The sequence below is a fragment of the Oncorhynchus mykiss genome, chromosome 2 (genome assembly GCF_057628025.1).
Source record: "Oncorhynchus mykiss isolate SJ-2025 chromosome 2, ASM5762802v1, whole genome shotgun sequence".
Taxonomy (NCBI): Eukaryota; Metazoa; Chordata; class Actinopteri; order Salmoniformes; family Salmonidae; genus Oncorhynchus; species Oncorhynchus mykiss.
The window spans coordinates 15,348,678-15,492,856 of NC_143023.1; the positions used below are offsets into that span (position 1 = coordinate 15,348,678).

General features: G+C 44.7%; 7 protein-coding genes, 1 long non-coding RNA gene and 1 pseudogene across 23 annotated transcripts in view; 1 reads left to right on the plus strand and 8 right to left on the minus strand.

The window, feature by feature from the left end:
- Positions 1–6,016: 6,016 nt before the first annotated feature.
- LOC110536103 (protein S100-A16) lies at positions 6,017–11,771 on the minus strand. Of its 2 annotated transcripts, none has more exons than XM_036939480.2 (3): positions 11,474–11,771; positions 7,345–7,469; positions 6,017–6,679 (listed from the first exon to the last, which is right to left on the minus strand). In XM_036939480.2, exons 2-3 carry the CDS (start codon positions 7,462–7,464, stop codon positions 6,521–6,523), a joined length of 279 nt encoding a protein of 92 aa, XP_036795375.1. In that variant the 5' UTR covers positions 7,465–7,469; positions 11,474–11,771; the 3' UTR covers positions 6,017–6,520. The 2 variants fall into 2 exon arrangements, with proteins under 2 accessions (XP_036795375.1, XP_036795367.1); XM_036939472.2 differs by having other exon boundaries at positions 7,345–7,466; positions 11,474–11,707.
- Positions 11,772–16,059: 4,288 nt separating this feature from the next.
- Positions 16,060–17,379, minus strand: LOC110508472 (protein S100-A11). Its single transcript, XM_036967491.2, has 3 exons — positions 17,309–17,379; positions 16,889–17,019; positions 16,060–16,348 (listed from the first exon to the last, which is right to left on the minus strand). The coding sequence occupies exons 2-3, from the start codon at positions 17,015–17,017 to the stop codon at positions 16,214–16,216; spliced, it is 264 nt and encodes an 87-aa protein (XP_036823386.2). The 5' UTR covers positions 17,018–17,019; positions 17,309–17,379; the 3' UTR covers positions 16,060–16,213.
- A 1,446-nt stretch (positions 17,380–18,825) lies between these two features.
- Positions 18,826–23,893, minus strand: LOC110536122 (uncharacterized; annotated as a pseudogene). The gene is made up of 8 exons (XR_016483593.1): positions 23,825–23,893; positions 23,508–23,675; positions 23,115–23,420; positions 22,201–22,498; positions 20,401–20,774; positions 20,049–20,255; positions 19,803–19,920; positions 18,826–19,597 (listed from the first exon to the last, which is right to left on the minus strand). The product of XR_016483593.1 is annotated as an uncharacterized LOC110536122 (transcript).
- Positions 23,894–25,996: 2,103 nt separating this feature from the next.
- LOC149984878 (uncharacterized) lies at positions 25,997–30,067 on the minus strand. Its single transcript, XR_016484513.1, has 3 exons — positions 29,944–30,067; positions 29,532–29,748; positions 25,997–26,203 (listed from the first exon to the last, which is right to left on the minus strand). It is a non-coding gene; the product is annotated as an uncharacterized LOC149984878 (long non-coding RNA).
- A 230-nt stretch (positions 30,068–30,297) lies between these two features.
- On the minus strand, positions 30,298–58,883 carry LOC110536154 (uncharacterized). 4 transcript variants are annotated; one of them, XM_090190235.1, is made up of 11 exons: positions 58,265–58,883; positions 48,547–48,629; positions 48,314–48,404; positions 37,963–38,024; positions 37,412–37,859; positions 37,035–37,271; positions 36,755–36,778; positions 36,084–36,136; positions 35,816–35,932; positions 35,451–35,685; positions 30,298–34,769 (listed from the first exon to the last, which is right to left on the minus strand). In XM_090190235.1, exons 1-11 carry the CDS (start codon positions 58,407–58,409, stop codon positions 32,986–32,988), a joined length of 3,279 nt encoding a protein of 1,092 aa, XP_090046361.1. In that variant the 5' UTR covers positions 58,410–58,883; the 3' UTR covers positions 30,298–32,985. The 4 variants fall into 4 exon arrangements, with proteins under 4 accessions (XP_090046361.1, XP_090046355.1, XP_090046364.1 ...); XM_090190229.1 differs by having other exon boundaries at positions 36,084–36,151; XM_090190238.1 differs by lacking the exon at positions 36,755–36,778.
- LOC110536166 (lens epithelial cell protein LEP503-like) lies at positions 58,874–59,609 on the minus strand. 2 transcript variants are annotated; one of them, XR_005034377.2, is made up of 3 exons: positions 59,295–59,609; positions 59,182–59,210; positions 58,874–58,963 (listed from the first exon to the last, which is right to left on the minus strand). XR_005034377.2 is itself a non-coding variant. In XM_036934596.2 (2 exons), exon 1 carries the CDS (start codon positions 59,523–59,525, stop codon positions 59,334–59,336), a length of 192 nt encoding a protein of 63 aa, XP_036790491.1. In that variant the 5' UTR covers positions 59,526–59,609; the 3' UTR covers positions 58,874–58,963; positions 59,295–59,333. The 2 variants fall into 2 exon arrangements, 1 of the variants encoding a protein (XP_036790491.1); XM_036934596.2 differs by lacking the exon at positions 59,182–59,210.
- A 2,557-nt stretch (positions 59,610–62,166) lies between these two features.
- LOC110536161 (SHC-transforming protein 1) lies at positions 62,167–106,510 on the minus strand. Of its 6 annotated transcripts, XM_036939559.2 has the most exons (14): positions 105,308–105,534; positions 99,414–99,460; positions 86,136–86,300; positions 85,661–85,731; positions 83,927–83,990; positions 82,998–83,117; positions 82,652–82,705; positions 81,701–81,752; positions 71,444–71,570; positions 71,206–71,356; positions 70,890–70,947; positions 66,046–66,165; positions 65,529–65,773; positions 62,167–65,398 (listed from the first exon to the last, which is right to left on the minus strand). In XM_036939559.2, the coding sequence occupies exons 2-14, from the start codon at positions 99,423–99,425 to the stop codon at positions 65,270–65,272; spliced, it is 1,368 nt and encodes a 455-aa protein (XP_036795454.1). In that variant the 5' UTR covers positions 99,426–99,460; positions 105,308–105,534; the 3' UTR covers positions 62,167–65,269. The 6 variants fall into 6 exon arrangements, 5 of the variants coding, with proteins under 5 accessions (XP_036795454.1, XP_036795441.1, XP_036795447.1 ...); XR_016484505.1 differs by lacking the exons at positions 99,414–99,460; positions 105,308–105,534 and having other exon boundaries at positions 62,167–64,825; positions 65,054–65,398; positions 86,136–86,827; XM_036939546.2 differs by lacking the exon at positions 99,414–99,460 and having other exon boundaries at positions 86,136–86,481; positions 105,308–106,510.
- Positions 106,511–106,596: 86 nt separating this feature from the next.
- LOC110536177 (bifunctional FAD diphosphatase/FAD synthase) lies at positions 106,597–115,086 on the plus strand. Of its 4 annotated transcripts, none has more exons than XR_016484516.1 (11): positions 106,597–106,723; positions 107,891–108,137; positions 108,278–108,655; positions 110,125–110,238; positions 110,517–110,784; positions 110,909–111,056; positions 111,207–111,305; positions 113,132–113,321; positions 114,391–114,464; positions 114,569–114,770; positions 114,858–115,086. XR_016484516.1 is itself a non-coding variant. In XM_021621796.3 (10 exons), the coding sequence occupies exons 2-10, from the start codon at positions 107,958–107,960 to the stop codon at positions 114,702–114,704; spliced, it is 1,587 nt and encodes a 528-aa protein (XP_021477471.2). In that variant the 5' UTR covers positions 106,647–106,723; positions 107,891–107,957; the 3' UTR covers positions 114,705–115,086. The 4 variants fall into 4 exon arrangements, 2 of the variants coding, with proteins under 2 accessions (XP_021477471.2, XP_090046444.1); XR_016484515.1 differs by having other exon boundaries at positions 106,665–106,723; positions 107,919–108,137; XM_021621796.3 differs by having other exon boundaries at positions 106,647–106,723; positions 114,569–115,086.
- A 25,005-nt stretch (positions 115,087–140,091) lies between these two features.
- LOC110536191 (ephrin-A4) overlaps positions 140,092–144,179 on the minus strand; it is a 145,163-nt gene continuing 141,075 nt past the window's right edge. For both annotated transcript variants that reach the window (XM_036939585.2, XM_036939603.2), the window contains 2 exons: positions 142,463–142,498; positions 140,092–142,358 (listed from right to left, as the gene is read on the minus strand). In XM_036939585.2, the coding sequence (XP_036795480.1) occupies positions 142,261–142,358; positions 142,463–142,498 (134 nt within the window). In that variant the 3' untranslated portion in view covers positions 140,092–142,260. The remainder of the gene's footprint in view (positions 142,359–142,462; positions 142,499–144,179) is intronic.

The following is a 144,179-nucleotide window of genomic DNA, read 5'->3' on the forward strand; positions in this document are numbered from 1 at the left end:
TGTGCTAAACACAAAACACTATGAATATCCCAGCAGTAGGTTTATGATGTGCTCAACACAAAACACTGAATATCCCAGCAGTAGGTTTATGATGTGCTCAACACAAAACACTATGAATATCCCAGCAGTAGGTTTATGATGTGCTCAACACAAAACACGGAATATCCCAGCAGTAGGTTTATGTGCTCAACACAAAACACTATGAATATCCCAGCAGTAGGTTTATGATGTGCTCAACACAAAACACTGAATATCCCAGCAGTAGGTTTATGATGTGCTCAACACAAAACACTGAATATCCCAGCAGTAGGTTTATGTGCTCAACACAAAACACTATGAATATCCCAGCAGTAGGTTTATGATGTGCTCAACACAAAACACTATGAATATCCCAGCAGTAGGTTTATGTGCTCAACACAAAACACTATGAATATCCCAGCAGTAGGTTTATGATGTGCTCAACACATAACACTGAATATCCCAGCAGTAGGTTTATGATGTGCTCAACACAAAACACTATGAATATCCCAGCAGTAGGTTTATGATGTGCTCAACACAAAACACTGAATATCCCAGCAGTAGGTTTATGATGTGCTCAACACAAAACACTATGAATATCCCAGCAGTAGGTTTATGATGTGCTCAACACAAAACACTATGAATATCCCAGCAGTAGGTTTATGATGTGCTCAACACAAAACACTGAATATCCCAGCAGTAGGTTTATGATGTGCTCAACACAAAACACTGAATATCCCAGCAGTAGGTTTATGTGCTCAACACAAAACACTATGAATATCCCAGCAGTAGGTTTATGATGTGCTCAACACAAAACACTATGAATATCCCAGCAGTAGGTTTATGATGTGTTCAACACAAAACACTATGAATATCCCAGCTGTAGGTTTATGATCTGTTCAACACAAAACACTATGAATATCCCAGCAGTAGGTTTATGATGTGCTCAACACAAAACACTGAATATCCCAGCAGTAGGTTTATGATGTGCTCAACACAAAACACTGAATATCCCAGCAGTAGGTTTATGATGTGCTCAACACAAAACACTGAATATTCCAGCAGTAGGTTTATGATGTGTTCAACACAAAACACTATGAATATCCCAGCAGTAGGTTTATGATGTGCTCAACACAAAACACTACTATGAATATCCCAGCAGTAGGTTTATGATGTGTTCAACACAAAACACTGAATATCCCAGCAATAGGTTTATGATGTGCTCAACACAAAACACTATGAATATCCCAGCAGTAGGTTTATGATGTGCTCAACACAAAACACTACTATGAATATCCCAGCAGTATGTTTATGATGTGCTCAACACAAAACACTATGAATATCCCAGCAGTAGGTTTATGCCTTTTGCATTGTCAGTGTTACATTGTAGCCGGTTGTAAAAGATTGTTACAGTAATGTACACCTACTCAAATATACATAAATAAACACATACAAATGCAATACAGTAACAAAAACATTGTCATTTATTTCCAAATTGCAGTATTTTTGAACACTTGTGTTTTGTATGTAACACTTTCTGTACCCAACAGGAGTACAACAGGAAAAACATTCAGTAAGATAAAGGGTTTTCTGTACAAAAATAAAAAATGAAAGTGGCTCATTCCTTCAAAACTCTAAAGACAAAAACACATGCAAAATGTAAGAAAGAAAAACATTAGGCTACATCCTGCTGTAATGTCTGCTTCAAACTCACATCCTCAAACACGTAGATCCCCTGAACACAGCTCACTCTCCAGATCCCAATCACCTGAATTCTAGTCACCTGTATGTCATTATCACACACTATTTGGTTCAGTTCTTTGCACCCCGTCACTGTGAGGTATTGTTTGTTTTGTGACACACGGCTTGCAGAGCGCTGTGGTGCCCATGATCGGCTTCTCCTGTGAATGATAGTTTGTCTGCCTCACTAACCACACCTTTTGCCTATTCCCTGCCTGTACTTCAGCCTGTTATCTACCTATTGCCTGATCTCCTGCACTACGTCATTAGCCTTCTCCATGCCTGTACTGTTTCCCTTTTGGACCCCTGTGTATGACCTTCTGCCTGCCCCTGGACCCAGCTACCTGCCCCCTCCTGTGTATGACCTTCTGCCTGCCCCTGGACCCAACTACCTGCCTCCTCCTGTGTATGAGCTTCTGCCTGCCCCTGGACACATCTACCTGCCTCCTCATGTGTATGACCTTCTGCCTGCCCCTGGACCCAGCTACCTGCCCCTTCCTGTGTATGACCTTCTGCCTGCCCCTGGACCCAGCTATCTGCCCCTCCTGTGTATGACCTTCTGCCTGCCCCTGGACCCAGCTACCTGCCTCCTCCTGTGTATGACCTTCTGCCTGCCCCTGGACCCAGCAACCTGCCTCCTCCTGTGTATGACCTTCTGCCTGCCCCTGGACCCAGCTACCTGCCCCCTCCTGTGTATGACCTTCTGCCTGCCCCTGGACCCAGCTACCTGCCTCCTCCTGTGTATGACCTTCTGCCTGCCCTTGGACCCAGCTACCTGCCTCCTCCTGTGTATGACCTTCTGCCTGCCCCTGGACCCAGCTACCTGCCTCCTCCTGTGTATGACCTTCTGCCTGCCCCTGGACCCAGCTACCTGCCTCCTCCTGTGTATGACCTTCTGCCTGCCCCTGGACCCAGCTACCTGACTCCTCCTGTGTATGACCTTCTGCCTGCCCCTGGACCCAGCTACCTGCCTCCTCCTGTGTATGACCTTCTGCCTGCCCCTGGACCCAGCTACCTGCCTCCTCGTGTGTATGACCTTCTGCCTGCCCCTGGACCCAGCTACCTGCCTCCTCCTGTGTATGACCTTCTGCCTGCCCCTGGACCCAGCTACCTGACTCCTCCTGTGTATGACCTTCTGCCTGCCCCTGGACCCAGCTACCTGCCTCCTCCTGTGTATGACCTTCTGCCTGCCCCTGGACCCAGCTACCTGCCTCCTCCTGTGTATGACCTTCTGCCTGCCCCTGGACCTAGCTACCTGCCTCCTCCTGTGTGTGACCTTCTGCCTGCCCCTGGACCCAGCTACCTGCCTCCTCCTGTGGTCCTATGCAATAAACAACGCTTGAAACCAGCGCTGTCTCCCCTCGTGTTCATTACACCTGCCTCCTATTTTGGTCTGGCCACAGCACCTAATCTACATCACAAGCGATGTTCTCCCTGGCTAAACAGAATCTTCTGGAGTGACGGATCCAGCCACCAAAAGCCCCCACATCAACTTCACCACATGCATCATCCATTGCCTGGAGAAGAGGCGTGTGAGGGGATGGCGGTCATACACCTTCCACCACCATGCCGAAAAAAACTTTTCAATTGTGTTTAGGAATGGGGAATATGGTGGGAGGTATAGAACAAACTGTGGGTGGTCGATGGACCAGAGCAGCCCGGTGGAAACTCACGTTGTCCTAGATGACAACATACCTGGGCTGCTCTGGTCCACCCCTCTGCTCGGCTGGAATGAGGATGCCGTGTAGTGTGTCCAGGAATGTGATGAGAAGGGCGGTGTTGTAGGGACTAAGGTTGGCATGGTGATGGCTGACGCCTTGCTGGCTAACGGCTGCACACATGGTGATATTCCCTCCACGCTGTCCAGGGACATTCACAATGGCCAATAATGTTCCGTCCCCTTCTTTTGGCTAGCATCCAGCTCCAAGACTCTCTGAAACACACAAGACAATGTGACCTAGAGCAGTCAATATGGTGAGGCACAATACACTGGATTACAGTACTGTAATGTGTCTATACAGTGCTGATATGATAGTAAATTCACAGTATAGTACTTACTTGCTCATATTCATAGTGCTGTTCTTTAACCCTCTCTGAGTGTTGCTCAAATGGCGACCTGTAGACCTGTTTCATCAGGATTCAGTTGCACTGTAATACACGGTCCAATGTAGACAAGCCCACCTGGTGAATGTTATTGAATATTGTGTTGTCTGAAATGATGTGGTTCTGGATTTCTCCTAGTCTAATGGTATTGTTTGCCACCACCATGTTCACAATAGCGGTCTCCTGTTCTGTTGTAAACAGCCGGTGTCTTCTACCATGGCCTGGCCATCTCTCAGTTCTGGTGTGAACAGACGGTGTCTTCTACCATGGCCTGGCTATCTCTCAGTTCTGGTGTGAACAGCCGGTGTCTTCTACCATGGCCTGGCCATCTCCTGTTCTGGTGTGAACAGACGGTGTCTTCTACCATAGCCTGGCCATCTCTCAGTTCTGGTGTGAACAGCCAGTGTCTTCTACCATGGCCTGGCCATCTCTCAGTTCTGCAGAAGATCCACAAATATGATATGATTGGTTACAGTAAGCTAAAATAATCTATTTTATTTCAATATCAAATGACATTACTGTAACGTTGGGTAACAATCACTGAGTAACATAGGCCTACTGGTATGTCGGACTGCAGTATACATAAAGAGCATAGTGTAGATGGTAGGTAACTTACCGGTTGTCATTTCTGAATGTACGGATGATAGATGCAACCGTGTAGCAGCTCAGGTTGAGCTGAACTCTCTGCCCAGCATCCCTCATACTCAATCCATGGTTGAGCACATGGTCAACCAATGTGGCCCTGATCTCACCTGAGACAACTGTCCTTCCTCCTCCTCCTCCTCTAGCTCTAGCTCTTGATTCACCATTGACTTCCATTTTCCTCCAAAACAGGAGCTCATCTTTGGCCTTTTATAGTGCTAAAGCTCTGATTTTTAAGTTAACAATTCAGCATCTAGTGTTTACACCTGTGAGGAGTGAGTGTTGCCAATTGGTTTACAGAGCTTGGAATTGTTTATAGAGCTGGCAATTTTGCAGACTTGGTTTAAGGATTTGGTACATGAGTTTCAGGTTTCGGTGATTGCGTTTCAAGTTCCAATTTTAGTGTGTAAACAATTGGGAAAAACTAATCTGTCATTCTCAAGCATCTGCTCAGTGAACTGTGTCTGTTCCCCTCAGGGTGTGTGGTGTGATGACCTTGTTGGCCGGGCCTGGTCCAACAGCTGCCCTGCTTGGCCTGGTAGTGTTTCCAAATGCTGTGTTGGACCCACTCATTGGTAGCAGCCAATTTGAGCTGGTGATTAGGTTAAGGCCTGAAACAATGGTTGTGTCTCCCAGTAGGTTAGATGGTAGTGATTATTGAAATGAAGTGCAGAACATGTTGGAATGGCTTTAGAGTAATATAGGAGCTCCAGAGGGGGTTTATAATGTAAACAGCTCAGCAGACCGGAGGCTGTGGTTAGCCTAGTGGGTGTGTGTCTGGCCTGAGGCTGTTTGAAAGGGAAGCTGGTACCTGATACAGGATCAGAGGGTACTAGCTGAATGGAGACAACACCCTTGACAGGCAGCCATGCATAGTTATCACTTCTGTAACACACACACAAACATAATTACACACAAATCCTACACTCATACAAATGCACAGCTATTGTAATAATGTATATTTTAATGACAACTGCACTCCACAAACCAAAACAGCAAAGTAAATATGTCTCCTTGTTTGTCTGTGCTGTTTCTTTGACCACGCCTCAGGCTTATACAACCACTGAATGATATAGTGTCTGTGCACGTCATGTTTGTTAAGTCTGAATGTTAATGTAACATACAGTACTTACATCCACTACAGCTCTGAGGCTGCTAGCCCCGGGGGAGTGGAGAGTAGGATTGTAGTGTATAGATCTGCCTGTATTACAGTATAGACTTGTTATCTCTCCCTGGTGCAATGCAGCATTGTATTCTGTTGGCAGAAGATGTGTGTGTATCCTTGCTGTGCACAATAGGTGGTGTTGTATATTGGGTGTCTAATTTCAATATTCTGGTGCATCGTGGGCCACGGAGTGTGACACGACTAAATTTAGAAGGGGCCGCTGGTGGCCATGGAAGCAGGAATCAGCATATTGGTTCTATAAGGTGTGTGTGTGTCTTCATCATGACACAGGGCAACCTAGAGAATGTCATTTAGAGATAATGTTAGAGTAGTGAAAGAAGACATGACTTTAAAACATTGCCATGGCATTTATTTCAACATGATAACAAAGCATTTACTGTAGAAGTGTTGATTTAGAGTAGTTATACTAAAACATGTGAACTGTTAAACTTAATGTAAAAAAAATGCCTTCATAAAGTATTTATAAGACCAGTAACATTGTTATAACTGAGATGAAGATTGGTAGTGTAAGCATATAAAATAAGTTGAGATGAAGTTAAGTCTGATTATGTAGTGATTATGTAGTGATATACAGCCAAGGGAGATTGACAGGTCTATGAGCCTCTATAGGTACATGGGGCCTTATGGCAGTGTTCTTCAATTCTGGCCCTGTGGTCACACACACTGTAATCAATCCCATCAAAGCCTTCACGCGTTTCCTCTGGTGTGTCAGTGCTGGAATGGAACTAAAGCCTGCACACCCTGTGGGTCACTAGGACCAGGATTGAAGAACCCTGCCTTATAGACTGCATAAGACATCTTATAGAGTGTCTATGAAGCCATATGTAGTTCCTATGAGGCAGGTGTGTTGTTGGCTGCAGTCCTCTGCTCGCTGAGGGTGTTTGCCACGTAGCCAATCAGAGTCATGTATTCCTGGAAGCTGACCTTCCCATCTTTGTTCTCGTCCAATCCCTTACGCATCTCCTTCACTGCAGAGGAACTCTCTGTTCCCTATGAGGTGAGAGGGGGAGAGAGTGGGGAGAGAGGAAGAGTCTATCATTAAAGATTGCTTCCCCAATAACACCTGGTGCCGATTTGCATTATGACTAGGATTAAGGCTTGGGTTTAACCGGGACGCTGACTCGAACCTAGGGTCGTGGTTGAGGCTCGAGTTAAACAGGGATGCGGACACAAACCTAGGGTCGTGGTTGAGGCTAGAGTTTAACAGGGATGCGGACACGAACCTAGGGTCGTGGTTAAGGCTCGAGTTTAACAGGAATGCGGACACAAACCTAGGGTCGTGGTTGAGGCTCGAGTTTAACAGGGATGCGGACACGAACCTAGGGTCGTGGTTGAGGCTCGGGTTTAACCGGGACGCGGACACGAACCTAGGGTCAGAGTTGAGGCTCGGGTTTAACCGGGACACGGACACGAATCTAGGGTCAGAGTTGAGGCTCGGGTTTAACCAGGACGTGGACACGAACCTAGGGTCAGAGATGAGGCTCGGGTTTAACCAGGACGTGGACACGAACCTAGGGTCAGAGTTGAGGCTCGGGTTTAACCAGGACGTGGACACAAATCTAGGGTCAGAGTTGAGGCTCGGGTTTAACCAGGACGTGGACACAAATCTAGGGTCAGAGTTGAGGAGTAGTGATACAAGGATAGGTGGAACTTACAGTCATGATGTTGCCGAGCTGTTTATTGACAAGGCCCTGGAAGTCCTTATCTCCGAGACTGCCCTTCCCTTTGGCAGACTTCAGATACACTTCTACCACTGTCTGGATGGCCGACTCCATAGCTACTGGGAGAGAGGAGAGGATGGGGGGGGGGTGCAGAAAACTCTAAAGTTTAGACAATTGAATGCAGCAACTGTTTCACTGGAACTAGCTGGAACAGTTAAGACAAGGTACACTCTTAGAAAAAAGGGTTCCTAAAGAGTTCTTCGGCTGTCCCCATAGGAAAATCCTTTTTGATTCCACATAGAAAACTCTGTGGAAAGGGTCCTGCACGGAACGCAAAAGGGTTCTACCTGGAACCAAATGGTTTTGAACTGGAACAAAAAAGGGTTATTCAATGGGGAAAGCTGAAGAACCCTTTTAAGAGTGTAGCAAGAGGACGTCAGAATAGAGGAAAGAATGGACGGGGGGTGGAGGGAGATAAGGAGAGCCTGGTGAGGTAAACAAAGGAAAGGATGGAGAGAGGGGGGGGGGGGGTCTGAGGTAAACAATGGGAGCTGTGATGTCTGATGGAGAGAGGGATACCTGATCACCATAAGCCAGCAGAAGGTTATGGGTTCACATTACTACAGCTAAGACCTGTCTGTTACACTCTCTAATATATATATATATATATAGCTACCCTACCCCGCCAGTATCTCTAACCCCTTCTCTTTTAACATTAGGGTGATGTCCTGATGAGGGTAATGATGATGGGTGATGTCCTGATGAGGGTAACCCTAGAGACTCAACCCACAGGTAAATCTCCAATCTGACACTGTCACACCTGAATGCATACACACCAAAATGTATGCACATTCCCACAAACACACACACACACACACACACACACACACACACCTGTCCCCTGGGCCTAGGCCAATTAGGACTGATCTTACATTAGCCTAATTAGTGGGTGAGAGAGAGCAGAACACACCCATGGTCTGATGCCAGGTGTAGGATTCTGTTTCATATCCCACCTTGATGCCACACATACACACACTATCCTGTGTGAGTTCCGCTGTAACTAACACATTAGCCAACCACAGACCCACACCGCTGGACATCTGTCATCATCTTCATCCCTCATCACTATTTCACCAGCCTGCGGGTGTCCCGAGCGAGACATCTTCTACGCACATAATTAGGAGACGCTGTGTGCGGTCCTCTGTAGCTCAGTTGGTAAAGCATGGTGCCAGGGTAGTAGTGTATGCACTAAATGGTATATATTATTATAATCAGGGATGGGCACCTGAACCCCTTCTGTAGGCCCGCGGATCAATTTCCACACACATTTTTCAGGAACTCAGTCAGGGTCTCAACTTGCTGTTGAGAGTTACAATAGTAGAATAGACCAGGTGACATTTCTAAATGTGGTTGTGCATCAGCAGTTTCTCTTATTATGTCAGTCACTCAATTAGCCAAGTCAGCTAAACATGTTATATTGGTAAATGAGTCTAGCGGCCAGCTATCTAAACGTGTAGTAATCATCATGAAATCACAATTTCATCAGATGAAATTAATATGAAAAACAGAAAACATTGGTCTCATGGCAAGTGTAGAATCGCAGGAAATTCACTCAAATAATTTTGTTTAGGGCCCCCAAAAGGCTTGCTCTGACTGCATGTGTGGGTATGGTTGTGGGTACGCAGACCCGCAAGCTACTGTGGCCCTCATGATTTCTGATTTTTGGTGGCCCCCACCCCCATCAGTTGCCCATCCTTGTTATATAGTGTGTGTGTGTGTGTGTGTGTGTGTGTGTGTGAGCCCTAGATCAGAGTGATTGATGAGCATATCGATCCAGGAGTATCTTTTTAAACCCAAACAGAGGATGTAATGAGACTAACTGGTGTGAAACCAAGCTGCCCGGGCTGCACCAGAATACAGAACAGAACCCTGGACAGGACTCGGTCAGCGGGAGGGAGGAGAGGAGATGAGATGTTAAGAGAAGAGACAACAGAGTTCAATAAGGTGACACTAGTTTGGTGTTTTATGTTTGAAGCAATGACTTGGGAAAACCAGGTCAGCTCAGGCTGCAACAATACTTTAAAAAATATATTTTTTCAAATTTAACCTTCATTTAACTAGGCAAGTCAGTTAAGAACAAATTATTATTTACAATGACGGTCTACACTGGCCAAACCCGGGCGATGCTGGGCCAATTGTGCACCGCCCTACGGGACTCCCAATCACGGACGGTTGTGATACGGCCTGGAGTCAAACCAGGGTGTCTGCAGTGACACCTCAATCACTGAGATGCAGGGCCTTAGACCGCTGTGCCACTCGGGAGCCCCCCACATAGCACTGAGACACAGGGCCTTAGACCGCTGTGCCACTCGGGAGCCCCCCACATAGCACTGAGACACAGGGCCTTAGACCGCTGTGCCACTCGGGAGCCCCCCACAAGTGTTCATTCAGTATTGTTGTAATTGTCATTATTACAAATAAATAAATAATACAATTGTAAAAAATTGTCTGATTAATCGGTATCGGCTTTTTTTGGTCCTCCAACAATCGGTATCGGCATTGAAAAATCATATTCGGTCGACCTCTAATCTGGATGGTAGACTTGATCTGACTGAAGTGAATTTCCTCCTGTATTCCACTAGGCGACAATGTTCAGGCAGGAAGTGTAGCGACTGTGGCTTCACTTTTTATTTCAACATATTTAGGTTAATGGCATGACGTTGAAACAATGACGGTGTAAAATATGTCCAATCAAATATGAAACTCAACGTAATTTCATCCATATTGAATATGATAAACTATTATTTATGTTTTTAAGTGGAATTTAACAGGATTTCAACTTATACATAGTTATGATTATTATGTTGAAATTAGATTGATGTACTGTAAATACCTTTGTCAGGTTAAATTGAAGTTTTACCCACATTTCAATGCTTCCAATGCTGGTTGACTTTTTTCAAAATGTTCCATGTTGATTCACGTTAAAATATGTTGGCAAATAATGTTGAAACAACGTTAATTCAACTAGTGTGTGCCAAGAGGGTAGTAGTGTGTTCTATAAAGCATTGTGGGTTATACCTGGCTTGACCTGGGATGTCAGGGCTTGCAGGTGATCATCAACCTGAAAATGTACATATTTTTCTCCTTTCCGAACACATTGAGGGGATAGATACAATCATGTGGCAGCCTGAATATGTCGGAGAGAACTTGCTTCAGTCTAATTAGGATACTTTAGAGAGCGTTGGGTGGGTCACAGCAAAGTTTGAGAACCACTGCTACAGGCCTAACTACATAAATGGACACAATAGCTTATTTAGAGCCACGTCTACTCACTCTCTCCATGCCTATGAACTGTGTGATGCTCGGTTCAGTGGACTCGTTTCACCTGCATGAGCTTTGATTATTTCGATGGCCAACCAGAATCAATCAGCGGGGATGTGATGTGTTCAATAACTTACCAGGTGTGACTGGTTCCCTTCCGCAACCATACCTGCATGGTGCTGTCAACGCCGTTTGCCACAAGCCATTTCTCCCCGCGCTATTAAATACACCTTGGGTTGTCATTCGACTCACTATACCAACGTCTTACCGTTCGTTAATAATTCAGGGTGAAAAGACTAGAGAGCGAGCTGTCCTAGCTGCTGTTACACAGGGCCACGCTCGGTGTTGAGGTTGTAGACAGACTCGAATGGATGTCATTGTCCACAAGCGTGTAACTACTCTTCGGCTCGTGCATAATTTGAGACGATTGTGGGTAGCCTACCCACCGTGATTTTGAGCCCCCCCCCCCTAGCCTTTAGCCGAACTAATACGGTCGATTTGTAGTGGTCCCGAGGTAAGACTGACAGGGAAAATAAAGAAATAAAGACGCGCCTTCTGGTTTGTCCTGAATTGTAAAGGGGTTGAGGATTGGGTTACCGATAAGGAGAAGCCGATCCCTGTGCTATCATGCTAGGTGGGTTTTGGACAATAGATCCGCTCGCAAACTACATTATTAATGTTCGAACGGAGGAACATTTTCTGGGAGGCCCATTTGGATCCATCAACGCAATGGCCTGTTTGAGTCAACGGAACTTTAGACAAACAGGCTAGGCTACATACTTCAGTTACTTTATCTACTCACCGTTAGATTGTGAATGAGAAAAACACAAATGTGCTCGATGTCAATTATCTTGTCCAGGCTCTCTCTGTGTCTCTCAGGCACTCTTCTCAAGGCTCAAACTTGATCAACTAGTTGCACTCAAAAGAACCTCTTCCGTGATAGAATTTTTCTTCACCAAACTTTTTTGTATTGTGTCACAGAAGGGCGTGTGCCTGGGAAAGGGGGCAGTGTGCCTGGGAAAGAGCAAGGGAGATAGACGAAGGGGGAAGGGCTGCCAACATATTCATTTTATTGTGTTAATAACTACTCTTTACGATATGAAACGTTGATTTGAACCTTCTGATCAACTAGTGGGTCAGGCGGCATCCCACGGTCAGATTCATATCGCGTGATTTCTGATGATTTTCTCGATTATATCGACTGATTGGTTCTGAATGGGGTTAATAACTACTCTATAGTTCGCTAGTTATTTTATTTTCATGTTTACAATAGATGGTTTATTGTAGACTATAGCCTATAGTTTGATTCTAAAAACATAATGCAATGTTGTATTTAGAAAAAATTTAACTATTTTTAGCCTTAATATGATAAACTTGGGTATGCTATTATGAACCCTCCACAAAACGTTAAGTTACTTAAAAATTACTTTCCACAGATCAATGTTAGGGATGGCGCAAATATTTTAGCCACCACATTGCATCAACACCTTGAGTGAGCAAGTGTGAACAGGCAATAAGGTGTGTGTGTCTGTGCATGGTAGTAGACCGAGTCATATTTCCACCACACCCTTAAAGTCAACATCAGTTCGAGTTTATTCAACCACATTTCTCAGAAACACAAACCATAATGTATAATTATTCACAAAGCAAGGAGAAACTTAGACATGTAGGACTCACAGACAGATTCATTAAGAACATAATCACAGCCATGTTTTTAGTCAGTTTGTTATTTACACGTAGGCTACATTCTCCCCTGGCATGTATTCATGGATGCCAAGGGAAGCCAGGCTTCCCCAAGAAATTGACCAAAAAAAATAAACAGATAGAGTAATGTATCTTTTGTCTCTCTGTGTTTCATACGTTTTTTTCCTTCAATACACAAGAGGTTGAATGGATCTCACCGGAGAACTCAACCAAGTGAGCGAAACAGTGCCCCTCTGTCTCTGTATGTGTAGCCCATATATCTGATGCTGTCTCGTCAAAAAGAGAATATTGTTGCCGCCTGTAGCATTGAATGCAAGGGAAGCCAGTGAGCATTTGGACTCCCTTGATAAAATGATACGCTGATTGGCTAAGTAAACTCAGCTGTGAATGGTCCTGGTCCATCCTGTAAAAGTGTCAAGGGAAGCCAGTTTGGATTTGGCTTCACACCAATCACATCACATCAAAAGCCAAACGTCATTGACAGAAAACTTGAATTGTTGCATCTCGTTGTGTTGTCATCTGGTGGCTAGCTAGCCAGCTAGCTAAAATGGGCACTTTCCTAAAATAGCCATGGATGGAGAGGGATTTGGACTTGTGGTTTTACTTACAGTGCATTTGAAAAGTATTCAGAACCCTTAACCTTTTGCACATTGTGTTACGTTACAGCCTCATTCAACACACAGTACTCCATAATGACAAAGCAAAAATGTATTTTTAGAAATGTTTGCAAAAAAAAAGATAAAACTGAAATATCACATTTACATAAGTATTCAGACCCTTTACTCAGTACATCGTTGAAGCACCTTTGGCAGCGATTACAGCCTTGGGTCTTCTTGGGTATGATGGTACAAGCTTGACACACCGGTATTTGGGGAGTTTCTCCCATTTTTCTCTGCAGATCCTCTCAAGCTCTGTCAGATTGAATGGGGAGTGTCGCTGCACAACTATTTTCCGTTCTCTAGAGATGTTAGATCTTGTTCAAGTCCGGGCTCTGGCTGGGCCACTCAAGGACATTCAGAGACTTGTCCTGAAGCCACTCCTGCGTTGTCTTGGCTGTGTGCTTAGGGTAGTTATGCTGTTGGAAGGTGAACCTTTGCCCCAGTCTGAGGTCCTGAGTGCTCTGGAGCAGGTTTTCATCAAGTATCTCTCTGTATTTTGCTCTGTAAATCGTTCCCTCGATCCTGACTAGTCTCCCAGTCCCTGCCGCTGAAAAACATCCCCACAGCAAGATGCTGCTAGCAACATGCTTCACCGTAGGGATGGTGCTAGGTTTCCTACAGACGTGACGCTTGGAATTCAGGTCAAACAGTTCAACCTTGGTTTCATCAGACCAGAGCATCTTGTTTCTCATGGTCTGAGAGTCCTTTAGGTGCCTTTTGGCAAACTCCAAGCGGGCTGTCATGTGCCTTTTACTGAGGAGTGGCTTCCGTCTGGCCACTCTACGAAAAAGTCCTGATTGGTGGAGTGCTGTAGAGATGGTTGTTCTTCTGGAAGGTTCTACCATCTCCACAGAGGAACTCTGGAGCTCTGTCAGAGTGACCATTGAGTTCTTGGTCACCTCTCTGACAAAGGCCCTTCTCCCCTGATTGCTCAGTTTGGCCAGGCAGCCAGTTCTAGGAAGAGTCTTGGTGTTTCCAAATCTTATTTAACCTCTATTTAACTAAGCAAGTCAGTTAAGAACATTCTTGTTTACGGCCTACCCCGGCCAAACCCGGATGACTTGAACCAGGGACTGTAGAGACGCCTCTTTTACTGAGATGCAGTGCCTTAGTCCGCTGCGCCGCTTGGGAGAACCATTTAAGAATGATGGAGGCCACTGTGTTCTTGTGGGCCTTCAATGCTGCAGAAATGTTTTGGTACCCTTCCCCAGATCTGTGCCTCGACACAGTCTTGTCTTGGAGCTCTACGGACAATTCCTATACGACCTCATGGCTTGGTTTTTGCTCTGACATGCACTGTCAACTGTGGGACCACATATAGACAGGTGTGTGCCTTTCCAAATCATGTCCAATCAATTGAATTTACCACACGTGGACTCCAATCAAGTTGTAGAAACATCCCAAAAATGATCAATGGAAACAGGATGCACTTGAACTCAATTTCGAGTCTCATAGCAAAGGGTCTGAATACTTACTTAAATAAGGTATTTCTGTTTTTGTATTTGTAATACATTTGCAAAAATGTCTAAACCTGTTTTTGCTTTGTCATTATGCGGTTAAGGCTGTTAAGAATAAGGCTGTAACGTAACTCTGAAAACGTTCAGAATCCACTGTGATTCTGTGTTCTGGCCAATGATTATAATGGCCATTCTGATCCAACCATAAAGTCATACATTGTGCCTCTGGCCTGAGAGGATGGAAGTTCAATGTAGCTAGATGTAGTAGGCTAAAACAAGCTGGCTAATCGTTGCCCATGAAGGGAAGTAAGGCTAGCAAGCATTTTAGCCAGCCTATAGGACAACAACTAAAAGCGTTTACTGTAAGACAAAGTCATAGACAGTTTCAGCAATATGAAAGAGAGGAGGATAGCATTGGTGTGTCTACAAGTAGGGTGAGTCAACAGGTTTTTTTCTCCTTACGCACACACACACACACATTAAGTTGATTAGACTAAATTGTTTGTTGAATATTTTAGTTGTCACTGTATTAGACTAAGCATATGTGAGTTGATGATGTTGAAATGGTGCTGGAATAGTGGAGGCTCCTGTTTTCTTTGTGACTTGCAGTAACTCTCCGGTGTTCTAAATCAATAGTTGTTTATTAGTCCAAAAATGTCTAAAACATTAACTTGCTTTACCATGCTGTAGGTGATGTTACTGTACATGCAATATGCTTTGTGGACTTCACTGGACAGAGGTCGCTATCTGAAAAGAAAAACAAAAGTTTGGTTGAATTTATTCTGCACTGTGTCTTCTTATTGTCTCGGCCTTAGGCCTATATATCACTGTGTCAAGGCATATGAACTAACAGGTTACAGAGCAAACAACACAATTATCACAACACATAGGTTGTAATATGGCTTGTATTTTTCTGTCTTGGCTTCCCCATTGATTTTACCCTGCTACTGATTCTCCCTAGCCTGGGAGCCAGATATTCTGCTGCTTTACCCAACTCCTTCCCTGCTGCCATACCAAACATCATACCAAGCATCATACCAAACATCATACCAAAAATCATAGCAATCATCATTGGCTGAAGCAGTAAGACTGACAACCTCCTGGACAACACTAGCAGTCTCATTCACAACAGGGCCAGAATAAATTCTGCTTACACACCAAGATTCTAAATTTACACAGACACAGTCCGATGCCATCACTGCTCTGTGTGTGTGTGTGTGTGTATGCAGTATTAGTTTTAGTTTGGCGAGATATAATTATACTTTCAAAACAAGGAGGGAATTCTGGCAGCGACAAAGGGAGAGAGAGAGAGAGAGAAAGAAAGACAGAGGGAGGGAGGGAGGTCAGGTAGTCATAGATACTATAGTTGTATGATTCATCCATGTTTTATTTTGCTGGACCAATCCTCCATAGCTTTAGAGAGGGAGGGAGAGAGAGAGAGACTAAGGTCAGGTAGTCATAGATACTATAGTTGTATGTTTTATTTTGCTGGACCAATCCTCCATAGCTTTAGAGAGGGAGGGAGAGAGAGAGAGACTAAGGTCAGGTAGTCATAGATACTATAGTTGTATGATTCATCCATGTTTTATTTTGCTGGACCAATCCTCCATAGCTTTAGCAAACACTTGACCATTTAGAAACACAACATGGGGATAACCATACCACTAGAATAACCTATCATTGTAATCATATGGTAGTAACAGAACAAGACATGGAGACATCCTATTGGATAAAGCCGCCGTGTTGATTTGCTAGTCGTCCAATCAGCTGCCAGAACTCCAGGAAGTTGAGCTCTCCGTCATTGTTCTCGTCAATTGAGTCCATGAGTCGGTCGATGACAGCTGGGTCATCAGCGTTCTACATGGGGGCAATAAGGACCGTCAGAAATCACTAGTTAAGAGGCTTCCTTTCCTCTTCTCAGATTCAGAACCACACTGACTGATCTGATTGTGCTTGTCAGAAAAGCCATGTGATGAGAAGAAACCTTTCTACCATCTGTGGTCATGAGAAGGGAACAAGAAAATTAAGCTATTTGATGGGTGTCACTATTTGGCCATTCTAGAAAGGATGGCGGTACAGCACTTTACAAGCACAAATGCAAATGTCTATTTTAGCATGGCCATACTGATATACCACAGGAGGCAGAGGTTGGAAGGACGAGAGGCATCTGTGCAGTCTATGTCCCCATCTAGAGGAAATGAAGTGGACCACAAACTGATGTTGTGGCTCACCAACTCTGCTCCTAGAGAGCTAAAGGGTGGATGCTTTTGTTACAGCCCAGCACTAATCATCAAGCTGAATCAGTTGTATTATAGCTGGACTGGAATAAAAGCCTGTGATCACTGGTTATTATAGTATTACTCAAACGTTACCACAGTATAATTAACATGTAATTACCTTAACGAAGTTGGGGAGTTGTGTTTTGACCAGGTTCTGGAACTCATCTCTGCTCAGTGTGTCTGAGGATCCATCACTTCCAGCAAACGCCTTGAACTGGGACACGAGTACACCAATGGCTGACTCCATCACTGACAGAGAGAGAGGAAGAATGGAGAAGAGGTAGTGTTCTAATGGGACTAAACAGAATACAATACAGACACAGAGGAGAGGTTATTGAACTGAAAAATCATAAATACGTAGATAAAATACTACAGACCAAGTCAGGTCAACGACAGCATTGAGAAAAAACAGCAAGTGTTACAGAGGAGAGAAAGAGAAGGGAGGACAGGAGATAGAAACATTAACCAGAGAGGGAGATAAAAGATGTATATTCAACTTATAGAGAAATATGGAGGTAGATTAGAATGATTAACTCACCTGGACACTGCTGCCGGTAGCTGAGGTGTTGAGTGTGTTGAGGTGGTACGTGTGAAGATAAGTTTCTCTCTCTCTCTCACTCTTATACTCACCTCCTCTTCATAAAATCAAGCCCCCCCCCCCCCCCCCCCCCCATCTCTTGTAAATGTTTCTCATGTCATGGCGTCCATTCTGTCCACTTCAAGGTTAAGGTGTCTGTAATAGTGTAAGCTAAATTACCCCACACTGACCACTGGTTTCTTTCCATGACGTGATTCTAGGATTTATACAACACTGAAAAGCCCTCACCTTCAGACAGGAAACCACACGTGTTCATTTAACCATGTATTATTAAAGATTACAATACGTTAGTCTAGGCGTTATGCTCTGCTCCTTCATGGTAGCTGACTGCTAGAGCATGCATAATGTTAAGCTAATAATAATTACAGGCAGAGAGCAAGGTGTGCTATACCAAATCACCCTGCAGGAAGGAAACACAGAACCTAACAGGTGGAGGCTGTGGTGGCTGGTGGGTAAGCAGAAAACAGACATGTTACAGCAATTGTACTGTACGTCACCAAGAAGACCAGCGCATAGCTTGTGTGTGGCAGCCATCATGGAAGTGTGTGCAGAACCTGGTGGACTAAATAGACCACCATATTAACGTAGAGTGATGATCTCATTGATGCAATATCAGCTGATGCAACACTCAGGTTTCCTGTCTGGCTGCCATATGAATGTTAAGTCACTATGCTTATACTAAAACCTCTCAGAGCAGCTCTTCTGGTTTACTTAGCTTTGGGCAGGACAAATCAACTTCATCAGCAGCAGAAATGAGGGATTGTGTATTGCATGTTTCGCCCTTTGGCTTGGATTTAGAATATTCTATTGATTTGAGCCTGTCTTGATTCAAATCTAACATCAGTGTTATAAAGCCAGTTTTATTGTGAGTGTAGTTACGTGAGTCTTTCATTCTGACCAGAGTCAAAGGGTAGCAGATTATTCCCACCCTCTGGCATGAATGGCATCTCCTCTCCTAGTCCAGCTATCACACAACACACACACAGGGCTTTGTTCTGAAGGTTTAGACTATTCCAAATCTTAAAAAGACACGTCCCCCATTTATTCACACAACACTGTAGAACTGCATCATCAGCATGATTAGTCAGCAGCTTTCACACAGACCAATGTCTTATTAACCCTCATCTCTGTAGCCTGTAGCAATGGATGTCTAGTGATGACAAGACACTGTCCTTCTGCTGCAGAGGGTTAGAACCAACAGGCCCTGGGACTTACTGAGGAGAGGGCAGGTAGACAGCATACACCACTTTCAAACACACACACAGACAAGGACTCTTGCAAGCATGCACACACACATTTTAGTCAGTATAGCTGAGACAGCAACTATACTATGTGGGTCTCTGCTTTAGATGGGAGGAGTGTTGCACTATAAAGCTACTGTAAAATCACATTGCATCAATGAGTTACAGAGTGCAACTGTCACGTTCGTTGTAAGGAGGAGACCAAGGCGCAGCGTGGTAAGTGTACATTCTTCATTTATTAAAGAAATTCAACACTGAACAAACTAACAAAACGTGAAGCTAATACGAATAGTGCAGACAGGCAACAAAACATAGAATAAGAACCCACAAATACCCAAGGGAACATGGCTACCTAAATATGGTCCCCAATCAGAGACAACGATAAACAGCTGCCTCTGATTGGGAACAAATTCAGGCCACCATAGACCTACATATGCCTAGACTTACAAACACCCCATGACATACAAAAACCCTAGACAACACAAAACCTAAATAATAAAGAAAACATAGATAACTAAGGTCAGGGCGTGACAGCAACATGTATTAAAACAAATGGTCATATACAGGAAACAATATCTAACCAATTGAAATGTGTTGTTTTCATGGGAGAATGTTTAGCATATTAATGTTGTCTTTGTGCTCAAATACACACAGCACAGATCCAAGAACAGTTAATTGAACAATCAGTGAATGAAAGGAGACAAAAGAAAGGTAGCCTAGCGTTTAAGAGCATTGGGCCGACTAAGTGAAACATATGCCGACGTGCCCTTGAGCAAGGCACTTAACCCTGTAAGTCGCTCTGGATAAGAGCATCTGATAAGTGGAAGGCAAAGATATCAACGTCAAAATATTATTTAAAAACAAAGTCCAGAAAGGAGTCCCTTGACGTCACCCTAATCTGAGATCAGTAGCGAACACTCTCTCTCTCTAAACGTAGAACATCACGTGGAACATGCAGATGACTTCAGGATGCTTCTGGAGGATCATGCTGCAAAATGAACGTAGAATGAAAGGACATTTGAAAACACATACAGTATGTTATATACTGTAACAGTGCTAGGGTCAGGTTAACCTTCTGTGTAACTGAGTTACAAAGTTACTCATTACAGTGGAGTAGTTACACTTCAGGTAGATGACTTTCATGAGAGCAGCAGGACAAATGGTGCAATGCCTGATCTGACCCCTTCTCTCACCAGTTCCTCTGTGTCGCTCTCTGTAATGTTTCGTCGTAAATGCTCCCAGAACGTTACCCTCTCGTCCTCATCCTGGGGCCAGTCCAGGTAGGTCCGGGTTCTGGCCAGCTTAGCAAGCCTGCAACACAAACACCCAGTACATCATATCACTACTGTTCATATCACTACTGTTCATATCACTACTTTTCATATACAATGTATTCCATTCTAAGTTCAATCCATTCAAGAGATGAGTTGGTGTGTTACCTGTGGAAGGCGGACAGCTCGAAGGGGGAGATGTGTTCTAGGAAGATGAGGATGAGTCTGTGGCTGCGCTCAGACAACAGGCGGTGTGTGGCCACTCATCTCCAGGCCACACCAGTCACTCCTCAGGTAGCATCTGGTCAACACACACACCGTCCTCCTGCTGCAGTAGATGTTCTCAGCGATGTTATCCACGATGCCCTTCCCTACCTGGGACAGGACACAACAGGCTGGGTGCTGTTTATCAATCTAATCTAATGTATTTGTGTTTGTACTATTATAGCACATATTCTCCATTCTCACACACACACACTTGCATGTTGAAGCACGCACTCGCCCGCGCACACACACACACCTCAAAGTCTTGGTGGTGCAGACACAGTCATAGTCGTGGCTCCCCCTCTAGCATCGGGGCCATCTCTCCCAGTACCCACGCCATGTCACGACTGCTGAACGACACAAACTCATCATACCTCACCTCTATCAGCTTCTCCCACTGTTCCCCCATCCTCCTCCCCACACGTCGCTCCACCCATCCTCTCAGATGAAAGAATAGAACGACACAGGGCCAGCGGAGGAAGCTGTATCCTAGCGCCAAGCACAGGAGGGTGCACACAGTGGCCGTTGTGGAGACGTAGGACAGGAAGTCGTCTTCGGTCTGGCATAGGCGCTCCATGGTGGACAGGAAGTTGAGTCGTTGGTACGGTGATGAGAAAGAGACAGAGAGATCTTAACTCAAATGTTTACTGTTTGCTGATGATCTGGTACTTCTGTCCCCAACCATGGAGGGCCTACAGCAGCACCTAGATCTTCTGCACAGACTCTGCCAGACCTGGGCCCTGACAGACCTGGGCCCTGACAGACCTGGGCCCTGACAGTAAATCTCTCAAAAAAAGACAACAATAATGGAGTTCCAAAAAAGGTCCAGTCGCCAGGACCACAAAAACACTATACCTACCTCGGCCTAAACATCAGCACCACATGTAACTTCCACAAAGCTCTGAACGATCTGTGAGACAAGGCAAGAAGCGCTTTCTACGCCATCAAAATGAATATCAAATTTGACATCCCAATTATGAACTGGCTTTAAAATACTTGAATCAGTTATAGAACCCATTGCCCTTTATGGTTGTGAAGTCTGGGGTCCGCTCACCAACCAAGAATTCACAAAATGGGACAAACACCAAATTGAAACTCTGCATGCAGAATTCTGCAAAAACATCCTCCATGTACAACGTAGAACACCAAATAATGCATGCAGAGCAGAATTAGGCCGATACCCACTAATGGTTAAAATCCAGAAAAGAGATGTTACAACCACAACCACAACCACCGAAAAGGAAGTGATTCCCAAACCTTCCATAACAAAGCCATCACCTGCAGAGAAATGAACCCAGAGAAGAGTCCCCTAAGCTGGTCCTGGGGTTCTGTTCACAAACACACCCCACAGAGCCCCAGGACAGCAACACAAGTATACCCAACCAAATCATCAGAAAACAAAAAGATAATTACTTGATACATTGGAAAGAATTGACCAAAAAACTAGAATGCTATTTGGCCCTAAACAGACTGTACACAGTGGCAGAATACCTGACCACTGTGACTGAACCAACATGAAATTAAGCTTTGACTATGTACAGACTCAGTGAGCATAGCCTTGCTATTGAGACGTCGCCATAGGCAGACCTGGTTCTCAAGAGGAGACACTGCCCACAGTGTGCCATCACAGCAGCAAGATTTGTGAACTGTTTCCACAAGAAAAGGGGTTGTACAACCCATACTTATGTTTATTTATTTCCCCTTTTGTTCTTGAACTATTTGCACATTGTTATAACACTGAATATAGCCATAATATGACATTTGGAATGTCTCTATTTTTTTGAAACTTTTGTGAGTGTAATGTTTACTGTTCATTTTTTATTGTTTATTATCTATTTCACTTGCTTTGGCAATATAAACACATGTTCCCCATGCCAAAAAAGCCCTTTGAATTGAATTGAGAGCGAGAGCTACAGTAATGTGGAAGACAGCATTGGCAGTAACACGTGATGCCATCACTAGAAGGATCTAAGGACTCTAAATGTGAAGGTAGAGACACCAGGGTCATTATCAGTAGGCATGAAACTAAAAGCAGTTGGAAAAACGATCAATCAATGAATGATTTGATTGATGGACCAATAGCTAGTTAGTACCCTGGTGAGGAAGTTGAGTCGACAGTTGATCAGCACTAGGCTCCTGAGCTCCGTCAGGTTCCTGAAGGTAACACTAGGGTCTGTGTGGGTGGAGAAGTTGAGGTTGGTCAGTTTGAGCCTCTTCAGCTTTCGTAGCTGGTTGATGGTGGTGTAGGGGGTGGCAACCTTCTCAGGGTTGGCTGAGAACTCAAACGATTCCAGGTTGAGGAAGTAGGGGGCCAGGAAAAGGTTGCTGCAGTCAAATGTTGTCCCCTCGCCCACCTATTTTCAGAACATGTGCATTACTAAGATTACAGGACAATTACTGGTAGCTAGCCAGATCAGCGTCTGCTGCAGCCAAGTCCTTCAGCACAACGTTATTGAGGCATGACAATAACATGAATTGGCTGTAGGAGAAACTTATCTGGCTAGCTACCAGTATGATTAATTTTCCTGTACAAGATCTGCTGCTTAGCTATAAAGCAGTGTTCTTCAATCCTGGTCCCGTGGAACCACAGCTTGACATAAGTTGATCAGGTGAACCAACCCACTGGGCACAGACATCATTTGGTTGAGTTGTCAACAAATGTCACCATGTCATTAGATTTAGGTTAAAAGATTGGTGAAGAAAATACTAAATGTTCTTAGGTTGATGACTTTTTGCAAATCCAATCAGTTTTCCACTTTATTTCATCGTCATCACAGATATATTGTTGTTGCTTGAAATGATGTGGAAAGAACATTGATTCAATTAGTTTTTGCCCAGTGGGAAGTGTGTTAGTACTGGAGGATGGAGCAATAGCCTGCACACCTATACTTTCGCCAGGACCATGGTTGAAGATTACTGCTAGACATCACATTGAGATACAACACAGAGTAACTCCTCATCCTGGCCCACCTTCAGCTCTCGGACCATGGGGAACATGTTGTTTTCACAGTCAGAGGACTGGATCATCTTCCCTCTGAGTTCCAGGACCATGGGGAACTCAGGAGCGGGAACATGGCCTACGGTGAGGTAGGTTCCGGGGCCTGTGTTGATAAGGAGGTTCTGGAGCTTGGTGGGGAAGCCCAGGAACAGCATGTTGAGGTAGAGCTGGTAGATAATGTCTATCTCTCCCAGGCTGAGGTCTTGGAGTCGATGCTGTCTACGGAACACCCCATGAGCGATGCCCCCTGAGATCTTGTTCCCTTCCAGGAGGAGAAACTACAGTCACATCATCAATAATTGATTACCAAAATCTGTTTCCCCTCCAAACATATAGCAGTTACCACATCAACACAAATATCCGACCTCTAGAGCAGGCAGACCCTCAAAGTCGTCTTCTCCCAGCAGGGAGATTTTGTTGTGGGTGAGGTCGAGGACGCGGAGGAGCGGCATCCCCTGGAGAGCCTGGTGGGCCAGGGAGGAGATATGGTTCTCACTCAGATCCAAACGCTCCAGCAGGGGCATACAGGAGAACTGAGAATGATCATGACAAACACACTCATCGCCATACTGATTTTATATAGCATCATACAAATATCTCAAGTCAAATACATTTGTCAGCAAAGTTATTGTCTCTCAGTTTGTTGAGGAATAGACATTAAACAGAAGTGACACAGACTGACCTGATCAGTGGTGATCTCAGTGAGGTGGTTGTTATGGAGAATGAGAGAGGTGAGGTGAGGTGAGGTTCTCCCCCCCCCCCCCCCCCCCCCCCAACGAGGCGTTGGTCAGCTTGGTCAGGACCATCATCAGACCCAGTATCTGACCGGTACCAGTCCAGAACCCCAGGTCCATACCAGACAGATCCTGAGAAGTCACAGACAGCTGCCTCAGACCAGGACCACACCTACAGAGTCAGGGTTAGCATATTGCATTAGCCTGGTTGACAGATCTGTTCCTGTGCTCATTTGTTGTTCATAGTCATGGCAATTAATTTTCACATTCAAAAGATCAATTGGAGTCCTGTAGCTCAGTAGGTAGAGCATGGCACTAGTAATGTCAGGATAGTGGGTTTGATTCCTGGGACCACCCATACGTAAAATGTATGATCGCATGACGAAGTCACTTTCAAATCAAATTGTATCAGTCACATGCGGCGAATATACAGTGCCTTGCGAAAGTATTCGGCCCCCTTGAACTTTGCGACCTTTTGCCACATTTCAGGCTTCAAACATAAAGATATAAAACTGTATTTTTTTGTGAAGAATCAACAACAAGTGGGACACAATCATGAAGTGGAACGACATTTATTGGATACTTCAAACTTTTTTAACAAATCAAAAACTGAAAAATTGGGCATGCAAAATTATTCAGCCCCCTTAAGTTAATACTTTGTAGCGCCACCTTTTGCTGCGATTACAGCTGTAAGTCGCTTGGGGTATGTCTCTATCAGTTTTGCACATCGAGAGACTGAAATTTTTTCCCATTCCTCCTTGCAAAACAGCTCGAGCTCAGTGAGGTTGGATGGAGAGCATTTGTGAACAGCAGTTTTCAGTTCTTTCCACAGATTCTCAATTGGATTCAGGTCTGGACTTTGACTTGGCCATTCTAACACCTGGATATGTTTATTTTTAAACCATTCCATTGTAGATTTTGCTTTATGTTTTGGATCATTGTCTTGTTGGAAGACAAATCTCCGTCCCAGTCTCAGGTCTTTTGCAGACTCCATCAGGTTTTCTTCCAGAATGGTCCTGTATTTGGCTCCATCCATCGTCCCATCAATTTTAACCATCTTCCCTGTCCCTGCTGAAGAAAAGCAGGCCCAAACCATGATGCTGCCACCACCATGTTTGACAGTGGGTATGGTGTGTTCAGGGTGATGAGCTGTGTTGCTTTTACGCCAAACATAACGTCTTGCATTGTTGCCAAAAAGTTAAATTTTGGTTTCATCTGACCAGAGCACCTTCTTCCACATGTTTGGTGTGTCTCCCAGGTGGCTTGTGGCAAACTTTAAACGACACTTTTTAAGGATATCTTTAAGAAATGGCTTTCTTCTTGCCACTCTTCCATAAAGGCCAGATTTGTGCAATATACGACTGATTGTTGTCCTATGGACAGAGTCTCCCACCTCAGCTGTAGATCTCTGCAGTTCATCCAGAGTGATCATGGGCCTCTTGGCTGCATCTCTGATCAGTCTTCTCCTTGTATGAGCTGAAAGTTTAGAGGGACGGCCAGGTCTTGGTAGATTTGCAGTGGTCTGATACTCCTTCCATTTCAATATTATCGCTTGCACAGTGCTCCTTGGGATGTTTAAAGCTTGGGAAATCTTTTTGTATCCAAAGCCAGCTTTAAACTTCTTCACAACAGTATCTCGGACCTGCCTGGTGTGTTCCTTGTTCTTCATGATGCTCTCTGCGCTTTTAACGGACCTCTGAGACTATCACAGTGCAGGTGCATTTATACGGAGACTTGATTACACACAGGTGGATTGTATTTATCATCATTAGTCATTTAAGTCAACATTGAATCATTCAGAGATCCTCACTGAACTTCTGGAGAGAGTTTGCTGCACTGAAAGTAAAGGGGCTGAATAATTTTGCACGCCCAATTTTTCAGTTTTTGATTTGTTAAAAAAGTTTGAAATATCCAATAAATGTCGTTCCACTTCATGATTGTGTCCCACTTGTTGTTGATTCTTCACAAAAAAATACAATTTTATATCTTTATGTTTGAAGCCTGAAATGTGGCAAAAGGTCGCAAAGTTCAAGGGGGCCGAATACTTTCGCAAGGCACTGTATATACACATACACACACACACACACATACAGTACCAGTCTAAAGTTTGAACACACCTACTCATTCAAGGGTTTTTCTTTATTTGTACTATTTTCTACATTGTTGTAATGAATACAATGGTAGACAGAAAGTTGGTTTCAAGCACAGGGCGCAGCAGGTGTTCATTTGTAAAGGACCACAGGAGGAGGCAGGTAGCTGGGTCCAGGGGCAGGCAGAAGGTCATACACAGGGGGTCCAAAAAGGCAACAGTACAGGCATGGAGAAGGCTAATGACGTAGTGCAGGAGATCGTACAGTACAAGCAGGGAATAAGATAAAAGGCGTCATTAGTGAGGATGGCCAAAACTATGGTACACAGGAGGACTAATATGGAAAAAAACATGTATCAAAACAAACAATACCTCACAATGACGGGGTGCAAAGAACTGAACTAAATAGTGTGTGTAAATGACATACAGGTGTGTGAACAGGTGATCAGAATTCAGGTGATTGGGATCTGGAGAGTGAGCTGCGTTCAGGGGATCTATGTGTTTGAGAGTGTGAGCTGGAAAGTGGGCTGGAACATGAGCTGCGTTCAGGGGATCTTCGTGTTTGAGAGTGTGAGTTGGAAACAGACGTTACAATTATAGAATAATAGTGAAGACATCAAAACTATGAAATAACACATATGGAATCATGTCGTAACCAAAAAAGTGTTAAACAAATCAAAATATATTTTATATTTGAGATTCTTCAAAGTAGCCACCCGTTGCCTTGATGACAGATTTGCACACTCTTGGCATTCTCTCAACCAGCTTCACCTGGAATGCTTTTCCGACAGTATTGAAGGAGTTCCCACATATGCTGAACACTTGTTGGCTGCTTTTTCTTCACTCTGCGGTCCAACTCATCCCAAACAATCTAAATTGGGTTGAGGTCAGGTGATTGTGGAGGCCAGGTCATCTAAGTCAGCACTCTCCTTCTTGGTCAAATAGCCCTTACACAGCCTGGAGGTGTGTTGGGTCATTGTCCTGTTGAAAAACAAATGATAGTACCACTAAGCGCAAACCAGATGGGATGGTGTATTGCTGCAGAATGCTGTGGTAGCCATGCTGGTTAAGTGTGCCTTGAATTCTAAATAAATCACTGACAGTGTCACCATCAAAGCACCCCCACACCACCACACCTCCTCCATGCTTCACGGTGGGAACCACACATGTGGAGATGATCCGTTCACCTACTCTGCATCTCACAAAGACACTGCGGTTGGAACCAAAAATCTCAAATTTAGACTCATCAGACCAAAGGACAGATTTCCGCAGGGCGAATGTCCAATGCTTGTGTTTCTAGGCCTAAGCAAGTCGCTTCTTATCATTGGTGTCCTTCAGTAGTGGTTTCTTTGCAGCAAGCCTGATTCACACAGTCCTCTGAACAGTTGATGTTGAGATGAGTCTGCTACTTGAACTCTGTGAAGCATTTATTTGGGCTTTCATTTCTGAGGCTGGTAACTCTAATGAACTTATCCTCCGCAGCAGAGGTAACTCTGGGTCTTCCTTACCTGTGGCGGTCCTAATGAGAGTCAGTTTCCTCATAGCGCTTGATGGTTTTTGCGACTTTCAAAACTCTTGACATTTTCTGGATTGACTGACCATCTCTTAAAGTAATGATGGACTGTCGTTTCTCTTTGCTTATTTGAGCTGTTCTTACTATAATATGGGCTATCTTCTGTATACCATCCCTACCTTGTCACAACACAATTGATTGGCTCAAACGCATTAAGGAAAGAAATTCCGCAAATTAACTTTTAACAAGGCACACCTGTTAATTGAAATGCATTCCAGGCGACTACCCCATGAAGCTGGTTGAGAGAATGCAAAGAGTGTGCAAAGCTGTCATCAAGTCAAACGGTGGCTACTTTGAAGAATCTTAAATATATTTTAATTTGTTTAACACTTTTTTGGTTACTGCATGATTCCATATGTGTTATTTCAGTTTGGATGTCTTCACTATTATTCTACAATGTAGAACATTTTAAAAACAAATAAAACCACTTGAATGAGAAGGTGTGTCAAAACTTTTGACTTGTACACACACATATATGTATATATACATACATACATACATACATACATACATACACACACACACACACACATACATACATGGGCTTTTTCAAAACAGGGCTCCCCCTGTCTGTTTGCCCACAGAGCATATCTGACTACAAACTATTTTGAAACTACAAAAAATATTTTGTATGAGGATGTAATATTGTATAGTGCTGATCTGTTCTATTGTCCTGGTTGTCTGTAACCTACCTGAGGTCAGTGCTGATCTGTTCTATTGTCCTGGTTGTCTGTAACCTACCTGAGGTCAGTGATCTCTGTTCTATTGTCCTGGTTGTCTGTAACCTACCTGAGGTCAGTGATCTCTGTTCTATTGTCCTGGTTGTCTGTAACCTACCTGAGGTCAGTGATCTCTGTTCTATTGTCCTGGTTGTCTGTAACCTACCTGAGGTCAGTGATCTCTGTTCTATTGTCCTGGTTGTCTGTAACCTACCTGAGGTCAGTGCTGATCTGTTCTATTGTCCTGGTTGTCTGTAACCTACCTGAGGTCAGTGATCTCTGTTCTATTGTCCTGGTTGTCTGTAACCTACCTGAGGTCAGTGATCTCTGTTCTATTGTCCTGGTTGTCTGTAACCTACCTGAGGTCAGTGATCTCTGTTCTATTGTCCTGGTTGTCTGTAACCTACCTGAGGTCAGTGATCTCTGTTCTATTGTCCTGGTTGTCTGTAACCTACCTGAGGTCAGTGCTGATCTGTTCTATTGTCCTGGTTGTATGTAACCTACCTGAGGTCAGTGATCTCTGTTCTATTGTCCTGGTTGTCTGTAACCTACCTGAGGTCAGTGATCTCTGTTCTATTGTCCTGGTTGTCTGTAACCTACCTGAGGTCAGTGATCTCTGTTCTATTGTCCTGGTTGTCTGTAACCTACCTGAGGTCAGTGATCTCTGTTCTATTGTCCTGGTTGTCTGTAACCTACCTGAGGTCAGTGATCTCTGTTCTATTGTCCTGGTTGTCTGTAACCTACCTGAGGTCAGTGATCTCTGTTCTATTGTCCTGGTTGTCTGTAACCTACCTGAGGCCAGTGCTGATCTGTTCTATTGTCCTGGTTGTCTGTAACCTACCTGAGGTCAGTGATCTCTGTTCTATTGTCCTGGTTGTCTGTAACCTACCTGAGGTCAGTGATCTCTGTTCTATTGTCCTGGTTGTCTGTAACCTACCTGAGGTCAGTGCTGATCTGTTCTATTGTCCTGGTTGTCTGTAACCTACCTGAGGTCAGTGATCTCTGTTCTTTTGTCCTGGTTGTATGTAACCTACCTGAAGTCAGTGATCTCTGTTCTATTGTCCTGGTTGTCTGTAACCTACCTGAGGTCAGTGATCTCTGTTCTATTGTCCTGGTTGTCTGTAACCTACCTGAGGTCAGTGATCTCTGTTCTATTGTCCTGGTTGTCTGTAACCTACCTGAGGTCAGTGATCTCTGTTCTATTGTCCTGGTTGTCTGTAACCTACCTGAGGTCAGTGATCTCTGTTCTATTGTCCTGGTTGTCTGTAACCTACCTGAGGTCAGTGATCTCTGTGCACTCAGCATAGGGTCCCAGGCCAGGCTTAAGGGAACACTGTATGAACCCTCCAATGTCTTTCTGTACATACATATCCTCTTCATAGCAGTCACAGTGACGCCTGATCACCCCCTCTGCTCCGTCACACACACGCTCACATACACTCACACCGGGCCTCCACACCCAAAACACAAACGTCATTCTTGGTGTTAGACCTAAATGAAACACAGAACATTTATGTTACAGCACACTTTTTATTAGAACGACATGGCATAGAGTAATGACATAATCCTCATAACAAACACCTAATTAACAATCAATAAATTCCAAGTACATACCAGCTGACAGGAAACTAAAATGGACTATACAAGTGAAGAACAGGACAGTCAAAGTGAAGTAGGACAGCTCACCTCAGTGTTCCGTGTTTAAAAACGGTCTTCCTTTGCCAGACCTCTGTGCTTCTAATGGGGGGGAGAGGTCTGTACTTCTGTCGACACCTAGACCGCTACAGTCTCGTGCAGAATACTAGAGAACAACCTTTAAATATGTCTTGAGAAAAGGGAAGTGAAAACAATGTCTTTACTGCAAAAGTTGTTGTGTAGGTTTAAAATAGTCAGATAGAGGTTCTCTGTGGCTGTGAAGTGCTGAAGGTTAATTACCAGACCTGTAACGGACAGAACAGCAATACTTTTCATTCTCACCTCTCACCACTTATCAGTCGGCATAAAGCTGACATTTTGGACACAACAACATGACAACTGTTCTTCAGAAGGTCAAAGCTTCATTTATTAGGTTGCTTTTATCAAATGTTACATTTGCACATTTAAATCACACAAAGTGGAGTTTTCAACGATGCCTCTAAGCCCACGTGGTTCAACTTGAATGTCCATTCAATCAATGTTTTAATGAGTGGATATGGGCTTGTCAATCATCAGATTTACACAGTTACCATCATGTAAACATAGGGCATCAGTCAGACTTTATTTTACAGCCCTGCTTCATCTGGTATCTACCTGGTCTTTACTATGAAACTATGGTAACAGACATACCTTTTGGCACTTATCTCAAAGAATTCAACAGAATTAGAAACTATTACAATGAATATTAAAAAAATTATAATACAAAAGTTGTTATTAGGTGGATATTGTGATGTAATGATCATTCTACTATTTAAGTAAATACCTGGTAAATACAGGACTGTAAAGTAAAGTTGAACCACAACATCCAACTGTTTTCTTTCCTGAAGACAATCCTTATCTTAAGTGCCATGAGCATTTTGCTTCATAATAACTGTTGCAACATAACCAAAAGTAAAGACGTTTTAGTGTTTCAATACATTCCCTCTTTATCCAAAAGTAAAGACGTTTTAGTGTTTTCAATACATTCCCTCTTTATCCAAAAGTAAAGACGTTTTAGTGTTTTCAATACATTCCCTCTTTATCCAAAAGTAAAGACGTTTTAGTGTTTTCAATACATTCCCTCTTTATCCAAAAGTAAAGACGTTTTAGTGTTTTCAATACATTCCCTCTTTATCCAAAAGTAAAGACGTTTTAGTGTTGTCAATACATTCCTTCTTTATCCAAAAGTAAAGACGTTTTAGTGTTTTCAATACATTCCTTCTTTATCCAAAAGTAAAGACGTTTTAGTGTTTTCATATTAGTGTCATCATATTACAGTGTCTCCAAAGCAAGTTACTGTGCCTTCTGACATTTATAAAATCCTCTATTTTATTTTAAATAGAATATATCATTCAAATGTTTTGTAAGTGTGTGGTGTTTTAGTGCACTATTTACAACCTGTTGAACATTGACATGAAAATAAAGACCTGCATCACCATCACGTTACACTCACTCCTCAGTACTTCAGTCACTTTGTAAATCTATCCTTTAATGACCACATCTCACAAACAAAAATAAAGTTATTAATAAATAAGTTAACAGAAATGATTGACATGAATGAAAGCTACCAACGCTACATGCCGCCAGTGAAAGGGTTAACTTGGCAGTGCACAATGCATAGTGTAATCTACAGCGGAAACACACTCCTATTTATGAAACAGTGTTACACCACTGTTTTAGGCTAGCGATCCTGGGTGGTTTGGTTTCCTATGTGCTTGGGGACAGTAAGAGGTTAGGCGAGGGGTTGATTTGGGATTGGCCATTGAGAGACACATTCTAGTCCCCTCCGACTAGCTATGTTAAGACTGCTGGATGGACCTCTGTTTCCTCAGTGCCACTGGCCTGCTTGTCTCTCTCTCTATTCCCATCAACAACTTCACAGATCCCTCTGAAATGAATGCCTGAGGTGTGTGTGTTTGTGTGTAATACATTATTCATTTTAGACTTTTAAACTGTTGAAATGGAAAATAGCATAAGCTTAAAGACATTAGTAGATAGTGTGTGTGTGTGTGTGTGTGTGTGTGTGGACGTGTTTCACTATATTTGTGGGGACCAGAAGTCCCCACAAGAATAGTAAACAAACAAATTTGACCAACATGGAACATTTTGTTAGTCCCCAAGGTCAAATGCTATTTCTAGGGGGTTTAGGGTTAAGGTTAGAATTAGTGTTATGGTTAGAATTAAGTTCAGGGTTAGGAGCTAGGTTTAAGAATTAATGTTAGGGTACAGAATTTTGAATGGGTTAGTTATACAAGGTTAGATATACAAGACTGTGTGTGTGTGTGTGTATATATATATAATACCGTTCAAAAGTTTGGGGTCACTTAGAAATGTCCTTGTTTTTGAAAGAAAAGCTAATGTTTTGTCCATTAAAATATCAAATTGATTATAAATACAGTGTAGACATTGTTAATGTTGTAAATGACTACTCTAGATGGAAGCGTACAGAGGCCCATTATCAGCAACCATCACTCCTGTGTTCCATCACTCCTGTGTTCCATCACTCCTGTGTTCCATCCCTCCTGTGTTCCATCACTCCTGTGTTAGCTAATTCAATTTTAAAATTCAATTTTAAAAGGCTAATTACAATTAATGAAGCTGCCAGTTGAGAACTTGTGAGGCAATTGTTTCTCAAACTAGACACTAATGTTTTCTAATGATCAATTAGCCTTTTAAAACAATAAACTTGGATTAGCTAACACAACGTGCCATTGGAACACAGGAGTGATGGTTGCTGATAACTGGCCTCTGTATGCCTATGTAGATATTCCATTAAAAATCAGACGTTTTCAGCTACAATAGTAATTTACAACATTAACAATGTCTACACTGTATTTCTGATCAATTTGATTTTAAAATGGACAAAAAAAAGTGCTTTTCTTTCAAAAACAAGGACATTTCTAAATGACCTCAAACTTCTGAACCGTGGTAGTGTATATATATGTATGTGTGTGTTGCTCCTCCTAAATTCTACCTTGCAGCACATCCATCCATTTTCCTCCACCTTTATCTTTCCGCTCCTCCTGACATGCGTTGACTCCCTTTCTCACTCCATCACACCCGTCCTCTCCCACTATCCTTCTTCCACTTCTCCCTCTCTCCTCCCCCTGGAACTGAAAACCTGTTCATTGCCTCTTCCTCAAAGTCATCCACCTCCTCCTCTACCTCCTCATCCTCCACCATATCCTCTAAGATGTCCTCCACATCCTCCACAAAGTCCTTGAAGCTCATCTGGTCGTGAACGAACACTCCGTCACGGAAGAACTCCTTGGTTAGCTTACTGAGCTCCTCCCTCTTGGAGGCCTCCACCCCCACCCTCTCTGCCTTGACCAGGTAACCCAGGAGCAGGGCCTCAAACTCTGGCATGGTGACAGGGAGCAGCCCCTCTGCCTGAGCGCAGGCCTCCACTGAACTGCAGTGGGTTTGAGGGTTGGGTTTGTGCTGCAGTCGTTCTCTCTGGTAACTCCAGTAGTCAGGTTGCTCAAGGGGGGGTCTGCGGTGGGTTTGGGGAGGGCCCTTTTCTCTCCTTCTCCTCTCTTTCTCTTTCTGCCCTTCCTTAGAGTAGTGGTGGTGGTGGTGGTCCTTCTCGTACTTGTCATTCCCCCTGTCCTTTTTCCAGTTCCCACCATTTCTCTCCTCCTTCAATCCTTCCATCTTTCTATTTGCATCCGACCACTCATTTTCTCTCCTGTTGTCCTTACTCTTCCACTCTTTACTGACGTCTTTCTTTCTGTCTTTCTTTGTCCAATCTTTCTCTCCCTTCCACTCCTTTTTCTCTCCTCTCTCCTTCCATCCTTTGCCAAGGTCCTTATAGTCATCCTTGTCTTTCTTCCACTCCTTCTCTCCCTTCCACTCATCCCTGCCCTTATTATAACCTCCTTTTCTTAGAATGTTGTCCTCTTTTCCATTCTTCTCTCCCTTCCACTCATCCCTGCCCTCATTCCAACCCCCTTTCCTTTGATTTTTCTCCTCTTTTCCATTCTTCTCTCCCTTCCACTCATCCCTGCCCTCATTCCAACCCCCTTTCCTTAGATTTTTCTCCTCTTTTCCATTCTTCTCTCCCTTCCACTCATCCCTGCCCTCATTCCAACCCCCTTTCCTTTGATTTTTCTCCTCTTTTCCATTCTTCTCTCCATTCCACTCCTTGCTATCACTCCATCTTTCAGGTTTTTCCTTTTTCCAATCTTTCTCCACCTTCCAGTCTTTTTTCTCACTCTTCTCCTTCCATTCCATCTTGTTTCCTCTGTCCTTCCATGGTTTGCCCTCATCCCCTCTGCTAGATTTATCTTTCTTCCATTCTCCCTTCTTGTCTTCTTTCTTCTTCCACTCTTTCTCCTCTTTTCCTTCTTTCTCCTGGTCATATTTTCCACTTCTCCACTCTTTTTCAACCTTATAATCCGTCTTCCCTCCCTTATTCCAATCCGTCTTCCCTCCCTTATTCCAATCCGTCTTCCCTGCCTTATTCCAATCCGTCTTCCCTGCCTTATTCCAATCCGTCTTCCCTCCCTTATTCCAATCTGTCTTCCCTGCCTTATTCCAATCCGTCTTCCCTCCCTTATTCCAATCCGTCTTCCCTCCCTTATTCCAATCCGTCTTCCCTCCCTTATTCCAATCCGTCTTCCCTCCCTTATTCCAATCCGTCTTCCCTCCCTTATTCCAATCCGTCTTCCCTCCCTTATTCCAATCCGTCTTCTCTTCCTTCAACTCTGTTTTCTCTCCCTTCCCTGGTTTCTTGACCTTCCTCTCTATTGTTCCGGCTGTGTTCTGGCTGTCATCCCCAGATTGGCCAGAGGGGGGCGGGACAGAGGCAGAGACTGGAGGTGATGCTGCTTCTTTGGCTAAGGAAAGAATTGAAGAGAATTAGACATTTTTGTGTTTGTGTGCATGAACATGTATGTGTGTGTGTGTGTGTGTGTGTGTGTGCTAGTTCAGTCACTGTGGCTATTAGTGTCACTAGCTAGTGCTTTCCCCTTGTCCCCTCCCTCTCTCCTACACATTCCCTACTCCCCTCCCTCTCTCCTACACATTCCCTACTCCCCTCCCTCTCTCCTACACATTCCCTACTCCCCTCCCTCTCTCCTACACATTCCCTACTCCCCTCCTACACATTCCCTACTCCCCTCCCTCTCTCCTACACATTCCCTACTCCCCTCCCTCTCTCCTACACATTCCCTACTCCCCTCCCTCTCTCCTACACATTCCCTACTCCCCTCCCTCTCTCCTACACATTCCCTACTCCCCTCCCTCTCTCCTACACATTCCCTACTCCCCTCCCTCTCTCCTACACATTCCATACTCCCCTCCCTCTCTCCTACACAGACCTGTGGGTTCAAATAGTACTGGAAATCTTCCAATTACTTTTAGGGATTGCTTTAGCATGCCTGGTGTACCAGGTGGGCGGGGCTCGTTTGCAGTTAAGACAATTTTATTGTGCCAGGCATTCTCAATCAAGCCCAGCTGAAGTACAGTATTGTAAATGATTTTAAATAGTATTTGAAGCCAGGTCTACTCCTAAGTACCTGTGCTGTGTTTTAGTTCAGTCACTGTGGCTCTGAGTGTCTCTAGATCCTTCTGTAAGACAGGAACAGACTCCAGCTCTCTCTTCATCCTCTCGTTCTCCTTCTGAAGGACAGGGAGTGACATCATCTCTTTCTTCAGCCTACCGTGCTCCCTCTCCACCTCCTCCCTCTTCTTTCTCTCCTTCCCTCCATCCTCCGCCTCCTTCTGGGCTACTTTTAGCTCCTCTTTCTGTGCCTGATTTTAAAAAATAAAAAAAGAGGATCCTTTGAGAATATAGGCAGCACACACACACAGTTGAACATTAAGTCAGAAAGAGAGAGAGGGGGAGAGGAAGAGAGAGAGAGAGAGACAGCGAGGGGCCTACCAGGAGTTGGGCTTGCAGTACAGCTATCCGTGGGTCTTCTTTAGCAAGTTTATTCAGTTGGTCTGTACTGTCAACTTCTACAGGTGGTGGAAGAGGAACCTCAGGATTCAGCCATTCCTTTGATAACACACACACAGACAAACATTACACACACACAAACATTACACACACACAAACATTACACACACACAAACATTACACACACACACACACACTACCATTTGAATGTTGAAGTTAGAGGGGATAAGATAGAGAGAAAGAGGCTGACCTGTTTTCCCACCACCTCTGTTTCTCTCAGCTCCCTGGCATCATAGTCCCCCTCTGGAAGGACAACAGCTGTTATAACGCATCACAACACTGACACAGAATGTTACAATGCATTATATCACAGTTATAACAAGTATAATGCATCATAAAGACAATGGAGACAACCACAGACATATCAAATAATACATTGGGGACAATACACATCACTCAAACACTAGGATGCACTATCACCATGACAACAAAACACAAGGATGGAATGCAACACAGTGCATCAGTGCATGTCAGGAGCTTCCTCATCAAAGCATTGAGAAACAACATGATGCATCAAAACACACTCAAATGGTGTAATGAGGATGGGCAGGCAACATTCACCTGCACAAAGCCCCCTCAGCACACACACACACGTTATCATTATCAACGTGCACTTGTCATTTGTAATTGGCTAAGTAACCCTTCAGTTACACGGGGGGAAAAAAACAAATCATTAAGCGAATATCAATTTCTAACATTCATTGAATAGTAATATTATATACAGTGTAGATCTAGAGAGAGCAGTGCATCTTGGGAAAGCATGGAGAGCACTGTCAACCAAGCATGTGAGTGTTAATCGCATAACACTCCTCTTTTCATCTGGTACACACACACACACACACACACACACACACAACCTACCACCATCCAGGTCCAGGAAGATACCTGTAGACATAATACAGTCTCAGATACACCTTTATCTGCGTCCACGACTTCAACCAACACACTACTGACTAGCTGTGATGTGGGGGACAAATCCCTTTAGTCTAATCATTCATCATTATGTGAAGCACATCGTGTTACCGTCAAAGAGAAGAGACAGGCACAGGTGACATACAGGTGTGTGTAGGTTGTACACAGGTCACTTAAAGGTAACAATATTGTATGTTACCATAGTAACAGAAACTGCAGACACACACACCTGAGAAGATGATGGTTCCGAGGCCCAGCAGTATGACAGCTCCTAGGATGCACTTGTTGAGAGAGAAACCAGTCTCCTCTTGCTCCCTCTGCTGCGGAATCCGGAACTCATCCTCCTCCTCTTCTTCCTCCTCCCTTCCGATCTGCTCCAGAGCCGCCAGGAGAGACCCCCTCCTCCTCCTCACCCCTGACACCCCTTCCTCCTCCTCCCCCACCACCTCCGTTTCCAGATGGGAGTCTGGCCCAGGGAGAAAGAGAGGAGTTATAGCCACTGAACATTAGCTTTAAAGGGACAGTTCACACAAACTACATTTTAAGGAGAAGTGACAGTGAAGCTAATGTTGTTACGGTGCTCCAGACAGATGCCTTGTGTCTCACCTGTCTTGGCCCTGATGTCAGACAGATCAGACTCCTCCTCTTCCTGCCCAAGCCCCTCTTCATAATGATGATGCACATCCTGTATATACCCCTCCGCTTCCTGTACAAGCCCCACCTCTTCCGGTGGCTCAGTGTTGAGCAGCAAGGCAGGGGGCTCTTCAAGATCGGGGGAGGAGCTAATGTGGGTGTAGGAGTCAGAGAACGAATCAGGGTCAGAGATGGGAGGGGCTGAGTTCCCAGGGAGGCTTCTGGATTGGCTGTGTGTATTTGGGTCAAGCCCTGTGGGGGCGGGGACTTCTAACAGAGAGCTCGGAGGAGCAACACTAGCAGAGGTGGAGTCAAGGGCAGGGGTGGAGTCAGGGGCAGGGTCAAAAGGAAGGTCATGGGTGGGACTCTCTACAACAGGGGTGTAATCCTTGTCTCTCTCTGGTTGTGTTTCCTGGGTCTCCTGGGGATGGATGTGAAACAACTGTTAGTGTCCAAGACCAGTCAGTGTTTCCTCTAGCTAGATATGATCCTAGGTGGGGTGTCAATAGAGATGGATCTCTAACCTGCTGTAGCTTCACAGAGTGAGACTCTTCAGCAGACACTGCATCCTCCCCAGGCCTATTCTCTGATAGACAGACAGACATGTTAGAGGTTAAGTAGTATAACAGTATTAGTGCCTGTAGGTTATACTATTGCAGTTGCTACCCGTCATTCACGGCAGGGCAGACCCCACCTGTTTTGTGTGTTATTTGGCATTAATACATTTCACATATCAGTTTGCAAACAATGAGTTAATAACACTGCATACAAACATGGTCTCTTTTTAGATTTCCTGAGTAACGCAGCTCCAAAATGCAGGTGTTTTTGCCAGGCTCAGCGCTTTCTGTGGTGGTGGGGCAGCCAGCGGAAAATACAGAGCGAAGGGGTTGGAAATGTTCTCTAGTTGGGTCGTGAATGGGTCAGTGTTCTGTCACTCATGGGGACACTACGTCAACGCAAAATCTACAGGGAGATTCTGCAGCAATGAAGGTCCACAAGAACACAGTGGCCTCCATCATTCTTAAATGGAAGAAGTTTGGAAACGCCAAGACTATTCCTAGAACTGGCCGCCCGGCCAAACTGAGCAATAGGGGAGAAAGGCCTGGTCAGGGAGTTGACCAAGAACCCTATGGTCACGTTGCCAGCGCTCCATAGTTCCTCTGTGGAGATGGGAGATCCTTCCAGAAGGACAACCATCTCTGCAGCACTCCACCAATCAGGCCTTTAGAGTAGATTGGCCAGACGGAAGCCACTGCTCAGTTAAAGGCATATGACAGCCCGCTTGGAGTTTGCCAAAAGGCACCTGAAGGACTCCGACCATGAGAAACAAGATTCTCTGGTCTGATGAAACCAAGATTGAACTATTTGGCCTGAATACCAAGTGTCACGTCTGGAGGAAACCTTGCACCATCCCTACGGTGAAGCATGGTGGTGGCAGCATCATGCTGTGGTGATGTTTTTCAGCGGCAGGGACTGGGAAACTAGTCAGGCTCGAGGGAAAGATGAACGGGGCAAAGTATAGAGAGAACCTTGATGACAACCTGCTGTAGACCTGCTCATCTTCCAACAGGACAACGACCCTAAGCACACAGCCCGGACAACGCAGGAGTGGCTTCAGGACAAGTCTCTGAATGTCCTTGAGTGGCCCAGCCAGAGCCCGGACTTGAAACATCTCTGGAGAGACCTGAAGATAGTTGAGCAGCGACACTCCACATCCAACCTGACAGAGCTTGAGAGGATCTGCAGAGAAGAATGGGAGAAACTCCCCAAATTAGCGTGATACCCAAGAAGACTTGAGGCTGTAATCGCTGCCAAATGTGCTTCAACAAAGTACTGAGTAAAGGATCTGAATACTTATGTAAATGTAATACATACATTTGCTAAAAAAAAAAAAAAAAAAAACGTTTTGCTTTGTCATGATGGGGTATTGTGTGTAGATTGGGGGAGCCCGTAGGGCGGCGCACAATTGGCCCTGCGTTGTCCGGGTTTGGCCGGGGTAGGCCGTCATTGTAAATAAGAATTTGTTCTTAACTGATTTGCCTAGTTAAATAAAGGTTCAATAAAAAAAAAATAACATTTAAAAAAAATAACATTTTTTTAAATAAGTAACAAAATGTGGAAAAAGTCAATGGGTCTGAATACTTGACGAATGCCCTGTCTACCGTAGCTTTGATTGGACTGATCATGTCAACATGATACTTTCAAAATCTTAGCTAGCAAACAGTCACCATGAGTCAAGTCGACAATGTACTGGCAAATCATTTTCAATAATTGTCATACGAAGAGAAATTATACAAAATGTATCATTGCTCATCGGCCAAACATTACACAACAAGTTGAAAATCGCAAATTCAACAATGAGTGGTTTGGAAGGAATCAGTGGCTAACTGCAAGCATTGCACTAGCCTGCTATTGCACTAGCCTGCTATTCAGTGGAAAGGGTGTGTGGTCCAAGTCTGGGTTTAAGGGTCTCTTTTCCAAGCTTCAAAGGATAAACTCACTCAAGTCAGATTTCCCAGTTCCGTTGTTTTGAACACGGCAGATTTCGGAACTGGGAAATCTCAGACTTGAGTGAGTTCAAGACAAATGGGAACTCTGGAAGAAATAAAAAAGATCCGACTGTGAAAATATCTTTTGAATGGTCATCCAACTCTGAATTCTAATTCGGGAACTCAAGCCTCTTTCTAGAGCTCCGTCCTGAAGATCATAATTTGACCTTGTCCCGTCCCGTCCCGTCCCTTCCCCCGTCCCCCTCCAGAGTTCCCAGTTGTCTTGAAAGCACCATAAAGCCAGCGAATGCCAGGCTTTGATGACAAAATATGCCCACAAGATGGACCGCTGCACCAGCTTCCTGTTCAAGTGAGCACAACAAGGTGAGTCCAAACATGTCTTGTATGCTGCTGCATAAATTATGTAATATGCCAGTGAGATACAGTAAGCTATTAGTAGCTCCTGTGCCTCACCCTAATAGATTTGGTAACTTTCCCCCTCATAATTTAGCCTACTGTTCTGACTTGTAGCCTATAGCCTGTTTTAGAGAAATGTAGTCACTGAATATTGTAAGAGCTTTCATTGTCTGCTTATATGTTCACTTTATTGATCCTACGGTTCTGACTTGGTGTACAAGGAGAATACTGTAAGAACAGCCCATGTTCTGAATTCTGTCAATGTAGTCGTGGCCGAAGGTTTTGAGAATAACACAAATATTAATTTTCACAAAGTCTGCTGCCTCAGTTTGTATGATGTCAATTTGCATATACTCCAGAATGTTATGAAGAGTGATCAGATGAATTGAAACTAATTGCAAAGTCCCTCTTTGCCATGCAAATGAACTGAATAACCAAAAAACATTTCCACTGCATTTCAGCCCTGCCACAAAAGGACCAGCTGACATCATGTCAGTGATTCTCTCGTTGACACAGGTGTGAGTGTTGATGAGGACAAGGCTGGAGATCACTCTGTCAGGCTGATTGAGTTTGAATAACATACTGGAAGCTTCAAAAGGAGGGTGGTGCATGGAATCATTGTTCTTCCTCTGTCAATCATGGTTACCTGCAAGGAAACACGTGCCGTCATCATTGCTTTGCACAAAAAGGGCTTCACAGGCAATGATATATATATATATATATATATATATTGCTGCCAGTAAGATTGCACCTAAATCAACCATTTATCGAATCATCAAGAACTTCAAGGAGAGAGGTTCAATTGTTGTGAAGAAGGCTTCAGAGCGCCCAAGAAAGTCCAGCAAGCGCCAGGACCGTCTCCTAAAGTTGATTCAGCTGCGGGATCGGGGCACCACCAGTACAGAGCTTGCTCAGGAATGGCAGCAGGCAGGTGTGAGTGCATCTGCACACACAGTGAGGCGAAGACTTTTGGAGGATGGCCTGGTGTCAAGAAGGGCAGCGAAGAAGCCACTTCTCTCCAGGAAAAACATCAGGGACAGACTGATATTCTACAAAAGGTACAGGGATTGGACTGCTGAGGACTGGGGTAAATTCATTTTTTCTGATCTATCCCCTTTCTGATTGTTTGGGGCATCCGGAAAAAAGCTTGTCCGGAGAAGACAAGGTGAGCGCTACCATCAGTCATGTGTCATGCCAACAGTAAAGCATCCTGAGACCATTCATATGTGGGGTTGCTTCTCAGCCAAGGGAGTGGGCTCACTCACAATTTTGCCTAAGAACACAGCCATGAATAAAGAATGGTACAAACACATCCTCCGAGAGCAACTTCTCCCAACCATCCAGGAACAGTTTGGTGACGAACAATGCCTTTTCCAGCATGATGGATCACCTTGCCATAAGGCAAAAGTCATAACTAAGTGGATCGGGGAACAAAACATCGATATTTTGGGTCCATGGCCAGGAAACTCCCCAGACCTTAATCCCATTGAGAACTTGTGGTCAATCCTCAAGAGGCGGGTGGACAAACAAAAACCCACAAATTCTGACAACCTCCAAACATTGATTATGTAAGAATGGGCTGCCATCAGTCAGGATGTGGCCCAGAAGTTAATTGACAGCATGACAGGGTGGATTGCAGAGGTCCTGAAAAAGAAGGGTCAACACTGCAAATATTGACTCTATGGATCAACTTCATGTAATTGTCAATAAAAGCACTTATGAAATGCTTGTAATTAGACTTCACTATTCCATTGTAACATCTGACAAAAATATCTAAAGACACTGAAGCAGCAAACGTTGTGAAAATTAATATTTGTGTCTTTCAAAACTTTTGGTATATTTCAAAAGTTCTGAACAAAGTAATATTGACTACGTCCATTTTAGCTCATTAATGTCTTAATCAAAATTACAGATGGATTCTTATCCACTCATCGTTCCCTTATTGCACAAGTCTGTACATCTTAAATTGTCAGTAGAAACCACATTTGTTTAAACAAGTCAGCCATATCAGCTATGTTTTTTTTAAAGGCAGTAAATGAGGCTGAATGAACTGTGTTGCTGCCAGACAAGACCCAGCTGATAGCCAGGTGTAGCAGTGGTAAGGATTCACTCCATGGTGCTGAAAATAATGCTTTATGTAGGCCCTAACAGTTTGTGGGCACCGTTTGTCAACATTATAGTGCAATGAATGTATTGTGTAGTGTTGTTTAGTGGCTTTATTGGCATAAATCAAACATTTTCTGAGTGTTGCCCCACCAAGATGTACATGCTAAAATCACCACTGTTGCAATATGTGTTGTGTACCTGTAGGTTCTCATGTGGCAATACAGTGAGCTCCGAAAGTATTGGGACAGTGAATTTTTTGTTGTTGTTTTGTCTCTGTACTCCAGCACTTTGGATTTGAAATGATACGGTGACTCCGAGGTTAAAGTACAGACTCAACTTTATTATGTGTGTTAAATTAGTGTAAAGTTTAGTATTTGGTACCATATTCCTAGCACACAATGATTGCAGTAAGCTTGTTACTCTACAAACTTGTTGGATGCATTTGCAGTTTGTTCTGGTTGTGTTTCATATTATGTTGTGCCCAATGGAAATGAATGGTAAATAATGTAGTTTCATTGTGTATTCACTTGTATTATCAATAAACACTTCTAAACACTTCTACATTAATGTGGATGCTACCATGATTATGGATAGTCCTGAATTAATCGTGAATAAGGATGAGTCGGAAAGTTAGACGCACAAATATCATACCCCCAAGACATGCTAATCTCTCACCATTACAATAACAGGAGAGGTTAGCATTTTATATCATACCCCCAAGACATGCTAACCTCTTACCATTACAATAACAGGAGAGGTTAGCATTTTATATCATACCCCCAAGACATGCTAATCTCTCACCATTACAATAACAGGAGAGGTTAGCATTTTATATCATACCCCCAAGACATGCTAACCTCTTACCATTACAATAACAGGAGAGGTTAGCATTTTATATCATACCCCCAAGACATGCTAATCTCTCACCATTACAATAACAGGAGAGGTTAGCATTTTATATCATACCCCCAAGACATGCTAACCTCTTACCATTACAATAACAGGAGAGGTTAGCATTTTATATCATACCCACAAGACATGCTAATCTCTCACCATTACAATAACAGGAGAGGTTAGCATTTTATATCATACCCTCAAGAGATGCTAATCTCTCACCATTACAATAACAGGAGAGGTTAGCATTTTATATCATACCCCCAAGACATGATAATCTCTCACCATTACAATAACAGGAGAGGTTAGCATTTTATATCATACCCACAAGACATGCTAATCTCTCACCATTACAATAACAGGAGAGGTTAGCATTTTATATCATACCCCCAAGACATGCTAACCTCTTACCATTACAATAACAGGAGAGGTTAGCATTTTATATCATACCCCCAAGACATGATAATCTCTCACCATTACAATAACAGGAGAGGTTAGCATTTTATATCATACCCCCAAGACATGATAATCTCTCACCATTACAATAACAGGAGAGGGGGGTATTTGAGCGTCTAACTTTCTCACTCATCATTATTCACAATTCATTCAGGACTATCCGTAATCTTGGCAGCTTTCACATCAATGTAGAAGTTTTTAAAAACATATATACATATTTACAATAAACCTGACTTAAAACGATACAATTCATTCATTTACCATTCATTTACCATTCATTTACCATTCATTTCTACTGGGCAAAAAAGTATCTGAAACACAACCAAAACAAACAGCAAATGCATCCAACAAATTCGTAGAGTCACACGCTTTATGTAATACTAAACAACTTCTTTGCTCACTTTGAGGACAATACAATGCCACTGACACGGCCCGCTACCAAAACCGGTGGGCTCTCCTTTACTGCAGCCAACATGAGTAAAACATTTAAACGTGTTAACCCTTGCAAGGCTGCAGGCCCAGACGGCATCCCCAGCCGCGTCCTCAGAGCATGCGCAGACCAGCTGGCTGGTGTGTTTACGGACATATTCAATCAATCCTTATCCCAGTCTGCTGTTCCCACATGCTTCAAGAGGGCCACCATTGTTCCTGTTCCCAAGAAAGCTAAGGTAACTGAGCTAAACGACTACTACTACTTCTGTCATCATGAAGTGCTTTGAGAGACTAGTCAAGGACCACACCACCTCCACCCTACCTGACACCCTAGACCCACTCCAATTTGCTTACCGCCCAAATAGGTCCACAGACGACGCAATCGCAATCACACTGCCCTAACCCATCTGGGAAAGAGGAATACCTATGTAAGAATGCTGTTCATCGACTACAGCTCAGCATTTAACACCACAGAACCCTCCAAACTCGTCATTAAGCTCGAGACCCTGGGTCTCGACCCCACCCTGTGCAACTGGGTCCTGGACTTCCTGACGGGCCACCCCCAGGTGGTGAGGGTAGGTAACAACATCTCCACCCCAATGATCCTCAACACTGGAACCCCACAAGGGTGCGTTCACATCCCTCTCCTGTACTCCCTGTTCACTCATGACTGCGTGGCCATGCATGCCTCCAACTCAATCATCAAGTTTGCAGATGACACTACAGTGGTAGGCTTGATTACCAACAACGACAACAATAGGGAGGAGGTGAGGGCCCTCGGAGTGTGGTGTCAGGAAAATAACCTCACACTCAACGTCAACAAAACTAAGGAGATGATTGTGGACTTCAGGAAATCCACATCGACGGGACAGTAGTGGAGAAGGTGGGAAGTTAAGTTCCTCAGCGTACACATCACGGACAAACTGGTCCACCCACACAGACAGTGTGGTTAATAAGGCGCAACAGCGCCTCTTCAACCTCAGGAGGGTGAAGAAATTCGGCTTGTCACCAAAAACACACAAACTTTTACAGATGCACAATTGAGAGCATCCTGTCGGGCTGTATCGCCGCCTGGTACGGCAACTGCTCCGCCCACAACCGTAAGGCTCTCCAGAGGGTGGTGAGGCCTGCACAACGCATCACTGGGGGCAAACTACCTGCCCTCCAGGACACCTACACCACCCGATGTCACAGGAAGGCCATAAAGATCATCAAGGACAACAACCACCCGAGCCACTGCCTGTTCACCCCGCTATCATCCAGAAGGCGAGGTCAGTACAGGTGCATCAAAGATGGGACCGAGAGACTGAAAAACAGCTTCTATCTCAAGGCCATCAGACTGTTAAACAGTCACCACTAACATTGAGTGGCTGCTGCCAACACACTGACTCAACTCCAGCCACTTTAATAATGGAAAAATTGATGTAATAAATGTATCACTATCCACTTTAAACAATGCCACTTTATATCATGTTTACATACCCTACATTACTCATCTCATATGTATGTATTGTACTCTATACCATCTACTGCATCTTGCCTATGCCGCTCGGCCATCGCTCATTCATATATTTTTATGTACATATTCTTATTCATTCCTTTACACTTGTGTGTATAAGGTAGTTGTTGCGAAATTGTTAGCTTAGATTACTTGTTACATATTACTGCATGGTTGGAACTAGAAACACAAGCATGTTCTACACTCGCATTAACATCTGCTAACCATGTGTACGTGACAAATACATTTTGATTTGAGAAGTGAATTTGTTCCCTATACTAGGGGTACTATGTACAACAAGTGCTGTTAATTCTACACAGTTCACCCAATATGTATGAAAATACCCTCAAATCAAAGCTTGACAGTCTGCCCTTTAACCTCATATCAAATCCAAAGTGATGGAGTACAGGGCCAAAACACGTCCAATACTTCTGGTGCTCACTGTATGACTGGGTGTACCTGTAGGTTTCTCTGCAGCAGTATGACTGGGCGTACCTGTAGGTTTCTCTGCAGCAGTATGACTGGGCGTACCTGTAGGTTTCTCTGCAGCAGTATGACTGGGTGTACCTGTAGGTTTCTCTGCAGCAGTATGACTGGGTGTACCTGTAGGTTTCTCTGCAGCAGTATGACTGGGTGTACCTGTAGGTTTCTCTGCAGCAGTATGACTGGGTGTACCTGTAGGTTTCTCTGCAGCAGTATGACTGGGTGTACCTGTAGGTTTCTCTGCAGCAGTATGACTGGGTGTACCTGTAGGTTTCTCTGCAGCAGTATGACTGGGTGTACCTGTAGGTTTATCTGCAGCAGTATGACTGGGTGTACCTGTAGGTTTCTCTGCAGCAGTATGACTGGGTGTACCTGTAGGTTTCTCTGCAGCAGTATGACTGGGTGTACCTGTAGGTTTCTCTGCAGCAGTATGACTGGGCGTACCTGTAGGTTTCTCTGCAGCAGTATGACTGGGTGTACCTGTAGGTTTCTCTGCAGCAGTATGACTGGGTGTACCTGTAGGTTTCTCTGCAGCAGTATGACTGGGCGTACCTGTAGGTTTCTCTGCAGCAGTATGACTGGGCGTACCTGTAGGTTTCTCTGCAGCAGTATGACTGGGCGTACCTGTAGGTTTCTCTGCAGCAGTATGACTGGGCGTACCTGTAGGTTTCTCTGCAGCAGTATGACTGGGCGTACCTGTAGGTTTCTCTGCAGCAGTATGACTGGGCGTACCTGTAGGTTTCTCTGCAGCAGTATGACTGGGTGTACCTGTAGGTTTCTCTGCAGCAGTATGACTGGGCGTACCTGTAGGTTTATCTGCAGCAGTATGACTGGGCGTACCTGTAGGTTTCTCTGCAGCAGTATGACTGGGCGTACCTGTAGGTTTCTCTGCAGCAGTATGACTGGGTGTACCTGTAGGTTTCTCTGCAGCAGTATGACTGGGTGTACCTGTAGGTTTATCTGCAGCAGTATGACTGGGTGTACCTGTAGGTTTCTCTGCAGCAGTATGACTGGGCGTACCTGTAGGTTTATCTGCAGCAGTATGACTAGGTGTACCTGTAGGTTTATCTGCAGCAGTATGACTGGGCGTACCTGTAGGTTTCTCTGCAGCAGTATGACTGGGTGTACCTGTAGGTTTCTCTGCAGCAGTATGACTGGGTGTACCTGTAGGTTTCTCTGCAGCAGTATGACTGGGTGTACCTGTAGGTTTCTCTGCAGCTGTATGACTGGGTGTACCTGTAGGTTTATCTGCAGCAGTATGACTGGGTGTACCTGTAGGTTTCTCTGCAGCAGTATGACTGGGTGTACCTGTAGGTTTCTCTGCAGCTGTATGACTGGGTGTACCTGTAGGTTTATCTGCAGCAGTATGACTGGGTGTACCTGTAGGTTTATCTGCAGCAGTATGACTGGGTGTACCTGTAGGTTTCTCTGAAGCAGTATGACTGGGTGTACCTGTAGGTTTCTCTGCAGCAGTATGACTGGGTGTACCTGTAGGTTTATCTGCAGCAGTATGACTGGGTGTACCTGTAGGTTTATCTGCAGCAGTATGACTGGGTGTACCTGTAGGTTTCTCCGCAGCAGTATGACTGGGTGTACCTGTAGGTTTCTCTGCAGCAGTATGACTGGGTGTACCTGTAGGTTTATCTGCAGCAGTATGACTGGGTGTACCTGTAGGTTTATCTGCAGCAGTATGACTGGGTGTACCTGTAGGTTTATCTGCAGCAGTATGACTGGGTGTACCTGTAAGTTTCTCCGCAGCAGTATGACTGGGTGTACCTGTAGGTTTCTCTGCAGCAGTATGACTGGGTGTACCTGTAGGTTTCTCCGCAGCAGTATGACTGGGTGTACCTGTAGGTTTATCTGCAGCAGTATGACTGGGTGTACCTGTAGGTTTATCTGCAGCAGTATGACTGGGTGTACCTGTAGGTTTATCTGCAGCAGTATGACTGGGTGTACCTGTAGGTTTATCTGCAGCAGTATGACTGGGTGTACCTGTAAGTTTCTCCGCAGCAGTATGACTGGGTGTACCTGTAGGTTTCTCTGCAGCAGTATGACTGGGTGTACCTGTAGGTTTCTCTGCAGCAGTATGACTGGGCGTACCTGTAGGTTTATCTGCAGCAGTATGACTGGGTGTATTTTCATGGTGTTCTGTTCCCTCCGCTACAGGCCTCAGTGTCTCAGCAACAGTCTCCTGAGACACACACATTATTTAATTGACCCATATGGTGACACATTAATCCCATTTGAAAAACAAAATGTTCAAAACTCAAACTTTTGTAAACTCTGCAGTGCACACACACACACACACACACTAAAGTGTAAAGAGAGCGTACCTTAGCTGTGAGGACAGTCCAGCTACTGCTGTTGGCAGCACCACTGTTGTCAGACATTGCCCCCTCGTGGCTCTGACCAGCACCTGCAAGTCAAACACAGTACTTCAGCACAGGCTATAGATAGGCCTACAGTAGGCCAGCAATATTGAAATCCTGGCCTCAAGGTCCACAATTTAGGGAGGGAGAGAGGGAGAGGAGAAAGGCAGCAGTACTGCAGAGAGGCCCCCAGGGCCTGAATAGTGTTGCTATAGACTTTATGTACAGATACTAAAAAGACTGTAAGAACACCAGGAAATCAGCTCCAAGAGATTTTAATTCAATAAGTCTATTGTAAGGATTCCCATGCATAACAGAGAGACACGTGGTTGTACACAAAGGTAAGCAAGGTTTGAAATGATTATTTTAGTCAAACATAGTGGAAAGAAAAAGTATGTGAACCCTTTGGAATTACCTGGATTTCTGTATAAATTAGTCATAACATTTGATCTGATCGTCATCTAAGTCACAACAATAGACAAACAGTGTGCTTAAACTAATAACACAAATTATTGTATTGTTCTTGTCTATATTGAATACATAATTTAAACATTCACAGTGTAGGTTGGTAAAAGTATGTGAACTCCTAGGTTAATGACTTCTCCAAAAGCTCATTGTAGTCAGGAGTCAGCTAACCTGGAGTCCAGTCAATGAGATGAGATTGGAGATGTTGGTTAGAGCTGCCCTGCCCTATAAAAAAAAAAAAAAAACTCACAAAATGTGAGTTTGCTATTCACAAGAAGCATTGCCCGAAGTGAACCATGCCTCGAACAAATGAGATCTCAGAAGACCCAAGATTAAGAATTGTTGACTTGCATAAATCTGGAAAGGGTTACAACAATATCTCTAAAAGCTTTGATGTAAATGGAGAAAGTTCAGCAAAGATGACTGCTAGAGCACAGAGCAGAATGCTCAATGGGGGTTAAGAAGAAACCCAGAGGGTCAGCTAAAGACTTACAGAAATCTCTGGAACATGCCAACATCTGTTGACGAATCTACGATACATAAAACAAGAATGGTGTTTATATGGGAGAACACCACGAAAGACGCCACTGCTGTCCAAAAAAAAGATTGCTGCACATCGGAAGTTCGCAAAAGTGCACCTGGATGTTCCACAGCGCTTCTGGCAAAATATTCTGTGGACAGATGAAACTACGGTTGATTTGTTTGGAAGGAAGGAACACACAACACTGTTTGTGGAGAAAAAAGGCACAGCACACAAACATCAAAACATCATCCCAACTATAAAGAATGGTTTTGTAAAGAGGAATGGTCCAAAATTCCTCCTGACCGTTGTGCAGGTCTGATCCGCAACTACAGAAAACATGTGGTTGAGGTTATTGCTGCCAAAGGAGGGTCAACCAGTTTTTAAAGTAGAGGGTTCACATACTTCTTCCACCCTACACTGTGAATGTTTACACGGTGTGTTCAATAAAGACATGATAAGGTATAATTGTTTGAGTTATTAGTTTAAGAAGACTGTGTCTATTGTTGTGACCTAGATGAAGATCAGATCACATTTTATGACCAATTTATGCAGAAATCCAGGTAATTCCAAAGCGATCAGATACAGTGGCAAGAAAAAGTATCCGCCCCCCCGACCATCCGCTCAGAGTCAGTATGATACAGTACAGTTCACTGTTCCACTTCTCATTCTGTTACTGAAGGCCTTACAGAGTCAGTATGCTACATTACAGTTCATCACTATAGGGGCGGCAGGTAGCCTAGTGGCTATGAGCGTTGGGTCAGTAATCGAAAGGTTGCTGGTTTGAATCTCTGAAGGCCCTACAGCATCAGTATGCTACAGTACTGTCCTCATTCTGCTACTGAAGGCCCTACAGCATCAGTATGCTACAGTACTGTCCTCATTCTGCTACTGAAGGCCCTACAGCATCAGTATGCTATAGTACTGTTCTACTCCTCATTCTGCTACTGAAAGCCCTACAGCATCAGTATGCTATAGTACTGTTCAACTCCTCATTCTGCTACTGAAGACCCTACAGCATCAGTATGCTATAGTACTGTTCTACTCCTCATTCTGCTACTGAAGGCCCTACAGCATCAGTATGCTATAGTACTGTTCAACTCTTCATTCTGCTACTGAAGACCCTACAGCATCAGTATGCTATAGTACTGTTCTACTCCTCATTCTGCTACTGAAGGCCCTACAGCGTCAGTGTGCTACAGTACTGTCCTCATTCAGCTACTGAAGGCCCTACAGCATCAGTGTGCTATAGTACTGTTCTACTCCTCATTCTGCTACTGAAGGCCCTACAGCATCAGTATGCTACAGTACTGTCCTCATTCTGCTACTGAAGGCCCTACAGCATCAGTATGCTACAGTACTGTCCTCATTCTGCTACTGAAGGCCCTACAGCATCAGTATGCTACAGTACTGTTCCACTCCTCATTCTGCTGCTTAAACTCCCCATTTACATCCTCTGTTTATACATGCACAGGAAGTGTGTGTGTGTGTACATGAAGTGCACACTCCTGTGAGTGTATTTAGTCCTTCATTAGTAGTATAGTGTGTGTTGCTAGCATTGTGGTAGCACATGCTTTGGCAGAAACAGGGGTTACTATGGCTCGGGCCATTGTAGAATTAGAATTAGTAGAACAGACATTCCCAAAGCAGCAGTGGATTGGCCTACACCCGGAGCCACACTAGGTACAGGAAGGCCAGGTATTATTATTATTTATTTTTTTATGTTCGATTAATTGATGCCAACCACAATCTTTTTTATTGTGCCTTTCTCAAAGTTCTACTACACATGCACAAAATGGCAAATTCTATTTTCATTCGGTAGATGGTGGATTTTAGAGAACTAGTCCATTCTAGTCATTGTGATTCTATGTCTGGCCAGGCAGTGCAGGAGGCACCTCCACTCAGGCTGAAATTACAGGGGCAGAAACCAACTGACTGAAAATACTGGACAGGGTTCTAAAACGACGCAATAAACTGCATACATGCATTAGTACGTTTATTGAAATTAGGGGGGAAAAGTGTCCTGTCTACTTTTAAAAGTATGTTCTTCTATTAAATTGGACTTTCTGGGCTACTTCCAATACGGGCTATTATTTTCATTGTGTCTGACACCATCTTCAATCATGCCACTTTTGTCAGATCACAGCATGACACACTTCAGTCCCTCATGTCTCTTCTCTGTCCCACAGTCATTTAGGTCTTCTAATCAGAGTCTTCCCATGAGAGGCCTGCTGAATGTCGCCTCGGGCCAACGAGCATTGTGGAGCATATCGTGGAATGACTTAAATATAGATATTAGCCTAGCTAAATATAGAGCCAATGAGATAGACTCCAAGACAGAAAGAGCGAACAGTGCCCTGGTGAATCAATCAAACATGCACACGCATTCTGAAGGAGCGCCACTGTCTTAACTGTGGATCATTTAAAGAGGCAGTGGCGACCCGTCATTCAGGGCAGAGCTAAAAAATATACAAATAACACATGTATATATTTTTTTTGCATGTTATTTTGGCATTAATGTCAGTTTGCAAACAATCATTGAGTTAATAAAGCCGCATAGTCTCTTTTTTGCTTTCTTAAGGCAGCTCCAAAATGCAGGTGTCTCATGGGGACACTAAGTCACTGCAAAATCTACAGGTAGAGCTTGAAAATTCAAGCCCCTTGGGTGCCCATCCAAGAAGGCTCAAGGTCTTTGTCCACAGATAAAATGTCGTCAAATCACATATCTCCCGTAGCTTTGATTGGACTGATCATGTCAACATTTCAAGGTCCTAGCTAGCAGTCAAAATCATGAACCAAGTCAACAATCTACTGGCAAATCCTTTCAATACTTGTCATATGAAGAGAAATTATACATAAAATGTATCGTTGCTCATCGGTAATTGGACATAAACATTACACAAGAAGTTGGAAATTTCAAATTCAACAATGAGTGGTTTGGAAGGAATCAGTGGCTAACTGCAAACATTGCAAAGCAATTACTAGCCTGCTATTCAGTGGAGGGGGTGTGTAGTCCAAGTCTGGGTTTAAGGGTTTAAGGTTTATTTTCCAAGCTTTTAATCACCCTAATAATTTGGTCCCTTTCCCCCTCATAATTAAAAAAATCACTAGTTAGTGAGGAAGATATGAGTCTCCAGCTTCAGTGATTTAAAAATAAAAATAAAATTGCAGTTCATGTAACAAAACGACACTTCATGTTATCTCTGGGACCCTTCGGATGATAAATCAGAGCAAGATTTAAGAATGAAGTACACATTTCACCTTCAAAGGTGAATTTTTCAAACCTATCGTGGTGAAAAAAGTGTTATATTATTAGGAGCTCTCCTCAAACAATAGCATGACATTTTTTTGCATTAATAGCCACTGTAAATTGGACAGTGCAGTTATATTAACAAGAATTTAAGCTTTCAGCCGATATTAGACACTTATTCTGTATACTTCTGGCCCATCTTTGGACACTTAACTAACCTCTCCTTCCGTGGCCTCCAACTGCTCTTAAATGCAAGTAAAACTAAATGCATGCTCTTCAACCGATCGCTGCCCGCACCTGCCCAGCATCACTACTCTGGACGGTCCTGAATTGGTATTTGTAGTTGTCCACATAGTCTGGTTAGACTGTAAACTCTCCTTCCAGACTCACATTAAGCATCTCCAATCCAAAATTAAATCTAGAATCCGCTTCCTATTTCGCAAAAAAGCATCTTTCACTCATGCTTCCAAACATCTCCTTGTAAAACTGACTATCCTACCAATCCTTGACTTCAGCGAAGTCATTTACAAAATAGCCTCCCAACACTCAGCAAATTGGATGCAGTCGATCACTGTGCCAGAAATTTGCATCCTGTAGCTCTAACTCCAAAAAGTTCTGGGACACTGTAAAGTCCATGGAGAACAAGAGCACCTCCTCCCAGCTGCCCACTGCACTGAGGCTAGGTAAAACGGTCACCACCGATAAATCCATGATTATCGAAAACTTCAACAAGCATTTCTCAACGACTGGCCATGCCTTCCTCCTGGCTACTCCAACCTCGGCCAACAGCTCCGCCCCCCCCCCACCCCCACTCGCCCAAGCCTCTCCAGGTTCTCCTTTACCCAAATCCAGATAGCAGATGTTCTGAAAGAGCTGCAAAACCTGGACCCGTACAAATCAGCTGGGCTTGACAATCTGGACCCTCTATTTCTGAAACTATCCGCCGCCATTGTCGCAACCCCTATTACCAGCCTGTTCAACCTCTCTTTCATATCGTCTGAGATCCCCAAGGATTGGAAAGCTGCCGCAGTCATCCCCCTCTTCAAAGGGGGAGACACCCTGGACCCAAACTATTACAGACCTATATCCATCCTGCCCTGCCTATCTAAGGTCTTCGAAAGCCAAGTCAACAAACAGGTCACTGACCATCTCAAATCCCACCGTACCTTCTCCGCTGTGCAATCTGGTTTCCGAGCCCGTCACGGGTGCACCTCAGCCACGCTCAAGGTACTAAATGATATCATAACCGCCATCGATAAAAGACAGTACTGTGCAGCCGTCTTCATCGACCTGGCCAAGGCTTTCGACTCTGTCAATCACCATATTCTTATCGGCAGACTCAGTAGCCTCGGTTTTTCTAATGACTGCCTTGCCTGGTTCGCCAACTACTTTGCAGATAGAGTTCAGTGTGTCAAATCGGAGGGCATGTTGTCCAGTCCTCTGGCAGTCTCCATGGGGGTGCCACAGGGTTCAATTCTCGGGCCGACTCTTTTCTCTGTATATATCAATGATGTTGCTCTTGCTGCGGGCGATTCCCTGATCCACCTCTACGCAGACGACACCATTCTGTATACTTCCGGCCCTTCCTTGGACACTGTGCTATCTAACCTCCAAACGAGTTTCAACGCCATACAACACTCCTTCCGTGGCCTCCAACTGCTCTTAAACGCTAGTAAAACCAAATGCATGCTTTTCAACCGTTCGCTGCCTGCACCCGCACGCCCGACTAGCATCACCACCCTGGATGGTTCCGACCTAGAATATGTGGACATCTATAAGTACCTAGGTGTCTGGCTAGACTGTAAACTCTCCTTTCAGACTCATGTCAAACATCTCCAATCTAAAATCAAATCTAGAGTCGGCTTTCTATTCCGCAACAAAGCCTCCTTCACTCACGCCGCCAAACTTACCCTAGTAAAACTGACTATCCTACCGATCCTCGACTTCGGCGATGTCATCTACAATATAGCTTCCAATACTCTACTCAGCAAACTGGATGCAGTTTATCACAGTGCCATCCGTTTTGTTACTAAAGCACCTTATACCACCCACCACTGCGACCTGTATGCTCTAGTCGGCTGGCCCTCGCTACATATTCGTCGCCAGACCCACTGGCTCCAGGTCATCTACAAGTCCATGCTAGGTAAAGCTCCGCCTTATCTCAGTTCACTGGTCACGATGGCAACACCCACCCATAGCACGCGCTCCAGCAGGTGTATCTCACTGATCATCCCTAAAGCCAACACCTCATTTGGTCGCCTTTCGTTCCAGTTCTCTGCTGCTTGTGACTGGAACGAATTGCAAAAATTGCTGAAGTTGGAGACTTTTATCTCCCTCACCAACTTCAAACATCTGCTATCTGAGCAGCTAACCGATTGCTGCAGCTGTACATAGTCTATCGGTAAATAGCCCACCCAATTTACCTACCTCATCGCCATACTGTTTATATTTATTTACTTTTCTGCTCTTTTGCACACCAGTATCTCTACCTGTACATGACCATCTGATAATTTATCACTCCAGTGTTAATCTGCAAAATTGTAATTATTCGCCTACCTCCTCATGCCTTTTGCACACAATGTATATAGACTTTTTTTTCTACTGTGTTATTGACTTGTTAATTGTTTACTCCATGTGTAACACTGTGTTGTCTGTTCACACTGCTATGCTTTATCTTGGCCAGGTCGCAGTTGTAAATGAGAACTTGTTCTCAACTAGCCTACCTGGTTAAATAAAGGTGAAATAAAAAAATAAAAAATAAAAATACTACCCACCACTGCGACCTGTACGCTCTCGTTGGCTGGCCCTCGCTTCATATTTGTCGTCAAACCCACTGGCTCAAGGTCATCTATAAGTCTGCTAGCTGAAGCCCCATCTTATCTCAGCTCACTGGTCACCATAGCAGCACCCAACCGTAGCCCCCGCTCCATCAGTTATATTTCACTGTCACCCCAACAGTCAATTCCTCCTTTCGCCGCCTTTCCTTCCAGTTCTCTGCTGCCAATGACTGGAATGAACTGCATTTTTTTTTTATCACTGAAGCTGGAAAGTCATATCTCCCTCACTAACTTTAAGCACCAGCTGTCAGAGCAGCTCACAGATCACTGCACCAGTACATAGCCCATCTGTAAACAGCCCATCCAACTACCTCAACCCCATACTGTTATTTTATTTATTTCTCTCCTTTGCACCCCAGTATCTCTACTTGCACACTCACCTTCTGCACATCTATCACTCCAGTGTTTAATTGCTATATTGTAATTATTTCACCACTATGGCCTATTTATTGCCTTACCTCCCTTATTCTACCTCATTTGCACACACTGTATATAGACCTTTTCTATTGTATTATTAACTGTATGTTTGTTTATTCCATGTGTAACTCTGTGTTGTTGTATGTGTCGAACTGCTTTTCTATCTTGGCCAGGTGGTTAAATAAGGGTAAAATATGTACAGACATTTGTTTGCGCTGATCCTTAAGCAAGTCAGCCAAATCAGCTATGTTTTCATAAAATACAGTAAATGAGGCTTGAATTAACTGTCGCTGCCAGACGAGACTCCGCTGATAGCCAGGTGTAGTGTAACGGATGTGAAACGGTTAGCGGTGGTGCGCGCTAAATAGCGTTTCAATCTGTGAGTCACTTGCTCTGAGACCTAGTAGTTGTTACCCTTGCTCTGCAAGGGCCGCGGCTTTTGTGGAGCGATGGGTAACGATGCTTCGTGGGTGACTGTTGTTGATGTGTGCAGAGGATCCCTGGTGCCCGGGTATGGGCGAGGAGACGGTCTAAAGTTATACTGTTATATTGATGCTGTTGACCCGGATCACTGGTTGCTGCGAAAAAGGACGAGGTCAAAAGGGGGGTGAGTGTAACGGATGTGAAACGGTTAGCGCTGGTGCGCGATAAATGGCGTTTCAATCTGTGACGTCACTTGCTCTGAGACCTAGTAATTGTTCCTCTTGCTCTGCAAGGGCCGCGGCTTTTAAGGAGCGATGGGTAATGATGCTTCGTGGGTGACTGTTGTTGATGTGTGCAGAGGATCCCTGGTTCGCGCGAGGGGACGGTCTAAAGTTATACTGTTACTGTAGCAGTGGTAAGGATTCACTCCACGGTGCTGAAAAGAAATCACTGTTTGTCACCACTATAGTGCAATTAATGTATTGTTGGTATATATATATATATATATATATATATATATATATATATATATATATATATATATATATATATATATATATATATATATATATATATATATATATATATTTGCCCCACCAAGATGTACATGTTAAAATAGCCACTGTAAATAGTAAATGTTCTCTAGACCTATGTATGTAGCCTAGAATTCTATATAAAATAAATCTAGCTTGTTTAAAGAAAAACATTTGTAAAAATGGTGTCAATGAAAGAAAGACCTCATTCTTCCGTACTCGCTCTCTGAAGTGGATCATGTCTAGAAGGGATACAGCTTTTGTCAAATTGAAGTCAAAAGTTGCATTTTAGCTAACTCCTAAACCTTTTCCTAAACTTAACCTAATTCACCTAACCTGCTATTTTCATTCGCCCAACCTGCTGCATAAATTATCTGAAACCTGCTACGAAAAGTCAATTTGAACTAAAACTGTATCCCTTCTAGACAAAACCTCTGAAGTGGTGTATTAATTTGGCAGCCATGGAGCTCTCGACAGAGTAGCAAACTTGAGACGCACACTCTTGACCCATCAACTTCACAAATTAACAAAAGCTTCGGCGCCAGTGGTAGCACACTTGGCCTATACAGGCGTCCACTGCAAACTGCACTTTTCCCTCTTTATATTTGCTTAAATAGGCATGGGTAATAGAGGATGTGCTTTGAAACGAGATTCTCTCATTCTCTTTCATCTTTAATTACATTTATTTTTGAGTTGTCACATGCTTCTTCCGTCTGTGTGCCAACAGCCTATTATATATATTTATCTGTGTCTCGGGGAAAGAAAATTACCAAAAATGGTCACAACGCTACACTGCTGGCCTTGTTTAAACATTTACAGCCTAACATCGACTAGACAAGTGTTCCACCTACCTAAGCCTGGCAATGAATCATCGCTCCCTGACACCTAATTTGCATGTTATCCATCTCAGTGTCGACAAAGAAGGTGTGTACTCTAAAATGTCAACTGTCACACGGCATCTCCACTGATGAACCATTTAGAAAAATAAAAAATCATAATCGAGTGAAACATTGTGACCATCGGTGGTAACACAATATAGAACTAAATAATACTGAAACTTTACTACATCCATTATAAAACATGTACTAGTCAGTTGAAAATAAACCTGTTTTCTGCCAACCTACTATGAAAAACTTGAATCCCTTCCACCGAAAAATCCAGATAGTTACTTTAACCTCAGTCGAGAACCAGGAAACGGTAACATCTAACGTAAAATTAGAAAATGTACTGCACTTACCTCTGAACGCGGTGGTTCCCTTATAAATGGCAATTGTGTGTAAATCCCTTTCTGACAAATTAATTGAATGCACCCAACTTCGGAACTTGGAAGAGTCTTTGACACTTGCGTGAGCCAGGCTCTCTTGTCCAACCGGGAAGGGCATTCTCTGACGTCCCACCCCTCCTTGCCCATCTCGCCAATGATATTCGCTCTCTCGTGTCGCTCAATGGGCACACTTTCAAATTGATTGACACTCGCAGGTGATAAGAGTGGGTATGCAAAATATACCATACGCAATGCTTTTCCGATGTTGAGTGGTGCAACCTGACACTATGATGACATTGGCAGATGTCAGGCTCTACTTTTTTGTTTCTCACACACACACACACACACACATCACCTGACTCTGGTTGGCACACACAAACAAAATCAGATATACTTTATTCCTTGCATATTAAGACTGTACAGAAATTAATAAAACTTGGAATTAAATGTGACCTAAGCAGCATCAAAAGCCATGTCCATTGCCTCACAGGTTTGGTTTCTCCACAGGTCTAGGATCAGCTGATTGGTGTTAAGACGACGCTTCACACACACACTGCAGGTCTCCAGACCGACTGGCTCAGGATCAGAGAATAACAGAGATCCTCTGATACACCAGGCAGCACATCAGTTTCCCAAGCCTCCAGACAGGAATACAGAACTGCATCATGGGCACTAAGAGGAGCAAATCCACACACCAGGGCCAGATAGTACAACATGTAAACCATAACATACTACACAGTCCTACATACTTGGTAGAATATTTTACAGGTAACATGTACCGTAGCTGAAAGGAAATTATGTTGTCAGTAAACAGTTTGGCAAACGTCTTCTATTTTGGAGTCAAACTATGTACAGTATCTACTGTATGTAATGACAAGACTCATACTTACACTGCTTCACACTGTTTTTCTCTCCCCAGCTAAGATGTTAAACACAGAGGAGAAAGAGTGAAGAGGAGGAAGAGAAAAACACATCCAGAGACACGCAGGAAAGAGAACCTCACCCTCGTGCCCCTTTCTCCCTCTCGTAGTGTCTCAGTCAGTCAGTCCAGTATCTCCTTGATGCACCAGCAGCAGAGTACGAAGTAGAGGCACTCCTTGAGGGACTGGATGAAGCCGTAGGCAATGTTCCCACCAAGGAAGTTCTTCCCTCTGCCTAGGCCCATGGCCATGTCACGCAGGTTCTGCCCGAGGGAGGAGGGCATGGCCTGGGGGAGAGGACGCTGGGGGTGCATGGCTCTGTGTCACTGCTCCACACGGAGGACAGGAGGAAGAAATGATAGATGAGAGGAATAGGTAGGGGTCAGGTCAGAGTTGAGGAGGAAAGGAAGAGGAGAAGACCAGGGTTGGACTGGGTGTGAGTGGACAGAGAGCTCCTGTCCAGAGAGCTCCTCCTATAGTGACATCAACACTACCAACACCAGGGGGTGTTCTCTCAGCTCCTGATCTTTCTCTATTCTATTCTTCTACACTCTGGAACACAGACACACCAGTCACCCCTGGTTATGAAACATTCTGTTCACTGGCTCTGGGTGTGTTCTGCACCCCACCACCCCTCTCTCTCTCCCTCCCTCCCTCCAGCTCTCTCTGCATCTCTAGGGTTTTTGCCAGTCTGGAACAGTCTCTCCCTATGTAAAGCATAATCTATCCACCACACCTACGGTACACCCCCCAGGATAGTTCCAGTATCACCTGCTCAATGCAGCTCTACTGTAAAAGCGCACAATATGCCTCCTCTCTTTGTCTAGGACTGTGTGACTGTCTATTGTTTCTCTCATCTGGTAATATGTGTTTTGTGTTTTGAACAGGTTGAAATAAGTAAGCTCCACTATTCTGATTTCTATATTGTTGGATGACTACGTGGTGGTCATCGTCCAGGTTGAAATTATTCTGTGAATGACAGCAATAGGACATGTTCTCACCGGAGGTCTGAATATAGAACATTTGCTGACATGGACCCTGCACCAATGCACATTCTCTAACCCCAGACCCTACGGTACACCTTGGCACTTAATGTAGAGGCACAACTAGCCTCTACCCCCCCCCCACGGTAACTCAACTAGCCTCTACCCCCCCCCGCGGTAACTCAACTAGCCTCTACCTCCCCCCCCCTGCGGTAACTCAACTAGCCTCTACCCCCCCCCCCCCCCCGCGGTAACTCAACTAGCCTCTACCTCCCCCCTGCGGTAACTCAACAAGCCTCTTCCTCCCCCTGTGGCAACTCAACAAGCCTCGTCCTCCCCACCTGTGGCAACTCAACAAGCCTCGTCCTCCCCACCTGTGGCAACTCAACAAGCCTCGTCCTCCCCACCTGTGGCAACTCAACAAGCCTTGTCCTCCCCACCTGTGGCAACTCAACAAGCCTCGTCCTGACCCACCTGTGGCAACTCAACAAGCCCCGTCCTCCCCCTGTGGCAACTCAACAAGCCCCATCCTCCCCCTGTGGCAACTCAACAAGCCCCGTCCTACCCCCGTGGCAACTCAACAAGCCTCCCCCTCCCCCTGTGGCAACTCAACAAGCCCCGTCCTCCCCGTGGCAACTCAACAAGCCTCCCCCCTGTGGCAACTCAACAAGCCCCGTCCTCCCCCTGCGGCAACTCAACAAGCCTCGTCCTCCCCCTGTGGCAACTCAACAAGCCCCGTCCTACCCCTGCGGCAACTCAACAAGCCCCGTCCTACCCCTGCGGCAACTCAACAAGCCCCGTCCTCCCCCTGTGGCAACTCAACAAGCCCCGTCCTACCCCTGCGGCAACTCAACAAGCCCCGTCCTCCCCCTGTGGCAACTCAACAAGCCCCGTCCTCCCCCTGTGGCAACTCAACAAGCCCCATCCTCCCCCTGTGGCAACTCAACAAGCCCCGTCCTACCCCCGTGGCAACTCAACAAGCCTCCCCCTCCCCCTGTGGCAACTCAACAAGCCCCGTCCTCCCCGTGGCAACTCAACAAGCCTCCCCCCTGTGGCAACTCAACAAGCCCCGTCCTCCCCCTGCGGCAACTCAACAAGCCTCGTCCTCCCCCTGTGGCAACTCAACAAGCCCCGTCCTACCCCTGCGGCAACTCAACAAGCCCCGTCCTCCCCCTGTGGCAACTCAACAAGCCCCGTCCTACCCCTGCGGCAACTCAACAAGCCCCGTCCTCCCCCTGTGGCAACTCAACAAGCCCCGTCCTCCCCCTGCGGCAACTCAACAAGCCTCGTCCTCCCCCTGTGGCAACTCAACAAGCCCCGTCCTACCCCTGCGGCAACTCAACAAGCCCCGTCCTACCCCTGCGGCAACTCAACAAGCCCCGTCCTCCCCCTGTGGCAACTCAACAAGCCTCGTCCTACCCCTGCGGCAACTCAACAAGCCTCGTCCTCCCCCTGTGGCAACTCAACAAGCCCCGTTCTACCCCTGCGGCAACTCAACAAGCCCCGTCCTACCCCTGCGGCAACTCAACAAGCCCCGTCCTACCCCTGCGGCAACTCAACAAGCCCCGTCCTACCCCTGCGGCAACTCAACAAGCCCCGTCCTACCCCTGCGGCAACTCAACAAGCCCCGTCCTCCCCCTGTGGCAACTCAACAAGCCTCGTCCTACCCCTGCGGCAACTCAACAAGCCTCGTCCTCCCCCTGTGGCAACTCAACAAGCCCCGTCCTACCCCTGCGGCAACTCAACAAGCCTCGTCCTCCCCCCTGTGGCAACTCAAGTAACTTCTTCCTGCCCGATCCTGTCTCTTTCCTTGTCCTCTCATAATTATCTTGGTCGTCTCCTCGAAGTGTAGAACTTCAATTAAAACAATATATAGTCTTCACCTGTATTTAGCAGAATAAATAAGTAAAGGGGATATGTTCTATTTAATAGTTATGAATCAACATTTAAGAAAACATCACAGGAGACCAAATAGTAAATCCAGAAACTGCATTTTAAAGCCAAACTCACCAAGAAACATTCATGACATATGCATTTATATGCAATCTGTGATTTCAGATACAGGTGTAAACAGATGTATTTCCCCCCCAAAAGAACAAGAGTATTACAACAGAACTGTAAAAAGTAAAACATTAAATCAATATTTGTGAAGGCTAATTGAAAATAACCCTTTGGCTTTCAAAACTCGAATTAAAAAGTACATCAAAACAACAATATAGAAAGTGTAAAAACAATGATTTCCATGCAACAAAAGGCAACTGTGATGAACAATGACAACGCTAGAATGTTTCACAAATTATGTAGAGGATAGATGATTCCTTTTACACACACACCTTGGGGCTTGTATACTTGTTTTCTTGTTGCCTATCCAGGACCTATAGTCACTTAAACAGTCTGTGTCTAACACAGCTGTCCTTCCTGTGTGTTTGTGACAGAATGAAGCAAAGAGCACAAGTGCCACCATGTAAGAACTACACAATCCCCTACACTCCCAACCATAAACTCTGATCATCCACACATCCTCTCTCACAACACACACACAAGCACAATGAGAAAGATGAAAACAATTACCTGTCCGGGTTCAGAGAGCCCTTTCTCATGACTAGAGTTGCAAAATTCAGATAACTTTCCCCAAATTCCCCAGTTTTCCAGAAATCCTGGTTAAAATAATCCTAGAATTACACAAGCGAATAAGCAGGAATTCCGTGAATCCTCCCTCCAACCAAGATTTCTGGAAAACCACAGGATTTTGCAACCCTACTGATGAGACAGAAATATTTTGTACAGCAGGTGGCAGATCCCAGTTTACTCTTCACTTCCACATTTACAGTTTGGTTTCAGCCTCCCTCAAAAACCTGGACATGGTTCATTAGCTAGAATCAAAATGAATTGGATTCAGAGAGAAAAGTATTCTGTGGGTATTACATGTGAAATACAGTATCTGGTTCTGTCCCACCCATGTTATTAATAACATCTAAACAATAAAGACTTTCATTTCAGAACAAATAACTCAAACCAACCAATCAGATTTGATGTTATTTACAGGTGGAGTGGAAATCCCTCCAATGAGAGCTGCGACATCAAACAACCGTGACAACAACAAGAAGTAAGAATGAATGTGCAATAGAGGAGCGGATTGGCATCACTGGACCTGGGTGGTGAGAGTCAGTGTCCTTTTTGCAGAGTCTTTGATGGACTGAGAGACCATGTGACAGGATCCAACGGTACACTACATTTGGATTAAGTACATCAACTGACTGTACAATAAGCACAGTACATTAGGTGACAGACTGCACTGGAGTGAGGTGACTGCATCGAAGAAACAAGGCACGAGTAAAAGATACAAAACATATCATGAAGAGAAGGAGGGAGAGGATGATTCCTCCACGTTCTCTCCCTCTACTATCTTCTAATTCCAAGGAAAACAACACGTCAAAGTCCAACATCTGACCAACGTTCGCGAAACTCCCAGATTTCGTTGTGAACAGCGCTGATAACAGTTTTCCCTGCAGTGAACTGAGAAGAAACACATCACACACTAATGCTAACGCTAATGCTAACGCTAAACGCTAATCTCCTGACCAAGTGTTGCAGCACATTTGGAGAGGAGATAAATTCATTGCTTTGAATGCTCTGGACCGAATGCTTTCGGCATTAAACACACTTCATCCAGTATGCCCCCCAACCTCTCCACCCCCCACCCGTCCAGACAGAGACATGGCCATAGATTGTCAAGGCAAACAGTTATTAACAACAAATCCATTGAAAAGCAAGAAAATATTGGCATTAATACGAACTACGATTCCAACACAGCACCGATTAAATTGTGACAGCAGCATTTGGGTTGACTGTGACATCGTCGTAGAATTGGTTTTGAGCTCGTTCAGATGACATCGTGTCTAGGTCTGATGACATCTCTAGATGTGGAATCTCCCTCCTGCCCCTTCCCAGTCTTCTCTACATCCCTCTCTATGTAAAGACACTATACTCCCAATGAAAGTACACATGACAGATACAGACTAGCACACTGTATGTTGGTGTAGGAGTCATCTCCATGGTTTCTGCCGCCCCAGTCCAACCAAGTCCACTTTCTTTGTCATGATCAGGACAGAAAGGTAAGACCAGTCCCATGCAGACAGAAAGGTAAGACCAGTCCCATGCAGACAGACAGGGAGACCAGTCCCATGCAGACAGACAGGCGGATGTCAGATGGGCATGAATCACATCCTTTTATCAAACTCCACCTTCGGAGGCCGGAAAGAAACCTTGTCCATATTTGGACAGACAGAGAAAATGGTTGTTGGCATAGCAACCCCCTTTTTGCATACAGAGACGTCCTCCGTGACATCACCAGGTATCACTCAGGGGGTCAATGGTCAAAGATGAAAGGTCTTTTAATGGGAGTGGCTTGAGGGTGAGTGAGGGCCCTGATTGGTGTGGACACAAAAATGTCTATGCATATTAACAGGAGGCCTGATCTCAGTCATGATTGGTTATTTATGTGTTCCACTGATATTTGATTGGAGGATCCATGTCTGAGCTCTCTGATGAGTCCAATCATCAGACAAGTCTTTGGAGTGCTTCTGTGACAGTGAGAGAAACGGTTTCCTCTGCCATGTCTGGATCAAGACCTCTCCCCCCATCCCTCCATTCCTTTCTCTACGTTTCACTCCTCCCCTCCAAGGTGCATAGTCCTCCTTTACTATGATAGAATCATTCAGAAATGATACAATGGCATGATTTAATTAATAATGCTCCGTTTTTTACTAAATTGTATTAATTTCTGTCCCAATGAGAAGGAAAATAAAGTGTTCCTAGGTGTTACTCCCATGTTCTTTGGAGGGATGGAGGGAGTGGACCTCGATGACGGAAGGATGAACAGAAGGAGGGATCATGGAGGTAACAGTGAGTCGTCCAGGAGGAGAGAAGGATGTGAGGAAAAGCAGAGAGCAAATTATTTTGGAAGAAAGAGTTATAGAGGTGTTTTTTTTTGGCTTTCCTTAATGTTGTCAGCACTGCTTATGTGTGTAGTGTTTCTGAGAGTGTGTGTTGCATTGCTGTATGTGTGTGTGTGTTCAGGCCCTGTGCTCCACTGGTTGTTGCAGACACACCTCACTGCCTGCTGATACGATGGGCAGTCTGTTGTCCATGTGGTAACTGATCAGGTGGCTCACACTCTCAAAGTGGTGGTCTTTGGTACGTACCTGAGTAGGACGACAACACACACACACAGAGAGATAGAGAGGGTCAACAAAACATATCACGTCACAGCTGATAAGTGGGAAGGCTTCGGGTGGCTCGCTCTAACTCAGACACCTCTCCCTCCCAACTCACCACTCCCTCTGGGTCGACCAGTAGCAGGTGTTTGGGCTGACCCCCCTGTTGTCCAGTGAGGACGTACTGTCCAGGGGTGGTGCCTGACTCTCGGACCAGGAAGTCTCCGTCACGGGTCAGCAGTCTCTCAGCCTGCCTGCGACTCAGGCTGCCGTGGAACCAGGCCTCGCACTGCAGCTGTTCCACCAGAGGGGGCGCCGCTGAGACCCCCAGACCTGATACACCCAGGGAATCATCAAATGGCTCTGAGAGGAGAAGGAGAGAGGGCAGAGTGAGAGAGACTTCGCGAGACCATACGACCAGACCAGAATCATTCTTGATACATTCAGGATAACAATATTCTAATTTCCCCTATGTCCAAACCCAAATGAATAAACTAATGACTTCTACTGTAGTGTAATTACTGCAATATAGCTGATAACCATTCTAATTAGTCTTATCTGTGACTGCTATAGACTGCAGGGCCAGTTGATGTATTGTACACAGACTCTAGCTGATAGGGCCAACTGGGACTCACTCATGTCGAACGCATCTCTGTGAGCATTGCCATTGGCTGCAGCTGTTGTGGGGCGGGGTTTATCCACATTGACGTATGAAGGGTCATCACACAGGTCCCGCCCTCCCTCCTTTGCTCCCACTGAAACAACCAATCAGAGGAGTTTAATCACATAACTGTCTGTCAGTATCACCTGGGAGGTGTTCAGGGATGGGAAACAGTTAGAGCAGAACAGATAAATAGAATATCTGTTCTGCAATGTCACAGATAGAAAAACCCAGATAATTCACAGGATGTATAAATCTGAGGCATCCGTTTAGAAATTCTTCTCACCACCAGACATGGTGATAAGAGGAAGTCCAGTGGAGGAAGTGGGAGGAGATGGAGTTAGATGAAACCTACTATAACTACTAAGGACATGGTGATAAGAGGAAGTCCAGTGGAGGAAGTGGGAGGAGATGGAGTTAGATGAAACCTACTATAACTACTAAGGACATGGTGATGAGAGGAAGTCCAGTGGGAGTGGGAGGAGATGGAGTTAGAGTTAGATTAGAGTTAGATGAAACCTACTACAACTACTAAGGACATGGTGACCTCTAGTGGACAACCAGAGACTTACACAACCAGAGACTTTCTGTTTAACTATTCGTCACAGACGGATCGGGCGATTTCAGCAGAGCGAGTCGACAAAGACATAAAAGCGTAAATATGTACATTGCATTTCTACATCTGAATGAGCGGGTGTTAGGGTGCTAAATATCCATATTTACGATGAGCGTATTATTCAACTGCATGTATGATAGATGAATTCCTTTGTCTCTCCTTCTCCCGCTCTTTCTTTCCCCAGCCCTTTCACTGTGTAACCAGCCGTCATATCGGGTTAGTCCACTAGGGACTTTTCATTGCATTATGTTAGAAATCACCGTATAATCTATCCTGTGTGTGTTAATGTCATTCTGTGTGATTATTTAGTTAGTCAGTAAATAAATAATTAAGCCAGTTTGTGTATCGCTGAATCATCATGCAGACTAGGGTTGGTGCAAGTCAACGGTGTTCAGAATGAGACTGATATGAGGTAATAATAATTCATGGATGACTAATATGATATAGGTATTTCTGATATTATTCAAACTTTTTCTGTGGTGCCCCAAGATTGCTAATGAGTTAATTGTTACGTCATTAATTTAATCACATAATCATTTAAACGTAGTAAATTGATTTTATTAAATAATTGTCATAGCATTAATGGTATTCACGTCACAACACCCCTATGGGAACACAGAGACCAGTTGACACACACACTGTCCGAGAGCAACACACACACTGTCCTAGAGCAACACGCACTGTCCTAGAGCAACACGCACTGTCCTAGAGTAACACGCACTGTCCGAGAGCAACACGCACTGTCCGAGAGCAACACGCACTGTCCTAGAGTAACACGCACTGTCCGAGAGCAACACGCACTGTCCTAGAGCAACACGCACTGTCCTAGAGCAACACGCACACTGTCCGAGAGCAACACGCACACTGTCCGAGAGCAACACACACTGTCCTAGAGCAACACGCACACTGTCCTAGAGCAACACGCACACTGTCCTAGAGCAACACGCGCACTGTCCGAGAGCAACACGCACTGTCCGAGAGCAACACGCACTGTCCGAGAGCAACACACACTGTCCGAGAGCAACACACACTGTCCGAGAGCAACACACACTGTCCGAGAGCAACACACACTGTCCGAGAGCAACACACACACTGTCCTAGAGCAACACACACACTGTCCGAGAGCAACACACACACTGTCCGAGAGCAACACACACACTGTCCGAGAGCAACACACACACTGTCCTAGAGCAACACACACACTGTCCTAGAGCAACACACACACTGTCCGAGAGCAACACACACACTGTCCGAGAGCAACACACACACTGTCCGAGAGCAACACACACTGTCCGAGAGCAACACACACACTGTCCAAGAGCAACACACACACTGTCCGAGAGCAACACACACTGTCCGAGAGCAACACAAGCACTGTCCGAGAGCAACACGCACTGTCCGAGAGCAACACACACTGTCCGAGAGCAACACACACTGTCCGAGAGCAACCGACCAAGCTGACTCCACACTCCAAGACTGCTTCCACCACGTGGACTGGGACATGTTTCGTATTGCGTCAGACAACAACATTGACGAATACGCTGATTCGGTGTGCGAGTTCATTAGAACGTGCGTTGAAGATGTCGTTCCCATAGCAACGATTAAAACATTCCCTAACCAGAAACCGTGGATTGATGGCAGCATTCGCGTGAAACTGAAAGCGCGAACCACTGCTTTTAATCAGGGGAAGGTGTCTGGTAACATGACCGAATACAAACAGTGCAGCTATTCCCTCCGCAAGGCTATCAAACAAGCTAAGCGTCAGTACAGAGACAAAGTAGAATCTCAATTCAACGGCTCAGACACAAGAGGCATGTGGCAGGGTCTACAGTCAATCACGGACTACAGGAAGAAATCCAGCCCAGTCACGGACCAGGATGTCCTGCTCCCAGGCAGACTAAACAACTTTTTTGCCCGCTTTGAGGACAATACAGTGCCACTGACACGGCCGGCAACGAAAACATGCGGTCTCTCCTTCACTGCAGCCGAGGTGAGTAAAGACATTTAAACGTGTTAACCCTCGCAAGGCTGCAGGCCCAGACGGCATCCCCAGCCGCGCCCTCAGAGCATGCGCAGACCAGCTGGCCGGTGTGTTTACGGACATATTCAATCAATCCCTATACCAGTCTGCTGTTCCCACATGCTTCAAGAGGGCCACCATTGTTCCTGTTCCCAAGAAAGCTAAGGTAACTGAGCTAAACGACTACCGCCCCGTAGCACTCACTTCCGTCATCATGAAGTGCTTTGAGAGACTAGTCAAGGACCATATCACCTCCACCCTACCTGACACCCTAGACCCACTCCAATTTGCTTACCGCCCAAATAGGTCCACAGACGATGCAATCTCAACCACACTGCACACCGCCCTAACCCATCTGGACAAGAGGAATACCTATGTGAGAATGCTGTTCATTGACTACAGCTCGGCATTCAACACCATAGTACCCTCCAAGCTCGTCATCAAGCTCGAGACCCTGGGTCTCGACCCCGCCCTGTGCAACTGGGTACTGGACTTCCTGACGGGCCGCCCCCAGGTGGTGAGGGTAGGCAACAACATCTCCTCCCCGCTGATCCTCAACACTGGGGCCCCACAAGGGTGCGTTCTGAGCCCTCTCCTGTACTCCCTGTTCACCCACGACTGCGTGGCCACGCACGCCTCCAACTCAATCATCAAGTTTGCGGACGACACAACAGTGGTAGGCTTGATTACCAACAACGACGAGACGGCCTACAGGGAGGAGGTGAGGGCCCTCGGAGTGTGGTGTCAGGAAAATAACCTCACACTCAACGTCAACAAAACTAAGGAGATGATTGTGGACTTCAGGAAACAGCAGAGGGAACACCCCCCTATCCACATCGATGGAACAGTAGTGGAGAGGGTAGCAAGTTTTAAGTTCCTCGGCATACACATCACAGACAAACTGAATTGGTCCACTCACACAGACAGCATTGTGAAGAAGGCGCAGCAGCGCCTCTTCAACCTCAGGAGGCTGAAGAAATTTGGCTTGTCACCAAAAGCACTCACAAACTTCTACAGATGCACAATCGAGAGCATCCTGGCGGGCTGTATCACCGCCTGGTACGGCAACTGCTCCGCCCTCAACCGTAAGGCTCTCCAGAGGGTGGTGAGGTCTGCACAACGCATCACCGGGGGCAAACTACCTGCCCTCCAGGACACCTACACCACCCGATGTCACAGGAAGGCCATAAAGATCATCAAGGACATCAACCACCCGAGCCACTGCCTGTTCACCCCGCTATCATCCAGAAGGCGAGGTCAGTACAGGTGCATCAAAGCTGGGACCGAGAGACTGAAAAACAGCTTCTATCTCAAGGCCATCAGACTGTTAAACAGCCACCACTAACATTGAGTGGCTGCTGCCAACACACTGACACTGACTCAACTCCAGCCACTTTAATAATGGGAATTGATGGGAAATGATGTAAATATATCACTAGCCACTTTAAACAATGCTACCTTATATAATGTTACTTACCCTACATTATTCATCTCATATGCATACGTATATACTGTACTCTATATCATCGACTGTATCCTTATGTAATACATGTATCACTAGCCACTTTAAACTATGCCACTTTGTTTACATACTCATCTCATTTGTACATACTGTACTCGATACCATCTACTGTATCTTGCCTATGCTGCTCTGTACCATCACTCATTCATATATCCTTATGTACATATTCTTTATCCCCTTACACTGTGTACAAGACAGTAGTTTTGGAATTGTTAGTTAGATTACTTGTTGGTTATTACTGCATTGTCGGAACTAGAAGCACAAGCATTTCGCTACACTCGCATTAACATCTGCTAACCATGTGTATGTGACAAATAAAATTTGATTTGATTTGATTTGACACACACTGTCCGAGAGCAACACACACACTGTCCGAGAGCAACACAAACACTGTCCGAGAGCAACACACACACTGTCCTAGAGCAACACACACACTGTCCTAGAGCAACACACACTGTCCTAGAGTAACACACACTGTCCGAGAGTAACACACACTGTCCTAGAGCAACACACACAAGGTCAATCTGACTCATTTCCTCTCACTGTGTCCGTGTCATTCTCTCACTGCAAGTCATTGTATTGTGTCACCTCATTTCCTTTAGCTGTGTGTGTGAGTGAGTGAGTGAGTGAGTGAGTGAGAGAGTGAGAGAGATTGCTCACTTGGTAGAGGGGGAAGCGGCTGCTTGTGAATATCATTCTGACCCGGCTGTCCATAGGGCTGAAAAGACACACCAGAAGCAATTAAGATACAGATGGAAAAACATACATTACACTGACCAACTGACGACACACACACACACACACTGAGGTGAATAAGGAGAGCGCCAGAGAGAGTGGAAGACTAAGGCCTGCTGTGATGTGAGAGTGAGACTGGGTCAGATGATTAGCCCAGCAGTCTAGATTCAATACAATGGACTAACAATTACTTGATGTGTGTGTGTGTGTGTGTGTGTGTGTGTATATATCTCCATCTCACCAGCGTAGCCCCAGGGCGGGCCCTCATGTCCACCAGTCCCCCAGGAGGAGGTTGTTTCCCGGGGAAGTTATTATAGTACGGAACATCTGCAGGGGGCGGTGCTCCCTCATCTTCCTCTTCCTCCCACGCTGAGCCATCAAACGGAGCCATCCTGAGAAAGGGGAGAGGAGTTGTAACTCAGGAGTGAGAAACACACACACACACACACACACACACACACACACACACACACACACACCTGTCATGGGGGGTGACCAGTTTGGGGGGGTTCTTCAGGTACTGTTTGAAGCGTAGTTCGAAGGCCTGCCCTATAGTACTGATGACTTCCTGGGCCAAGCCCTCCGAACACTCCAGGATATGACACGCTGCACAGAAAAGAAGCAGAGAGGAGGGTAAACAACAGAGGAAAGGAAACAGAATATTGGCACTGCCTCGCTGTCCAAAGAAAGGTACTGAACAGGGATTTGATGTGCTGCTGGATAAATATATTGAGTTTGTGTTTATTTTTACAGGGACAGTGCAATGTTTCAGTAAAAGTGCCGGTTTTAGCCAGCTGGCTAATTTTCAACTGCAGTCCCTGGGCAGGTTATTAAAAACAATTACAATATAGACAATTAATGAGCAGTGAGCAGTGAGCACACGCAGAATAATATAGGACAAGCAACACGTAGCATGCAGACAAAGCAACAGCACAAAAAGCAACAAAACAAAATACATAAAAGCAACAAAGTGGAGGGATGACATTGATGTAAGGTACTGAACAAGGACTGGATGTGCTGCTGGATAAATCTATTGGAGGGATGACATTGATGTAAGGTACTGAACAAGGACTGGATGTGCTGCTGGATAAATCTATTGTAGGGATGACATTGATGTAAGGTACTGAACAAGGACTGGATGTGCTGCTGGATAAATCTATTGGAGGGTGATGATGTAAGGTACTGAACAAGGACTGGATGTGCTGCTGGATAAATCTATTGGAGGGATGACATTGATGTAAGGTACTGAACAAGGACTGGATGTGCTGCTGGATAAATCTATTGGAGGGATGACATTGATGTAAGGTACTGAACAAGGACTGGATGTGCTGCTGGATAAATCTATTGGAGGGATGACATTGATGTAAGGTACTGAACAAGGACTGGATGTGCTGCTGGATAAATCTATTGGAGGGATGACATTGATGTAAGGTACTGAACAAGGACTGGATGTGCTGCTGGATAAATATATTGGAGGGATGACATTGATGTAAGGTACTGAACAAGGACTGGATGTGCTGCTGGATAAATCTATTGGAGGGATGACATTGAGGTAAGGTACTGAACAAGGACTGGATGTGCTGCTGGATAAATCTATTGGAGGGATGACATTGATGTAAGGTACTGAACAAGGACTGGATGTGCTGTTGGATAAATCTATTGGAGGGATGACATTGATGTAAGGTACTGAACAAGGACTGGATGTGCTGCTGGATAAATCTATTGGAGGGATGACATTGATGTAAGGTACTGAACAAGGACTGGATGTGCTGCTGGATAAATATATTGGAGGGATGACATTGATGTAAGGTACTGAACAAGGACTGGATGTGCTGCTGGATAAATCTATTGGAGGGATGACATTGATGTAAGGTACTGAACAAGGACTGGATGTGCTGCTGGATAAATCTATTGGAGGGATGACATTGATGTAAGGTACTGAACAAGGACTGGATGTGCTGCTGGATAAATCTATTGGAAGGATGACATTGATGTAAGGTACTGAACAAGGACTGGATGTGCTGCTGGATAAATCTATTGGAGGGTGATGATGTAAGGTACTGAACAAGGACTGGATGTGCTGCTGGATAAATCTATTGGAGGGATGACATTGATGTAAGGTACTGAACAAGGACTGGATGTGCTGCTGGATAAATCTATTGGAGGGATGACATTGATGTAAGGTACTGAACAAGGACTGGATGTGCTGCTGGATAAATCTATTGGAGGGTGATGATGTAAGGTACTGAACAAGGACTGGATGTGCTGCTGGATAAATCTATTGGAGGGATGACATTGATGTAAGGTACTGAACAAGGACTGGATGTGCTGCTGGATAAATCTATTGGAGAGTGATGATGTAAGGTACTGAACAAGGACTGGATGTGCTGCTGGATAAATCTATTGGAGGGTGATGATGTAAGGTACTGAACAAGGACTGGATGTGCTGCTGGATAAATCTATTGGAGGGATGACATTGAGGTAAGGTACTGAACAAGGACTGGATGTGCTGCTGGATAAATCTATTGGAGGGATGACATTGAGGTAAGGTACTGAACAAGGACTGGATGTGCTGCTGGATAAATCTATTGGAGGGATGACATTGATGTAAGGTACTGAACAAGGACTGGATGTGCTGCTGGATAAATCTATTGGAGAGTGATGATGTAAGGTACTGAACAAGGACTGGATGTGCTGCTGGATAAATCTATTGGAGGGTGATGATGTAAGGTACTGAACAAGGACTGGATGTGCTGCTGGATAAATCTATTGGAGGGATGACATTGAGGTAAGGTACTGAACAAGGACTGGATGTGCTGCTGGATAAATCTATTGGAGGGATGACATTGAGGTAAGGTACTGAACAAGGACTGGATGTGCTGCTGGATAAATCTATTGGAGGAATGACATTGAGGTAAGGTACTGAACAAGGACTGGATGTGCTGCTGGATAAATCTATTGGAGGGATGACATTGATGTAAGGTACTGAACAAGGACTGGATGTGCTGCTGGATAAATCTATTGGAGGAATGACATTGATGTAAGGTACTGAACAAGGACTGGATGTGCTGCTGGATAAATCTATTGGAGGGATGCCATTGATGTAAGGTACTGAACAAGGACTGGATGTGCTGCTGGATAAATCTATTGGAGGGATGACATTGATGTAAGGTACTGAACAAGGACTGGATGTGCTGCTGGATAAATCTATTGGACGGATGACATTGATCTAAGGTACTGAACAAGGACTGGATGTGCTGCTGGATAATCTATTGGAAGGATGACATTGATGTAAGGTACTGAACAAGGACTGGATGTGCTGCTGGATAAATCTATTGGAGGGATGACATTGATGTAAGGTACTGAACAAGGACTGGATGTGCTGCTGGGTAAATCTATTGGACGGATGACATTGATGTAAGGTACTGAACAAGGACTGGATGTGCTGCTGGATAAATCTATTGGAGGGATGACATTGATGTAAGGTACTGAACAAGGACTGGATGTGCTGCTGGATAAATCTATTGGAGGGTGATGATGTAAGGTACTGAACAAGAACTGGATGTGCTGCTGGGTAAATCTATTGGACGGATGACATTGATGTAAGGTACTGAACAAGGACTGGATGTGCTGCTGGATAAATCTATTGGAGGGATGACATTGATGTAATGTACTGAACAAGGACTGGATGTGCTGCTGGATAAATCTATTGGAGGGATGACATTGATGTAAGGTACTGAACAAGGACTGGATGTGCTGCTGGATAAATCTATTGGAGGGATGCCATTGATGTAAGGTACTGAACAAGGACTGGATGTGCTGCTGGATAAATCTATTGGAGGGATGACATTGATGTAAGGTACTGAACAAGGACTGGATGTGCTGCTGGATAAATCTATTGGAGGGATGACATTGATGTAAGGTACTGAACAAGGACTGGATGTGCTGCTGGATAAATCTATTGGAGGGATGACATTGATGTAAGGTACTGAACAAGGACTGGATGTGCTGCTGGATAAATCTATTGGAGGGATGACATTGATGTAAGGTACTGAACAAGGACTGGATGTGCTGCTGGATAAATCTATTGGAGGGATGACATTGATGTAAGGTACTGAACAAGGACTGGATGTGCTGCTGGATAAATCTATTGGAGGGATGACATTGATGTAAGGTACTGAACAAGGACTGGATGTGCTGCTGGATAAATCTATTGGAGGGTGATGATGTAAGGTACTGAACAAGGACTGGATGTGCTGCTGGATACATCTATTGGAGGGATGACATTGATGTAAGGTACTGAACAAGGACTGGATGTGCTGCTGGATAAATCTATTGGAGGGATGCCATTGATCTAAGGTACTGAACAAGGACTGGATGTGCTGCTGGATAAATCTATTGGAGGGATGACATTGAGGTAAGGTACTGAACAAGGACTGGATGTGCTGCTGGATAAATCTATTGGAGGGATGACATTGATGTAAGGTACTGAACAAGGACTGGATGTGCTGCTGGATAAATCTATTGGAGGGATGACATTGAGGTAAGGTACTGAACAAGGACTGGATGTGCTGCTGGATAAATCTATTGGAGGGATGACATTGATGTAAGGTACTGAACAAGGACTGGATGTGCTGCTGGATAAATCTATTGGAGGGATGACATTGAGGTAAGGTACTAAACAAGGACTGGATGTGCTGCTGGATAAATCTATTGGACGGATGACATTGATGTAAGGTACTAAACAAGGACTGGATGTGCTGCTGGATAAATCTATTGGAGGGATGACATTGATGTAAGGTACTGAACAAGGACTGGATGTGCTGCTGGATAAATATATTGGAGGGATGACATTGATGTAAGGTACTGAACAAGGACTGGATGTGCTGCTGGATAAATCTATTGGAGGGATGACATTGATGTAAGGTACTGAACAAGGACTGGATGTGCTGCTGGGTAAATCTATTGGACGGATGACATTGATGTAAGGTACTGAACAAGGACTGGATGTGCTGCTGGATAAATCTATTGGAGGGTGATGATGTAAGGTACTGAACAAGGACAGGATGTGCTGCTGGGTAAATCTATTGGACGGATGACATTGATGTAAGGTACTGAACAAGGACTGGATGTGCTGCTGGATAAATCTATTGGAGGGATGACATTGATGTAATGTACTGAACAAGGACTGGATGTGCTGCTGGATAAATCTATTGGAGGGATGACATTGATGTAAGGTACTGAACAAGGACTGGATGTGCTGCTGGATAAATCTATTGGAGGGATGCCATTGATGTAAGGTACTGAACAAGGACTGGATGTGCTGCTGGATAAATCTATTGGAGGGATGACATTGATGTAAGGTACTGAACAAGGACTGGATGTGCTGCTGGATAAATCTATTGGAGGGTGATGATGTAAGGTACTGAACAAGGACTGGATGTGCTGCTGGATAAATCTATTGGAGGGATGACATTGATGTAAGGTACTGAACAAGGACTGGATGTGCTGCTGGATAAATCTATTGGAGAGTGATGATGTAAGGTACTGAACAAGGACTGGATGTGCTGCTGGATAAATCTATTGGAGGGTGATGATGTAAGGTACTGAACAAGGACTGGATGTGCTGCTGGATAAATCTATTGGAGGGATGACATTGAGGTAAGGTACTGAACAAGGACTGGATGTGCTGCTGGATAAATCTATTGGAGGGATGACATTGAGGTAAGGTACTGAACAAGGACTGGATGTGCTGCTGGATAAATCTATTGGAGGGATGACATTGATGTAAGGTACTGAACAAGGACTGGATGTGCTGCTGGATAAATCTATTGGAGAGTGATGATGTAAGGTACTGAACAAGGACTGGATGTGCTGCTGGATAAATCTATTGGAGGGTGATGATGTAAGGTACTGAACAAGGACTGGATGTGCTGCTGGATAAATCTATTGGAGGGATGACATTGAGGTAAGGTACTGAACAAGGACTGGATGTGCTGCTGGATAAATCTATTGGAGGGATGACATTGAGGTAAGGTACTGAACAAGGACTGGATGTGCTGCTGGATAAATCTATTGGAGGAATGACATTGAGGTAAGGTACTGAACAAGGACTGGATGTGCTGCTGGATAAATCTATTGGAGGGATGACATTGATGTAAGGTACTGAACAAGGACTGGATGTGCTGCTGGATAAATCTATTGGAGGAATGACATTGATGTAAGGTACTGAACAAGGACTGGATGTGCTGCTGGATAAATCTATTGGAGGGATGCCATTGATGTAAGGTACTGAACAAGGACTGGATGTGCTGCTGGATAAATCTATTGGAGGGATGACATTGATGTAAGGTACTGAACAAGGACTGGATGTGCTGCTGGATAAATCTATTGGACGGATGACATTGATCTAAGGTACTGAACAAGGACTGGATGTGCTGCTGGATAATCTATTGGAAGGATGACATTGATGTAAGGTACTGAACAAGGACTGGATGTGCTGCTGGATAAATCTATTGGAGGGATGACATTGATGTAAGGTACTGAACAAGGACTGGATGTGCTGCTGGGTAAATCTATTGGACGGATGACATTGATGTAAGGTACTGAACAAGGACTGGATGTGCTGCTGGATAAATCTATTGGAGGGATGACATTGATGTAAGGTACTGAACAAGGACTGGATGTGCTGCTGGATAAATCTATTGGAGGGTGATGATGTAAGGTACTGAACAAGAACTGGATGTGCTGCTGGGTAAATCTATTGGACGGATGACATTGATGTAAGGTACTGAACAAGGACTGGATGTGCTGCTGGATAAATCTATTGGAGGGATGACATTGATGTAATGTACTGAACAAGGACTGGATGTGCTGCTGGATAAATCTATTGGAGGGATGACATTGATGTAAGGTACTGAACAAGGACTGGATGTGCTGCTGGATAAATCTATTGGAGGGATGCCATTGATGTAAGGTACTGAACAAGGACTGGATGTGCTGCTGGATAAATCTATTGGAGGGATGACATTGATGTAAGGTACTGAACAAGGACTGGATGTGCTGCTGGATAAATCTATTGGAGGGATGACATTGATGTAAGGTACTGAACAAGGACTGGATGTGCTGCTGGATAAATCTATTGGAGGGATGACATTGATGTAAGGTACTGAACAAGGACTGGATGTGCTGCTGGATAAATCTATTGGAGGGATGACATTGATGTAAGGTACTGAACAAGGACTGGATGTGCTGCTGGATAAATCTATTGGAGGGATGACATTGATGTAAGGTACTGAACAAGGACTGGATGTGCTGCTGGATAAATCTATTGGAGGGATGACATTGATGTAAGGTACTGAACAAGGACTGGATGTGCTGCTGGATAAATCTATTGGAGGGTGATGATGTAAGGTACTGAACAAGGACTGGATGTGCTGCTGGATACATCTATTGGAGGGATGACATTGATGTAAGGTACTGAACAAGGACTGGATGTGCTGCTGGATAAATCTATTGGAGGGATGCCATTGATCTAAGGTACTGAACAAGGACTGGATGTGCTGCTGGATAAATCTATTGGAGGGATGACATTGAGGTAAGGTACTGAACAAGGACTGGATGTGCTGCTGGATAAATCTATTGGAGGGATGACATTGATGTAAGGTACTGAACAAGGACTGGATGTGCTGCTGGATAAATCTATTGGAGGGATGACATTGAGGTAAGGTACTGAACAAGGACTGGATGTGCTGCTGGATAAATCTATTGGAGGGATGACATTGATGTAAGGTACTGAACAAGGACTGGATGTGCTGCTGGATAAATCTATTGGAGGGATGACATTGAGGTAAGGTACTAAACAAGGACTGGATGTGCTGCTGGATAAATCTATTGGACGGATGACATTGATGTAAGGTACTAAACAAGGACTGGATGTGCTGCTGGATAAATCTATTGGAGGGATGACATTGATGTAAGGTACTGAACAAGGACTGGATGTGCTGCTGGATAAATATATTGGAGGGATGACATTGATGTAAGGTACTGAACAAGGACTGGATGTGCTGCTGGATAAATCTATTGGAGGGATGACATTGATGTAAGGTACTGAACAAGGACTGGATGTGCTGCTGGGTAAATCTATTGGACGGATGACATTGATGTAAGGTACTGAACAAGGACTGGATGTGCTGCTGGATAAATCTATTGGAGGGTGATGATGTAAGGTACTGAACAAGGACAGGATGTGCTGCTGGGTAAATCTATTGGACGGATGACATTGATGTAAGGTACTGAACAAGGACTGGATGTGCTGCTGGATAAATCTATTGGAGGGATGACATTGATGTAATGTACTGAACAAGGACTGGATGTGCTGCTGGATAAATCTATTGGAGGGATGACATTGATGTAAGGTACTGAACAAGGACTGGATGTGCTGCTGGATAAATCTATTGGAGGGATGCCATTGATGTAAGGTACTGAACAAGGACTGGATGTGCTGCTGGATAAATCTATTGGAGGGATGACATTGATGTAAGGTACTGAACATGGACTGAATGTGCTGCTGGATAAATCTATTGGAGGGATGACATTGATGTAAGGTACTGAACAAGGACTGGATGTGCTGCTGGATAAATCTATTGGAGGGATGACATTGATGTAAGGTACTGAACAAGGACTGGATGTGCTGCTGGATAAATCTATTGGAGGGATGACATTGAGGTAAGGTACTAAACAAGGACTGGATGTGCTGCTGGATAAATCTATTGGAGGGATGACATTGAGGTAAGGTACTGAACAAGGACTGGATGTGCTGCTGGATAAATCTATTGGAGGGATGACATTGAGGTAAGGTACTGAACAAGGACTGGATGTGCTGCTGGATAAATCTATTGGAGGGATGACATTGATGTAAGGTACTGAACAAGGACTGGATGTGCTGCTGGATAAATCTATTGGAGGGATGACATTGAGGTAAGGTACTGAACAAGGACTGGATGTGCTGCTGGATAAATCTATTGGAGGGATGACATTGAGGTAAGGTACTGAACAAGGACTGGATGTGCTGCTGGATAAATCTATTGGAGGGATGACATTGATGTAAGGTACTGAACAAGGACTGGATGTGCTGCTGGATAAATCTATTGGAGGGATGACATTGATGTAAGGTACTGAACAAGGACTGGATGTGCTGCTGGATAAATCTATTGGAGGGATGACATTGATGTAAGGTACTGAACAAGGACTGGATGTGCTGCTGGATAAATATATTGGAGGGATGACATTGAGGTAAGGTACTGAACAAGGACTGGATGTGCTGCTGGATAAATCTATTGGAGGGATGACATTGATGTAAGGTACTGAACAAGGACTGGATGTGCTGCTGGATAAATCTGTTGGAGGGATGACATTGATGTAAGGTACTGAACAAGGACTGGATGTGCTGCTGGATAAATCTATTGGAGGGATGACATTGAGGTAAGGTACTGAACAAGGACTGGATGTGCTGCTGGATAAATCTATTGGAGGGATGACATTGAGGTAAGGTACTGAACAAGGACTGGATGTGCTGCTGGATAAATCTATTGGAGGGATGACATTGAGGTAAGGTACTGAACAAGGACTGGATGTGCTGCTGGATAAATCTATTGGAGGGATGACATTGATGTAAGGTACTGAACAAGGACTGGATGTGCTGCTGGATAAATCTATTGGAGGGATGACATTGATGTAAGGTACTGAACAAGGACTGGATGTGCTGCTGGATAAATCTATTGGAGGGATGACATTGATGTAAGGTACTGAACAAGGACTGGATGTGCTGCTGGATAAATCTATTGGAGGGATGACATTGATGTAAGGTACTGAACAAGGACTGGATGTGCTGCTGGATAAATCTATTGGAGGGATGACATTGATGTAAGGTACTGAACAAGGACTGGATGTGCTGCTGGATAAATCTATTGGAGGGTGACGATGTAAGGTACTGAACAAGGACTGGATGTGCTGCTGGATAAATCTATTGGAAGGATGACATTGATGTAAGGTACTGAACAAGGACTGGATGTGCTGCTGGATAAATCTATTGGAGGGATGACATTGATGTAAGGTACTGAACAAGGACTGGATGTGCTGCTGGATAAATCTATTGGACGGATGACATTGATGTAAGGTACTGAACAAGGACTGGATGTGGTGCTGGATAAATCTATTGGAGGGATGACATTGATGTAAGGTACTGAACAAGGACTGGATGTGCTGCTGGATAATCTATTGGAGGGATGCCATTGATGTAAGGTACTGAACAAGGACTGGATGTGCTGCTGGATAAATCTATTGGAGGGATGACATTGATGTAAGGTACTGAACAAGCACTGGATGTGCTGCTGGATAAATCTATTGGAGGGATGACATTGATGTAAGGTACTGAACAACGACTGGATGTGCTGCTGGATAAATCTATTGGAGGGTGATGATGTAAGGTACTGAACAAGGACTGGATGTGCTGCTGGATAAATCTATTGGAGGGATGACATTGATGTAAGGTACTGAACAACGACTGGATGTGCTGCTGGATAAATCTATTGGAGGGATGACATTGATGTAAGGTACTGAACAAGGACTGGATGTGCTGCTGGATAAATCTATTGGAGGGTGATGATGTAAGGTACTGAACAAGGACTGGATGTGCTGCTGGATAAATCTATTGGAGGGATGACATTGAGTCTCACCTCTCTGGTTGACTGGGTCTTTGGCCACGTATGCTACATACTCTGCTGTGTCCTGAGGGAGAGAAAAGAGAAGAGGGGGATGGGGAGGAGGAAGAGAGGGTGGGAGGGGTAAATGAGAGGGAAATATGGAGAGGGTGAGGAGAAAAGGGGAGAGTGGGTGAGTCGGAAGAGAGAAGGAAGCAAAGACGTTTAGTCGGAAGAGCTATTAACACACAATGATCTAGAGAGGAGGAAGAGCTATTAACACACAATGATCTAGAGAGGAAGAGCTATTAACACACAATGATCTAGAGAGGAGGAAGAGCTATTAACACACAATGATCTAGAGAGGAAGAGCTATTAACACACAATGATCTAGAGAGGAGGAAGAGCTATTAACACACAATGATCTAGAGAGGAAGAGCTATTAACACACAATGATCTAGAGAGGAGGAAGAGCTATTAACACACAATGATCTAGAGAGGAAGAGCTATTAACACACAATGATCTAGAGAGGAAGAGCTGGAAAAGAAAGAATACATGCCAGAGGAAGAGAAGTAGGGAGTCACACTGACGTGGATGAAGAGTAGTAGATGGACAGAGTGAAGCAGAGAGAGAGAGAGAGAGGAGTAGATGGACAGAGTGAAACAGAGAGAGAGAGAGAGGAGTAGATGGACAGAGTGAAGCAGAGAGAGAGAGAGAGAGAGAGAGAGAGGCATAGAGGAGTAGATGGATGGACAGAGTGAAGCAGAGAGAGAGAGAGAGAGAGGCATAGAGGAGTAGATGGATGGACAGAGTGAAGCAGAGAGAGAGAGAGAGAGAGGCATAGAGGAGTAGATGGATGGACAGAGTGAAGCAGGGAGAGAGAGAGGCATAGAGGACTAGATGGGTGGGCAGAGGCAGAGCAATGAATAGAGTGGGTATAGAGGATGGATAGTGAGGTGAGCAAGGGAGAGGGCTGTATGACTCACTGGGTCTCCTCCAGAAGCGAAAGAGATGGACTGCATGTGATGATTTGCAATTATCTGTGAAAAGAGAGAGAAAGAGAGAAGAGAAAGAAAGAAAAAGAGAGAGATATTTTAGCATGATAAAGAGTTGAGTTGTCGAGGTGGAGAGAGAGAGAAATCATGTTTCTCCATTCAGCAGTATGGGTTGGTTCCACTGACAGTTAGATATAGTGTATACTAAATATCTAACTGACTGGATGATGTAATTAACACCATGTAACAGCCTGTAATAACAAACCCAGATAAATCAATAACAACAAACACTCATTCAGGATCCATGCCCGAAAGTGCTTGTGTGTGTGTGTGTCACCTGTTTGCAGTCGGAGGCCAGCAGGTTGAGGCTGCTGGTAGAGACCGTCAGGCTGATTGTCATCCCAGCAAACTGCAGGTTACGTTTCCCCAGAATGGACGTCATACAGCGAGACGACGGCTGGAGAGGGAGGGGAGGGAGGGACATTCTTGTTAAACAGAAGATATTCTAAAGGATAACAACAGAGCATAGTAAACGTACTGTACAATATACAGAGAAGAATGTGTGTGTGTGAAGGCAATAGAGAGGGAGAAGCATGTCTGAGCCGTGTGTGTGTGTGAAGGCAATAGAGAGGGAGAAGCATGTCTGAGCCGTGTGTGTGTGTGTATAAGTGTGTATATAGAAGAACAGCTGCAGGCTGCCAGTGATCCTGTCTGACTCTGCTCTGTTCAATGGTTCAAATGGTCAACTGAAGCTTGTCAAGTCCCCCACAGTCTCCCACAGTCTCCCACAGTCCCCCACAGTCTCCCACAGTCTCCCACAGTCTCCCACAGTCCCCCACAGTCTCCCACAGTCTCCCACGGTCTCCCACAGTCTCCCACAGTCTCCCACAGTCTCCCACAGTCTCCCACAGTCTCCCAGGGCCAGACATGCTTTAGCCAAACCAGTCTGTTGGGTATATAGCTGTTTTATGTAGTGTTTGGGTGGATGCTTTAAGTTTTACTGGAATTCCCCCAGAAAGACGGACTGGGCCCGGCCCAGTTGGAGTTGGCTTAGTCTCGGCACACACAACTTAGTCACAAGTCTCCCTCATACATGTGTGAGAGAGACAGTGAGAGAGAAAGAGAGAGACAGAGGTAATTACCTGGAAGTACCACTGACCACAGAGTGGTCAATCCAGCTAAATCCAGATCCAACAACGCCCTGACCACGGCCCTCCACTTAACACATAAATAAATAATACTCTGTGTGTGTGTATATTGGTGTACCTTTCTCTTGCGTTGGGCTCCTTTGGCTCCAGGCACTGCCTCACACACCACTGAGATAGCCTCTCTGAAACAACAACACGTGTGAGAATCTCTCTGTAACACACTTGTATGGATTTCACACTGTGCAGCAGATTAGATGAAATCTGGCAACATGTGACACAGACTTGATCATCCTGACAACCACACTCATCCTCACCATGGATACAAACATCACTATAGAAACCAGAAGGAAACCACCAGGATTCCAGAACATGCTAATTTAGAGGTTGTGAGGGCGGTAGGCACACACACACACAATACTGTTAAACCTATACAGTCCTTTCAGATTGGCCAACACGGAATGGGTAGCGGCTAGGGACCAAAATAGAACAGGGCAAAAAAGAGAACTGGGGGATATGAACTGGAGATAAATAATGCATTTTTATGTGAAAAGGAGGTAGCTAGAAAGAGTACATTTTGTGATTTGCAATGTTTTGTACCAGAGCCCTATACAACACTTAGCTCTAACTACATGGCTCTGTTTTGAGCCAGAGCCCTATACAACACTTAGCTCTAACTACATGGCTCTGTTTTGTACCAGAGCCCTATACAACACTTAGCTCTAACTACATGGCTCTGTTTTGAACCAGAGCCCTATACAACACTTAGCTCTAACTACATGGCTCTGTTTTGTACCAGAGCCCTATACAACACTTAGCTCTAACTACATGGCTCTGTTTTGTACCAGAGCCCTATACAATACTTAGCTCTAACTACATGGCTCTGTTTTGAACCAGAGCCCTATACAACACTTAGCTCTAACTACATGGCTCTGTTTTGTACCAGAGCCCTATACAACACTTAGCTCTAACTACATGGCTTTGTTTTGTACCAGAGCCCTATACAGTACTTAGCTCTAACTACATGGCTCTGTTTTGTACCAGAGCCCTATACAACACTTAGCTCTAACTACATGGCTCTGTTTTGAACCAGAGCCCTATACAACACTTAGCTCTAACTACATGGCTCTGTTTTGTACCAGAGCCCTATACAACACTTAGCTCTAACTACATGGCTCTGTTTTGAACCAGAGCCCTATACAACACTTAGCTCTAACTACATGGCTCTGTTTTGTACCAGAGCCCTATACAATACTTAGCTCTAACTACATGGCTCTGTTTTGAACCAGAGCCCTATACAACACTTAGCTCTAACTACATGGCTCTGTTTTGTACCAGAGCCCTATACAACACTTAGCTCTAACTACATGGCTCTGTTTTGAACCAGAGCCCTATACAACACTTAGCTCTAACTACATGGCTCTGTTTTGTACTACCTAACCACAGTACATCTGCGTGCAGTAACTTGATCATTAGCCTTAAAACAACAGCTTAAACGGTTAGTTCACCCAAATGACAAAATAACACATTGGTTTCCTTACCCTGTAAACAGTCTAAGGACAAGGTATGACAGCAATCAATGCCTTGGTTTGGTTTTGCTGGCACTGTTTCCAAATGCTAACGTTTTAGCAATTGTTGCACAAATCCCATTCAAGTCATGGTACTGATATTAGCATTTTCCGCGCATCATGTCTATCATCTATACGTGACTTTGTTGAGCTTCACAATACATTTGAGATACTTCCGGGGGATTTTGATAGTCATAATGTTTCCATAGACTGCTTACAGGGTAACGAAACCAATATGACATTTTGTAATTGGTTGAACTATCCCTTGAACAATTGGAGGTTCTCACCTGGTGACCTGAGTTCTGGTGTTGAAGTCCAGCGCCCTCATAGACTGTAGCACCTCCACACAGCCCATATACTACACAGGAAATAGAGAGGAGACGCATATGAACAGGGATCCCACATCCTACAGCACTCCTCTCCACACAGCCCATATACTACACAGGAAATAGAGAGGAGACGCATATGAATAGGGATGCCACTTCCTACAGCACTCCTCTCCACACAGCCCATACACTACACAGGAAACAGGAAAGGAACTCATATGAACTAGGATTCCATTTCCTCCAGAACACCCACACTGACCGGAGGGGCAGATGGAAACAGATAGAGACAGACGGAAAGATGGACAGACAAGAGAATAGATCATTTTGAGAGAGCAACAGAAAAATGGACAGATATGGAAAGTTAAAGAAATATGCAAGTACTAGCCTATAGGCCTACGTCCAACAAACTGAAAAACAGAGAACAACCAACTCTTACCCGTACTGAGTAGGCGACCCCAGTGGTGCTGACCACATGGTCTGAGTGTAGCCATCCTCTGGTGGGCTTGTTGACGAAGGAGCCGTGGCGCGTCCACTCATCTCCCCCCAGCTGCCCCCCCTCCACCCGCGCCCTCCTGGACGCCCCACCCAGCCGGTTCATATCCTGCAGAGGGGGGCGATGGGGGGGAGAGGGAGCTGTTAGACAGGGAGGGGGGTGAGGAGTGGGAGAGCTGGAACTGTTACCCCCTGAAGACCGCATGGGGGCTTGAGCCCGCTGAGGCCTGCTGGAGACCTTGAGGCCTGGGAGTAGAGTAGCAGAGACGCCCAGGCGAAGGGCTCCCATCCTGGGGAAGAAGGAACAGAGCGTGGTGGGGCTGTTCTCAGCCCGGCAGGGGGAGGAAGGGGGGAGGATGGGGGTGAGAGAGGAGGAGGAGAGGGAGGAGGTTAGCCCAGGAGGGGTGAGGGGGGTTGCGGGGGTGGAAGGGGGGAGGGACAAAGGGTTGGAGTTGGTATCGTCATTCGAACTGAGAGATTCACTCCGGAAGTGAGTGTACTTAGTTTTAGGGACCAGCTCCATCATGGATCTGAGATGTTCGATGTTATTTCAGTGTTTCTCTAACAAGTCCACACACTCTGGTGTGATTCAGTCTAAACAACAACGGTGGTTCATTCTCTCTTTCTCTGTATTATCAGTCTCTCGCTCAAAAACTTGCTTGTCTTTCTTTCCCTCTCAGTGACCGTTGTCCATCCGTCTGCCCTGTTTTATATCCTCCCGTCATTGTCAGGCAGTGCAGCAGACACTGCGCAAGAAACACCATCTACAAGACAGAGGAGAGCAGCAAGAGGAGCGATTGAAGATCAGAGGGGATCACTCTCTAAGAGTCTAACCCAGCACACTGATGGAGTGATACTCAGTTGTTTGGTGTCTTCGCTGTCAGTCTTACAACATGTCATCACTTTCAATCCACAGAAATTAATGCCACTTTCCAATAGACAGAATCAAAAAGGATTTTCTGAAAAATGCTGTTTGAGCACATCAGCATGTCAACTAATGTAGCATGACACTTAAGTCCAGTTGTTCATCTTTGAGCACCATGGAGATTCCACATATAACCTCAGAATGTGATTGTCTATTGACACAGACACTCAGGTGGTATGAGTTACTGCATCAAGAGGCCTACCCTCATGTGTCTGTTAGCATGTGTTGGAGTAGAAACCTACTCTACTGCCTGTAAATGGCACAGAGTGTGTGAGTCTGTGGTGTGTGGTGTGTGTGTGCGCGTTTCAGCGTGTCTGTCGGGGCAGTAGCTCACTAGCCTCTCTTGCCTGACACGGGCCCATAAAAACCCTATCAGCTGCCAACGAGTAGATCAGAAGGGACACACACACACACACACACACACACACAGCGCTGATACGCACACACACTGCCAAGACACAGCAGTGACGGGTCGATACAATAGAGTAAGATTATCTGCAGAGCTTAATATAGCAAAGTTCTGTTAAGACCTGCTGATCTATTGCCAGACACCAATTTCTGGCAGGGAAAATCTCTCTATCCCTCCTGCTTTTTATTCCTCTCTCTCTCTATCCCTCTTTCTCTCCTGTGAGCAGCTTTGTTTTTCAGGTTCCAAGGCTGCTGGAGAATACTGTTAAGTAATTTAACTCTTCCTCCTCACTCCCTCTCTCTCTCTCTCTTTTCCTCACCCTCTCTCTCTTTTCCTCACCCTCTCTCTCTTTTCCTCACCCTCTCTCTCTTTTCCTCACTCCCTCTCTCTCTTCCTCCAGATGGTCTCGTGTCCTCTCTGGATGGCCTTGGCCTTCTCCCTCTCTTTCTCCCCCTCTTCCTCTCTCTTCCTCCAGATCACCTCCTGTACAGTCTCTCTCCCTCTCTCTGCGCTTCGCTCTCCCCTCAGCTTGTCCTCTCCTATCCTCTCCTGGAATCCCTCTCTCCTCCTCCACACTGTTTTCTGTGCCTCCCTCAGTAGCCGCTGCACTTCCTCCTTCTCTCGCTCCACCACTTCCTGCCTTCTCTTCCAAATGATCTCTCGCTCCCCCTCCCCCCCTCCCTCGTCTCCTTTCCCGTTCTCCAGACTGTCCTCTTAAACAGTCCCTCTACTTCAAAGATTGTCTGTCTCTCTCCACATTCACTCTGTAACTACAGCCAGAGTCTATACAATGCACATAACCTAGTAACAGACACCACTAGAAAAGAAAAAGACCAGATGCTGGGCTTGTCCCTGACTGAAGTTTCTGATATGGCTAAAACCGTAGGTAGAGCTGTTCTAGAACATTGCTGCCCTGGTTAGAGTGGATACGTTCTGGAGCACCATAGCATCAGAAGTGCTAGAGTTGGAGAAGTTGCCTCTTTCTGGTTACAGAAACAGTGACACACACAGTGGTGATGTAACAAGAGAGAATGTAGGTCATTGGCTGATGACACCATCGGTGCGATTGTTTTGATGATAATGAGACCTGAATGGTACTGGAGGCTTGTTAGAGAACTCAATCACCCAGTCATTACACCTAATTAAACCTCCCTCCCTCCCCCCTCTCTCTCTCTCTCTCTCCTTATCGATTCCACAGAAACAGTCTTGTTTAAACAAGCCACGCCAATAGTCAGTTGCCTGAGAGAAGCATGTGTATTTCTTGACACAGCACAGCACGATACAGTACTAGCCTAACTAGAAACACTGAGCTAACTACAATCCGAACAATCTGCATAGTCCATCCAAAGAGAAAACTAAAGATGTCTAACATGAACAGTCTCCAGCCACAAGACACAGCTCACAGGACTGAATAGCGGAGGTTGAATCTGGAATATAACTCCAGGGGCTTGTCAGCTCACATATCAGTGTTGTTTCCAGCACTTTACACATGTTCTAACCATTACTCTGCCAGGTTTGACCCACCGAGATAAAACTTTGTAACAGATTGACAATTTGGCACCAAAAGTTTCACGATGATACCAGAGAAAGTTGACTTTCAACAACAAGCGCTAACAGCTAAAGCCCTGTATGTTTGGAAGCAGAGGGCTACCAGCTAGCCGTTTGATTTTGGCTGCCTAGCAACAGGCAGAGGGACGCTCGCTCGATCACACCAGTCTAGCACCAGAGGGTCTGTCTACAGAGCCTGCCACAGCACTCGCTAGCTAACGTCTCCTCCCAGACAGAGAGCACCAGAACACATCAGGATACAGACTGGGATTAGCTATGAAGTGCTATGTAGGGGGTATGAAGGGCTATTAAGGTCTTACGACAGCCTACGGCAGGCTCTTAGCACAGCCTAACTGTCTTCGCATTACTACAAAAGTCTTCCATTATAGTCTATGCTCTAAATGTCTATTTGTCCTAGTGCTGTAGCACTACCAGTGAAAGGTCAATTAGTGGCTGTAGCCAACGTGTCCCGTGTGGCTCACCTGGTGGAGCATTAGGCTTGCAACGCCAGAGTTGTGGGTTCGATTCCTATGGGGGACCAGTACGAACAAGTATGCACTCACAACTCTAAGTCGCTCTGGAAAAGAGTGTCTACTAAATGACTAAAATATAAATGTCAACACAGATGAACGTATAGAGTTGCTAGCGTTTCACAATTGAGCGCAATGCAACGCTAGCAACGCAACGCTAGCAACAGACAGAACCAGTCGCTAACAGTGACGAGATGTCACAAACGTGGCCAACGGGTCAGTTAGCAAACATAGGTTAACACTAGTAAATGCTAGTACAGCAGGTTTAACCCTCGCCCTGCCAGATGTTAGTGCACAGAATAAAGCACAGTGTAGGTCAGACGAGTGCAGAGTACAGCGCCCTCTACCTGAAGAGATGTCCTGATTCTCCTACACACAGATAGAAAACACACACAAGTAGAGAAAGTCACCACTACACTAACACATAAACAACACACAGTTGATGATACCAGTTAAGACTACACAGTTCCACAGCTGTACAAAGTGAATGATATGTCCACATACAGTATCAGTAGAATCATCTGATTATAATCCAGGTTAGTCCAGTCATTTCTGACATCGGCTTGGTATACCACCTGTCCCGGTCAGGACACTAGTTAATATGGCAAAGATGGCACAGCACAAGCTAAAGAGAGAGAACGAGAGATATACCTCATGGCAAACCAGTAAGAACACTGCATCAAATTCATTCTAGACAGAGCCTACATTTACATAAATAGGTTAGAGGTTCTAGTCTGGACTGCTTCTCCACCCCACCAGTTGTCTGGACTGTTTCTCCTGGTTATCACCACCCCACCAGTTGTCTGGACTGGTTATCACCACACCACCAGTTGTCTGGACTGGTTATCACCACCCCACCAGTAGTCTGGACTGTTTCTCCTGGTTATCACCACCCCACCAGTTGTCTGGACTGGTTATCACCACCCCACCAGTTGTCTGGACTGGTTATCACCACCCCACCAGTTGTCTGGACTGGTTATCACCACCCCACCAGTTGTCTGGACTGGTTATCACCACCCCACCAGTTGTCTGGACTGTTTCTCCTGGTTATCACCACCCCACCAGTTGTCTGGACTGTTTCTCCTGGTTATCACCACCCCACCAGTTGTCTGGACTGTTTCTCCTGGTTATCACCACCCCACCAGTTGTCTGGACTGTTTCTCCTGGTTATCACCACCCCACCAGTTGTCTGGACTGTTTCTCCTGGTTATCACCACCCCACCAGTTGTCTGGACTGTTTCTCCTGGTTATCACCACCCCACCAGTTGTCTGGACTGTTTCTCCTGGTTATCACCACCCCACCAGTTGTCTGGACTGTTTCTCCTGGTTATCACCACCCCACCAGTTGTCTGGACTGTTTCTCCTGGTTATCACCACCCCACCAGTTGTCTGGACTGTTTCTCCTGGTTATCACCACCCCACCAGTTGTCTGGACTGTTTCTCCTGGTTATCACCACCCCACCAGTTGTCTGGACTGTTTCTCCTGGTTATCACCACCCCACCAGTTGTCTGGACTGTTTCTCCTGGTTATCACCACCCCACCAGTTGTCTGGACTGTTTCTCCTGGTTATCACCACCCCACCAGTTGTCTGGACTGTTTCTCCTGGTTATCACCACCCCACCAGTTGTCTGGACTGTTTCTCCTGGTTATCACCACCCCACCAGTTGTCTGGACTGTTTCTCCTGGTTATCACCACCCCACCAGTTGTCTGGACTGTTTCTCCTGGTTATCACCACCCCACCAGTTGTCTGGACTGTTTCTCCTGGTTATCACCACCCCACCAGTTGTCTGGACTGTTTCTCCTGGTTATCACCACCCCACCAGTTGTCTGGACTGTTTCTCCTGGTTATCACCACCCCACCAGTTGTCTGGACTGTTTCTCCTGGTTATCACCACCCCACCAGTTGTCTGGACTGTTTCTCCTGGTTATCACCACCCCACCAGTTGTCTGGACTGTTTCTCCTGGTTATCACCACCCCACCAGTTGTCTGGACTGTTTCTCCTGGTTATCACCACCCCACCAGTTGTCTGGACTGTTTCTCCTGGTTATCACCACCCTAGACAGACCCGTATAGAAAGAACAGCACCAGTGTTTGAAAAAAGAGAAGAAGACTCAAAAGAACTTTACATCTCAGTCTGTCTCCGACTGAGGCGGATGCAAGTTGCCGTGGCAACAAACATTAAAAGAGAAGCCTGCTCAGGATCTATATTGAGAAATCCTGACAGCGGCAGAAACATCTCAGACAACGAGATAACAGATTGCTTCCACAAATCAGAGCCCAGGAGCAGCTAAGCAGAGCTGAGACTGACCCATTACGGCCTTTAACATCTAACTATAGAAACCACAGCCGGTCGGCCAGCCAGAGACTCCTGGAGGGATCAATACCACTCAGGAAATGATCAAAGTTTGGCCATATAACCAAATCAATGTTGACGTCCCAACCTGGCTGATTCCAGACTCTGGCTAGGACACATGGATTAACACAACATATATTGCTTCAGAGGATGAAATACTTTCATATATGATAGTCAATATTAATATCAATAAACTTTACTAATCACAATAGCTAACACTTTAGAAAAAAATTGCATAACAACAACCTGAATGTTTTCCTGTACAGTCCTAACTGTTAGGTAAGTAACAACAAAGGTGGTGATTGTATAATAATCTGCAGAGCAGGTTTTTTTCCACCTATAATTGTTTTGAGTTGTGAATAAATTCTTGAGAACTCTTCTTTTGCTTCAAGAGTGAATGAAAAATGTAAAACAATTGTTCCTTATTTTGGGTTAAACAGAGTAGAGGTGATTATCCGTAGCATGGTATTAACAGAGCTCCATATTCACATCAGAACCATATTCATGCTTAAACACCCTCTCTCTCTCCTCTCTTCCACTCGTTTAAATCACAAAGTCATTGCCAGATCTCATATCCTCTCCATCTATCCTCTCCTCAGCTTGTCCTCCTCCTCTCTTCTCCGTCTCAGCGGAATGTGAAACAGCAGAATGGCAGGGCTGAACAACGGCACTCCTTCATTGTCTTCCTCTCCTCCTCTTGCTTCGCTCTCTCATCACCCTTTGCTTTCCTTCCAGCTCTGTGTGAGTGAGAGACGAGCCCGCTGTCTATCCTCTCCTTCTCCCTCTCTGTCTATCTGTCTGGGTGATGCCGCCTCTCTCTCTCTCCTTCTCTCACGTGCTGCTGCTTTTTTCCTGTCTCATCCGCTCACCCCTCCTTCCCCACTCCTTCCATTTCCATCTCTCCCCCCTCTTTCCCTTTCCCTCTCTCGTTCCATTTCCCTCCCTCCCCCTCCTACCCTTTCCCTCTCTCGTTCCATTTCCCTCCCTCCCCCCTCCTACCCTTTCCCTCTCTCATTCCATTTCCCTCCCTCCCCCCTCCTACCCTTTCCCTCCCTCCCCCCTCCTACCCTTTCCCTCTCTCGTTCCATTTCCCTCCCTCCCCCCTCCTACCCTTTCCCTCTCTCGTTCCATTTCCCTCCCTCCCCCTCCTACCCTTTCCCTCTCTCGTTCCATTTCCCTCCCTCCCCCCTCCTATCCTTTCCCTCTCTCGTTCCATTTCCCTCCCTCCCCCCTCCTACCCTTTCCCTCCCTCCCCCTCCTAACCTTTCCCTCTCTCGTTCCATTTCCCTCCCCCTTTCCCTCTCTCGTTCCATTTCCCTCCCTCCCCCATCCTACCCTTTCCCTCTCTCGTTCCATTTCCCTCCCTCACCCCTCCTACCCTTTCCCTCTCTCGTTCCATTTCCCTCCCTCACCCCTCCTACCCTTTCCCTCTCTCGTTCCATTTCCTTCCCTCACCACTCCTACCCTTTCCCTCTCTCGTTTAATTTCCCTCCCTTTCCCTCCCTTTCCCTCCCTCCCTCCCTCCATTTCCCTCCCTCCCTCCTTCCCTTTCCCTCTCCCTCCCTCCTTCCATTTCCCTCCCCCCTTCCCTGTCTCGTTCCCTTTCCCTCTCTCGTTCCATTTCCCTCCCTCCCTCCTTCCCTTTCCCTCCTTCCCCCCTCTCGTTTCATTTCCCTCGCTCCTCCTTCCCCTCTCTCGTTCCATTTCCCTCCCTTCCCCTCTCTCGTTCCATTTCCCTCCCTCCCTCCTTCCATTTCCCTCCCTCCCTCCCTCCTTCCCTCTCTCGTTCCATTTCCTTCCCTCTCTCGTTCCATTTCCCTCCTTCCCCTCCCTCGTTCCATTTCCCTCCCTCCCTCCTTCCCTCTCGTTCCATTTCCCTCCCTCCCCCTCTCTCATTCCATTTCCCTCCCTCCCTCCTTCCCTTTCTTGTTCCATTTCCCTCCCTCCTTCCTTCCCTCTCTCGTTCCATTTCCCTCCCTCCACCTCTCTCGTTCCATTTCCCTCCCTCCCTCCCTCTCTCGTTCCATTTCCCTCCCTCCACCTCTCTCGTTCCATTTCCCTCCCTCCCTCCCTCTCTCGTTCCATTTCCCTCCCTCCACCTCTCTCCTTCCATTTCCCTCCCTCCCTCCTTTCCTCTCGTTCCATTTCCCTCCCTCCCTCCTTCCCTCTCTCGTTCCATTTCCCTCCTTCCCTCTCTCGTTCCATTTCCCTCCTTCCACTCCCTCCTTCCCTTTCTTGTTCCATTTCCCTCCTTCCCCTCCCTCCTTCCCTTTCTTGTTCCATTTCCCTCCCTCCACCTCTCTCCTTCCATTTCCCTCCCTCCCTCCTTCCCTCTCTCGTTCCATTTCCCTCCCTCCCCTCTCTTGTTCCATTACCTCCCTCCCTCCTTCCCTCTCTCCTTCCATTTCCCTCCCTCCCTCCCTCGTTCCATTTCCCTCCCTCACCCCTCCTACCCTTTCCCTCTCTCGTTCCATTTCCCTCCCTCACCCCTCCTACCCTTTCCCTCTCTCGTTCCATTTCCTTCCCTCACCACTCCTACCCTTTCCCTCTCTCGTTTAATTTCCCTCCCTTTCCCTCCCTCCCTCCCTCCATTTCCCTCCCTCCCTCCTTCCCTTTCCCTCTCCCTCCCTCCTTCCATTTCCCTCCCCCCTTCCCTGTCTCATTCCCTTTCCCTCTCTCGTTCCATTTCCCTCCCTCCCTCCTTCCCTTTCCCTCCTTCCCCCCTCTCGTTTCATTTCCCTCGCTCCTCCTTCCCCTCTCTCGTTCCCTTTCCCTCCCTTCCCCTCTCTCGTTCCATTTCCCTCCCTCCCTCCTTCCATTTCCCTCCCTCCCTCCTTCCCTCTCTCGTTCCATTTCCTTCCCTCTCTCGTTCCATTTCCCTCCTTCCCCTCCCTCGTTCCATTTCCCTCCCTCCCTCCTTCCCTCTCGTTCCATTTCCCTCCCTCCCCCTCTCTCATTCCATTTCCCTCCCTCCCTCCTTCCCTTTCTTGTTCCATTTCCCTCCCTCCTTCCTTCCCTCTCTCGTTCCATTTCCCTCCCTCCACCTCTCTCGTTCCATTTCCCTCCCTCCCTCCCTCTCTCGTTCCATTTCCCTCCCTCCACCTCTCTCGTTCCATTTCCCTCCCTCCCTCCCTCTCTCGTTCCATTTCCCTCCCTCCACCTCTCTCCTTCCATTTCCCTCCCTCCCTCCTTTCCTCTCGTTCCATTTCCCTCCCTCCCTCCTTCCCTCTCTCGTTCCATTTCCCTCCTTCCCTCTCTCGTTCCATTTCCCTCCTTCCACTCCCTCCTTCCCTTTCTTGTTCCATTTCCCTCCTTCCCCTCCCTCCTTCCCTTTCTTGTTCCATTTCCCTCCCTCCACCTCTCTCCTTCCATTTCCCTCCCTCCCTCCTTCCCTCTCTCGTTCCATTTCCCTCCCTCCCCTCTCTTGTTCCATTACCTCCCTCCCTCCTTCCCTCTCTCCTTCCATTTCCCTCCCTCCCTCCTTCCCTCCCTCATTCCATTTCCCTCCCTCCCCCTCTCTCATTCCATTTCCCTCCCTCCCTCCTTCCCTTTCTTGTTCCATTTCCCTCCCTCCTTCCTTCTCTCGTTCCATTTCCCTCCCTCCACCTCTCTCCTTCCATTTCCCTCCCTCATTCCATTTCCCTCCCTCCACCTCTCTCCTTCCATTTCCCTCCCTCCCTCTCTCGTTCCATTTCCCTCCCTCCACCTCTCTCCTTCCATTTCCCTCCCTCCCTCCCTCTCTCGTTCCATTTCCCTCCCTCCACCTCTCTCCTTCCATTTCCCTCCCTCCCTCCTTTCCTCTCGTTCCATTTCCCTCCCTCCCTCCTTCCCTCTCTCGTTCCATTTCCCTCCTTCCCTCTCTCGTTCCATTTCCCTCCTTCCACTCCCTCCTTCCCTTTCTTGTTCCATTTCCCTCCTTCCCCTCCCTCCTTCCCTTTCTTGTTCCATTTCCCTCCCTCCACCTCTCTCCTTCCATTTCCCTCCCTCCCTCCTTCCCTCTCTCGTTCCATTTCCCTCCCTCCCCTCTCTTGTTCCATTACCTCCCTCCCTCCTTCCCTCTCTCCTTCCATTTCCCTCCCTCCCTCCTTCCCTCCCTCATTCCATTTCCCTCCCTCCCCCTCTCTCATTCCATTTCCCTCCCTCCCTCCTTCCCTTTCTTGTTCCATTTCCCTCCCTCCTTCCTTCTCTCGTTCCATTTCCCTCCCTCCACCTCTCTCCTTCCATTTCCCTCCCTCATTCCATTTCCCTCCCTCCACCTCTCTCCTTCCATTTCCCTCCCTCCCTCTCTCGTTCCATTTCCCTCCCTCCACCTCTCTCCTTCCATTTCCCTCCCTCCCTCGTTTCCTCTCTCGTTCCATTTCCCTCCCTCCCTCCTTCCCTCTCTCGTTCTATTTCCCTCCTTCCCCTCCCTCCTTCCCTCTCTCGTTCCATTTCCCTCCTTCCACTCCCTCCTTCCCTTTCTTGTTCCATTTCCCTCCTTCCCCTCCCTCCTTCCCTTTCTTGTTCCATTTCCCTCCCTCCACCTCTCTCCTTCCATTTCCCTCCCTCCCTCCCATTTCCCTCCATCCCCCCTCTTGTTCCATTACCTCCCTCCCTCCTTCTCTCTCTCGTTCCATTTCCCTCCCTCCCTCCATTTCCCTCCCTCCCTCCTTCCCTCGTTCCATTTCCCTCCTTCTCCTCCCTCATTCCATTTCCCTCCCTCCCCCTCTCTCATTCCATTTCCCTCCCTCCCTCCTTCCCTTTCTTGTTCCATTTCCCTCCCTCCTTCCTTCCTTCCCTCTCTCGTTCCATTTCCCTCCCTCCACCTCTCTCCTTCCATTTCCCTCCCTCCCTCCTTCCCTCTCTCGTTCCATTTCCCTCCCTCCACCTCTCTCCTTCCATTTCCCTCCCTCCCTCCTTCCCTCTCTCGTTCCATTTCCCTCCCTCCCTCTCTCGTTCCATTTCCCTCCCTCCACCTCTCTCCTTCCATTTCCCTCCCTCCCTCTCTCGTTCCATTTCCCTCCCTCCCTCTCTCGTTCCATTTCCCTCCCTCCACCTCTCTCCTTCCATTTCCCTCCCTCCCTCCTTTCCTCTCTCGTTCCATTTCCCTCCCTCCCTCCTTCCCTCCCTCGTTCCATTTCCCTCCTTCCCCTCCCTCCTTCCCTCTCTCGTTCCATTTCCCTCCTTCCCCCCTTCCCTCTCTCGTTCCATTTCCCTCCTACCCCTCCCTCCTTCCCTCTCTCGTTCCATTTCCCTCCTTCCCTCTCTCGTTCCATTTCCCTCCTTCCACTCCCTCCTTCCCTTTCTTGTTCCATTTCCCTCCTTCCCCTCCCTCCTTCCCTTTCCCTCCCTCCACCTCTCTCCTTCCATTTCCCTCCCTCCCTCCTTCCCTCTCTCATTCCATTTCCCTCCCTCCCTCCTTCGTTCCATTTCCCTCCCTCCCTCCTTCGTTCCATTTCCCTCCCTCCCTCCTTCGTTCCATTTCCCTCCCTCCCTCCCTCCTTCGTTCCATTTCCCTCCCTCCCTCCTTCTTTCCATTTCCCTCCCTCCCTCCTTCTTTCCATTTCCCTCCTTCCCCTCCCTTGTTCCATTTCCCTCCTTCCCTTTCCCCTCTCTCGTTCCATTTCCCTCCCTCCTTCCTCTCTCGTTCCATTTCCCTCCCTCCTTCCATTTCCCTCCCTCCTTCCTTCCTTCCCTCTCTCATTCCATTTCCCTCCCTCCACCTCTCTCCTTCCATTTCCCCCCTCCCTCCTTCCCTCTCTCGTTCCATTTCCCTCCCTCCACCTCTCATTCCATTTCCCTCCCTCCCTCCTTCCCTCTCTCGTTCCATTTCCCTCCTGCCCTTCCCTTTCTTGTTCCATTTCCCTCCACCTCTCTCCTTCCATTTCCCCTCCCTCCCTCCTTCCCTCTCTCGTTCCATTTCCCTCCCTCCCTCCCTCCCTCGTTCCATTTCCCTCCCTCCTTCGTTCCATTTCCCTCCTTCCCCTCCCATTTCCCTCCTTCCCCTCCCTCGTTCCATTTCCCTCCTTCCCTTTCCCCTCTCTCGTTCCATTTCCCTCCCTCCTTCCTTCCTTTCTCGTTTCATTTCCCTCCCTCCTTCCTTTCTCGTTCCATTTCCCTCCCTCCTTCCTTCCTTTCTCGTTCCATTTCCCTCCCTTCCCCTCTCTCGTTCCATTTCCCTCCCTTCCCCTCTCTCGTTTCATTCCCCTCCCTCCCTTTCCCTCTCTCCTCCCCTTTCCCCCTCTCCCACTTTGCAGTCTAAACCATTTAACAGTACATGCACGTGTGTGCACTGAGCATTGCTCTCTCCCTTTCTCACACACAAACACACACACACAGGGAAGGACAAAGGAATGGATGGAGGAGGGGAAGGCGAGAGGGATGGAGATAGAGGGGAAACAGCCCATGTGGGCTCTACTAAAAGGCTCCTCCCCCTTTTTCCTGTTTGGTAACCTGAGAACCAGATGGATTGAATTGAGATGGAGGGAAAGAGAAAAAAGGAGGGAAAGACAGAGGAAGAGAGGGAGAGAAAAAGAGGGAGAGAAAAAGAGGGAGGGGAGAGTCTCTGTCTCTCTCTCCCTCTTTCGACAGACCAGACAGACAGACCAGATATGCAGGCTGATTTGAGGGCATTGTGAATAACTTTGATATTTATGGCCAAATATGGACACTTAACCTGGCAATGCCAAGCAGCTACTGTACCACGAGTTCACCGCTGGTAAAGAACAGGTTATTATCTCACAAACAGGACAGTAACAACAGAAACAATACACTTGATGTGGCAGTCAAGATACATATTCTTCAAGTCTTAAAAAGAAAAGAGAAAACCAAAGTGATCAGTGGACCAAGTGAGAACTTCCAGTGATGAGAACCGAGATTCAGACAGAAACACAGAAGAATATCTAGAACTGCACAACCGCTAGAGAGACAGAATACGTAAGAGAAGCGCAGAACCCACGTCAACACCTCAGCGTTACAAAGCGTTGCCCACAGAGAGATTGATTGTTGAACGCACACCCACAGTGTGATGACACCGTTCACCATACAGATCACAGCGGTATACAGAGTGATTGTTGAACGCACACCCACAGTGTGATGACACCGTTCACCATACAGATCACAGCGGTATACAGAGCGATTGTTGAACGCACACCCACAGTGTGATGACACTGTTCACCATACAGATCACAGCGGTATACAGAGCGATTGTTGAACGCACACCCACAGTGTGATGACACTGTTCACCATACAGATCACAGCGGTATACAGAGTGATTGTTGTGCTTGTTGAACGCACACCCAGCAACCCCACAACAGGCCCTGCACCAGCGTAACACACACACACACACACACCTCTAAATGGCTTAGACAGACAAATAAACAATGTCCTTTACAGCAGGGAGATACTGACAGTGGGAGGCGCAACCAGCAACCCATATGCCTCTGTGTGTGTGTGAGTGTCTCTCAATTTCTTACCACGTATTCCATGGGACAACACTGACTGCCTGTGAGTGTCTGTAACCCTAAAAACACCAAAGCACACATCAGCACACACACTCTTAGCCAATCACTGAGCGTTGTACATGTAGCGAATCATAGTTCTCCTAAATGATTCCCTCGAAAAACACTTGGCTTGGAGCATGCATTGCTCCCTGGATCAGCTGTGGAGAGAGTCATGTGACCTCCTTGCTCAGGTGAGCGCAAAGGTACACACACACACACGTTAGGCAAGCTGTTTTTGTATCATACCAAAGACGTTGTGTGTGTGTATTGAGCATGTTCAGACACACATTGTGGAATGAAAGGAATTACTTACAGGGACTAGTCAAATAAATCCAGACAACAGCTTTCCTTTCCAAATATGTGTAGACACACGCACAACATATAACCTGTCAGGTGTTGTGAATATGACAGAACAGGTCCAGAAATAGTCAGGTTATAGAGGGTATATCAATGTGATTTGTGGGTCATATGGACATTAGATTAGCCAGGCATTCAGCAGGCCCAACCAGCTGACCAGACCAGTTAACAGTTCTACATGTGAGACAAACAGATCGGGGCAAACAACCTGAAACTCTCACCCTCTTTTTCGCTCTCCCTTCCTCTCTCCTCGTTTCATTCTCACTCTGTCCCTATCCTTGTTTTATTCTCTCTATCCACTCTCCTTCCTTCACTTACTCTTGTCTGTTTCCCTTTTGTCTGCTCTGTCTCTCATTGATGTTCTCTTTTCCTCTCAGGTTCTCCAGGTCTGTCCCTTCCTCTATCCTTCAATACCAAATACTGTAAAACTTCTATTAATATCCCAGGTGTTTATTTGCTTTAATCACTGAACACAACCGCCGCTTATTCGAGACAGGCCTTTATTTCAGCCAGGCGTCTACTTCCTAACGCACACAGGTCTTGCTCAATAAAATGTTGAAAAGACTACCACACTGTTTGTGACCAGTATAAACATTGTAATAACAAATCCATCGCAGATCAGACATGCAAAGACTAGCCTGCCCATCATATACCCCCCGATTTCATGTTTCAGCACCATTGTCTCACTCGTTGCACCTCTTGTATCCACCGTAGTTGAGCCGACCATGTCAAACCACACTGCCGTCTCATCCATGACTCTCCTTTATCTTTACTGTACTCACTGGAGTTCACTCGTAAACAATTACATTTAGACACACCATTTATTTGAAACAGGTGTTTATTTGCTGGAATGTGTGCCGCTGTCTGGCTATTAAAAAGGGACAGACAGTCTGAAGGTAAAGTTTGTTTTATTGCCTACTAACATACTTAGCTACTCTCAGATACTCAAACACACACACACATTCTGCCTGCCTCCTGTCCTGACCACACCGGGTTCCACTCCTATCAGCTAAAAACAAGAAGAAGTGGCTCCAGAGGGCACGTGATCACCAACACTGGACAGTTGAGGAGTGGAAACATCCCCTGGAATATGACAGCCAGTTCAGTTTATTGTTGTGGCCTGGTCAGTCCACAGACCTCAACCCAATAGAACATGTTTAGGATGAGATGGAACGGGCTGTTCACAGCATGTATGTACCACTGTCCAATCTGCAGCAACTGAATGAGCCCATGACGCCAACATGGACCAACATCCCTGTGGAACTTTTCCGGCACCTTGTAGAACGTCACAAAGAATTCAGGCTGTTCTGGAGGCAAAGGGGGTCTGACCCGGTACTAGATGGGTGTACCTAATAATCTGTCTGGTGAGTGTTTTAACCTGGGTGTAAAAATGTATATACAGTACCAGTCAAAAGTTGACACTCCTAACCATTATTTTCTTTATTTTTACTATTTTCTACATTGTAGAATAATGGTGTTATTTCATAGTTTTGATGTCTTCACTAAGAGCGTGCAAAGCTGTCATATATAAACCAAAGATTCTCAGGGCAGTGACTGCTAGACTTCCGATCTCCCATCGGTCTCTCTCCATCTCTTCTCCCCATGTCCCTCTCCCTTCTGTGTTGCTGCTTTGATGAATATTAACCAATTCTACAGGGCCCAAGAAATGCTGTACACACAAACGCACGCGCCTCACTGTCCAGAACAACAGGCCTTAACGGAGACCAATACTTTACAAGACACAGGACAGGTCTGTCCTGTCCAAATCTATACAGACTCGCTCTGACTCATAGCCTATCCTACACAACTCATGGCCCAAATAAATTGGATAATTCAAGACAACAGCACAAAGACTGAAGAAACTCAGAGTCGTATCACTTTATTCAAACATACTGGTATGGTAGACAGAGAACTCCTGACTACAGGCTCAGCCAGCCAGGGGAACTATTAGTGTGTAACACTACACAGACTGCACACCATAGGGAACTCAGAGTGTAACACTTTACAGAGAAACAATAAGTAATCCCTGGAAACTGTAGCCTCTGGGCCAGAGCAGGATGTGAGACTGAAACAGTTCCCTTTTAACCTCACAAACCTCCCACACAGAGGTGTTCACGCCACACAGACCCAATGCCATGAACCTAGGATGGCAGAAAACAGGATTAGGCACAGAGATATCATAAAGGAGACCAGGAAGTATGGGAGCTAACCATTCTATTCATTTAATTCGGTTCCATTCAGTGGACAGGAGTCCCATTTGCTCCCTGTTCATAGTACTCCTGTTAATAACATCAGACATTAGGAATGTCCCTCTTTAACTTTGCTGACCAAATGTGACTGATAGGACCGGCAGGAAGCACCAGTATATTATTGGCCTGAGTATGAAGCATGTGCAACCCTGATAAAGATCCCTGTTTTGTATCATAAAAAATCTATGAATGTATGAATAGTGGTATCATAATGATTACTTTGGGACTTGATTATTATACATGCCATTTAGAAGACACTTTTATGCAAAGCGACTTACAGCGATTAAGTGCATCAAGTAAATACTAGTAGGCCTTTAATTTAAATGTATCTATGTGGGAGTGAATCTGTCTGCAGCTCAGCATGTAGTCTTAAGTGTCTATGTGAAGTGAGTAGGAGGCAGACCAGGGCTGCAGGGCAGGAAGTGGAGTTCAGGCCTCACCATCTCTTCCGCTACGTTGCAAGAGACGGACAACCACACACTGAGACCCAGATATCTGCTCCTACAGTGTTTCCACACACACTGAAAACTATTTGGGTCCACAATTAAGTGTTACAGTGAAGGACCCAAATAAGTCAAAGGTCATACATATGAATGTTCTTAAAACCATGGAAACAAAACCTCTTCTTGATGCAGATAAGCTGCTGCTCACAACAGCTGAAACAGTATCTTGCCAGCTAAAACAGAGCAGTATCTAGCCAGCTGCTTGGCTTTTTTCTCTGGCAGTGAGCTACATGTCAGACATAGCCTCATATTGATACACAAACTGACGCTGAGTGAAATCCAAGACTGTTGCCAATTGCAACTAAGGGCTGGCACACGTGTGCACACATGCATATGTGCACGCGCTCGCACACACTTATTTTTGAGCAGAGATACACACACCTGTCTGACAAATCAAAAGGGAGTTAACGAAAGGTGTCACCCAGCCAAGCTTATCACACAGACAGGACTGATTGGTTCTGCTTTTGATTGATAGGGTCTGCATTAGATTAGGCAGACCTTGTTTGATTGTGAGGGTCTGAGGTGAATTGTGAAGCTCTGTGTCAAACAGGATGTATTTGATTGACAGATAGATTAATAGATTAGTTGGTAGTGTGTGTGCATGTACATTTCTAACACTGACATTTCAGTCTCTCAGAGTTTATTATCCCCATGCAGCAGTCAGTCAAGCCTTCCTCCTCTTCGTCACCATCAGAGAGATAACCCACTGACAGTGAGTTTAAGGAGTGTGGGAGAGTGTGATATGGGAGCTGGCTTATTATGAAGCAGTCTGTTCAGACACATAAGCCTACCTCTATCCACTCCATCCCTGACTCCTGTCTGTCTGGGGTGTCTCCAAACCATCAGAGTGGTATACTATGATTAAACCTAGATGTACTCAGGGTTTTCCAAAGCTAGCCAGCTTTAGTCACATTCCAGCTCAGGCTTCATCCATACTACAACAGTGGATATTGCTTATATGCCTGCTGCTAACTCTAGCAGGCTTGTAACTGTGCATGCATGTCACACGTGTCTGGTGGAACGCCAAACTTTTCATTGAGACAAGGCTGAAACATCCATCCATGGGTGAGTCAGTGCCACGTCTTAATTTGTGCAAAATGAAAAGAGTTATGCTGCACATTCAGCAGGCTGTGGTGTAAAATAGACTCGTTGAAGGGCCATCTTTATTTTATTATCGTTAATGCCTTCTTTAGTGTGCTTATCAATACACGAGCACCTTTCCCCCACTCCTATCGATATAATAATCATTAAGTTATAAACACATTTTACTTGATTTTATTGGTCTTTAACTCGTGACACTTCATTCAGGATACATGGAGTTAACCCTGAGTAAGCCTGCCCATGTGCAGGTTAGTTCTGGATTTGTTGCCATAGAAATGTACCTGGCTAAAAGGTGAGCCACTGTCGTGGTACCAGTTATCCCGAGTTGAACTCAGAGTTGACCAAAGTTACCTCGCTAACTCCTCAAACCACATACGTAGTATAGGGCTCAGGACCAGGCCAGCTGTCGAACAACAGTAGTCCCATCACAGACTGAGGTGTGGGTAACCATAACAACTGTGTGTGTTTACGTTTCTGGCCACACCAATACAGCCCGAATCATAGGCTTATGAAGGGCCCAGCATCACAGCTTGTTGTTGAATGTTCTGTATGGCACGTATCCAACTACAGAACACTGTTTTAGTCAGGGCTTGTTACAGATGATTTAAATGATTGTTGTTGTCTGAAACATATAGTTACACTTCCATGACAATATAGAACCTAGACCTATTGAAACATTAAATCATCTCCATGAGAATGCCATCTTGACAATATGCTAAAGATCTATATTGCACATCACAGAAATGTTGTATAATCCTAACTTCTGATTAGGTCGCTGAAAAAGAACTAGAGCATTTACAGAAAGCCAAAACCAGCCTGTTTAGTCAGACTTTAGATTCAGTTTCTCTAAACCTGTGTGGTAACACTGGGATTCATTAGTAATTTTCTTGCAGTAACATGTTTTTACATAGTAAGAATGGTAGCATAGTTTCCATTGCATAGTAGGTATTGTGGCGTTTACATAAGCAGAATAGTGGCCACTTCCTGTTCCACGTGTAGAAAAACAAACAAAACTCCATATTGCTATAGTAGTACGTAAACACGTCAATACAAACAATGCTGTTACTTTTCTTGTTACAGTATTAGTACTCATGTAGGGCTATAAAGTGTTACCAGAACAGTTTAAATGACAGAGTTGGACAACTTGTTGTCAGAGTTGGACAACTTGTTGTGAGGAAAGTAATGATATCCCAGAGACCCAGGCCTACAGAACTGACTATTTCTAGTAGCCTATGCAGCAAACCACTTTTATTTTGAAAACACCCAAAAGTGACAACACGGTTGTTTGCGACTTCTGTTGAATAGATACAATGTTTAATGTCCGGCCTAGGCTAGTTACTTTGTATCACTAGGCTATATTTCGCAATGTTACCATTCTTACATTTTTCGTAGTACGGCTATACTGAACTCAGCAGTCTTGCTAGAATAGATATCAGCAAAAGATTGTTTCGCCAACATCGAACTGATGGCACAACAAAAAGTAAGGCAGCCAACAGTCGGCCTATAGCAAATAATATTAATCAATCAGACAATGTTATTGCTTTAGTATTCGAATGTCCTAAAACGTCTCTCTACCACGTTACAACACGCAGCCCTTAAAATTCAAGCCCAAACCATGCCCAGAGAAGTGTGGTGAACTTTTGTCAGGAGAACTTACCAGCTATCTTCCTCCTTGTCCCTTTTGTGCCTCTTGTTTTCTCCCAGCTGTTGTTGTCCCGTAGGCCTACCTCTAACTAAATTACACAAGTGGCTGAATGCGAAGGTTCAAAACGCCAGCTGTCGTACAGTGTGCATATGCATTTATTTAGAAAGAGGGCTGAAACTTTTCTTCTTTAGTTTCTCTTCCTTTCCTCCCCTTTCTACCAACACAAAAAAGCCACTTCCGCGAACAAATGGTAACGTCATTTGCCACTCAGTTTGTGTGGTTCTCTGCACCTGGGCCGCGGTTGAGCGGCCTTGAAAGAAAGGGATTGCGCAAAACGATAACTTCGCACAATAACAAACCAGCCTACCGTATAACTGAGTAAACTAACACTAAACCACATTGACACAGTCTTTGTTGAATCACACATTATTATTTGCATAGTGCAACTGTAATGCCTATGTTTTAGGCTACAACATTTCTTGACCGAGGAGCACGAGAACAAACCTGAATAGCAGTTCATAATGTTTATGATTGGATCACTGAGACCAAATAATGTTCAGTAATAGAATAGACCCTTATTGAATAGGTAAAATATGATAAATAGCATATAGTCTAGATATATCCATGTAGCCCAGTCATTTATGCATAGTGAAAACTATTCACTGGAGTCCTCTGCTGGTAGATACCATATTTGCACGCGCACATATTAATATTTGTTCTTGACAGTATTAGAAAATAAAAATAAAAACATTTACATTTAGCAGACGACCCAGAGCGAATTACAGCAGTGAGTGCATATTGTAATCCTTCTTTGTATTGGTCCAACCTGGGAATCGATCCTACAACCCAAGCGCCATGCTCTACCAATTAACATACAAAGGACAGTCATCTACGTTCTACTGCCTACTTATTGTTTTTGTTATGGTTTATCACAAATCATTGTAAGAATTGTAAACTCTGTTGCAGATAGGCTTAAAACACGTGTTTTTGCTTGGTCGAGGCTAATATAATAATAATGTTATAATCATAAAATAATATTGTAGGCATACTCTGGGTGCATGTTATCAGGGTCTTGTCTAGAAGGGATACAGGTTGTGAAATTTGACGTCAAAAGTATGTTTTATTTATTTTTTGCTAATCCTAACTCTTTTCCGTTCTCATAACCTACTGCTCACGTTAGGCTAAACCTACTACGAAAAAAGTTGTATCCCTTCTAGACAGTGCAACACTGCACACTGCACACCCTGTACTTCCGCTACACAAACAAACACGTGGTAACATTTCGTCCCGCCTTCTCACAGTTCATTGGCTTTCTGGATTCAGAGATTGCAATTTATTGCTCTTGATTGGCTCGCCAGAGCCGCCCAGTCTTTGAAGGACATGCAGTTTTGTCGGCTAATACATTACGAGGACGTATGCGACTTTAGGGTAAGCACTTGTCTGTTGATTACACGGGTTATCAAATACATGATTGTTGCTATCTATTGTCACAGCAGAGATAAATTATGATCTGTAGAAAGCATATCACGTTGCCATTAAACTAATGATCATGGTTATATACAAACTCATGTGCGCAGGGGGTAACTAGCTAGCTGTTAGCAAATGATGTAGGCTAAATTAAGATATCTTACACAGGCCGTTTACCTTTGAAAACAGTTGTCGTAGTTCCGTTGACTTAATATGAACCTGAAAAATATGTGCGAGTGGGATGTCTCGCTTCTTTTTCCGTATCTGGTCCAATGCACTGGTTGTGGCTGGCTTGTTCCTCGCCGAAAGACCGTGGCGAGATCGCCCTTTACTTTGGTTTATTTAGCCTTTATTTAACTAGGTAAGTCAGTGAAGAACAAATTGTTATTTACAATGACGGCCTACTCCTGTGGGGACGGGGACCTGGGATTAAACAAATAAATCCAATATAAATAAAGGACAAAACGCACATCACAACAAGAGACACAACACTACATAAAGAGAGACCTAAGACGACAACATAACAAGGCAGCAAAACATGACAACACAGCATGGTACAGTAGCAACACAATGGTAGCAGCACAAAAACACTGTACAAACATTATTGGTTAAAGTCAACAGCACAAAGGTCAAGAAGGTAGAGACAACAATACATCATACAAAGCAGCCACAACTGTCAGTAAGAGTGTCCATGATTGAGTCTTTGAATGAAGAGATTGAGATAAAACTGTCCAGTTTGAGTGTTTGTTGCAGCTCGTTCCAGTCACCAGCTGCAGCAAACTGAAAAGAGGAGCGACCCAGGGATATGTGTGCTTTGGAGATCTTTAACATAATGTGACTGGCAGAACAAGTGGAGAATGAGGGCTGCCACTCTAGATAGGCAGGTGGCTTATAACTACAGCAGACATGTATCTTGAACTTAGACAGCAACACATTTGAGCCACCATAACTTCAAGTTAATGCTTGGATTTCAAATAGAATAGGTAGCTAACTGGACAATCATTTATGGTGAAATCCTGTGTATGTAACACTCCTCCCCTGGTTTACCCTCCCTGCCTTATGTAAATATGATGACAAACTTATTGCTGTCCATTCCCCCATTTCTCCCTCTCCTCTACTCCTCCATAGCCATCTCCTTCCCTGTCTCCCTCTCTAGTTGGTTCTCTTTCCCCCACTCTTTCTGTCTCAGGCCTGGATGCTGCAGGCTGTGTCCAGGCTGAGTAGAGCAGCGGTGCGTGTGAGGAGAGTGGCCGCCCAGGTCCAGGTCACCACTGTAACCATGGCCCAGAATCACCAGAGCTGCGGTACCTCCTGTCAACAGAATGGGGGTGCTGTCACAGCAGCCATCCTCATCATCGGGGACGAGATACTCAAGGTGATACTGGAGATGGGGGCTTGGTACTGAGTGGAATATGCCTGATCTCTGACAACAACCTCCTCCCGAAGTCCCTATCTCTTAGGAATTAGCTAATCTAAAGAGTCTCTCCCTCCCTCTACCCACCCACTCTCTCTCAGGGTCACACTGTGGACACTAACAGTGCCTTCCTGTCGCGAGCGCTGAGGAAGCTGGGAGTGTGTGTCCAGCGTGTCACAGTAATCCCTGACCAGCAGGAGGTCATCTCTAAGGAGGTGGCCCTCCTGGCCCCACAGTACACACACCTGCTCACCTCTGGGGGAATAGGCCCCACCCACGACGACGTCACCTTCGAGAGTGTTGCCTTGGCGTTCGAGGAGGAACTGCATGCCCACCCGGAGCTGACCCGTTTGGTGGAGGAGTTCTTTGGGGTGGTGGATAGGGAGAATGCAGCCATGAAGCTAGCCATGGTCCCCCGCTCGGCCAAGCTCAACTACGGCACTGACCCTCAGACTGGAAAGCCACTACGCTACCCACTGGTCAGTGGCTGACTACTGTTAAACAAAAATATGTTTTGGTATTTTCTTTCTCATTAGTCCACTGTTGATACAGTCCCTAAATGTTTTGAATGTTAGCAGTCAAGTCAAGATATTGGACTTTCAAGAAGTAAAGCGTGACTTGCCACATCATCATTATGATGTAAAATGCATCATTTGACTCCTTTAACATGTAAGGGATAAACACCCACGTTCTGTACATTACCTTGGAAACAACGGGCGGCAGAGTGGCAGACGGCGCCAACTAGCTACAGCAACACAGTCCCGACCTCTGCAGCAACGTTTATTTTGTTGCATTTGTTTGTTGCATTCGTTTATACTACATTTGCCAAAGAAAACAATACTAAGCACACATTTACCGGTAGAAAATAAAAGAAAATCCATTGATATTTTCACTCATATAAGCAAATTCATACTCATATTTTGGTTGCCAAAGAGAGACTCGACCCAGTGGTTCATTATGATTAGTTCGATATTTAAAATACAGTTTTATATCTTTGTTTGAAGCCTGAAATGTGGCAAAAGGTCGCAAAGTTCAAGGGGGCCGAATACTTTCGCAAGGCACTGAATATATGGGCAGTACTCAGTGACATCACTTAGTGAAACAGTTTGGGAGCAGTGTGCAGCGCTTTCCATAAATTCACCTGCGAAAAGTACCTGGATGTGCGTATGTTCTTCAACTTTTGTACAGATCCATATGGCAATGGTCTATTTGCTTGTAGGCTACTGCTGCTCTGATTGGTTATGCCGCACCTGTCTGTGAAGAGTAAGGGCTGAACAGAATCCTTCTCCGATGCGTTCTGCCTACCAAAAAATCCCTTGCATAGTTAGTTTAGGATACTAAGTAGGTTGCATTGAAAGTGGCTAATATTGTGTTGATTCAATCACAATTCCCACAGTTCATAGTGTTAACTAAGGGGGAAAAACTGGAAAGTTTAGTGAAATTCAATCTCGTGCTTTTCTTTGCAGGCTGATATTTCTACTGTGTCACGCCTGTGCACACGCACAGTTTAGAGGGAACATTGGTATTGTCCAGAGAGATTCATGTTCATCACTCACCACGTTAGGTCATCAGATGCTCCAAAACATGTCTCCGCAAAAACAAATAGACGCTAGCTAGATACGTTTTTAATCCCCGTTGGACCTGCGTTTACAATTTTCATGATTGCAAGGCGTCCCGATATCTTTTCCAACTGTCCAGTTATCTGGCTTTAACGTCATTCTATAATGCCCTTTTAGCCAATCAGAAATGAGTATACTTCAACGCTGTAGTATAACATGATATAATGTAGAAAACATGAACATTCTACTTGATGGTCAGTGTCTGAAACCAGGTAAAATATATTTTAATGATAGGAGATATGAGTGCTTTGGAGCCACCGGCTTTAAGAGTCTGGAGATGCTTGATGTCATGCTGGTCGTGGTTCTGACTCCGTCTCTGACATTCCCAGGTGAGTGTGCGTAACGTCTACATCTTCCCTGGGATCCCGTCTCTGTTGGAGAGAGCCTTCAACGGTCTGGAGCACCTGTTCGCTGGCTCAGGGACCACCTTCCACACACGAGAGGTGAGGTGACCAACCGTCTGACTCCACTACAATACAGTTGACAAGACGTTTTCAACAGACAAATGTCGCTTCACTCCTGGACCTGGAGACCCACAGGGTGTGCAGGCTTGTGTTCCATCTCAGATTTAACACATCTGACTCAAGTTATGGACTAATCATCAAGACCTTGATGAGCTGAATCAGCTGTGTTTGTGCTGGGCTGGAGCAAAGCCTGCACAGGACCACTGCTGCAATGGATGCCTAATATAATGTTATGTATTACCCGTGTTGTGTTGTAGGTGTTTGTGGATGCAGACGAGGCGTTGATCGCCCCGGTGCTGACCCGCCTGCAGGCGGGCTGGGGGAAGAGGGTGGCTCTGGGCTCCTACCCTGACTGGCTCAGTAACTACCACCGGGTCAGGCTGGTGCTGGATTCAGACAGCTCTGAGGAGGTGGAGAAGGCCCGGGCTCAGCTGCTGGAGGAGATGCCCAAAGGCAGTGTGGTTCCCCTGGTCACGGACCCTGTGTCCATCGCTACTGAGGAGGTCTACACACTGGCCAACAGCGGTGTGTGTGTGAGAGACCAAAGGAGGGAGGGGTGGCGGGAGGGACAGGTAGAGTACCCATAAAAAATGACAGTGACAACATTTCCCATGATTCCAACTGTCTGTATGAACTCCATCTCCCATAGGCACACCACTGGGTGATAAAGTGGCAAACGCTCTGAAGACCATAGAGACTGCTCTGGATCAGTATTCGGCAGGGGAGATCTGTGTGGGCTTCAATGGAGGCAAAGACTGCACTGCTCTTCTACATCTATATTACGCTGCACTGAAACGGTGAGAGAGAGAGACAGTTTTCTGTCTACACAGAATGAAGGAATGAGACGATATGTGACTTTTAACCCATATTGTGTTCTCCTGTCTGAATTGATTGTTTACTGGGAAAATCTACCTTGTATTTATTCTCTCTCTCCCCCTCCCTCACAGGCGGTATCCGGAGGGTAAGGACAAGGTAAAGGCTCTGTACATTCGCATTGTCTCTCCCTTCCCAGAGATGGAGAGATTCCTCCAGGACACAATAAAGAGGTAAGCTATCGGTCTCTGTAGTTAGCGTTAGCATCGCTAGGTCGTTTCCTCAATCCCTATATACTGCACCTCTGTTAGTAAAAGTATTTAGTCAGCCACCAATTGTGCAAGTTCTCCCACTTATAAAGATGAGGCCTGTAATTTTCATCATGGGTACACTTCAAGTATGACAGACAAAATGAGAAGAAAAAAATCCAGAAAATCACATTGTAGGATTTTTAATGAATTTATTTGCAAATTATGGTGGACAATAAGTATTTGGTCAATAACAAAAGTTTCTCAATACTTTGTTATATACCCTTTGTTGGCAATGACAGAGGTCAAACGTTTTCTGTAAGTCTTCACAAGGTTTTCACACACTGTTGCTGGTATTTTGGCCCATTACTTCATGCAGATCTCCTCTAGAGCAGTGATGTTTTGGGGCTGTTGCTGGGCAACATGGACTTTCAACTCCCTCCAAAGATTTTCTATGGGGTTGAGATCTGGAGACTGGCTAGGCCACTCCAGGACCTTGAAATGCTTCTTACGAAGCCACTCCTTCTTTGCCCGGGCGGTGTGTTTGGGATCATTGTCATGCTGAAAGACCCAGCCACATTTCGTCTTCAATGCCCTTGCAGATGGAAGGAGGTTGTCACTCAAAATCTCAGAATACATGGTCCCATTCATTCTTTCCTTTACACGGATCAGTTGTCCTGGTCCCTTTGCAGAAAAACAGCCCCAAAGCATGATGTTTCCACCCCCATGCTTCACAGTAGGTATGGTGTTCTTTGGATGCAACTCATCATTCTTTGTCCTCCAAACACGACGAGTTGCGTTTTTACCAAAAAGTTATATTTTGGTTTCATCTGACCATATGACATTCTCCCAATCTTCTTCTGGATCATCCAAATGTTCCCTAGCAAACTTCAGACGGGCCTGGACATGTACTGGCTTAAGCAGGGGGACACGTCTGGCACTGCAGGATTTGAGTCCCTGGCGGCGTAGTGTGTTACTGATGGTAGGCTTTGTTACTTTGGTCCCAGCTCTCTGCAGGTCATTCACTAGGTCCCCCCGTGTGGTTCTGGGATTTTTGCTCACTGTTCTTGTGATCATTTTGACCCCACGGGGTGAGATCTTGCGTGGAGCCCCAGATCGAGGGAGATTATCAGTGGTCTTGTATGTCTTCCATTTCCTAATAATTGCTCCCACAGTTGATTTCTTCAAACCAAGCTGCTTACCTATTGCAGATTCAGTCTTCCCAGCCTGGTGCAGATCTACACTTTTGTTTCTGGTGTCCTTTGACAGCTCTTTGGTCTTGGCCATAGTGGAGTAAGGAGTGTGACTGTTTGAGGTTGTGGACAGGTGTATTTTATACTGATAAGTTCAAACAGGTGCCATTAATACAGGTAACGAGTGGAGGACAGAGGAGCCTCTTAAAGAAGGTACAGGTTTGTGAGAGCCAGAAATCTTGCTTGTTTGTAGGTGACCAAATACTTATTTTCCACCATAATTTGCAAATAAATTCATTAAAAATCCTACAATGTGATTTTCTGGATTTTTTTTCCTCATTTTGTCTGTCATCGTTGAAGTGTACCTATGATGAAAAGTACAGGCCTCTCTCATCTTTTTAAGTGGGAGAACTTGCACAATTGGTGGCTGACTAAATACTTTTTTGCTCCACTGTATGTACTTTTTTTCTGTCCCCAACAGGTCTGTGTATGGTTGTAGCTTGATCTGCATTGCATCTTTTGCGTTTGAGCAAAACTCTGATAATAAAATGTATTACAGTATTATTATACAGAGACTTTGGCTCACTATTTAGCAGAGCTCCATCCTGTCACCCATAGATATGACCTGGAGATTTTCTCAGTGGAGGGCAGTATTCGGCAGGCATTGAGTGAGGTACAGGAGAGGAGGCCGGAGCTGAGAGCTGTGTGTATGGGCACCAGGAGGAGTGACCCCTACTCACACACACTCACACCCATGTGTCTCACTGACCCTGGATGGCCGGACTACATGAGGGTCAACCCCCTGCTGGTGAGACATGATGCTTGCAATGTTCCCTTTCTGAGGGTGTGTGTGTGATACATTTGATTTAGATTTTTTTTTAAATTAGAAGTGTATTTATAAAGCCCTTCTTATATCAGCTGATATCTCAAAGTGCTGTACAGAAACCCAGCCTAAAACGCCAAACAGCAAGCAATGCAGATGTAGAAGCACGGTGGCTAGGAAAAACTCCCTAGAAAGGCCAAAACCTAGGAAGGAACCAGGCTATGAGGGGTGGCCAGTCCTCTTCTGGCTGTGCCGGGTGGAGATTATAACAGAACATGGCCAACATGTTCAAATGTTCATAAATGACCAGCATGATCAAATAATAATAATCACAGTAGTTGTCGAGGGTGCCGCAAGTCAGCACCTCAGGAGTAAATGGCAGTTGGCTTTTCATAGCCGATCATTGAGAGTATCTCTACCACTCCTGCTGTCTCTAGAGAGTTGAAAACAGCAGGTCTGGGACAGGTAGTACGTCCGGTGAACAGGTCAGGGCTCCATAGCCGCAGGCAGAACAATTGAAACTGGAGCAGCAGCACGGCCAGGTGGACTGGGGACAGCAAGTAGTTATCATGCCAGGTAGTCCTGAGGCTTGGTCCTAGGGCTCAGGTCCTCCGAGAGAGATAGAATTAGAGAGAGCATACTTAAATTCACACAGGACACCAGATAAGACAGGAAAAGTACTCCAGATATAACAAAGTTAAACATAAATACTGGAGGCTGAGACAGTAGGGGTCAGGAGACACTGTGGCCCCATCCGATGATACCCCCGGACAGGGCCAAACAAGAAGGATATAACCCCACCCACTTTGCCAAAGCACAGCCCCCACACCACTAGAGGGATATCTTCAACCACCAACTTACCATCCTGAGACAAGACCGAGTATAGCCCACAAAGATCTCCGCCACGGCACAACCCAAGGGGGGGCGCCAACCCAGACACGAAGATCGTGCTCTCATGCTCTCTCTTCCTCCCTCTCATTTTCCTTCTCTCTCTGTCTCTCTCTCCCCCTTCTTTCTTGGTTTCTCTCCCTCCCTCTCTCTCTGTCTCCATCAGGACTGGACGTATCATGATATCTGGTCATTCCTGAGGACTCTATATGTGCCCTACTGTATTCTGTATGATAAAGGGTAAGAAGACATACACACCTTAATCAAGCATGTCCTCTGTTTCCTCTCACTGTCTACTCCCCCGTCCTAGTCTCTGACTGATTCCTCTGTCCGTCTCCTGACAGGTACACCTCATTAGGCAGCATGGACAACACCTGCCGAAACCCTGCCCTCCAAGTGGTGGATGGGAGGGGCGTGAGCCGCTATAGACCTGCCCACCACTTGGAGAATGAGGAAATGGAGCGCGACTCACGTGAATGATGTGTCTTCCTTGTTTGTAACGTCATGTCCTGATCTTTTATCCGCCCTTCCTGTTTGGGGCTCCAGGTAAGAGATGCTTGTAGGGACAGACCTAGGATCAGCATATCCTGCTCAAATCCCAACCTTAACCATTAGACAAAATTGAACATACAGGCAACTTCTGAAAAGAAGAGAAGAGGGAAGGAAGGAAGGAAGAGGAGAGTGAAAGAAAGAGGAAACAGATTGAGGAAAGTGGAACAGACAAAAGAACCAGAGACTGATCGCAGAATGAGTGAATTTTGAAGGAAAGGTGTGTGTTTGAGTGTAAAATGTGTATGTGTGAGTGGCTTAGAATCTAATGATATGGATTTACATGGTTTGTAATAAAATATAAATCTGTCAAGTTGACTTATTGATTAATTATTGGCAAGAGATTGAAGGTGCTGATGAGAAAGGGGGAGGGAGAGTAATTACTGTTGTACATTTAACAATGTTCACGATTTTACACGACAAGCTATGTCTTTTAATCTACGCTGAGCCTACAAAACATTAGGAACACCTTCCTAATATTGAGTTGCACCACCATTTTCCCTCAGATCAGCTGCAATTCGTTGGGGCATGGACTTTACAAGGTGTCAAGCGTTCCACAAGGATGCTGGCCATGTTGACGTCAATGCTTCCCACTGTTGTGTTAAGTTGGCTGGCTGTCCTTTGGGTGGTGGACCATTTTTGATACACATGAAACTGTTGTGTGAAAAACCCAGCAACGTTGCAGTTCTTAACACTCAAACCAGGGCGCCTGGCACGTCCTACCATGGCACGTTTAAAGGCACTTCAATATTTACTCTTGCCCATTCACCCTTTGAATGCACACATACCCAATATGTCTCAAGGCTTAAAATCCTTCTTTAACCTGTCTCCTCCCCTTCATCTAAACTGATTGAAGTGGATTTTACATGTGACATCAATACAGGATCATATCTTTCACCTGGTCAGTCCATGTCATGGAAAGAGCAGGTGTTCCTAATGTGTTGTACTCTCAGTGTATATTATATTTGTATACTGCAGTGGAGGCACATGGGAAGTGCTATGAGACGGGTTCATTGTAATGGCTGGAATCGAATAAATGGAATCAAACATATGGAAACTACATTTTTCACCCATTACAATGAGCCGGTTTTCCTATACCTCCTCCCACCAGCCTCCACTGATATATTGTAAATACTGTGCATTATTTTGAGTGGGGTATGAGAGGGAGTGTGAGAGACTAGGAACGATGAAGGGAGGGAGAAAAGTTATTAATGTGTTGGAGGCTCACCAGCAGGTCTGGCTGCTCCTCCGAACACGTTTTTACATTTCAATCATTTGGCAGATGCTCTAATCCAGAGCGATTTACAATTAGTGCATTCATCTTAAAGTAGCTTGGTGATACACATCACAATCGTATCAAATACATTTTCTCTCAACAAAGGATCAGCAAAGTCAGTGCTAGTAGGAAAAGACGTGTTTTTTGGGGGCGTCGTGAGCGTTAAGATACTCTTCAAAGAGGCCCGGTTTCATGATGCGAGCTTCGACTGGAAGTTAGTGGAGTGTGCGGGGGAGCAGGGTGACATGAGAGAACCTGGGAAGGTTGAACACCAGGTGGGCTGCAGCCTTCTGGATAAGTTGCAGGACTTTGATGGCACAAGCGGGGAGCCCAGCCAACAGCGAGTTGCAGTAGTCCAGATAGGAGAGGACAAGTGCCTGGATTAGGACCTGCGCCGCTTCCTGTGTGAGGAAAGGTCGTACTCTACGGATGTTGTAGAGCATGAACCTACAGGAGCCAGTCACTGCTTTGATGTTTGCAGAGAATGACAGGGTGTTGTCCAGGGTCACGCCAAGGTTCTTTGCACCCTGGGAGGGGGACACCGTGGAGTTGTAAACCATGACGGAGAGGTCTTGGAGTGGGCAGGCCTTCCCTGGGAGGAGTAGCAGCTCCGTTTTGTTGCGCTTGAGGTGGTGGGATCACATCCAAGCTGAGATGTCTGCCAGACACACAGAGATGCGTGTCGCCACCTGGGTGTCAGAAGGGGGGAAGGAGAAGTGGTTGAGCAATAAAAGGAGAGCCCAAGTGAGGATATGACGGAGCCGAGTGACTTGGTGTAAAGAGAGAGAGTAGAGGGCCTAGAACCGAGTCCCACACAAACACTCTGGTGTGTATGCACTCACACAAACACTCTGGTGTGTACACACACCCATATTTAATGAGACTACAGACTTTAGACTGAGATAGCGTGTCCTATATTTGTGTCTGCGTTGTGTGCTGATCTAGAGATACCTTATCTACAGAGTAATACAGGTCATTACAACAGACTTTTTGTTGTCAACATTTACGGTTCTGGCCCAGATGATGTGGTAGACCGTTGCGCCGCCCTGTGTTTTTTTATTGGTCTAAGTCACTGCGTCGTCTTAGAACGTTGAGGCGTCACAACAGCACCGAGTTCGATCCCAGGCTGTGTCACAGCTGCCGTGACCGGGAGACGAATGAGGCGGCGCACAATTGGCCCAGCGTCGTCCGGATTAGGGGAGGGTTTGGCCCAGCGTCGTCCGGGTTAGGGGAGGGTTTGGCCCAGCGTCGTCCGGGTTAGGGGAGGGTTTGGCCCAGCGTCGTCCGGGTTAGGGGAGGGTTTGGCCCAGCGTCGTCCGGGTTAGGGGAGGGTTTGGCCGGCTGGGATGTCCTTGTCCCATCGCGCTCTAGCAACTCCATGTGGTGGGCCGGGTGCCTGCAAGCTGACAACGATCGCCAGTTGGACCGTGTTTCCTCAGACACGTTGGTGCGGCTGGCTTCTGGGTTAACGAACAGTGTGTCAAGAAGCAGTGTGGCTTGACTTTCGCCACTCCCGTGTCCGTAGTGGAGTCGCAGCGATGGGTCAAGACTAACTATCAATTGGATATCAAAAAAGGGGTCAAATAAAAAACAAAGGGCTCTATTTTATCAGATCCTTTTTAGCCGACATCTGCATAGCGCTTGTTTTGGCCGTGTCGGCGGTGGAACTGCATTAGGGTGGCAGGTAGCCTAGCAGTTAAAGCATTGGAACAGTCACTGAAAGGTTGTTGGTTCAAATCCCTGAGCCGACAGAAAAATCTGTCTGTGCCCTTGAGTAAAGCGCTTTAACCTTAATTGCTCCTGTAAGTTGCTCTCGATAAGAGCATCAGCTAAATGACTAAAGTGTAAACCCACAAGCAGCTCCTGGAATTATAGCATTAATAGAAATCCCATGCAGATTTGTTGGAACACTGAGTGTGAGATATAGATTAATCTACACCTTGATTAGGATGGTAGAAAACCTCATTATTCCATTTAATGATTTTTCAATTTGAGCATGATTATTTCTGTATAGCTTACACTTTCTGTTTCAGAACTTCTAACGTGGGTGGGGGTGTGGCTTCGTGACAATGATCGCAAGAGCAGCTGTTCACTGTTTTAACTGGTCCAACCCAGCTCCACCTCCAACATGCCAAAACATCAGCTATGCAGGTGTCTGCTATCGCTTGATGTGATTTCATCCATATGGGCCTTAATGTATAGTATATGGTGCAATCTAAAACGGCATATAATTAAAAAGTCCTACAGCTACTGCAAAGTAGTCTAATCTACATTCAAATTCCACGACAAAGACATACCCACAGAGATCCTATTAAATTACAAGAAACCCTCAATATTCACATATAATTAGGCCTACAGTTTATACACATCTTCCAAAATATATGCAAACAGACAAATGTCTCAATGTTTGTTTTCTTGGAAAGCTGAGTGTTAGAATATGATGCATTATCCATATTGCTACATTTACAACTTGCCTAAGTCCTAGCATCAACGGATTTCAGCCAGTGGATGGCTGTGGATTGATTGCATTTGTTTGTATGGAATGTTAATAATTGATGTAACTTTTATAGCGCTTTTCTTTTCAGAAAATGTCAAAGTGCATAAAAAGCAAACAACCAATATAAATTTAGATGGTAGAGATGGAGATTGAATATTCCTTTGGCTTCGGATGAAAGGCTGGAATTTAAGGCAGTTTGGATTGGAAGGCGTTGCTTCAGGAGAAAGGCTGGGAGATGAGGCAGTTTGGATTGAAAGGCGGCAGTGTTGCTTCAGGAGAAAGGCTGGGAGATGAGGCAGTTTGGATTGGAAAGGCAGTGTAGCTTCAGGTGAAAGGCTGGGAGATGAGGCAGTTTGGATTGGAAAGGCAGTGTTGCTTCAGGAGAAAGGCTGGGAGATGAGGCAGTTTGGATTGGAAAGGCAGTGTTGCTTCAGGTGAAAGGCTGGGAGATGAGGCAGTTTGGATTGGAAAGGCAGTGTGGCTTCAGGGGAGGGGGCATCGATGGTAGAGCCAGAGAAACAGACAGTCTGACAAACAGGCCCAGAGTGCTTCATCAGCACACCACATCTGCTTCTCCTACGGTCAGTTCCTCCATAGGACCCACTCCTCCGTAGCTACTGCTCCTCCACTGCCCAACATGTAGCACCCACCTAGGTGATGCCACATCTGCTTTTCCGACGGTCAGTTCCTCCATAGGACCCACTCCTCCGTAGCTACTGCTCCTCCACTGCCCAACATGTAGCACCCACCTAGGTGATGCCACATCTGCTTCTCCGACGGTCAGTTCCTCCATAGGACCCACTCCTCCGTAGCTACTGCTCCTCCACTGCCCAACATGTAGCACCCACCTAGGTGATGCCACGTCAGTTCCTCCATAGGACCCACTCCTCCGTAGCTACTGCTCCTCCACTGCCCAACATGTAGCACCCACCTAGGTGATGCCACATCTGCTTCTCCGACGGTCAGTTCCTCCATAGGACCCACTCCTCCGTAGCTACTGCTCCTCCACTACCCAACATCACCTAGGTGATGCCACATCTGCTTCTCCTACGGTCAGTTCCTCCATAGGACCCACTCCTCCGTAGCTACTGCTCCTCCACTGCCCAACATGTAGCACCCACCTAGGTGATGCCACAGCTGCTGAAAAGTTGAACTTTTTGGGAATATTATTGGCAGTTAATTAGAACAAATATTTGAATCATTCCACTTAAAATGGCTGGCTGTCTAGCTACTAAACATAACGTGCAGATAATCTTCAAATTCATTGTTTTACACTACCTTCACATCACACTGGCTTGGACATGGTTGACCGACTCCCTGACCAAAATGGCTGACCTTTTATGGTGTCATAAGACCATGTCCATTCTGGTATTCTAATTCCTAATTATATGGAAATATCTGTGCCATTAAGCAAAACATACAGAAGAAAGGTTTTAACTATGTCTCTCTCTCATGGGACAGCATTCATTTTACAGTAGATCTAAGATGCAGTTTCAGTGTCCAACCTCACGGGAGCGTTGTTCTCACGTTTTTCATTTAGCCCTTTGATTACAATAAATGACCCTTTCTGTTTTCAAGCGTGACTGAATCCCGGCGTATCGATTCCCCTCTCCCCGCCAGGAGATTAGTCGATGCTCCGGCAGCAGGGATCGATACAGGCCAATCTAATCAAGCGGGTCGCTTACGAGGCCTCCCCAGGCCCCACACAATGTTACAGCATCAATCACCTTCTCTGCCCTCGCTCTGTGTCACTCCCGTGTCCCCCAACTTCACTGGTCTGGGTGTTATGGCGTGATTAGATTATTATTAATAAGAGCGACAATAAGATGAGATATTACAATTATAAAGGTAATGGTGTTAGATTGTGGGACTTGATAGGAGATTGTCTGGAATATGATGTAGGTATATTTGGAGTGATTACTTTATATTGGTTAAGATGCTTGTCAATTACAAATGTAGTGTGTGTGTGTGGCAGGTGTTCAGTATGTAATTATTTCAGAGAAGCAGGTGTCCACCTCTTCCCCAAGATCTACCCCATACCCTCTCTCTCTCCTCCATCCTCATATCCCTCCCTTTCCTTCATGACTCCCTCTCCCCTGCTGACCGTTATTCCCTCTAGTCTTTAATGTTCAACTTTCAGAGTTTACCGTCTCATAAACAGGAGCTAGATGGTGCCAATTTTTCCCATTTGTCTGGGATGGAGCCTGCAGATTTCCCATAATGCATATTGCTGAATTTATTTACTCAACAGATGCCATGAAAAACAGACACAGCTTGACTTTAGACCATTGTTGATGTCAAAAAGGTGTGAAAAATCTGACAGACTTGGATTTGGTAGAGAGCTATTGCCTTAATGTCCCCAGATATAAGTGTTCTTCAGATAGTGTTCTATAGAAGAACGTCTCTAATCCAATTGCATGCTGGCTCTCTGTGTTAGAGGCAGCATGAGACAGCGATTCAGCTCCCTGTCCTGAGAGATGCTGAACACTCAGGATGAATGGATTCTCAGTTGTTAGAAATCATCTGGAGAGGAGCGAGAGCTTTGAGTCTATGCAAATCACAAACTGATCAGCATGTAAAGTCGACCAACAGGAACGCGGGAAATGTGATGTTCAGTATCAAAGTGTCACATTTAAAGGGGATGAAAGTGAGAGAATAAAAAGAGGGGGAGCGAGAGCTCTTTGAACCGTCTCATGTGAGGTGTGACTGAGTGAGGTGATTTAAATTTGTCTAGCTTTGGTTTCTACACATAATGGTATTCTCAAAATCTCAGGTTTGACACAGTTCTGAGTTCACTTAATACAACCTAGACCCCTGCTTGTATTGGGTTACATGAAGGAGTTTCTGAAAAGACTTTCAAACCAGACATCACAGGGTTCACTCAAAGTAAATTCAATACCAGTTTTCTGAAACTGATGAGAAAATTCCCAGAGATTGGATTTGTGTGGTTCATGTTTTGTACTGAGAACATTAACACAGCAAAATATATCCAGAAGGGAATTGCAATATCCTTCAGGTTGTTGCTATTAAAGTAAGAACGTTGCGACTCAGTGAACGGTAGGCCTAGATAAGGCTGAGAAGTATTTGATTGGGCAAGAACGTCTTGACCGATTGGTCAGTTTGTGTGTAACAGTCCATTGTCCCTGTAAAGACTGAACAAACACGAGAGCTTTGTGAAGTTATAAAAATTACGTCATGGTAAAAACCACCTTCTCACTTGGTTTTGAACGCAGCATTAGACACTGATCTATACAACTAATTGAATATAAATGTCACTGAACTTGTGTTCAAAGAATGTCTTGCCATTTCTCAGTAACCAAAAATGTAATTGAAAATATCACAACACAACTTGTCTGTTTAATGAATTAAACATGTTTAATAGTATATGGTATGTCTGCTCTAAATGAAGTTAAGCTATTCAAAAACCCACTGGATTGTCAAATAAAGGGAAAATGTGTATAAATTCTCCTAATAGGTTTCAGAAACTTAAGCATATAAATTACTGTAATGTGGCTGTTTTTATAGATGCATACAACCTTTATTTAAAGTGACTCACCTGACTATCACCGGTCATGCAGCACGACAGGGATGACAACATTTCCCCTGTAATTTGTAAAGGGAATCAGAAAAGGACATTTACCACTATGGTGGAAATGACAAGATTATGTTCTAATGCTGTTATTGCATCAAATGGTTGTTTTATGGAACAGAATAAGGGGGTTGTTAGAACACTCATCTCTGTGTGTTCTACTGAGGTTGGGGCCTCTGGAAGATTTACCATGTCTTTGGGTGATACCCCATTCCAGAGCATGAGTTAATGTTTTTGTACTGGAGTACCAGGGGGAGATGGCTCCAGTATGGAGTTGGGGGCCAGACACTGGTCTCTTCACAGTGAGAACTGTTTTTACAAGTATATTTTATACTAATCTTAACCTTGTGACCCATTCCATACATCTGTTGTTTGTCATGTAGACTGAATGGACTTTGCTGTTGATGAAACCAGCTGGTTGATTTCTCAGTGATCACCTCCAGGGCTGATTGCTGACCAGCTCCATTACTGCACTAATTAAATAATAAAGTTTGATTGTTTTGAAGAAATCTAAAATTCTCTCCTTTTGATTACAATAATTCCACTACACCACTTAAAACAGAGTAGTCCTCCATTGTCTCTGTACAGACTGAACAAACACATGAGAACTTAGTGAAGTTACCTCGAGACAATGAATCATAATGAAGACCATAACCCAGTTCTCTAGTCACTAAACTTGCATGTAAAGAATGTAATTTGTCTCTGAATGTTCACACGCAATTCTCAGACTTTCCTTACCTCTGAAAACAAGTTAAAAATACAACTAAACATAAGAAGATTCACACGCCGCGCCCCCCCCCCCCCCCCCCCCAAAAAAAAGGTGCAGCAATTCTATATTACACCTTGCAATGGAAAGTCACAGAGAGACAAATGTAACCCCACAGATTGCATTTCCTTTAAAGGTTTAAGAAACATACACGTGAGATGTTTTATAAAATACAATAATGGGACTTTAATAAATAATAATGGTTTGATGACAATTGCAGTAATTCCTACTTCAACAATAACATGTAATTTGCTTGATATCATTTGCAAAAGATAGTGATTCAAAATCTGAATTGGAAACTCAAATGAACTTTGTAGCTCTGTTTTACGGGTGACATCCAATGATAGCTGCTGATGACGCATAGTTAGATGTGGATATTTGTATGGCTGCACGCAACCTTTACATAACTATTTATATAGACTCACCTGAGTTTCAGAGGTCATACAGCACGACAGAGAAGAAACACACCTGAGTATCAGAGGTCATACAGCACAGCAGAGAAGAAACACCTGAGTATCTGAGGTCATACAGCACGACAGAGAAGAAACACCTGAGTATCAGAGGTCATACAGCACAACAGAGAAGAAACACCTGAGTATCAGAGGTCATACAGCACAGCAGAGAAGAAACACCTGAGTATCAGAGGTCATACAGCACGGCAGAGAAGAAACACCTGAGTATCAGAGGTCATACAGCACGGCAGAGAAGACACACCTGAGTTTCAGAGGTCATACAGCACAACAGAGAAGAAACACCTGAGTTTCAGAGGTCATACAGCACGACAGAGAAGAAACACCTGAGTATCAGAGGTCATACAGCACGGCAGAGAAGAAACACATGAGTATCAGAGGTCATACAGCACGGCAGAGAAGACACACCTGAGTATCAGAGGTCATACAGCACGACAGAGAAGAAACACCTGAGTATCAGAGGTCATACAGCACGACAGAGAAGGTACACGAGTATCAGAGGTCATACAGCACGACAGAGAAGAAACACCTGAGTATCAGAGGTCATACAGCACAACAGAGAAGAAACACCTGAGTATCAGAGGTCATACAGCACAGCAGAGAAGACACACCTGAGTATCAGAGGTCATACAGCACGACAGAGAAGAAACACCTGAGTTTCAGAGGTCATACAGCACAACAGAGAAGAAACACCTGAGTTTCAGAGGTCATACAGCACGACAGAGAAGAAACACCTGAGTATCAGAGGTCATACAGCACGGCAGAGAAGAAACACATGAGTATCAGAGGTCATACAGCACGGCAGAGAAGACACACCTGAGTATCAGAGGTCATACAGCACGACAGAGAAGAAACACCAGAGTTTCAGAGGTCATACAGCACAACAGAGAAGAAACACCTGAGTTTCAGAGGTCATACAGCACGACAGAGAAGAAACACCTGAGTATCAGAGGTCATACAGCACGGCAGAGAAGACACACCTGAGTATCAGAGGTCATACAGCACGACAGAGAAGAAACACCTGAGTATCAGAGGTCATACAGCACGACAGAGAAGAAACACCTGAGTATCAGAGGTCATACAGCACGACAGAGAAGGTACACGAGTATCAGAGGTCATACAGCATGACAGAGAAGAAACACCTGAGTATCAGAGATCATACAGCACAACAGAGAAGAAACACCTGAGTATCAGAGGTCATACAGCACAGCAGAGAAGACACACCTGAGTATCAGAGGTCATACAGCACGACAGAGAAGAAACACCTGAGTATCAGAGGTCATACAGCACAACAGAGAAGAAACACCTGAGTATCAGAGGTCATACAGCACAGCAGAGAAGAAACACCTGAGTATCAGAGGTCATACAGCACGGCAGAGAAGAAACACCTGAGTATCAGAGGTCATACAGCACGGCAGAGAAGACACACCTGAGTTTCAGAGGTCATACAGCACAACAGAGAAGAAACACCTGAGTTTCAGAGGTCATACAGCACGACAGAGAAGAAACACCTGAGTATCAGAGGTCATACAGCACGGCAGAGAAGAAACACATGAGTATCAGAGGTCATACAGCACGGCAGAGAAGACACACCTGAGTATCAGAGGTCATACAGCACGACAGAGAAGAAACACCTGAGTATCAGAGGTCATACAGCACGACAGAGAAGGTACACGAGTATCAGAGGTCATACAGCACGACAGAGAAGAAACACCTGAGTATCAGAGGTCATACAGCACAACAGAGAAGAAACACCTGAGTATCAGAGGTCATACAGCACAGCAGAGAAGACACACCTGAGTATCAGAGGTCATACAGCACGACAGAGAAGAAACACCTGAGTTTCAGAGGTCATACAGCACAACAGAGAAGAAACACCTGAGTTTCAGAGGTCATACAGCACGACAGAGAAGAAACACCTGAGTATCAGAGGTCATACAGCACGGCAGAGAAGAAACACATGAGTATCAGAGGTCATACAGCACGGCAGAGAAGACACACCTGAGTATCAGAGGTCATACAGCACGACAGAGAAGAAACACCAGAGTTTCAGAGGTCATACAGCACAACAGAGAAGAAACACCTGAGTTTCAGAGGTCATACAGCACGACAGAGAAGAAACACCTGAGTATCAGAGGTCATACAGCACGGCAGAGAAGACACACCTGAGTATCAGAGGTCATACAGCACGGCAGAGAAGACACACCTGAGTATCAGAGGTCATACAGCACGACAGAGAAGAAACACCTGAGTATCAGAGGTCATACAGCACGACAGAGAAGAAACACCTGAGTATCAGAGGTCATACAGCACGACAGAGAAGGTACACGAGTATCAGAGGTCATACAGCATGACAGAGAAGAAACACCTGAGTATCAGAGATCATACAGCACAACAGAGAAGAAACACCTGAGTATCAGAGGTCATACAGCACAGCAGAGAAGACACACCTGAGTATCAGAGGTCATACAGCACGACAGAGAAGAAACACCTGAGTATCAGAGGTCATACAGCACGACAGAGAAGAAACACCTGAGTATCAGAGGTCATACAGCACGACAGAGAAGGTACACGAGTATCAGAGGTCATACAGCACGACAGAGAAGAAACACCTGAGTATCAGAGGTCATACAGCACAACAGAGAAGAAACACCTGAGTATCAGAGGTCATACAGCACGACAGAGAAGAAACACCTGAGAATCAGAGGTCATACAGCACGACAGAGAAGAAACACCTGAGAATCAGAGGTCATACAGCACGACAGAGAAGAAACACCTGAGAATCAGAGGTCATACAGCACGACAGAGAAGAAACACCTGAGAATCAGAGGTCATACAGCACGACAGAGAAGAAACACCTGAGAATCAGAGGTCATACAGCACGACAGAGAAGAAACACCTGAGAATCAGAGGTCATACAGCACGACAGAGAAGAAACACCTGAGTATCAGAGGTCAGACAGCACGACAGAGAAGACACACCTGGATCAGCACTATACCGGTGAGGTTATTATAATTTTTTTTATGTGTTGGTGACTGTAGAACTTCACCATTATTACATTAAAATGGTTATTGGTAGCTAAGCAGAGATTCATCTTTAAGCTTTGTTTTTTAAATTATCCTCTGAAAAGAAAAGATGTGTGAATTGTGTGCTTGTCTGATTTAAAGCAGCTTATTGTGAACTCAATATGATATCTTTATGTTTTAGAATTCAACCTAGAAACACCAAGAACTATGGAATTATCTACAGGAAATAGTCTCTCTATCATCACCTGGAACACTTGTGGTGTTAAACCAACAAAACGGTACCCAAATAAATTGATTGATATCGTAAACCATCTTGAGAAACAGAAGGCTGATATAGTATTTCTTCAATAAACTCGAATTGGACCAAACTGCTATAAAGAGACTGAAAAAGTGAGATATTGGTTATTTTACTTCACAGTTTACTCTCTGAGTAGCAAAGGAGTGGCCATACTGGTGAATAAAAAACTAAAACCACACTATGAGTACATCTGCCATGATGAAGATTACGCTGGTGGCTACATTGTCCTGTTCTGTCAGATGTATGGTCAACTCTTCACTCTTGTGAACGTGTACAATCACAAAGAAGACAAGAAAGTACTGGGGAGGCTGTCACAGTATCTTCAGGAGATGAAGATTGGAACTTTAGTGATTGGAGGGGATTTCAACACAGTCTTGGACCTCGACTTTGACAAGCGTACAGCATCTGAACATAGGCGGCACACATCCCTACGACCTCTCCTGCAGAGTTTCATTTCCTCACTGAACCTCCAAAACACATGGGCAAGACTACAACCAACAGAAGAAGCCTTCACTCGTTCTCAGGGCACCAGCCACTCCCGGATAGATATGTTCTTCATGCAACAGGACAAAGCCACATTTGCTCAGAGCTGTGAGATTCACACTGACTCAGGGATTTCAGATCACAACCCTGTATCTCTGAAGATCCTCGTTCCTAAAATAGGAAGCACGTTAACAGATGTTCTTGAAAAGCAGAGGAAGTTGGGCGATGGTGGACAAAAAGTCAAGAACAAATTAGATAGAAGAGCAGGAAAAATCAGTGGAGCTGAAGTCCTAGTGGCGATAAAATCCCTGGCTGACTCAACACAATCACCACCATATGAGGTGGTGACTTCAGGGTCAAATGACTATACACGATCCCCATCGAGGTCAGATGATGTCAGACAATCACCATTGAGGTCAGATGGCTATAGACAATCAACAACCACATCAATCAACATGAACCATATGATAGATGTCTTAACTCCATCTCCATATAATGCAAGACTCCAAATGGAGTTAGATCACTACAGACAATCCCCATACTGGCGGTCAGATGATTCCAAACAATCGCGGTCAGATGATTCCAGACTATCACGATCAGATGATTCCAGACTATCACTGTCAAGATCAGATGATTCCAGACGATCACCATCAAGGTCAGATGATTCCAGAATAACACCATCAAGGTGGTCAGATGACTCCAGACAAGCAACACTATATGATTCAAGTTCAAATGACTACAGACAATCACCATCAATGTGGTCAGATGACTATAGACAATCAACAAAACATGATAGATGTCTAACACCGTCTCCACAATATACACGATGCCAGATGGAGTCAGATCATTCCAGACAATCACCATCCATGCGGTCAGATGATTCCAGACGATCACGGTCAGATGATTCCAGACTATCACTGTCAAGATCAGATGATTCCAGACGATCACCATCAAGGTCAGATGATTCTAGGCGATCCCTTTCAAGGTCAGATGATTCCAGAAGATCACCATCAATGTGGTCAGACGACTCCAGACAATCAACACTGTACGATTCAAGATTAGATGACCCCAGACAATCACCACCATGTGAACCACATGATTCAAGTTTAGATGATTCCACACACTCAACACTATATAAATCAGCATTAGATAATCTTATGGAAATAGAAAGATTAAAACACTATTACAATGAAGTACTTAGAGAAAATAAAATAATCCCTAAAGGATTCAACAGAGAGCACAAAATATTTGCAACAGTACTTGCCAACCGTCTGCAGAAGTACTTGGAACCTTTATTAAAAGAAAGGACCAAGACACCCCTATGTCCACATTGCACTGTTACTTTGGTCATCAATGGCAAAACACAGATCAATTGGAAGTTCTTACGCATTGCAATTAAATCAATCTCATTACAAAAACATCCGAAATAAGAAATCCTTTTGAAGAAGGTGCTATCCCAGGACTTGGATATCTTGGGAAAGTTGCTTTTTAGGGTTGAACATTCCCGTGTTCATAGGAAACATCTACATCATGACTGTCCCCTCACCCCAGCCCTACTCAGCCTGAGTCTCAAATACATGGAGGACGAGATATCCAGAGTCATCCCCAATGTCCCCACTAGCATCAGCTACCAAAGAAGGAGTCTTAAGATCTACATAGACACTCTGGGAGTAAAGTCTGTGCAGGACCACCTCTCCCACATCAGAGAGGAGTCTGGGATTGAAATGAAAGAAGAATGGCAGAATTAAGATGATCTGAAATTACTGTGATTTTACTGTGTTGACATATATAAGGACAACAATTATTTGGAATATGTTAAAGCACACATTTTGCAGACTGGAAAGAGAACTGCATAGGAAATATATATTAAATTATCCTGATTGCATTTCTTCTATATGTATTAGAAGCATAGACATATACACTACCAGTCAAAAGTTTGGACACACCTACTCATTCAAGGGTTTTTCTTTATTTGTACTATTTTCTACATTATAGAATAATAGTGAAGACATCAAAACTATGAAATAACACACATGGAATCATGTAGTAACCAAATAAGTGTTAAACAAATATATATTAATATTTGAGATTCTTAAGATAGCCACCCTTTGCCTTGACAGCTTTGCACACTCTTGGCATTCTCTCAACCAGCTTCATGAGGTAGTCATCTGGAATGCTTTTCAATTAACAGGTGTGCCTTGTTAAAGTTAATTTGTGGAATTTCTTTCCTTCTTAATGCGATTGAGCCAATCAGTTGTGTTGTGATAAGGTGGTGGTGGGGGGAGGGGGGGGGGGGGGGGTTATACAGAATATAGCCCTGTTTGGTAAAAGACCAAGTCCAAGAACAGCTGAAATAAGCAAAGAGAAATGACAGTCCATCATTACTTTAAGACCGGTTACTTTATATATATAGATTTTTAAGTAAAGATACCTTGAAGAGAAGTAAAAGTGAAAATTACCCAGTAAAATATTACTTGAGTATGGAAAACTTCAAGAACTTTGAAAGTTTCTTCAAGCGTAGTTGCAAAAACCATCAAGCGCTATGATGAAACAGGCTCTCATGAGGACCAACACAGGAATGAAGACCCAGGGTTACCTCTGCAGCAGAGGATAAGTCCATTAGAGTTAACAGCCTCAGGAATTGCAGCCCAAATAAATGCTTCAGAGGTCAAGTAACAGACACATCTCAACATCAACTGTTCAGAGGAGACAGTGTGAATCAGGCCTTCATGGTCAAATTGCTGCAAAGAAACCACTACTAAAAGACACCAATAAGAAGAAGAGATTTGCTTGGGCCAAGAAACACGGGCAATGGACATTAGACCGGTGGAAATTTGCCTTTTGGTCTGGAGTCCAAATTGGAGATTTATGGTTCCAACCGCCGTGTCTTTGTGAGACTTGGTGTGGGTGAACGGATGATCTCCACATGTGTATTTCCCACCGTAAAGCTTGGAGGAGGTGATGTGATGGTGTGTGGGGGTGCTTTGCTGGTGACACTGTCTGGGATTTATTTAGAATTCAAGGCACACTTAACCAGCATGGCTACCACAGCATTCTTCAGCGATACGCCATTCCTTCTTGTTTGGGCTTAGTGGGACAATCATTTGTTTTTCAACAGGACAATGACCCAACACACCTCCAGACTGTGTAAGGGCTATTTGACCAAGAAGGAGAATGATGGAGTGCTGCATCAGATGATCTGGCCTCCACAATTACCTGACCTAATTGAGATGGTTTGGGATGAGTCGGACCGCAGAGTGAAGGAAAACCAGCCAACAAGTGCTCAGCATATGTGGGAAGTTCTTCAAGACTGGAAAAGCATTCCAGGTGAAGCTGGCTGAGAGAATGCCAAGCGTGTGCAAAGCTGTCATCAAGGCAAAGGGTGGCTATTTGAAGAATCTCAAATATATAGTGCCTTGCGAAAGTATCCGGCCCCCTTGAACTTTGCGACCTTTTGCCACATTTCAGGCTTCAAACATAAAGATATAAAACTGTATTTTTTTTGTGAAGAATCAACAACAAGTGGGACACAATCATGAAGTGGAACGACATTTATTGGATATTTCAAACTTTTTTAACAAATCAAAAACTGAAAAATTGGGCGTGCCAATCTTCCCCATTTGTTTGGGATGGAGGTCTGCAGAATTCCCATAACTTTGCTGAATTTATTTACACAACAGATACCATGGAATACAGACACAGCTTGACTTTAGATCACTGTTGACGTGAAAAGGTGTGAAATCGTCTGACAGACTTTGATTTGGTAGAGAGCTATTGCCTTAACGTCTCCAGATGTAAGCCTTCTTCAGATAGTGTTTGTGTTCTATAGAGGAAGGTCTTTAATCCAATTGCATGCTCTCTCAGTTGTATGAGGAGACGAAGGCAGCTTGAGACAGCGATTCAGCTCCCTTTCCTGAGAGGGATGCTGAACACTCAGGATCAATGGATTCTCAGTTGTGAGAAATCATCTGGAGAGGAGTGAGAGAGAGAGTGAGTGAGAGTGAGAGTGAGAGAGAGAGAGAAAGAGAGGAACGAGACCTTTGAGTCTATGAAAATCAAACTGATCGGCATGTAAAGTCGACCAATCAGATTTCAGGAAATGGGATGTTAAGTATCAAAGTGTTACATTTAAAGGGGATGAAATTGGAAAGAAAGAGAGAGAAGAGACGATATATAGAGAGAAAGCGTTGGAGTGAGTTCTTTGAACCGCGTGACACTGTGTGAGGTGATTTAAGTTTGTGTCTAGCTTCAATTCTACACATAAAGGAATTCTCATAATCTCAGGTTTGCCACAGTTCTGAGTTCAGTTAATAAGACCTTGACCCCTTCTTATATTGGCCAGCAGCATATACCACCCTGCATCCTACTACTAGCTTGCTTTTGAAGCTAAGCAGGGTTGGTCCTGGATGGGAGACTAGATGTTGCTGGAAGTGGTGTTGGAGGGCCAGTAGGAGGTACCTTTTCCTCTGGTCTAAATAAAATATCCCAGGGTGATGTCTTTCGGATGGGATGTTAAACGGGTCTCCTGACTCTCTGTGGTCACTAAAGATCCCATGGCATAAATTGTAAGAGTAGGGGTGTTAACCCTGGTGTCCTGGCTAAATTCCCGAACTTGCCATCATGGGCACCCAGCTTACAATTGGCTCATTTATCCCTTCCTCTCCCCTGCAACTATTCCCCAGGCCATTGCTGTAAACGAGAATGTGCTCTCAGTCAACTTACCGGTAAAATAAATAATACATTGAGAGAGAAGGGGAACAAGGAGATACATTGAAGGTGCTCTGGCAGTGCAGTCTATTTGTAGGGTAATGGAGAGCCTTTCAAAACAGACTTCAATCAAACACACTGTGGCTTATAGATTTTTACATTTTTACCTTTATTTAACTTCATTAAAAATCCTACAATGTGATTTTCTGGATTTTTCCCCCTAATTTTGTCTGTTATAGTTGAAGTGTACCTATGATGAAAATTACAGGCCTCTCTCATCTTTTTAGGTGGGAGAACTTGCACAATTGGTGGCTGACTAAATACTTTTTTGCCCCACTGTGCTTGTGTAGGGGACCAGTGAGGTGTCAGACGAGAGGACAGTTTCTAATGTTTCAAATACTACTAAGAGATATATCTGGGTCTAAGTAGATGTGTTTGACATAATCTTTTAGTTTCAAACCAGTACAGGATGTAATTTAGGAAACGTTGTATTTTTGCAATATTAGGTCTCACAGGGTTAACAGTTAACATGATGATGCCGAGGTGGGTGTGGATGATATTATGGCTTCATGCAACCTTGGATACTCACCTGAGTATCACTGGTCATACAGCACCACAGGGATGACACACATTTCCTACTTCAACAACAACATATCATTTGCATGACCAAAACTAAATAAGTAGTGATTTAAAACCTGGATTAAAAATAGAAACTCTTATGTAACTGTTTTATAGTTGGGTGGAATTCCATAATACTAATCTTCGGCATGGTATGACACAGAGGTGGGTGTGGATGTTTGTTAAAACCGCTTAAGGATCGGACTCTTTTTTTCAATTTCCTCCTAAATGACATACCCAAATCTAACTGCCTGTAGCTCAGGACCTGAAGCAAGGATATGCATATTCTTGATACCATTTCAAAGGTAATATTTTGAAGTTTGTGGAAATGTGAAATTCATGTAGGAGAACATAGCTCCCCTACACCGTACAATGGAAAGTCACAAAGAGACAAATGTAACCCTCCAAATTACATTTCTTCTAAAGGTTTAAGAAACATACATGTGAGATGTTCTATAAAATACAAGAAAGGGACTTTAATAAATATTCATTGTTTGATGACATTGGCAGTAATTCCTTCATCAACAAAATATATTTAGCTTTTCTTCTTTTTTAATTTACTGTACATTTTTTACTTCAGTTTATTTAGCAAATACTTTCTTAACACATGTTTTTTTGTAAAACTGCATTGTTGGTTAAGGGCTTGTAAGTAAGCATTTCATTGTTGTATTCGGCGCATGTGACAAATAACTTTGATTTGATATCATCTGATATCATTTGCTAAAGGTAGTGATTCAAAACCTGGATTGGAAATGGAAACTCAAATGTACTTTGTAGCTCTGTTTTTTACGGGTGGCATTCCGTGAGTCTTTTCACCGGCATCCAATGATAGGTGATGATGACACATGGGTTGTTGTGGATAATTGTATGACTGCACAAAACCTTTACGTAACTATAGACTCACCTGAGTATTAGCGGTCATACAGCACAGAGGAGAAGAAACACCTCCACTACCCATGCTCTACCAGAAACACCTCCACTACCCATGCTCTACCAGAAACACCTCCACTACCCATGCTCTACCCAGAAACACCTCCACTACCCATGCTCTACCGGAAACACCTCCACTACCCATGCTCTACCAGAAACACCTCCACTACCCATGCTCTACCAGAAACACCTCCACTACCCATGCTCTACCAGAAACACCTCCACTACCCATGCTCTACCCAGAAACACCTCCACTACCCATGCTCTACCGGAAACACCTCCACTACCCATGCTCTACCAGAAACACCTCCACTACCCATGCTCTACCAGAAACACCTCCACTACCCATGCTCTACCAGAAACACCTCCACTACCCATGCTCTACCGGAAACACCTCCACTACCCATGCTCTACCAGAAACACCTCCACTACCCATGCTCTACCGGAAACACCTCCACTACCCATGCTCTACCAGAAACACCTCCACTACCCATGCTCTACCAGAAACACCTCCACTACCCATGCTCTACCAGAAACACCTCCACTACCCATGCTCTACCGGAAACACCTCCACTACCCATGCTCTACCAGAAACACCTCCACTACCCATGCTCTACCGGAAACACCTCCACTACCCATGCTCTACCGGAAACACCTCCACTACCCATGCTCTACCAGAAACACCTCCACTACCCATGCTCTACCAAGGTTTTCCAGCACACAGCTTTGACCTACTACAGTAGCTATATTGCTATTGTAATTCAAACTATACGTAGACAGGTTGGTTAGGTTTCAGATCTACTAAAAACAACCAACATAGCTACTGTAGTAGGTCAAAGCTGTGTGCTGGAAAACCTTGGTAGAGCATGGGTGGAATCTGCATTGTGGTGCTCATGAATTTCCTTATCTTTTTCGTCTTCAGACGGATGCCTACTCTCATTTAAAACATTGTTTTTTGTTTTTAATGCAACAAGGTTCCAGACATTCATGTTCCCACCTTTGGAAAATGGATTCCTATCCACTTGTGCAGATCTGAAAGGATTGGATTGGTGTTAGGAATACAGTAACATCAGTAACAGCAAAAGCAAGACTAGGTGGATTGCAGGGTCGGGGTCCATTTGAATTGAAGGCAGTCAATTCAGGAAGTTAAACACAATTCCCATTCAATAATTTAACTGAAATGTAGAAGTTATTTATTAAAACATTGAAACCATTTTTTTTTTTTAAATGACCAAACACATGAGAGCTTTGGGAAGTTAGATAAATGACCTCAAGCATGTTAATTGAATCATAATGAAGACCATAACCCAGTTATCTAGTACATCCTGCCCTGTCATCACTAAACATGTAGGAAAATAATGTCATTTTTCCTTAAGTGTTCACATGAAAAGGTTCATTCATGAATCATACATGATTCAGTAATACCTGTATGTGTTTGTAACATGTATGACACTTTATCCACATCTATACAAATATCACTGAACTTGTGTTCAAAGAATGTTTTGCCATTTTCTCTGGAAACAAACTTAACTAAAGTCATCACAACACACCTGTCTACCCATTAAGCATGTAAGATGAAACAAAGACACACAAATGACTAATGGAGCTTTAACAGTTAACAATACAAAGTATCTGATGACACAGAAGTGGGTGTAGAGGTTTATATGGTTGCACACAACCTTCCATATTTAAAGAGCCTCACCTGGGTATCACGGGTCATACAGCACGGCAGGGAGGACACCTGGATCAACAACTCAGGTGAGTCCTTCACAGAGTATCACGGGCCATACAGCACGGCAGGGAGGACACCTGGATCAACAACTCAGGTGAGTCCTTCACAGAGTATCACGGGCCATACAGCACGGCAGGGAGGACACCTGGATCAACAACTCAGGTGAGTCCTTCACTGAGTATCACGGGTCATACAGCACGGCAGGGAGGACACCTGGATCAACAACTCAGGTGAGTCCTTCACTGAGTATCACGGGCCATACAGCACGGCAGGGAGGACACCTGGATCAACAACTCAGGTGAGTCCTTCACTGAGTATCACGGGCCATACAGCACGGCAGGGAAGACACCTGGATCAACAACTCAGGTGAGTCCTTCACTGAGTATCACGGGCCATACAGCACGGCAGGGAGGACACCTGGATCAACAACTCAGGTGAGTCCTTCACTGAGTATCACGGGTCATACAGCACGGCAGGGAGGACACCTGGATCAACAACTCAGGCGAGTCCTTCACTGAGTATCACGGGTCATACAGCACGGCAGGGAGGACACCTGGATCAACAAGTCCTTCACTGGGTTAGAGAAATAGGCTATGTAGGGGTAGGCACACATACTTTAAGCTCATATTGATAATGTGTTAGAGTTTTTGACCAAACAGTTTTGTTTAAAAAAGAAGATTGTTCTGTGCATTAGGAGACTAAAGACAAATCACAAGTGTTATTTTGTTACTATTCTGTAGAAATGGAGAAAGGTTATGTTAAAAACAGTATGGTCTTATTGAGAGAGAGAGAGATTTGTTATTTGTGGATTTCATTTAACATGTTTCCGTGAATATATAGATATAAAAATATTTACTTAAGATTTTCAATATGAAATAAAAAAATACTGGCCTCTTTGTCCAGAGAATGCTAGCTTACTGTACATTTATATACTGTATTAAATGGTAACTTGAATTATACATTCTGATTTAGCTGCTGAGTGTCAATTAACTGTGTTGCTCTGTCTTTATCTACTCCATTTGCTTGTTTAAACAAGAGCGTTGGAGGAAGGTTTTCCTACAATCTACTGGATAAATATACGGCTCGATCGACTCAACAGCATGTCAACATGACATCACCACATTCTCCTCCCCATGACTTCGTCCTTCAACGTGTTCCTTTCGTCATGTTGTGCAGAGGGTGTTGAACAACCTACGTCAGTGATCTGACAAAGAGCAAGTCCAACCTCAACCATCACTCATAAAACACTCAACCATTTCAATGAATTCATTGGAATTATCAGCAGAGACAGAGGACGATCTGAGTCTACCCTCATCAGGATCTACTCTTCTTCACTTTATCACCTGGAACACCTGTGGTATCAAACCCCGCAGACAAGCCTCAGATAATGACCCGAAACTGAATGCTGTACTAGACCAGCTGGAGGATATAAACTCTTCTGTAGCGTTTCTACAGGAGACACACATTGGACATGAGGATGTGAAACTCTTAAGGAAAGTAGCTGGTTGGAAATCATTCTTCACTGTATTTGATTCAAAAAGCAAAGGAGTAGCCATACTGATTAAAGACACCATAACAGACTTTGAGTATATCTGCCATGATGAAGACTACGCTGGGGGCTACATTGTACTGTTCTGTCGACTGTATGGTCAACTCTTCACTCTTGTGAATGTCTATAATCACAAAGATGACCACACAATCCTGAAGAGACTGGGTCAGTATCTTAAAAACACCGCAACCGGAACCTTGGTGGTGGGAGGGGATTTCAACACAGTGCTAGACCCTAAAATTGACAGGAGTGGCACGTCAGATAATCATCAGCACAAAGCATTTAGAGGTTATCTTCAAGAATTCACCTCCTCTCTGAAGCTAGTGGACATATGGAGAATACAGAACCCTAATTTAAAAGACTTCACTTACTCTAAAAAGACTAAAACCTCAGAGTCTGGAGAACCTCAGATCACTGAATCTAGGTTAGACATGTTCTTTGTGCCAGAATTCAAATGGACACATATTATTACTCACAGCTGTAGAATCCATGATATCTGTGAGGTGGAAGGAAGAAAACGTGTTTCCGATCACAAACCAGTTATTCTGGTGCTCTACCTTCCTGCCAATGCAGACAGTTCCACTCCCTCCACACTAGAATGTAGAAATACAGAGGTTCTGACTATGTTACCGGAGGATCAATACAATGACAGAACAGGAAAAATATCTGGGTCTGAGATAGTAATGGCAATAGAATCTCTGACTGGCTCTGGACAACCAACACTTGGTACAAAACCTGACCTGATAACAACCGAACGCTTAAAGCAGACATATGATAAAGAACACAAAGCTTCAGAAATGACAGCCAATGAAGGGACGATATTTGCTAAAATACTAGAAAGTCGTCTACAAATGTACCTTCAGTTCTCAATCAAAGAGAAGAACCGAGGTGAACCGTCACAGAGTTTGCCTTATCTTGTTACATTGGACATCCCAACAAAGATTAAGAGAAACTTCTTGGAAGAAGCCCTTTTGTCCATAAAGTGTTCTAAACCATCTCCTAAATCACCTGACCCTATTGGATTCACATTTTTAAGGGAAGTGCTTTCTCGTGACTTTACCAACTGGTCAAAGTTGCTTCCAATTGCCGATCATACTTTAGGTCCCACAAGTCTTTGTTGTGACAAGATATGGTTAAAGTATGACTGTCCCCTCACCCAAACTCTACTTGCCTTATGCCTGAAGAATTTACAATACAAGATTAATGATCAAACTAAGATGACCAGTGTGTGGTACTTCAGACGGTGTTGTCTGATACACATGGAAGAAAAGGAATTGCCAACTGTGGCAGCTGTACTCTTTAAATTCAGAGAAGACTCTGGGCTTAGTATTACCACAGATAAAACGATCTCTTTGCCACCGGGCCACAAACCCAGGACAGTGAATTATGGTCAAACCCAGAACCAGTTCTAAAGATCATGTATTATGGTCAAACCCAGAACCAGACCTGAAGATCATGTATTATAGTCAAACCCAGAACCAGACCTGAAGATCATGTATTATGGTCAAACCCAGAACCAGACCTGAAGATCATGTATTATGGTCAAACCCAGAACCAGACCTGAAGATCATGTATTATAGTCAAACCCAGAACCAGTCCTAAAGATCATGTATTATAGTCAAACCCAGAACTAGACCTGAAGATCATGTATTATAGTGAAACCCAGAACCAGACCTGAAGATCATGTATTATAGTCAAACCCAGAACCAGACCTGAAGATCATGAATTATGGTCAAACCCAGAACCAGTCCTAAAGATCATGTATTATAGTCAAACCCAGAACCAGTTCTAAAGATCATGTATTATAGTCAAACCCAGAACCAGTCCTAAAGATCATGTATTATGGTCAAACCCAGAACCAGACCTGAAGATCATGAATTATGGTCAAACCCAGAACCAGTCCTAAAGAGCATGTATTATGGTCAAACCCAGAACCAATCCTAAAGAGCATGCATTATGGTCAAACCCAGAACCAGTCCTAAAGATCATGTATTATGGTCAAACCCAGAACCAATCCTAAAGAGCATGCATTATGGTCAAACCCAGAACCAGACCTGAAGATCATGAATTATGGTCAAACCCAGAACCAGTCCTAAAGAGCATGTATTATAGTCAAACCCAGAACCAATCCTAAAGAGCATGTATTATGGTCAAACCCAGAACCAATCCTAAAGAGCATGTATTATGGTCAAACCCAGAACCAGTCCTAAAGAGCATGTATTATGGTCAAACCCAGAACCAATCCTAAAGAGCATGTATTATCTGTGACAGACATCAGGGGCCTGAGGGAACACACTAAATGTATTGGGTGTTATAAAATGTAATGTCATGTATTATTTGTAATGACAGCCATGGTATATCAGACCATATACCATAGGTACAACAAAATATGTATTTTTACTGCTCTAATTACATTGGTAACCAGTTTATAATATCAATAAGGCACCTCGGGTGGTTTGTGGTATTTGGCCAGCTAAGGGCTCCGCGTTGCGTCGTGCATAATAACAGCCCTTAGCTGTGGTATATTGGCCATATACCACACCTCCTTGGGCCTTATTGCTTAATCATATATAACTGCATTAATGTTGTTGTACCCCGGGAAGAGTAGCTGCTGCCTTGGAAGGAACTAATGGGGATCCATAATAAATACATATCAGATGAGATTATAAACCATAAAATAAGAGACATTAGCCATCATATCCAGGGATATTGGATGTCTGGGGCTATAATTTAAAACCTACATGAATGTATTTTCAAACATATAGGCCAAAGATAGGCAAAAACGGTTTCTCCAACATAAATCCCTGATCACGCTTGTAAGTGATGTCATGGCGACATTAGCAAGCTAAGCTCAGGTACAGAAACACGCCATCAGGTCTAATGGTCGTGGCCCAACTGCACAAACATAGGTTATTTAGATGTAAGTGGATCTTAAACAAATGCTGATATTACTGTATTCATTGTTGCATATCGGTCTTGATAGGAATACAAATAACTACTGTACATATACTGTATGAGCTATGATGTATGAAGGAGTACTCCCAGGAGTATGCAATGTCTTGGTCTTATCGGGGTTCTGCCGACTGTACATCAAATATAAACTCAGATCAATATGCCATTGGTTTTCTCAGGTTACAATGGCCTTTCAAACCACAAGGTCATCTGGAGCCTCAGAGGTCTCACAACGAACATAATCCTGTGCATTGAACATATGTTTGTATTCCATAAATAAAGGTGTGTATTTGTATGTGTGTGTGTGTATACTGTCTAAATTCGTCTTGATTATAGAACTTCCTGTAGTAAAACAAAGAAACAAGAAGGAAGACAAATAAACCGCCAAAAACCACAAATAGCAAAGTTAAGAAATTTCCACAGTCTTATTGCAATCATCTTTATTTTGTCATCTCACCTTGTATAAAAGGGCTGTTTGCAGTTCGCTCTTCATAGAAGATGTTTCATACTTCACTAAAATGTGAAAACAAAAAAACTACATCTGGGAGCTCCAGCTTTATACAACAAGGTTCCAGACATCAGTGTTTAAACCCCTGGAATAATCATTACATTCCTGAATAACCTGCGTAGACTAGAACAAAATATTGAACTGTCATTGAAGCATATTGTTATCCAAATGTGTGTGTAAAGTAATACTACAGACTCATCTCTCTGAGTAAGTGCTTACAGGCATAACTATGAGTCAACATATTTATTTCGGAAAGAAAACATTGTTTTCTAAATGCTGTTACCAAAGACATCAGAATGTGGGAAAAACTGCATCCCCGAATAGCCTGTATTTAATAATGATTAATTATATTGGATTAAGATAAGCAATTTATCAGAATTATGAATTGAATTAAATATACACTCGTTTTTGTGGGATTAAATGAATAAGAATAATTTCAGTTAAATCTCTCACTTTTGAAAATAAAACATGTATATTTGTTAGGTTTGTGATATTTGTAACATGCTTCTACTGTAAATGCAATTTAGTGATATATTACTTCTGTGAATGGAACATGAAATCATATCTAACCAACAGAAAAAAGATATGACAATCAAAATGAAATGTATTCATTTAAATTGCTTTGATAATACAATTGCATTTTTTAATGCTATTTGTTTAATGAAAAAATGTATGTTTTCTAACTTAAAGAAAAATACGGGGGTAACCTGTACTAAAGTGCTTTAGTTATTCTTGATAGCACTATAAACAACAATTGGAGTTAATCTACACCTGTAAACATTTGTATAAAAAAAGTTCAGCCATGTAAAAATGTAGATTTTTTCAGGATGTTTCAAATAATCAAAATGGATGCCAACATTACAGGACCTCTACAAAACATCAATATTTAACTGAAACACCTAAAGCAGAATCTTTACTGCACTAAAACAAAAACCTCTATTCAAACAAACACCAGCTTTAGGCCTCTTCTCATTGGTAGAGGTCCTCGCCTGGTTAAGTGCTCAGCAGACAGTCTAAATACTGTACCTGCACACCTGGTTGGTGAGGAGCATCTGTCAATCAGCCGATGTGGTTCGGTGCGTGTGAGGTGAAGTGAGGAAGTACCCTCAGTGTGTTTCCCACAATTCCTTTTGATTGCCTTTTAAGACAAAGGTAAACCACCAGACACAGTCCAGTTAATTCCAGATATGGTCAGGTGTTACAGCCCAGTTGGACCAGTCTAACCAGTATGATCCCAGTAGAGGGCGTAGCAGACCAGTTACAATATTCCAGTTCATCATTCCCAGGGTCCCACTCACACAGCATATCCTGGTTTAGGCAGTGTCGTCACTGGTTAACTTTTTTAATAAAGTTTGGTCAACATTTGGTGTTACTGTGTTTAACAGTTGGTCCCACTTTGGATACAAAAAAAAAATAGTTTTTCATCTAAAAAACAATGACTTTCAAATCCAATGACGTCAACTCAAAAACATGGTTCTGTTCAGAAGCAGTCAACTCTGACAGCCAGTCAACTCCAAGTCTGGTCCTCTCCGTAGTAATTTAACAGAACAACGTCTGGATGATCCACTTTGGCTCAGCTGGCACATTACGTTCACACACACAGAGACAGAGAGAGAGAGAGAGAGAGAGAGAGAGAGGAAGAGAGAGAGAGACAGAGACAGAGAGAGAGGAAGAGAGGAAGAGAGGAAGAGAGAGACGACACAGATGGAGTCTACAGGATGGAGTGGATAAAGGTGGGAAATGAAGAATGAGAGCTTTGATGGTAGATTAGTGCCAGTCTGTTTCAGAGGGAGCTTAGTCAGGAGCGAGGGATGGAAGAGGGGGAACGAGAGGAGAGAGTGGACAGAGAGAGAAAAGAGGAGGCCAAGAAGAGAAAGATTAGTGCCACCCCAGAAAAGACAGAGGTGATGTGTTGGAATGTGTGTAGTGTTGAAGTCTACCCTATTGCAGTCATTTGAGGGTCTGAAATGAAGACTTGGCCTCCCTATGAGGTGTGGATAGTTTAAAGTAGGGACTGAGTGGGTGAGGCAGGCCATCTACAGTGGGCATGGTAGATACTCAGGAGGTCAGCTTGAATAGAGGGATGTTACATAGAGAGGAAGTTCAAGAGTGGGATGAGGAGGAGGAGGAGAGAAAGAGGAACTGTCCTCATTGAACACACATCACTGTGAAGAGCTGGAGTACCTGAGAGAGAGTCAGAGAATTAGCAGTTCATCAATACCAGTGAACATCCTGTGCATGCTTTGCATACCACACACACACACACACAGAGTGCAGTTGTATCTCACCTTGTTCCTGCTTGTTTTGCTTGGACCCTACGGTTGCTAAGCGATGGGAAGAAAGGGAGAGAGCAGGACATAAAAATAAAGTTCATTATTCAAGTAATTTTCAAGTTTCCCAAAAACTACAGCCTTACTTGCATGAAACAAAAAAACAAACAGAAAAATGACTAGGGGAGGGTATTTACCATTACTCACAGCCAAATGCCATGAAAAATTACTACTGACTGCGCAACCCTAAAATATGTCCCCAATGCAAATTTTCTTAAAGGTTGAATGAAAAACAAGCGAAGAAAGTGAGTCAGGAGGAAGATAATGTCGAGCCAAGGAGTAAAATTAAATTGATGAAGAATAAGAGAGAGAGAGAGAGAGAGAGAGAGAGAGAGAGAGAGAGAGAGGAATAAGAGAGAGAGAGGTGAGGAATAAGAGAGAGAGAGAGATGAGGAATAAGAGAGATAGAAAGGGAAAAGAGAAAAAGAAAGAATGACAGAGAGAAACAAGAGGACATGTGAGAGGAAATGAAAGGGTGGAGGTGGAAAAGACCTGGGAGAAAAACAGACGGAGAAAAGCAGGGAGGGAAGGAAAGATTGTAAGAAGGTCAGGCGGAGAGAGGGAGAGAAAGAGAGAGACGGAGGAGGGAGGGGTGTTTGTGTCTGGGTGTCACTCCCTCAGCAGGGGGGCTGACTAAAAGGAAATAATGGAGGACTGGAGGGAGTTAGAGAGGGGTGGGATGGGTGCTGGAGGGCAAAGCAAGGTGGAGAGGGGCAAGAGGGCGAGGGAGAATGTGGGAGAGAATGCTACAATACCAGAAAGAGCAAAAAGAAGTAGAAAATTAAGGCTGATAGTGAAGGGAGATAACAAGGGGAAAGGTCTAGGAAGAAAATAGCAGAAAATGTGAAAAAGATCGTTGTAATGAAACTTATCCAGTTGACTGTTTTCCTACAATGAATTGAGTACATCAGCAGAACACTGATGTCTAAGACATGTTTTTCACAGGATGGCTCACTGATCGAATACTTAGCTTGGAGATAATTTTCTGTGTGTGTGTGTGTGTTATTAGGGCTTGACTAAGGTATCTATAGGTGTTATATTCTGTTATGTCTATAGTCAGGGTTGTACTACAAGTCAAAGAGGCTTCCATGTTGATGAGGGAGGGGCTTAACAAACCTCTCATATTCTGAAGAAATAACTATGGAAGAGTTAACGAAGCATTAAATTACATGCTGTGATCGGGCCTCTCACTGTGTGTGTGTGTGTGTGTGTGTGTGTGTGTGTGTGTGTGTGTGTGTGTGTGTGTGTGTGTGTGTGTGTGAGAGCACTAACGTTAAGCAGAAGAAAATGTGAAAAGGGCATTTTGTGTCCAAAGCATCAAAACTATGAAAGTTACAGAACACATCACTTCTGTTCCTTATTCTGTTTTGTAACATTAGTTAATAATTATAAAACAATAAACTAAAAGTTGCAGGGTTCTATTAATCCAATCTTTCATGTCCACATTGAGTGGATAAAAACAGCTCAAATAAAGCAGAGGTTTTATCAGGTAATTCTCCAAATACAATTAACAGAACATACCAAACTATTCACATCAAAGGCAACAAACAAGTGCATACTCAAAGACTAAATGAATAAATTAAAGAGCATTAACTGATTTTGAAATGTACGCATTGACCTAATGCCTACATCAATAGCTGACTTTAAAATGACTCTGCGTGATTATAACGGTTTA

Bases quoted from the DNA above. Each gene is read 5' to 3' on its own strand.
- LOC110536154 (XM_090190229.1), bottom strand. From the start codon at position 58,409: ATGCCCTTCCCGGTTGGACAAGAGAGCCTGGCTCACGCAAGTGTCAAA. The intron at 48,630-58,264 runs GTAAGTGCAGTA...TTTGACTTGCAG, and splicing joins GGGAACCACCGCGTTCAGAG to GTGCTGGTCAGAGCCACGAG. The intron at 48,405-48,546 runs GTACGCTCTCTT...TGTGTGTCTCAG, and splicing joins GGACTGTCCTCACAGCTAAG to GAGACTGTTGCTGAGACACT.
- LOC110536177 (XM_090190318.1), top strand. From the start codon at position 106,676: ATGCAGTTTTGTCGGCTAATACATTACGAGGACGTATGCGACTTTAGG. The intron at 111,057-111,206 runs GTGAGAGAGAGA...CCTCCCTCACAG, and splicing joins TATTACGCTGCACTGAAACG to GCGGTATCCGGAGGGTAAGG. The intron at 113,322-114,390 runs GTGAGACATGAT...TGTCTCCATCAG, and splicing joins TGAGGGTCAACCCCCTGCTG to GACTGGACGTATCATGATAT.
- LOC110536161 (XM_036939542.2), bottom strand. From the start codon at position 86,717: ATGATGGAGCTGGTCCCTAAAACTAAGTACACTCACTTCCGGAGTGAA. The intron at 83,118-83,926 runs GTACACCAATAT...CTCCCTCTCCAG, and splicing joins GAGCCCAACGCAAGAGAAAG to CCGTCGTCTCGCTGTATGAC. The intron at 71,357-71,443 runs GTGTGTGTGTGT...CCCCTTTCTCAG, and splicing joins CTGGTCACCCCCCATGACAG to GATGGCTCCGTTTGATGGCT.
- LOC110536103 (XM_036939480.2), bottom strand. From the start codon at position 7,464: ATGGAGTCGGCCATCCAGACAGTGGTAGAAGTGTATCTGAAGTCTGCC. The intron at 6,680-7,344 runs GTAAGTTCCACC...CTCACCTCATAG, and splicing joins AGCTCGGCAACATCATGACT to GGAACAGAGAGTTCCTCTGC.
- LOC110508472 (XM_036967491.2), bottom strand. From the start codon at position 17,017: ATGGAGTCAGCCATTGGTGTACTCGTGTCCCAGTTCAAGGCGTTTGCT. The intron at 16,349-16,888 runs GTAATTACATGT...GCCCCCATGTAG, and splicing joins AACTCCCCAACTTCGTTAAG to AACGCTGATGACCCAGCTGT.
- LOC110536166 (XM_036934596.2), bottom strand. From the start codon at position 59,525: ATGCACCCCCAGCGTCCTCTCCCCCAGGCCATGCCCTCCTCCCTCGGG.